Source organism: Emys orbicularis, chromosome 13, assembly GCF_028017835.1.
Source record: "Emys orbicularis isolate rEmyOrb1 chromosome 13, rEmyOrb1.hap1, whole genome shotgun sequence".
NCBI lineage: Eukaryota > Metazoa > Chordata > Testudines > Emydidae > Emys > Emys orbicularis.
Genome location: NC_088695.1, coordinates 42,064,493 through 42,208,671, shown reverse-complemented (window position 1 = coordinate 42,208,671; position 144,179 = coordinate 42,064,493). Strand labels below are relative to the sequence as shown.

The 144,179-nt window shown below is 43.2% G+C and overlaps 4 protein-coding genes across 17 annotated transcripts; 2 read left to right on the top strand and 2 right to left on the bottom strand.

Moving 5' to 3' along the window:
• Nucleotides 1-592: 592 nt before the first annotated feature.
• LOC135887990 (sterile alpha motif domain-containing protein 9-like) lies at nucleotides 593-11,068 on the top strand. Its single transcript, XM_065415796.1, has 4 exons — nucleotides 593-824; nucleotides 2,614-2,786; nucleotides 3,943-3,987; nucleotides 5,834-11,068. Exons 3-4 carry the CDS (start codon nucleotides 3,984-3,986, stop codon nucleotides 10,618-10,620), a joined length of 4,791 nt encoding a protein of 1,596 aa, XP_065271868.1. The 5' UTR covers nucleotides 593-824; nucleotides 2,614-2,786; nucleotides 3,943-3,983; the 3' UTR covers nucleotides 10,621-11,068.
• Nucleotides 11,069-18,432: 7,364 nt separating this feature from the next.
• On the bottom strand, nucleotides 18,433-43,388 carry ZNF207 (zinc finger protein 207). 13 transcript variants are annotated; one of them, XR_010561815.1, is made up of 13 exons: nucleotides 43,026-43,386; nucleotides 41,655-41,793; nucleotides 40,516-40,686; nucleotides 38,782-38,857; nucleotides 38,150-38,197; nucleotides 35,839-35,939; nucleotides 34,030-34,190; nucleotides 33,246-33,338; nucleotides 31,769-32,011; nucleotides 30,726-30,888; nucleotides 30,003-30,488; nucleotides 25,732-25,786; nucleotides 18,433-20,102 (listed from the first exon to the last, which is right to left on the bottom strand). XR_010561815.1 is itself a non-coding variant. In XM_065415056.1 (12 exons), the coding sequence occupies exons 1-11, from the start codon at nucleotides 43,173-43,175 to the stop codon at nucleotides 30,328-30,330; spliced, it is 1,506 nt and encodes a 501-aa protein (XP_065271128.1). In that variant the 5' UTR covers nucleotides 43,176-43,386; the 3' UTR covers nucleotides 29,622-30,082; nucleotides 30,305-30,327. The 13 variants fall into 13 exon arrangements, 11 of the variants coding, with proteins under 11 accessions (XP_065271128.1, XP_065271136.1, XP_065271130.1 ...); XR_010561816.1 differs by having other exon boundaries at nucleotides 18,433-20,099; XM_065415056.1 differs by lacking the exons at nucleotides 18,433-20,102; nucleotides 25,732-25,786 and having other exon boundaries at nucleotides 29,622-30,082; nucleotides 30,305-30,488.
• Nucleotides 43,389-45,831: 2,443 nt separating this feature from the next.
• Nucleotides 45,832-56,092, top strand: C13H17orf75 (chromosome 13 C17orf75 homolog). The gene is made up of 10 exons (XM_065415945.1): nucleotides 45,832-45,974; nucleotides 48,385-48,465; nucleotides 49,843-49,968; nucleotides 50,850-50,990; nucleotides 51,237-51,294; nucleotides 52,501-52,620; nucleotides 53,261-53,325; nucleotides 53,451-53,587; nucleotides 54,305-54,408; nucleotides 54,781-56,092. The coding sequence occupies exons 1-10, from the start codon at nucleotides 45,832-45,834 to the stop codon at nucleotides 54,988-54,990; spliced, it is 1,185 nt and encodes a 394-aa protein (XP_065272017.1). The 3' UTR covers nucleotides 54,991-56,092.
• A 10,349-nt stretch (nucleotides 56,093-66,441) lies between these two features.
• On the bottom strand, nucleotides 66,442-129,811 carry RHBDL3 (rhomboid like 3). Of its 2 annotated transcripts, XM_065416056.1 has the most exons (8): nucleotides 129,652-129,805; nucleotides 126,585-126,589; nucleotides 96,747-96,971; nucleotides 95,679-95,827; nucleotides 88,858-88,970; nucleotides 79,741-79,841; nucleotides 71,650-71,710; nucleotides 66,442-66,713 (listed from the first exon to the last, which is right to left on the bottom strand). In XM_065416056.1, exons 3-8 carry the CDS (start codon nucleotides 96,969-96,971, stop codon nucleotides 66,442-66,444), a joined length of 921 nt encoding a protein of 306 aa, XP_065272128.1. In that variant the 5' UTR covers nucleotides 126,585-126,589; nucleotides 129,652-129,805. The 2 variants fall into 2 exon arrangements, with proteins under 2 accessions (XP_065272128.1, XP_065272129.1); XM_065416057.1 differs by lacking the exon at nucleotides 126,585-126,589 and having other exon boundaries at nucleotides 129,656-129,811.
• Between the last annotated feature and the right edge of the window lie 14,368 nt (nucleotides 129,812-144,179).

Sequence of the window (144,179 nt, the reverse complement as noted above, 5' to 3'; positions counted from 1 at the left end):
ACGTGGGTGGGCAGCAGGGGGATTTAGGCCAGTGGGGAGAGGGGGGCCTTGGGCTGGCCCTGCTTGGGTGGCAGGGAGGGCTGGGAGCAGGGCTCACACTGGGCGGGTGGCACCTTGGACCAGTCCCATTTTCCCTTTGGGAAAATATAGTCACCCTGGGGGGGGAGGGGTTCTTTGTCATTCTTTCTCCCCTTCCCCCTCCCCCCCAAAGGCTTCCTTTGGGAGGGCTCACAGTACAGCCTGCAGCGAAGGGCTGCCTACACACAAATGTTGTACTGCTTTAACTAGAGCAGTACTGCCACCCTAACATGGATGCAGCTGCCTTGGTAAAAGTGCTTATACTGTTACAGCTTATTCCCCTAAGGAAAGGTGTTATAAAGCACCTGAACACCAGTACTGGGTACACATTAGGGTTGTGCAGATTTAGCTAATTCAGTAAGAAAAACCTACATGGTTAAATCAGGCCATAAACTGCGTAGACCAGGCCTCACGCAAGCTAAACAGCTGAGCTCACAGCTCAACACGGAAGTGTCCCACTTTGTGCTTGATGATTTCTAGTCAGGCTGAGTCTGGTGGGTGGAGACCTGGACAAGTTTCAAGCTCACTTCTGGGGGGGAGAATCTCTCTCTCTCTCCCGCGCACTTTTGGGGACGTCAGCCCATGAGAGACTCGCCACCATGGGCTACTGTCCAGCCCTGTGATCAATTCCTCTTTCCACAAACAAATCTCCAACTGTAAAGGGGAAAGTTTCCTCTCTGAGAACTGGAGCTTCAGTGAGCGAGCGAGTGAGCAGACAGCTTCTCCCCCGCTGCAGCCTGTGTCAGGTAAGCCTTCCCTGTAGCACTACTTGAGAGCTGGCTCAAAACTCAGTAAATGTAGTTTGGCTTGTAAGGGGCTGGGCGGATGGGGATGAATATGATGTTCTTTGTGGGTATTTAGTTCTGGGTCACTCAGTGCTAATGACACTCCCTAAGACATAAAGTATCAGGAAGTAGCCGTGTTAGGCTGTATCCACAAAAACAACAAGGAGTCCGGTAGCACCGTAAAGACTAACAGATTTATTTGGGCATATGCTTTCGTGGGTAAAAAACCTCACTTCTTCAGATGCCCTAAGGCATAGCAGGGATCAGAAGAATGAAACCTTGCACTGCAACAGCCATGTTCCCTGAGAGTTATTGTCTTCCTGCCACTCCCAGATTCTGAACCTTTCCTCTCTCTCGGGGAAGCCTGTTGCTGGGACAGGAATCTGTTTCTAGGGGCCAATGGCCCCTTCTGCAAGAAGCCTGTGGCAGTGGGCTAAGAGGAAGACATGCCTGCCAGTTTGTATTCACTATCTGCCTCTACTCTCCTTGCAGATTAAATCCCATGAGTGGATCTCTGTAATGCAGCCCCCGATGGTGTTATCTTTGCCATGCCCATGATGAGGTTGGAGAATGTCCTCAACCCTGGCACTGCCCCCACACAAATACAGGGTCACCCATCCTGTCCTCTTCCTCCCATGAGGATACCAGCCCCCTGGAGGAAAGTGTGGGGCAGCTCTATATTAAACTGCAGGATCAGAATCTACATTGATTCCCCACCCCCTTAACTTCCAACACTGATGTTGAGGATCTGGGTTTCTGTCACTCAGGATGGGGAAATTCCAGATCTAAGAGCCTGATTTGCAAACTTGTTGACCTCCTGAAAACCAGGCCCCCAGGGTTCATGGTTTTTCTATATTCCCTTTTCACATGCAGGAAAACAATTAAACAAGCAAGCAAGCAGGCTAGTCCTATGGGCTACAAAACTACTGCAGTCAGGCACTGACAACCCTCTACCTCCTGCCCCCCTCCCCCCTGTGTGCACAGTGTGGACTGGGGGTGGGTCCCATTGTGGTATAGAACCAGCATAACCACTCTACATCACCCCATGGTGGTAGTGAAATAGGATTGTGAGCCGGAATTGCTGCAGTGCTACACTCTGTGGCTGCCAAAACAACCCCTTGGGCCCATAGGCAGTGGATTGTAACATAGGGCAGCCCACGGGGTTGCTCTAACTTCACTAGGGGCTGGGATAAAGGCCATTTTTATCCTCCCAGTGGGCTTGGTTCTGATCAGGAATGTAACCACTTAGAAATGCATCCAGCTCCTACACTTTGCTGCCTCCTTGAGGAGCTTTTTAGCCAGGACAGTCAAAAATAACTTTCGTTTCCTCAAAAACTCTGACTACATTTTCAGGTCCCATTTTGTGTACTTCAGGGTGTGGGCTGTGACCCCCGCCCAAGGAATTAACATTCCCGAATCAGGCCCCACACCAAGGGACTGTTAAGAGATCAGCTAAAAATAAAAATGTTAAAAAGTATTTGTACAGCCTTAGAGTTGCTTTTGCAAAAGAATTTAGGGGGCTGTTGAATGCATAGGAAGCAGATACCCATCGGTCTCTCATATCTGTTCCATAGTCTTGCTGTTTACTTAAATGTGTGAATTTGTTCCCCATTCCTTTTTAACCCCTTATCACCAATCTCTCCCACTCCCACTAGCCTGCTGCCCCTTCTTTGCCCTACCCTTCACAGGAATTGGACCATCTTTCTCCAATCCTACACTCACCCCTGCTTAACTTGCCTTTTTGCTGCAGGCTGCTCTCTTGATCCACTCTAAGGATTCTTCTGCCTTTAAATCTGAACTCACAGCACATCCCTGAAGCAGGTAGGAGCCTGGAATTGCCACTATGGAACTGGATCTCAGCTGTGTAGAAACCCGCCTCCACTGACCTGCCATGAGAGAGCAGAATTTACCTTTCGTAGTGTGGTACGGAAATGTCTGTGGCTATTATTTGTACTTACAAATTTTCCTTGACATATTCTGAGGCACCTTTTGTTATTCTTTAAATGTCTGTTCTATTGTCTCAGTTTGCTTGAAGGACCTTTTATAAATAAATATTTATTTGCAGGCATTGTTAAATTTCTATTTTCTCACTCTCTTGTATAATTGTATTATTGCGCATTATTTTGCACACTGCACTTGTGGATGAGTTGTTTGTAATATAGGAATAAACTACACCAGTTTAAGTGTGTCTACAGTAAGGAAGGGACAGGAGTGTACCACTTTAAAGTATAATGGTATAAAGCAGTACAACTTATGTAGACAAGGCTCTAGAATGTGGTTTCGCTGATTTACATGATATAACCAGAGTCCCACTGACTTACAAACTTTGCCAACTGACTGCAGGAGCAGGACAAGTAATTATTTTTGCTCACTAAGCAAAGCAGCATTAAGCAGGCTTTTAAGAGCCCTCTTTTAATGTGGCACTAGGTAAGGTACTGTCCAGAGAAGTGCATTACTGGGGAGAAGACAGAGTAAACAGACCTTTGTAAAGGTGAAGAAGTGGAATTCAGACCATACTGTAACAGGTTTAATGCAGTAGTTAACATTTTAATTATAATTCTGCCAGCCTTGTGTTGGCTGCTCTGTGGTCTATCTGAAATCTAATTGTCAGAATAGTTTCAGTCCAGTGTTCAAGAAGAGAAATACTATCACAAATGGCCCCTTGAGGGCCATCTCAGCAAACACACCCAGGACTCAATGGCCAAAAGCCTAAACTATGCGTTCACCCCTGCAGCTGATCCCTCCAGTGCGAAGCTTGGACAGCCACTGCCCCGGGGAGGAACAGAGCCCTCAATCTGGCACCTTTTACCAGCTTCACAAGAAAAAAGTAGAATGGAGCAGGGCAGAGAAGGGAATGGCTACTGGCCCTGGTTTATAAATAAGAGAGTCTCACATTATTAGGTTTATTTTTCCACCTCTTTCATACTGGGGACTGAAAGGCAGAGCTAGATGGCAAACCCAGGTTTAAATTCAGTAAATAGCTTAAACACATAAATGGTTCCCTCACACACCCCAAAAAGTGAGTGAACAATATAGGAACAAATTGTTAAGCTATTTGTTATGGCTTTCCCCCCTTTAGATCAGTTTCTGAGCAAGAGGATAAACTACTTCTACAAGAAAATGGGTATGTCTCTCTTTTAAGATGTTTGCACTTCTTGGGTAATGGAATTTGCCTTAACAATACTTCCCTTTTGAATATATAACATTTTACTTATCTAATGTGTGGGGCAAATTAGTGAATCTTTTCAGCAGCCCTGGGAGAATGGTAAGGAGTTGGTATCCTCATTGAGCAGAAGGGAACAGACACAGTAGTTCAGTGATTTCCCCAAGAACATAGAGGAAATCAGTGGCACAACTGTAACTAGACCTCAACACTTGATCCCTAGCTTTTGCCTTCCTCTGAGTCTGCAGCATGGGGTGTGGTTCGCCTGCTGGGATCATTGGGGCACATCTCATCTGATCAAGCCCCTGCCCTTGCAGACTTGGGCACCGACAGCACCTTGGCCTCTCCTGTTCACTACATTGTGTGCCCCAAGCATTCTCCTGAGGACTGAAATGCTTTAGTCTCGCTAACATCTCTGAATAACAGAGGGGTATCTAGGTCAGCATTTTTCAAAGTTTGGGTTGCAACCCAGTACTGGGTCGTGGCATGTAAAGCACTGGGTCGCTCTAGTCAGCACTGCTGGCCAGGCCGTTAAAGGTCCCGGTCGGCGGTACTGCCCAGCTAAGGCAGGCTAGTGCCTACCTGTTCCGACACCGCGCTGCACCCCGGAAGTGGCCAGCAGCAGGTCCATGGCCACGGGGCTCCACAAGCTGCCCCCACCCCAAGCACCGGCTCCGCAGTCCCACTGGCTGGCTGGGGGGGCGGTACCTGTGGGCAAGAGCTGCACGGAGCTGCTTGCACGCCTCCACCTAAGAGCCAGACCTGCTTCAGGCGCAGCGCAGTCCGCAGGGCTAGGACAGGCGGGAAACCTGCCTCTGCACCCCGGCTGCGCCACTGACCAGGAGCTATTGGAAATAAGTCTGTGTCCCAACCAAGTGCCCCAATCCCCTGCCCCAGCCCTGAGCCCCCCCAAACCTGGAACCACTTCCTGCACCCCAAACCCCTCAGCACTGGCCCCACCCCAGAGCCTGCACACCCAGCCCTGAGCCCCCCAAAGCCAGAGCCCCCTCTGCACCCCAAATCCCTCATTCCCAGCCCCATCCCCCAGCCCTGATCCCATCCCCCAGCCCAACCCCCTGCCCCAGCCCAGAGCCCCCTCCTACACCCCAAACCCCTCATTCCCAGCCCCACCCTGCACCCCAACCCTCTGCCCCAGCCCTGAGCCCCTCCCACACCCCTCATCCCCAGCTCCGTTGGGTCGTGGGCATCAATAATTTTCTAAAACTGGGTCCCCAAAAACAGTCTGAAAACCACTGATCTAGGTGACATTTAATGTCTTGTGATATGCAGGAGGTCAGACCAGAAGATGTAACGGTCGCTTCTGGTCTTAAATATATATATTCCTATATTACAAACATAGGAAACTATGAAGCTTCACACTGTCTACTAGTCCCTGAAGCTACTCCATACAGTCTCTTCTTAGGTTTTGTCTAGACTAGAATAAAAGATGCATTGTTAGAAAGTTTTAGCTAACATGCTTGAGAAGTTTAGTGTAGACAAGCCAGGCTGCCTTTAACACATTCTAAGATGGGGGAGTTAAAACCTGAGCATGGGTGGGTGAAGCCTGGCCTTCAACTCAATGCGTTAGGATGTGTTGAAATCTAAACTGCCTTGTCTTCACTAGAGTTTTCAAACATGTTGTTAGCTAACACCACACATTTAACTCTGGGTCGAGATAAGGCTTTAAAGAGGACTGTAACACTAATTCAAAGTGCATGGTGTGGTGAAATAAAAAAAAAAAAGAAAGAAAGAAAGAAAGACTAACCCTCCCTGAGTATATGCTACTGACACACAATTTTGTTTTCAGACTACAAAACGCTACCTTTGGCTGAATGGAACGAGTCTCATGTTAGATGCTGGCTAGAATCTATTGGAATTAAGAAAAAATATGTAGAAAAGCTCTGTGAAGAAGAAGTGACTGGCCCAGTGCTCAAAGACTTAGATGAACCTTTCCTCAAAAGCATGGGTATGAAAGGAGGCCAAATCCACATAATAACACTGAAAAGAAATGAACTTTTGGAACATTTGCGGAAAAATGCAGGGGTAGACTCAGCCCAAGCAGATAATCCCAGCATTAAGGCTTCAGAAGTGTTGGGTTCTAAAATCACTACCAATGATGATAAAAAGAGAGTAAAATACAGGAATTCAGCTGTGTCTATGAAGGCTAATGCACCAACTGAAGAGACAGACAGTGCTTTAAAGGCCCTCAGCATCAAACATCCCGAAAGTTTTCATGTAACATCTTACCAGAAGGGATCTTCAGAAACAGACAACTCTGGGGCAGAAGAGACTGGTAAGGAGCACACAGAAAAAACAATGTCTACTTTTTGCAGGAGAGGAAGTAGAAAAAGTCAATCCTTACATGAAAATACAGTTGAATCATTAACTCTGAGCAATTTCAGGAAATTTAAAAATGAAGACATTAATTTTAAATATGTGAAAAACAGAATTCTTGCTCCGGAAACTGGAGTCATAGATTTGATTACCCCTTGCCATGAATACAAATCTTTTACAACTGCTGCAAAGCTGGACAGGCCACGACTGCAAGCAAAGTTTGCCTGTGAAGTGATTAGATATGCCTCGGCCTGCATGAATGTTCGAACAAATGGCACAATACACTTTGGTGTAATGGACAGTGTTGAAGACAAGGGCTGGAAACACGGACAGATAGCTGGCATACCGGTAAGAGACAGAGACATCTATGTAGATGCATTAGATTACATTGAAAAATGTTTTGAACCATCTGAACAAGAAGCTGCAAGAAACTGCATTCACCCTCCTATTTTTACTGAAGTGATTCAGAAAGACTCTCAAGAACAATATTTTGTGGTAGAGGTTGACATTGAACCATCATCCAGTACAGTGAAGGGGAAGATCTTTCAAGTACGCTTACCTAGATTTAACGAACACAGTAATAAGGTGAACTTCGACAAAATTCCAGTTCTCTATCGAAGAGTGGGAACAAAGTCTGAGCCTGTAAAGAATGAAGAACTAGTGGCTTTTATTCAGGGTTTACAAGAGAAGGATGTCAGAAGGGAAAAGGCTGAGTCCTCCAGTAATGAGGACCCTATGGAAATTTCCCAAAATTTAGGGCGGAAGTTATCAGTCCTATTCACTGATGGCAAGAACTATCTGAATGATTCTCTATTGTACATTCTTGTCACAAATAGCTGTGGAAAAGAAGATCTGAAATCTGTCAACTTTTTAATGCGCATGAATATTTTCTGTGTCTTTGATTTTGATGAGGATTCCAATGTGTCAGGTTTATATGCGAAGTACAAAGAGCATCATGAAACAAGACCACATTTCTTGCAAAATTATTCCAATGAAAGCAAGATGAGCACCACTGAATTTCAAAAACATTTGGGCCTATTTGATCACACCAGTTGGATATTTTGCAATGGACGCAGTGACTTCCTTGGGGATGCAAAACCTTGTGATGAAGACACTTGGATTAGAACGAAAAAGAAGTATCTTAAGAAAGCCATTTCTTTTATCTGTGATGAAATCCTTCCTAAGGGATCTTTTGTGGTATTGTTCCTCCTCTTATCACCTGTGGAGAAGCCAATTGTAGACACCTTCCAGGAATTCTATACAGAAATGAATGGTATGGATTATATCATATGCATTGCAGAGTCCAAAGAAAATTATGAGAAGTGGGCTAACCTAGCTCAGGCATCTTGTAATATTGAGACACTAAAACAGAGGAGCATCGTGGGCATGAAGCTAAGTCACATAGATGCCACTATTCAAAACATGATGCCATCTGCAATACATCCCAGACATTTACCAGTTTCCACAAGAGGTCTGTGTGTGCTTCCAACTCTGGAAGAAGAAAAAATGTCTTCCCTTGAAATATTGTGTGCAGATCAATGTGATGATATCAAACTGGATCTTCTGAGCACAAAAGAAATACAAGAGATAGAACAAACATTTCACCAAGGTAGAAAAGTCAGCTGGAAAAATTTCTGGCTTGCTGATAAAGGTAGCTGTGGAGAAGTCATTGAACGGGAGGCCTGTGAAGAGGTTCATAAAATCTTAGATGATATTTTGCATGGGAACAGAATCAGGTATTCTGTGGCTAACCTAAAAATATTTCATCAACCTGGAAGTGGAGGAAGCACCATTGCAAGGCAAGTACTATGGAAAAGAAGAAAGGATTTAAGATGTGCTGTGGTCAAATCCTCATATCCAATTGCAACTGTCTCCAAGCATGCAGTTAATTTTAGAGAATATGATGAAAATGACATAAAGAATTCTCTCCCAGTCCTTCTCCTGGTTGAAGACTATGATGAAGATTATCTGGATGAATTAAAAAATGGTTTAATGGATGCAATGGCAGCTCCAAGAAGTCATTTTTCTAAGCCTTGTTTCATCCTCTTGGGCTGTAAGCGATCTAATGTCCCTGAAAAACTTTGCAAAGTTTCTCCTCTCGATACAGTTGCCGTCACGCACAAACTAACAGACCAAGAGAAACACCTGTTTAAAACCAAAATTGAAAAATTTAAAAAGCAGAAAGACTTCAAGCCTGAATTTATTCTTACATTTGTCCTAATGAGTGTGGAGTTTGATGAAACATATGTGAGGGAGTTTGTAGAGCACTGGAAGGAAGGCATAGACTTTTCCTCCCCTGTTACTAGTTTGATGAAGTATGTTGCTTTGCTCAATTCCTATGTACACGGTTCATACATTTCATTATCACACTGTGAAGCTTTTCTAGGGCTGGGGGCATATACAGAAGAGAGAGTGAGAGAATATGATTTCAAAAATAACTTAAGTGAACAAGCAAGAGTTATTTTTATTGAATTAAGAGAAAATACCACCTGTATTAGATCTTTCCATATCATACATTACCTGGTTGCAAAAGAAATTCTGCATCAGCTCTCAGGAAGTCAGCCTCAGAGTCAAATTGCAATGAAACTTCTTCAGGAAAAAGTGCTTTTAAACCATAGATTTGGACGAGAAGAGTTCATGAAGTTCATCAGAGATTTGTTCATACGACGCGACAAGAAGAGCAGGGGAGACAATACTGACAGCCTCTTCTCTCCATTCATTGAGCATGTCTGTAAGGTTGAAGACTGTGAAAAAGCTATAGAGGTTTTAAAAACTGCCTATGAATGCCTGGGAAAAGATGCCTTCTTTGCCCAGCAACTTGCTCGATTGCATTACAATCATGAAAAATTTGAGGATGCAGAATATTGGGCAGGGGTAGCCAAATCTCATTTGCCAAATGATTCTTTTATTTTGGATACAGAAGGTCAAGTGTACAAGAAATGGTTTAGTTTTACTGTGGACAAAAAGATGTATGAGGCCACTCCTGGTGGAATCATTCAGATGATAGAAATTGCCCTTAAAGCTATGAAATGCTTCAGGGCTGCACAACAGGCTGCAAAGTCAGAGATAGACAGTATGAACAATGCTGGATATTTTGGAGAGGTTGAAGTGGGATGTCGTCTACTAAAACTCCTGTCCACACTTGAGGTATTTCCCAGAAACACACAAGGGGAACATTCTGAGCTTGTGCGTTATTTGCTAACAGACTACATTCCTGAGGAAATTAAAAAACCATGGGGAAACCTTCACAGCCGTTTAAAAGGCTTACGTCAGAACATTTATAATGCTCTGGACTGGATTTCAGAAGATTTAAGTTATTTCCAAACAGATAAAAACCAGGAGAAACAAGATGAGGACGCAAAGGAGGAGAAGGAAGAAAATCCCAGAAAGTGGTTGAAAAGACAGTCTGAGGTATATGCTAAGTTCTTTACCTCAGAGTATCCTATGGGAGAAAACAATGCAGAACCCGAAACTCAACTCGTCAGACGTATGAACATTTATAAGTATGGTGGTGGCAGTGTCACTACTATTTTTTCATTTTTGACAGATTCAAAGGAGAAGAGGTCAGTTGAAAAGCTAGAAAAAATCATTAATTTTTACCCAGATGACCCACAGAAAGAGAGGCTAGAGGATATTGATCTCATCAATTACATTTTGTGTCACATCACACTAGCATGTTTATCTCCTGGATCTTCCAAACTTCTTCCTTTTCAAACACTTAGAAAACTCAGCAATAGATTTTTTAAACAGAGAAGAACAGCATTTCCAGCAAGTGCCCATTTTTTGCTCACCTTACTGTACTGGCCTGATGATGCATTAGACAAAGAACCTAATCCAGATAACGATGATATTCTCATATCAGCTCTTCAGACTATGAAACGCATGCATGACATCAAGGTGAAAAATATTGCTCCAAGAAAGAAAAAAATCTACACACATTTTTTCTTGGGAAAGGGCAGTGGTCTAAGAAAGATTATGCACAAGACTAGGATTGATAAATTAATTGATGGCTCCCTAAATGAACGACGGATGAAGTGGCAACATGGTGATGTGTGGAATATAGGTAAAATACGTGATGTTCTAAGAAGGGTTTCAGGTTGGACAGAGAATGGAAAACTGTTTGTACAGGGTCACGTTGGGCAGATTCATATTGTACCTTTACATTATGATTCCGTGCCTCAAGGAAATGAAAATGTGACATTTTATTTAGGATTTTCATTTAATGGGCTTGTTGCCCATGATATTCAAGTCAATAAGTAAAGAAAAAAACTCTTCCATAGAGTAAGGTACTTGGGTGCATTAAATTGAGAGTACCCACTGTACTGTTAGAAAACTGTGCTAGTCTTGTTACATTCAGAAAACATTGTACATCAAGAAATCAAACTGTATGATACACAGGAAAAAAAAACAAGTCCAAAGAATTGTGGGGAGAAGCAATTTTTCAAAGTTTGTCTAAGCTAAGACACTAAACATGAGCAATTCTCACACTGCTAGGTTATGTTTTGTAGAAAGGGCACTGACTGATATATCACCTTCATGTTATATGGTTTAAGACATGACTTATATGTTTACTGATTTCATAGTCTTATTTGAACATGAATCCTTTATTTCTATTATAATTTACTAATATTGAAAAGGCAAAGCCCTCATATAAATATCTTTACTGCACCAGTTCATTTTTAATGACCTATAAAAAAAGCGTACTCTAATAAAGTAACAATACATTCTTTTTGGAGTTTGTGTTTTGCCTCTTTTAATATTATTGTATTATTACTACCTCACTTAAACTTCACTGGAAACTAAAATATTTGCATATTGTCTGACTAAATAACCTTTTACATGCATCTCAGCTTGTTTATTGAGTTCTTCAATGTAGACAGAAGATAAAGGGCAAATAGATGTAAATTTTTCTAAAATACTCAACATCTGATGGCTGTAGGTGCAACCACTTAGTTCTGCAGTTCATTTGAAACTATAATCAGCCACTATTTTCCTATACAGAAGGATTAAGCCCTACTTCTCTATTCAAAGTCTGGAGGAAGAGGAAAGTTACTTTTAAATTAAAATGGAGATTGTTAGAAAGAGGGCTGTTAAAATCAGCTGACTTTTTAAACTTAATAGAACATCCATGTTACATCTGAGAGACGACACAAAGCCTGAATTCATTAGTACAATTCAGAATTTAAGTGCGTCGACATCACAATTAAGTATAAATAATGCTAGACTCTGTTACATTGTTTAAAGAAAATTGATGCTGAATGCCTAACACCTGCAGGAAGTAGTGTTGTGCAGAAAATGCTCAAACTGATGGGCTCTCTCTCGGATTCAAGTAGACTTTATGGTTGTATTTGAAATGTTTCCCAGTTATTTTTCTGCCTGCTACACAAAAAACTATTAGATTTCCAAAATCAAGCATATGTAGTATCAGGGCAACATTGTGAAGGGCTAATTGAGCAGCTTTCTTTCTTGGATTTTCTTCCCCAATAATACTCCAAATGGAGAAGCTGTAGGCTGTTGGAATATCTAACTTGATCACACCTGCTCTGCTTCTTTCAATCAGAAAGGGTTACTTATCTCATAGTAACTGAGTCTTTGAGAGGTAGGCACATGTGGATCCCACTCATGATATATGGACACCTTAGCACAGTAGCAAGGAACATTTTCACTAGTAGTGTCCAGTAGGGAGTTGTGCTCATGCACTTCATGCCCTCAAGCTCCCCCTCCCAGGGGCATAGAGAGTGCAGTGACCCCAACCACTACTCAGTTCCTTCACTGCCCAGAATCCAAAATACACAAGGCTCTGAGCTGTGGGGAGAGAAAGCAGGTTGTGGAATTCATATGTATAGATATTTCAAAGAACCACAGTTACTATAAGGTAAGTAACAGTTCTTTCTTCTCTGAGTACTGCACGTGTGGATCCCATTCATGGTGATTAGCTAGCAGTAATCTTAAATGGGATGGGAGGCAGGAGTTATTTAAAAACAGATCATAAAACCACCCTTCCTAAAACGGTGAAGCGTTTACTAATGAAAATTTTTTAAATGTATGAGCTGATGTTCAGGAAGCTGCTCTGGAAATCTCCAGTATTAGCACTTGACTTAGACATGCAACAGATGTCACTTGCGCTCTAGTAGAATGAGTCCAAATGTTTGAAGTGGTCTTTATCTTACTAATACTATATGCCATCCTAGTACAAATCAGATAGCCATTCCTTTGGATTTTACTACCGTAAGCAATAAACAGTCTTGAAGTCTTATGGAAAAACTTAGTACAACAATTTTCTAACATCCAAGTTATGTAATTTAGCTTCAGCTGAAGATAAATGAATTCTTGGGGAAAAACTGTAAATGAATAAACTGATTAATATGAAAATCTGACAGTATTTGGGAACAAAGGATGGATGAGGTGTCACAGGTACTCTATCCATATGAAAAAACTGTGTAGAGAGGGTTAATCATGATTGCTTGTAATTCACTTATCCTATATGCTGAGGTAACTGCCACCAAGAATGCCACCTTCATTGATGAGAAGTGTATTGGACAGCTTGATAAGATTCAAAAGGGGGGTTCCATTAGAGAAGCAAGCACTAGATTTAAATCCCATGTTGCAGCAATCTCCCCCTCCCCCCCCCTTTTCCAGGAGGAAAACTCAAACCAAGCCCCTCAGAATTCTGCTCACTGATTAATGAGAGAAACCAAAGGTCCTTCTGTAGGCAGATGGAATGCTGATTTTGCTGCAAAATGTACCTTAATTGAAGCAAAAGATAGAACCAAGTGTTTTAAATATAATAAATAATCCAGAAAGAATGTGACCCTTCAATACTGCCCATAATGATAAACACTTCCATTTTGCAGAATACCTAGTTCTTGTAGACAATTTCCTGCTTTAAAGTAAGATATTCTGTACTTCTGAAGAACACTTATCTAATGAAGACATCCAGAAACCATCCAAGCAGCGAGATACAGTGACGCTGATTTGGGTAAAAAACTAAGCTGTGGTTCTGCAATATCATGTCGTTCTGAACGAGCAGCAGGATACATTGGTGACTGGACAAGATCAGGAGATCTGAAAACCAGAACTGTTGAGGCAAACCAGGAACTATCAGTATAACTTGAGCTTTTTCTTGCCGTATGTTCCTTAATAAGCCTTGGAATTAAAGGAAAAGGAGGGTAAGCACATATCAAATGGTGTAACCAGCAATCATGAAAGTGTCCGCATGGATCCTGGACTCTTTCTTGCTCAAGAAAGAAACTTCAGACGCTTTCTCTTCTGATTCAAAGTGAATGGGTCGTTTTGGGGAAAAGCCCATCTCTGGAAGATTTGGTCCAGTAATTAATCTTTTAACTCCCATTTGTGAGATAAAGTCACTTTTTTGCTTAGTGAGTCTGTTAAACCATTTTTCTCCTCCAGAAGGTGGAGAGCCATAGAGACTGATACAATTCTGGATACATCACTCCCACAGATCTATGGCTTCTTGACATAGATCTGATCTTGCACTTCCCTGTTTATGTAGCAGGCCATTGTGGATTGTTCATGAGAATTTGAATGGAAGAATCTTTGATCAGTGGTAGAAACTCTTTGCAAGCTCGATGTATCCATCTCAATTCTAGAATATGTAACTGGCACTCCCAATGAGACCACCAACCATGAGTCTGGATCTGACATATGTACTCCCCAACCCTTCTTGGATGCATCTGATATCAGAGTTATGGATGGTATTGGAATAGCAAATGGTATTCCTGCACAAACTTTTTTTTGTTTTAACTGTCCACTTCAAAGAGTTAAAAACGTGACAGAATCATCACTCTCTGTGAAATGTTGTGAATTTTGCATTTGTATATTGACTTGATAAAAGCTTGAAAAGGGTCTAAATCACAGATGGCGGAGGCTCCTCTAGTAAGATGAGGCCCTGAAATATAAATTCTTGTGTCAGAGGCCTGAAGCCTGAACCAAAGTACTTCCAGGCACGGCTAAGCAAAAGCTGGGCTGTGAGCCAGAGGCAGGCCTCACTCACAGAAATTGGCGAGAAGAGGGTTGTTAGAAGCAGGTGCGTTCACACATGAGGGCTAATAAGAACTTGTGCCAAGATGGCACCTGGACAGCCCAATACAAGGACACTCCATAGACATAACAAGGAACAGGCAGGTGCATCTTAAAGACAGGACAGCATGATGGATAGATCTGTTTGTCTGGACCAACATGATCAAAGGGGAGACAGCACCCTATGAGCCAAGAGGCTATACCTCAATAGTCAGTAGGGATGAGTAATCTGTCCTGTAACTGTATAAAAGTAGGTCCCGGAGTGCGCATCTTTGGCCAGCCTACAGGGCAGTGGAAAGTCCTGCCACTGACTGAGCTGTGTCCATTGCCAGGGGGCACATATTCGGAGTATGTCCTGTAGAGTCTATAGGAAACTATTACTGTGCTTCGTTTGACAATAAACCTGGCTCGGGTTCCTTCATACCTTACTAGAGTCTGTGGTCTTTGAGGGTTCTCTCGAGGTTTGCTGTGTCAGCTATCTGCGCAGAGCTGGGGCAGCAAGCAGAGGGAACATGCACACAGCCGACTGTTATCGAATAAGAGCAGAGCACCACACCGGTAGCTACTGACAACAGCTCCCACCAGAGGAAAGATACAAGCTTAAGATATTGGTTAACCTCACATTTCAGTATTTACAGCAGAAGAGCAATGGGGTGAACCAGGATACTAATTAAGCTTTTATATATGGCTCATTCAGAACCTTCTCAGCTACATGTGGCAAGGTTATTTTAAACTAAGAATGGAAGGGCAAAAACTGATTATTCAAACAGTTTCAAGGGAGAAATCACCTTGTGCTGGCCAGTTGACAACTGGACTGTAAGAATTAGTGCAGAATTTCTAGAAGCTAAGCAGTTAGGCTCAGATCTCAAAATCCACTCAGCATCACAATGCCTAACTTTGGATGCATAGAAAAATGAATGGAGCACCAAGGTGATCTACAAAGCCTGAGTTAGGTACCTAGGGTCCTTGACCAATGGGGAGGTAGGGGGAGACACCCCTAAGAACATGATCCACAAAAGCTAGCATGCTAAACTGGGAGCTGCCTAAGCTGGGAAATGCTGATGAGGGGTTGTGTGCTAAGCCCCACTCCGAGTTCAGCTCCTAGGCTGGGGCTGTAGGGAGGTACCTATTTGTACTAGCAGTTCACAGCAGAGAACCTGTCTCCAGGAGTCACTTTAGATGCCTACGTTGTTTCTAGCAAGAATGAGTTAGGCACCTGCCTTGCTTCATGCAAAATGGGCACAGGAGTCACAAAGGTACATGATGCCATATGGCCTAGAAATTTGAGACACATCATTACTAATGTCTGAGGGCAATCAATGTCCAGAAAGATACTGGAACCACTTATTAATCAAATTATTCAAACATGAAGGATAAAGTGGAAATAGCCAACATGCATTTATCAAGAACAAGTAACACTAAGCCAATCTAATTTCCTTCTACAGGCTAGTCTGCTTCCCATGACATTCTCATATGGAAACTACAGAAATAGGGCTTAGATTAAATTACTATAAGAGGTGTACAATTGGTTGAAAGACGAGACTCAAAGAATTATCAATGGTTCACCATCAAACTGGAAGGAGATATCAAGTGGCATTGGCCACTGTTGGAAGACAGGATTCTGGGCTAGATGGACCTTTGGTCTGACCCGGCATGGCCGGTTTTATGCAAGTAGGATCCATTTTAGGTCCAGTACTACTATTCAATGTTTTCATTAACAATTTGGATGATGTAGTGGAGAGTATGCTTACAAAATTAGTAGATGACATCAAGCTGGATGAGGTTGCAAGCACTCTGAAGGCCAGTACTAGAATTCAGAATTATCTTGATAAATTGAAGATTTGGTCTGAAATCAATAAAGACAGGTGCAAAGTACTAAGGAAGAGAAGTGCACAAATTCAAAATTGGCAATAACTGGCTAGACAGCAGTGCTACAGAAAAGGATCTGGATGTTACAGTGGATCACAAACTGAATGAGTCAACAGTGTGATGCTGTAGCAAAAAAGGCAGATGTCATTCTGGATAACAGGAGTGTAATATGTAACTATCACGCTCTACTTGGCAATGGTGAGGTCTCAGCTGAAGTCTACGTCCAGGTTTGGTACATAAGATGTGGACAAATTGGAGAGTCCAGAGGAGAGCAATAAAAATGACAAAAGGTTTAGAAGACATAACTTATGAGGAAAGGTTAAAAAATTGGACGTTTGGTTTTGAGAAAAGATGACTGAGGGTGAACCTGATAAGTCTTCAAATATGTAAAAGATTGTTACTTTTAGGGATTGCACACCAGTTGTTCATGTTTAATTATTCTGTGCCAATTCAGTACCCATACCACGGCAGCTAAAAGGATCTTCCCACTCCTTATTTGGTCAAATATGGCCTTAACCTAAAAGCACAGCTGCATTGTTTACTCCAGTATTGTGTCTTATTAACACACGTGTAGTTACTCAAGCAGTTTTGGGAGCTTTTATTAATTTTAATTATCATTGTTACATTACTGAGACCTACAGAAAACAAAAGAAGCCAGAATTAAAAAAAAAAAAGCTACAAAAAATACCCCCCAAAATTAGCAAGGCTCAGCACAAAAATCAGATTTGGGTTGTTTGTAGCCTCAAAGACTAATACTTGATTAACACACCCAAACACAACTGAGCAGTACGCATTGTTTGGCATGTTATTGCAGCATACGTGACCTAATATCTTGCAGATAAACTGTGCCTTTATTCACTTGCCTGATTTCATTAAGCTATTTAAGCAGAAAGTTGGTTGAAAACGTACTTTTTTATACTTAAAATTGTTGTGAAGCACTTCAAGACAATGTGTTGCAAATTTTAAATTGTTCCATCAGAGAAAATACACAGGCAGCAATTCATTTATTAAATTACTAAGTTTAATCATTGGAGAAAGTCAGAATTAAATAGATACATATTATGGAAGAATATATATTATCCAATTTCCCATTCCTGAAGAAAAATGAGCCCCATAAGAACACACAAGGAATGCAAGTTTGATTCATTGTTCTTGGTTCCATATGGTCTTCAACACTTCTCTGTCAACTGAATGCTATGAAAATTAAACTGCAGACAGTTACCATTTCTACAGTCAACATGCATTTTACAGAGTTACCCACATACTTACCAACCTTTCAGTTTACCCCTCTCTTACCAATACTTTTACCATCTGTTACAAGTTTTGTACATGTGCTCACAGATTGATGGGCATATTTTAATGTTCTAAAAACAGTTAACTTGGTCCCATTCACTTCACTTCTTCAAAGAACGTGAATTCGGGAAACTTTTAAATATCAATACCTGAATGACTGTTGGTTCATCGAAGAAAAACTCTTAGTGTGGCCTCAAAGTAATTGCCACAGTAAAAGATCAAATTGTATGCTACAGGACAGCTATGACAATGGACCAAAAGCTCAACTTAAGATCACTTGTATGGTAATGACAGGTCTAAAGATTCCCAGTATCCTTTCAGAAAAATCCAAATTTGCTGTTTCAAAGGAAAAATGCACTTAGCTCTTTATTATTGAAACAATAGTCATATTATGCTGTGAGCTATTTAATTGGCATAAAAAAATCTCAGAAAGGTGGCATTTCCACCATAACTCATATTAAAGCAATCTTGAAGCATTGTACTTTCTTGTAATATGAAGCATTAGAGCAGAGGTCGGCAACCTTCGGCACGCGGCCCGTCAGGGTAATCCACTGGCAGGCCACGAGACATTTTGTTTACATTGACCGTCCGTAGGGTCCCCAGGGCTGCGGTTCGCCATTCCCAGCCAATGGGAGCAGAGGGAAGCCACGGCCAGCACATCCCTGCGGCCTGCCGCTTCCCACAGCTCCCATTGGCCGGGAACAGCGAACCGTGGCCCTGGGGAGTTGCGGGGGGTCCGTGCCTGCGGACAGTCAACATAAACAAAATGTCTCACGGCCTGCCAGCGGATTAACCTGACGGGCCGCGTGCCGAAGGTTGCCGACCCCCGCACTAGAGGATGGGTGTGGCAAAGGGGAGCGTTCATTACCAAACTGGGGTACCATGAAGTAGAAGGTTAAATTATTTCTTTTTTAGCAACCCTGGAGGCTGACCTCACAGAATATTGCAGTCCAAAAGAACCAGTTATTAACAAGCTGACAGATTTGGTGCCACAAACGGCAACTGGATTCATAATTATTTTTTAAAAATCAATTAAAAGAAAGGATTTGTGAACTTTACTACATATAGTCACTGATTTCACAGTAAGGAATCTGTTGTTTTTACACGTGCACATGACTCCCAATCATGTTTAGGAGATATAGGGCAACAGATTAATTTTAAATCCTATATAAAAGTGACCCACCAGGTTCCCAAAAGACAAGTCTGAACAGGCACATCACAAGTGAGAAATTTGAACTGCGTGTGCTGCCACTTGCAGGCAAGTGAACATTTACAGTTTGAATTCCTGAGCATATAATAGGAGCCCCTAGATGATGTGTCCTGCTAGAACTACAAAGGTTATCACAGCTCTTAAAACCAGTAAGCGTGTTTTCTTCTATAACATAAAAAATGAACATGCTATTATAATTGAGAATGAATTCTTAAAACCTATGTAAGATGTTCAATTCTGAAACCAACTTGGGGGAGCTGTAAATGTCAGTTTATCATATTGTTATTCAGATTGTTGCTCTAATTAGGTAAATTGAGATGACAATAGTTTCAGTTTCTATTTGACTACCGCCATCTGTTGGCTTTCCTTGATCTTTAATGCGCTGTAGTTTTTGAGTTTATTTTTATAGAGCACCTAAAAATGGTCACCATATATTTGTGTACACATACAAAATTTTATCTTCTGAAGTTAATTTCATTCAAAGTACTCAAGATGCTCAGGACACTGCACAACCAAAAAAATCCAAACAATTAAGTCACCTGCTTCAAATTTAAGCAGATAAAGCACGCTAAGCAATACTGGAGGGGTGGAAGGAGAAAGTAAAGAGGAATATGAGGGAAAGACAATAAATATGGGGGGTAAACTAAAATCTCTGAGGAAAACATTTGTAGGAGCTCTTTGAAGTGTAAAAAGGGGCTAAGATGGATTTCAGAGACTAATCCCATGCACAGGGCCTACTACAGTAAATATATGAGAGTGGGGGTATTAAGTCAGGTGATATTACGTATCTGTAAACAGAAAATTTAAGTCAAGGTTAAATTACTGCTACAGTATTAGGGGCATGAACACCCAATTCCCAATATAAGCGAATATCAAAATCTTGTATCATCAATTCACTCTGGTAAAATGACCTCTCTCAGTAGTAAGTGAATTACTGAAGAAGTGACTGTTGAATCAACGTCCATGTGTCCATTAAGCTTCTCAATACTGCCAAAATGGCCATCAAAACTTTTAATCCCCATTTCCGTTAATCAGGTGCTTGTAAAAGTATAGTACCCCTAGGTGTAGTTAGAATCATTGTATTATTTTTTTTAACTGTTAAATTCTACAAATTTACTCACTACTGAAGACAGCAACATATATCCTACACAACAAAGACGTATTCACATTTAGGTGATCAAAAGACTCTCTCCTCATGTATTTAAATGGTATTTGAACACAGTATTTCAAACAGGAACATCAGGTACTTACAGATTAAACTAACCTGTACTGGCAGTGCTGTGGGATTTTTCTTCTCTACCAGTAAGTAGCAAATGCTGAAATTCTGCTGCTAGTTAACAAAAACACAAGTTGTATTAAATCAAGGAGTTTATCCATAATTTAGTTCTCATTAAAAAAAAAAAAAAGTCAAACCTCAATTGGTACATTGTTCCTTTAAAAAAAAAAAAAAAAAAAAAGGGACTAAAGGCAGCTATAAAATTGTTTAATTTGCCCTTAAATTTGATTCAAACTTTTCTGACTCATGTATCAGACAAGTGTAATATGATAAACACGTCTTGGACAAACCTAAATGTCAAGGGATTACAAGTTGTAGTTGCAAGAGTGACTCTGTTAAAGAGCACTCAGTGAAAATAGATCGGGTACACTTTTATTATTTTCTTAAATTTCACCTGCTTCACTGAGGCAATAGAGTTGAAGTTGTTTATGAAATTAGTTTTACTTTGTCTTGATGTGTGATTCATAAATAAGGGAATAGAGAAATGGATTTCTTTGAGTATATGTGGGCTGTTCTTAGGTATGATGAAAATTCCCACATTCAAAACCAAAAGGTTAAAGTTGGGACTAGTTAACACAGTTTTAGTAGGAACAGCAGAAGTGTAATTCAATTTTAAAAGAATTACTCTTGAAATGTGATTAAAATTTATATTGATTTAGCAAAAACAAAAAGGAAACCCTGAGGCAACACATACCTGAAACTGACGTACCTCATCTGACCTAGCAACTCCCCCGCCACAGTGTGTCTTCTTTCTACACCCCCTGTAAAGGTGGGGAGAGGGAAAAAAGAATCCCATGGCCTCAAAAATCAGATTTCTTAACCCACTATTCTAGGAAGCCCAAAATGATCCGTCTATTACATCAAACATGATCTTATACAAGAGACTGCTACACTGTCACCAGCTGTTGGTCTTACCTTTTAACTCCTAGTCAAGACAAACCTTGAGATGAGTTCATTACCAGTGTTTTAAGATGAGTTCAGCACCATTTAAAAATGGTACTATTAAAACTAGAGTTTTCTGCTAGGGACACAGATGGTTGGTGAAATCAAAAGATCTGGTGCATAGAATTGCAGGGAAGTGTGGAGTATCCCAACATTCAAGATATACCATCCTACTAGTTATAATTTGAGTTAAGTACTTGACTGAATAAAAAGCCTGAATCTTAACACCACTACACTGTGTCTGATGACCTGCATGAAATGTGGATGTTGCAGTGGAAATCCAGCTGGTAGTTCACCTTTTCCTCCTTTACTCTCGGGCTTTACGTGGGCACCATCTGCCCAATCAAGGACTGGTCAGGACTCCTGACTGTGGATCCTTCCATGCCTCATAAGAAAAAGGTTGGGTTGAGAAGTGAGGCACACGAATTGTAACCACCCAGAGGAGTCTGTTGTATTTCAAGTCTATGTTGGCCAAGGGATCAAGAAATTGTGGATTAAAAGTCTGTCTCTCTTGCAAAGAGGTCCTCAGTATACCTATGTCACTTGGCCAGCAATGATGTTGCATTTAAACTGCAGATACACTAGCAGAAACATGATACCAATATTCATTCTAGCTGTGATTATTATCTACTTCCTATTCTGATAGGGTGGAGATTTGCATAGAGCTGTCATCTGAGCAATGTATTTTACTGAATCACAACAGTCAGATGATTAAATGTGTTTTGCACAATCACAAAAACTCAACAAGGTCTATTTCCAAAGCAACTATCCTCAATTCTTTTCCCACTCCCAAACTAATATCTGGACAAGTTTTTAAGGCAAATACGAAAATGGACCATCACTACATTTGTGGCAGAAAGAGGCCACTAAACCCACTAACTGCTTTTCTCCAAATTGGCTATAGCAGTGGTTCTTAACCTGTGGCCCAATCAGCACAGAGCTGCAGCCCATGTGACACCCTCAGGGCCATACAGGTAGTATTGGATGCAGCCCACAATGGTAAATAGGTTGAGAACCACTGGGCTATAGGAAATCCTAGTTATTTTAATGCAGTGGTTCTCAAACTGTGGGTCGGGACCCCAAAGTGGGTCATGACCCTGTTTTTATGGGGGGTCGCCAGAGCTGGGATTAGACTTGCTGGGGCCCAGGACTGAAGCCAAAGTCAGAGCCCCATCACCAGGGCTGAAGCCCTCAACTTTCGGCTTTGCCTCCTCCTCCGCCTGCCCCACCCCTGGACAGCAGGGCTCAAACGTTGGGTTTGGCTCAGGCTTCAGTCCCCCTGCCTGGGGTCGTGTAGTAATTTGTTGTCAGAAGGGGATCATGATGCAATGGAGTTTGAGAAACCCTGCTTTAGTGAAATAATTTTGAAAATAGGCACACTGGTATTAAGTATTTTCCACAGCACTTAAGGGACAGCATTTAATACTAATATACAAAGTGTTCTGTATAAGGCAATCATCACAGCATTCCAAAGCATCCAAGAACTTAATGCATGGCATGTACTTTATTTGCCACTCCTATTATTTACCTTGCATGTAACGAGAGATATGCAAAAGTTCACCTGATTTAGCAGTTTAACATTATAGCATTTCTTGTGCATGGGGGAAAAAAAAAAAAAAAAAAAATATAGGTCCTTGTAGCTTTAAATGGAATTATACTGAGTGCTTCCATTAGAATGTAGGAAAATAAGAATAATATTTTTAAGTGATTCTTAAGAGCCTTTGGGAAAAGACATGGAAGCCAGAAATGGAGCAACTTCGTGACACACAGGATATTAGTAAGCATACATGACTTTGAATTAGGGAATTTCTTGTTTACAATGGAAGTTTTTCTGGCAACATCCTCCTTAGATCCACACTCAAAGGTGTCAGACAAGTTTCACAGTAGGAGCAAGATTTTTTTTTTTTTAAACTAGATTTGTGTTTAAAGATCTTTTTGAAACAGTTGATCCAGGAGTTGAGGAAAAACTCCTATTAAATAATATAAAGCAGTGTGCTATTGTTGTGGTTAGAAGGAAAGCAAAGCCTCTCTACCTTTTATAGGTCACATATCACCACTGAATATTTAAAGCACATGCAAACTGCTCTCTTGTTGCTTTCAAATTAATACATGGACATCAATTGTGGCACTGGATTAGGATAATATTGCCGTGCCTGCTGAAGTCACTGAGACCTAAGAACTTCAATTATTTTATTGCAATCTCAAAATGAGCAACTTTTGAAAATCATAAAACTCCCTTGGAGGGAGGCAGGAACATGGGGAAAGGGAGAAGCGAAGCTTGTGTTTGAAGACCAACTAGAGATTTCCGATACCATTTGAAATGCATTGAATTGAAAATTATAGCAAAGGAAGCTCAAATCCACACAACATCCTACAGAATTATTCTGGAGTGCCACTGATTGCATCTTTCGGAAGTGGATAGCAAAGTGATTAGTCTTCCTCCAGATGAAAGTTTCTACTAGGATTCCAAGAAGTATGTTCTCAAATTTACATGAGAATAACTATTGCAGAAAAGAAAATATCCCTAGAGCGATAGGGGAGGTACGAACTACAGTACTTAGTCTCATTCACTAGATACAAGAAATACAGAGAATCATGGGGTTTTTTTTGACATGTTGAAGCAACATTTAACTTATATTAAGAGCATCAGTACAACAGAAATAGGAAGTGCAAGTAAGTGATTTCTCATGACCATCTTAAACTAGTATCTTCAAACAATGCAAAGGTGAAAACAAATTGATGGTTTGAGTAGGACACTGAACATTTAACTGCCACAAGGAATATACGTTTATTGGATATAACCCAAGTGTGGATCAAAGAAGGATACTCATCTTTGTAGAAATCTACACTATGGACAAGGCAGAGGGTATACATTAATCTACATTTGAACATTTCTACTACAAAATACACCTGAAGACTTACCAGACCAAATACAAATATTTGGATGGAAACTATTTAGTGTCAGTCTATTAAATGGTGAAATAAGGTAGAGTGAATCAATAATGAATATTAAACACTAAATATCTCTGGCTATTTTTCATTCATTGAGTCTTAATAGAATGATTCAGATATCTGTAGCAACACATACATACTACTTATTCAATTCTCTTCTGCAAGAAAACTCTTGCCTGACCAGGTTATGCAAATGAGGAGACAAAACAGTGAAGTGACAAGTGCTCTTACAACTTGAATAAATTTAGTAGAAAAATGCTAGTTACTGTAGTATTGTCTTGTAGTGTTATAAAGGGTAACATCAAACTGACAGAATTAGGAATATAACACACACTGCTCAACAATTACTTGAATACAGTTAACATTCAGTGCGTATGTCTCACAAATTTGGGCATTAGTGAGGATTATAACTGGTTTCTGAAGCTCACCAGGAAGGATCAGAAACCCAGAAGGGGTTCAGAATGTGAGTGTGGGGAAGTTGGGTAGGAGTTCCAAAGGGGGAAGGCAACAGGAATAAGTTCCATTCTTGCAGGTGACAGTCAATTGTATTAAAGACAATGTGAGCCACAACCAGACTTGTGAAAGCCATACAAGTTAACCATTACTTAAGGAAACATTTAAGAAATTAAACCGTTTCTATGGTGCATCAAAAACTGTCTTTAAAAACTCATCTGCTGCAGCAATTTCCAACAACCTAGCAAACATTTTTTTAATTTGGAAATTGTAAGAGTCAAATGCTGCCAAGAGGCAGTCAGATTACACAGGGACAAAACCTATTCTCAGGCTGAAATTGTCCAGGTATCTCATGCTTTTGCAAGGAAAAGGCAAAGGGGCAGTCTGCTCAAACAGTAATTTTAAAATTATTTAAAGATAGTAAAGTTCTCATTTTCTAAATAAGAGTACAGTTTTATCTTCAATATTGTTGATATGGTAATGGTAGTTAATAAACATGTTAAATTACATTGCAAAATCCCTCAAAATTCACAACGAATGCTGTGATTTTAGAATACATGGTGCAATACACCAAACTTTACAATATTATGCCTTTTTAAAAAAGAGGCTGATGAAAAGGAAATCTTTCAAACTGACATTTTTGCAAAATCTACAACTCTCTCATTCCTTTTTTCTATTTACCAACTCAAATCTGTATCTCTTCTTCGCATGGCTCTACATTAATATTTACTCTTCTGGTGTAACTGTCATGGTATAACATGTGAAAACAAAAATGTTAAGTATATCACTATATCCGTCCTTTTATGGAAAAATATTATTCAGGGTTCTATAAATACAGCTAATTTTATGCCTCCAGTTCTAACTAATATTCTTATAATTAATACTGTAGGCCTAATAACTAAATGGATTTAAATTGTTATGATGAAGTTTCTGGATTTCAAGTAAGTTGCATTTCAATACATTTCCCCAGAAAAGGCAACAGCATCACCCAACAGATCTGTTCATATAAGCTACATGTAGTTCCATTATTAAATATTACCTTCAAAAAAATAGTGCACAGAATTTGGAAAAAAAGGGAAATGGCTGAAGGATAAAGGGAAAAAAAGTTGCATCAACATCCATCTTAAATATCCCTTCCCACCAACCTCTTCAAAAACACCACAGCCAATAAGTATGAATATTAATATAGAGCCCATCTACCAAAAGATTATAAAAATCCTAAATTAAATTAAATTTAGGGGCCTTCACCAAACTTGCTGCAAGTTTGGGGACATAAATATCCAACAGCCATAAAGCTGTGAAAGCCCCCAGAATGAATAAAATAAATCCCACTTGCCTCAGACTGAACAGGGCAACACTGAGACTCTGCCTCAGCCTGTCCTATGGCAGGGCTATAGGAAGAAGAAAAATTTAAATTTTAGAAAAACATAACCCAATTAAGTGAAAGACATGCATTCAAAATTAACAAAATTCCAGTGATCAAGCAAACAAAAGAAGCTACTGCCTTAGCATTTGTTTGTTAATTCCAAACTAAACCTTTTATACTTTATGACTATTTTTGAGTTGTATGAAGTTCTGATGTTAGATTACTTCATTTGTAGCTTGATGACTGGAACACAATTCTGTTGTCTATGGGTATTTTTCCCATAACTGATGGCATTTACTGTACTAGTTCACAAAAAGTAATGTTAGGTGAAAATCCCATCAGCCACTGAAAAGTTTACCCTCACCTTAGTGTCTTCTGTAGTAGCTAGACCAGTACAATTATTAAGCTATTTAGTACCAGACAAAATTTTTTTTTAATCATTTTAGAAATTGCAACACCAGCTGATAGGCAAGTTTGTTAGTTTCGACTTCTGATTACAGAAGTCATTATATTGCCCTTCCCACTGTGTAAACTAAAGTCTTGCTTTTTCTTTCTTTTTGTCTTGTGTTCAGAATTCTTTGGTTCCTGCAAAATAATTTCAGATTATATGCTGTACTTTATCCATTAGTTCACAGAAAAAATTAATTACCATTGACTTGAGTGCGATACACAGGTAATTTGCTCTGCAGCTCCATACACTCAAAATGAGTGCATGCACCATGCAAACCACAGAAGCAGTTGAATACTTTCTAGAAGCTTGTGTCCTCCTGTGCATGCACAGAGCAAGGGTTAATTATTCATTTTAATTATCAGATATGCATTCCATCCTCAAACTTATTACCAGTATTTTGAATCTATGATCTGAAATAGAGGAGCAATAATTTGCAAAAAGAGTAAAAGCTAGTCATCCGGAAAGTCTTACTAAATCATTCACCAAAGGAAAGAGTTAGTTGACTCACAAATTAGACACCATTGAAACTAGTTAACTTTGTAAAATCTAATTTAAAAGGTAACCTCTGTGCTTAAGGGTGGTTTAGCAACTCAAGCAAGAGATGTCAAGACTCCTGGTTTATAATTCTGGCTCTTTCAATGATTTGCTGTATGATCTATGGCAAATCACTTATTTTCTGTCTCTAAAATGGATAGAATGTGTCTACCTCACAGGAGTACCATAAGGCTATTTTAAAAATGATTTAGATCCTCTAATGAAAAATGCTTAATCTTTTATACAGGCATTGACTTTCCTCTTCTGTTTCCAAACATTTGCCTGAAAATTATTCACTAAGATGTCTTTAGTGCCTACATCAACATTTGGTTATGTAGTTTGCAAGTCAGTCAATCAATCTTATTTAATCATAAATTCTCATTTTCACTATGAGATATGGCATGCTAATCTTAGGAGAGGGGATTTAAATGGTTAATCCATATAAAGATTACTTTATCTGAAAGCAGCTTGTCTCCTCAGGAAATGCTGCTCCAAGTCCAACTCTCTGGACATAAATGAAACGGGGGGCCAGTAAGAGACAGCAAATTCTGTAAAAACATTCCCACTGAAATAGAAGTGACAGCAACTCAAGGTAGCTGCATTACAGGTCTCCTAGCAGAGGAAACAAGACAGGGAGTGTCTACCTGAGAAATACCAAGAGCACATAACTAAACTTTGCCAAATATATTTGTAAGAGATTTCATCAATATTAATTCAGGTCCTGTTAGAAACAAAATAAAAGAGATCTAAATGTTTTCAACCTCTAAATAGTCAAAATAATATTTGTGAGCTATAAAATGATGCTATCACCTAACCAGCCAAACAGTCACTATTTAAGAAATGGGAATTATTTTGGACTAAAAGACAAATAACGACAATTTGTAGAGCATGATCAAGTGAGCAGGGCATGCACTAAGGTTCTAGGTTGTTGTTTTTTTTGACTACTCATCCTTGAAAAGGGGGGTGGGGTGGTGCAGACCAGAAAATAAGTTTTAAAAAAATGGATTATAGAACTACAGCAGGTAAGAAAATGGGATTTGTTTTGGGGGGAATGAGGAGAGATATCCTTAGAACATCATAAGAGCTTGAGAAAAAGCTGGAAGTTCCAGTTTTTACAGGCAGAATACAAAATCAATCTATCGACATGAATGTTTTTATAAAAAAAAAGTCAAATGTGTTATGATAGCTTTACTGTTTATTTTTTGAATTATCCTTGGGATCAGAAGAAAGAAATACAGAAGACAACCAGCTTCCATCTGGAGTACAAGAATGGACATATTAAATTATGATTGTAGAGAAATGGAAAAGTGTGAAGGACTTGGGGGGAAGAGAACCTGAAAACTCAAGGCCCGTTCATAATGCATTTCCAAGCAAATTACTGAATGAGTCTGCTTATTTATTCTACATGTTATCTGACAGATGGCCAGCAGGTAAATGGTATCTAGTGCCTAGAAAAATGCTTCTTTATGACATCCGGAGAGCTATGGATCTTGCTTAAGATTAATACAAGTTTCTGGAGATTTTCCAGATAAATTTCTAAATTGTTAAACCAAGGCCATATAACTAGAAATTAAGATGCCAAAGAACCTGAGACACTATATAATGAGTTCCATGGGGCCACATACTCTACTGGAAGACAGCATAATGTTCTGAATATCTTTAATTTAAAGATTTGCAGACTGAAAAGATGGAGCATGAAAGTAAAGCAATGTGAAGTTCCTGGTACAAACCATAGCTGTAAAAAACCAAAGATCTCTCTTCCAAAAATAAGACTAAGCCACAATGCTTAGTTCCAGAAAAAAAACAGGAAAACCTACTACACTGATGACCAAACTAGTGGTAAAGCTTGTCAGCCTCTGCGATGGAAAAACAAGGGAAAAGAGTATCACCACAGTATACAAGTGGCACAGATAAAATATAATTTGTGGCTGGACCTTGTATTTAAAGTTGATCTGCAAAGGAAAGCAACATTTGCCATTTTCTGCTTCTTGATGTTTAAAACACCTGGAAGCCCTCCCATCACAAAAGGTGTTCTCCCCATGTTTGTATTTTTCCATTCGAAATTTAGCTCCCCAACACTGGAAGACTAGTCAACTAAAGCAGCAAGATATAGGTCATAACAAGGAAATTAATCTGAGTAAGAGGGTAAGAGACTAATTCAGATTCAAAATTCTGATTTGTTAACTAAGTAATTAAGACACTTGGGAGAAGAGTCTCAGAGGTTCAACACCCCAGGCACTTAAAGGGCTGAGAAAATTCTCAATCCACATGAGTCATCTTGTGTCCAACCACCAGCACCACCCAGAGACAATCAGATTTGAAATTCCTGATATTTATGGTAAAAGCAAAAAACAAAATCCCATACTTGTGAGCCGCCTTTGCACATCATAGAAGCAAAACAAGGGCAAAGGCCTATTTTTCCTTTTTGCAGGTCACTTTCAATACAGTAGCAATAAAGTCACTCACTGTGTGTCATGCACCTAAGCTTCTAGAAGTTTTCTCCTGAATGGCTCCTGAGGTTCATGCATTGATGCAGTCACACATCCAAGAAAGTTATCTGAAGAAAGAACTAACAGGATGCATCTGGCACTAGGATTTACATCAGCCAGGGGTCACAATTACATCTTGCTAACATGTGAAAGTGCCAATGTTACAAGTCATCTAAGATTTATTGCGGACAAGAAGAAAGGCCTATTAAAGAAACCTGCACCATTTTAAACAAATTATAAACGATAGGTGAGATGTAACCCGTAACCTCATTCCTATTAATCATTTTTTTTTTTAAAGTTAGTTAATAAGTGTACAGGTCTATGTCTACTTGCTTAGGAGACTACAACATGCAGCTAAGTGACAAAGTTCAAACAAGAATTAGAGTATATCAAAACAGCAGCAGTAAATATGCGTTTATTACACCAATAACTACTGTGGCATGCATCTGTACAAACCTTGCAGGCAGTTGTCCACAGCTGGTCATGAATAAAAAGGCATATAAATTTTTGTCTTGTTTTATTACAATGAAGTTTATAACAGTACAGAAAAGTCACACGACCTTATTGGGTCAGTTTACTTAAACCCTGCAACAGGAGGAACGCTAAATACATTAAATATTGTTACATGTTCAGACTTTTAAATGTACAGGTAGTTGGGAATAGTTACAGCCCTCACCAAGCTAAGTTGGGGACGTGAAGTCCAACAGCACCTGAAGTGCTGTGAAGGCATCACTTTACAAATAGCAACATAATGTTCCAGAACTTGCCTTTAAGATGGTATGTTCATGTAATTCCAGCGCCTTCACAATTTAACGAACCATATTTACTATACTTCACTTCTAAAAACCTAGATGAAACATGAAAAAGAAGCCATACAGTATAAATTGCAACATCAGGAAAAGTTCCTGTTTTATTATTCCAAATAAATTTTTCCCATGTAAAATAAGAATGTCCAATAGTTCCTTGCATGTGGGAAGATACTTTTTTTTTAAAGTCACAATGAAGCCTTAACTGACGGAAGCTTGGCTATATTAACAGCACAAGATGAGAAAAGGTTTAATCTCCAAACCTATTAGACTGTGTGTAGTAGCATCAGTAGCGGCCACCTTGCGACATTACAGGAGGTCTCATTCCCATTGGAGGTCGAGGAGGTCCACCTTGGTAAGGGGGTACCATTGGAGGTCCCTGACCATATGGAGGCATCCCTCCAGGAAGGTATCCTGGCATGCCTTGGTGATGAGCACCATACTGACCTATGAACAAAACATTTTTAAGATGAAAGTAAACATATCTACTAGTTTTCTTTTTTAAAAATGTTATTTTAAAATAAAGCTATTTTAGAAGATTTAAAAGGTTGGAGACACAAAGTTAAACATTAAAAAGACTGAAGTTATATTTTTGTAAAAACCTGTCCATTTCAAATTAACTGCTGCTTCTAGATTTAAAAAGTTTTCAGTGAACTTAAATGTATTAGGGAAAAGTGTGATTACCATGAGGAGGCATAGGAGGTCTCATTCCCTGCTGCTGAGGAGGAATTCCAGGTTGTGGTGGCATCATACCTCCAAGTGATCCAACTGATGGATTGCCCATTGATACCTGTCCTTGTCGAGGGAGATTACGTTGATATTTGGGCAACTGTGCCCTTCTCTCTTCCTAAAAATAACAGCATACATAGATGTTTTAACACACCAGAGGAAGAGCAAGGGAGCTGAAATATTAATTTAAATATTGGTGCAGAATGTCTAGGTACATAAGCCAGAATTTATAAAACTGAAATTGTTACTAAAGGTAGCTTCAATAATAGAACTAAATTTGCTATTATAAAATTCTCAAGTATATTACCAATAGTATCTCTCTTTCCCAGGAAAGCTACCACATAATGCAAGTTCAACTATTTCAAATTGCTACACTAATACTGTCAACTCTAATATTTTGCACATAAGGAGCCAATCTCCTCTTAATACTAAAATTATATGTAAAAAAAATCTGAAATGAACTGGGAATCTAAAGGACAAAACTAAGTGTAACCTGAATTTTAACCTTGCTTAGGAAAGCAGGATGCACTTTGTCTTGAGATTTTTCAGTTCTGAACTTGGAGAACAGCATCTGTATAATTGTTTTTCATATTTGTCAGGAGCACTTCACAATTGCTCAGTCTCACTTGTGCCAGGCTGGCTAGCTATGTGTTTGTATCTGGCACAGTTCTAACAGTTATACATCAGCCTGGAGAAGTGAGAGCCAATTAAGGCAGAGCCACACTCAGGAGGGGTGATTCTTAGAGTCAATGCAACAGTTTCACCATTTATACAGGTATGGTTATGCAGTGTTAACTCTATATTACACTATTCACTGCCTTGAAACTGAAGATATATCCCCTCACATGAATTTCTGATAAATTAATTAAACATATTTTATACTCCTGCCAGCATCAAAGTCATCCTGGGATAGAGAAAAATATCCTGTTAGCCACATGACAATTGCAATGGAAATGTGAGTTGCATTTATCAACTTAAGAAAAACTGTTTTAACTTACCAGTGATATATCCTCATCTGGATGGATCAACTTACTGGTTGCACTGGTTGTTGTAAGGGTAGCAGGCTTACTTGTTATAGACGTAGCTGGTTTAGCTGCAGTACTGTTTGTTGTGCTAGTGGTTGAAGCTGTAGACTGTGTATAAGCAGGGAATGTAGGTTTGGGGGGCTCTGTGGTTGTTGCAGGTGTATTATTCAAAGGTTTGAAATCAGTACCCACTGGTCCTGGAACAGCTGCCTGAGCCTGTGAAATAAAAATTAATCAGTAGAAATACTTACTTTTTAAAATAAAAGACTCATTTACCTGTTTGACATCTGAAACTTTCCAGTAAGATACACAATTAAAATAAGCTAGTCCAAAGTAACGTTCAGCCTCATCACATAATACTAAAGCAACTGAAAACAAAGAGAAAATAAAACCTAGTGCACATACTGTAAGAGTCTAGATGTTGCAGGTCAAAAGCAATAGCTAAAACAAAAGGTATAAAATAAAAATTGCATATATATTCTGCTGACTTTCTTGCATAATTTCACCCAAAATATTCAATTTAATATATAAATCCTTCATGGACCACTCTGCTTTAGTAAAGACAAGCTACGCTGAAGTGAATTTCTATTTCTGTTATTACAATTAGTGTATTTTAGCAATCATTAGTGAATACAACTTCAAGTGTTAGCATTCATTAATGAAATTAGATTTTTGAAAATCTTGGCTTTAACTAAACCTTTCAGTATAAGAGGTCTAACATGTCAGACTTTAAAAATTAAAATTAATTTTGAAGCAGTCTCTCCATAACAAAAACACTGCAATAGCCTTGCAAAGTTCTCTTAAATATCTGTCTACAGCTCTTCCTGAAATTTTAGTCTCATTAATGATTGAAGAACTAAGTGAAAACAAATTTGAGGTCCACTGTGAAACACAAGAGGCTGGAGTCAATACTGTCTGTGCTTAAATTAAATTAGAGACAAGACATCTTTGCTTTAAAAGTAAAATACTACAAAAATGAGTTTCACTTGAGAGAATGCTTTGGCGGTAGCCAGCATACATTTTCAATTCTCCATTCCACCTTCTAACCAAAGCCAAATGTTTCAATTTTAGAACATAATACAAATTAGAGTTTCCCTATATTAAGATTAAACAGCACGAACTAAAAAGGTTTCACCATGCATCAAGCTAACCACTGCCCACTAAAATGCATTTAGCTGCTTTCATGCTTTTTTAACCCTTCAGAACCAGGATGTAGTATTTCTCATTTCTTCCCATTATCCAAGAGGAATTGAACACTTCGAAATGTGTATTTCTACAAGATGTAGTATACAATTAAGGATTTTGTAGTTTTACCAGCTAAACATAATCAGGAATATAACAGCAATTATCTGAAGATGTTTAGGCAGACCATTTCAGATTTACATAACGGTCCAAAGGGTTAAGTTGCAAAGCAATTTTTTTTTTTTTTAAACTGCAACTTCCTGCGTACTTGTGCTGTGCTAGGAAACAGAGCTTTAGAAGATGCTGACAGATTTTCTGAATTGGATGAAGCTGTACTTGAACTTGTGACAGGTGTCCCCATCTGTAGCATAAAAGAAAGGAAACAGTGAACAGTCTCCAAACAAATGGGTGGAAAATATCCATATGGAAGGATCTCTTATCCAAGGGACTGAATTTTTGTAAATTATTATCTTCCATGCAGAAGTCCAAAATGCAAAAAGGAAATTATGAAAGTTTCTGCAACATACTTGAAAGCAAGTAAAGAATTAAGGATGTATGCATTTACAACAAATGGTAATGGTCACAAGCCTCAAAAAAAAATACTATCAAGAGACCACAAGTCGAAATCCTGCTTAAAACAAACCATGGCAAGACTTGTGCATTGTGAACTTTAGTGAAAGTTTTGAGAAGTCAAATCTCTATCTGCTGACAGACAAAAAAAGTTCAGCCAACCACTCCCCTCCATAAGGGAAGTAATGTCGGAGTGCTTTGTCCATCCCCCACCGCCCCACATCTGCTGACAGAAGTTATACCTAGTTCCTGGGCTGCTACAAGACACTGAAGACAAGGGAAATAAAAAGTGAATAAAAATCAGCAGCCTAGTGTTAAACTGCATTACAATAAAGAGTCAAAACAGGTGAGAAGTTTTACCAATTACTTTTGTAGTATCTTCAATGAAAAGTACTACTAGTCACAATGATTTAATTTTATAGTCCATTGTAAGGGACAAAACTAGATAGTTAAGATTCCAGAGTCTCTGAAGGTCACCTTACCTGTCCTGCACTGGGGAAAAGTGGTTTCGTAACTGGAGGCTGTGGGGAGGGTGCTGCTACAGCAGGAGCTGGAGGTCTATTAAGAATGCCTGGTGCTGTCACAGGCTGTGCTTGTGTCATGGGAGGCATACCAGGGCGAGGACCAACAGGTGGTGGCATACCTATGAAAATAGAAAAGAATCTGTAATAAAAACCTCAAGCACAGGTGAATAGAAATATTCCTTTTGAGTACACTATTCCAGAATGTTATTAAAACAATATGTATAGTCTTGACATAGATAAGCCTGTAACGTCAACGTACATTTAATCAGCTTGTAGACAGAGCTGTTTTAGATAGTCATGAATTAAACATATATGCATGTATAGTAAAAATTACCACACTTACCTATAAGAAAGACTGAAGTTTTGTCACCTCCACCTTACAATTACAGATTCAATTTTGAGAGACAGGGAAAGGACAGACAGGAGCTTAGCTATCCCCCACCCCCACAACACAGTTGTACAAGTTCTTTCCACTTAACTCCACATGCAACTCAGAGAACCTGTGTAAGATACACTAACTAAACCTAAGCTGCCAACTGAGTGATAAGGCTGCTAGGAAGCCTGGACAAACTGTCTGTCATTAGTGGAGACTGAACTTATGGGGCTGGTAGCGAAGTGCAAACTCAGATCAGGTTGCGACTGACTGCTCTACAGAGGCCATGGAAATGGCTCCCTCGGACAGCCAATATCGCAACTATTAAAAGACCAAGGAAGGCAACCAGAAACGCAATTCTGACAGACATATTATACATAAAAGACCTTTAAATTAAGCAACTTAACTGACTTACAACATTTAGTAGTAAAAAAAAGATTCAGCCAAACTACTTTTGGACATGTGATTGCCATGGAAGGTTCTCCCAAAATGTTTAGTACAGTTAACAGATGCCCACAATACTGGTTACAAGCAAAACAAGAGAAAGGCTATGCAGCAGTTTTTATAATCTTATAGTTATGATTTAAAGCAAAGCAACACTTCAACACAAAGTAACACATTAAAATACTCAATCACCTAAACAAAAAGTCTGGAGAAAAATTGTTGTTTAAAATAAAAGCTTCCTGAAATAAGACAAAAGGGCTCCCCCAAGCTTAGTGTAATACAGTCAATTCTGGACAGGAATAAACTTATTTTGTACAATCTACCTAATGGGTGTGAATCTTCCAGCCTACTCAGCTCAGTTTAAGACTGCAGGTGAGTTTAAGACTGCACCAATTTCAGCCAGCTGTCAGTAACAGCAGTCAAAACAGGGATACAGGAATTTCTTTTTTCTAGGATCCTGCAGTCCCAGTCAGCAGCTTTTCACAGCTGTCTCAGTGTTTAAAAGCTTGATGCAGAAAACTTCCTTATGAAGTGCTTTACACATAGCTAGGCTAGAGAGGGAAGACTAAAATGCTAATTAGTAACCGTCTACAATTTTTCCACGGCTGCCACAGAGACCCCTCCCCCCCGCAAAAAAAAAGGAAGTGGGAAGAGATGTGACTAGAAGAGAGAAAAAATGCAGAGAGAAGGAAAGGGCCAAAAAAAGGATATTGTAGGGGGAGAGAATGGATAATGAAAGAGGAAAAACTCTCCACATTTTCCCTTTCCAATAAATAAAAGTGTACTAATTAAAAATGTTAGTTTGCCAGCAAATTCTACCCTTTATCTTTGTGGAAAGCCACCACTGAATTCTACAGAGATCTAGTATGAAGTATGGGTAGTATACAGCCCGATTTTAATCATATGAACCCAAAAACCCCAAGTTAAATAAAAGATATAATTTAGCTCACCACAGTATGAGTTCGACATCACTGACCTACCTGGTGGCATACCAGGCATAAGAGGTGGTATTCCTGGCCCAGGAGGCATCATCCCACCCATTGGCATCATCCTATTAAAATATAAAATAGAGACTAATATGAACACTAATGATCTCCTATTGAGACCATTGGCATACACTAATATTAAGCTAAAGGTGTTGCAAGTAACCTAGTTATTTCCACCGATAGAGGAATTCAAGTCATCTTGACCCTCAGTAGACAAACCAGTCCCACTGTCAACGGGAAGAGAAACAGTTTTCATGTGGGACTCAATCCCTTAAGGTGACATCAATCAGATTTAATATCAGACTGCCAGGCTTAGTCTCTCCATTAAAAAGGTACTCCAGCATGTCCTTTTCAATTAATTGGCTGAGTTTCAGTGTAAGTGGCCTACTAATAAATTGTATACCGAGTGTATTGCTAAGCTAATTAGTACCCCACTAACAAAATAGCCACGGAAATTTGTTTAAAATCATGCTGTTACACTACCCCTCATTTTTTAAAGACTCCAGGATAACATAAATGAGAGTCTAACCTTGAACAATGTGTAAAGAGACAGAGTCAACTTGAAATCAAGTTAGTTATATAAAACATTAGTCAGAAGTTTCAGGTAGTACATATGTCTGAGGTCTCAGGCCAATTTTTGTGAATATACAGCCACATGTTCCTATTTTAAAAAAATGTTTCTGCTTCCAATGTTGTCTGACAGACAACCAAACAGGTAAAGATGACCATATAAAGTTCCGTCAAATGCACTGAAGAGGAAACATCAGAAAATCTATTTCCAGTAACTTTGTCTATGCTTTGAACAGCAGAATTTGATTGTTCAAGTTGATTGCGCTCATGTAAGGTTATGGCTTTTTCTCTGTTCTAAGAATACACCTCTACCTCGATATAACGCTGTCCTCGGGAGCCAAAATATCTTACCGTGTTATAGGTGAAACGGCGTTATATCGAATTTACTTTGATCCACCGGAGTGCGCAGCCCCCCGGAGCACTGCTTTACCATGTTATATCGGGTGACGTTATATCGGGGTACAGGTGTAAATTCCTCTCATCTACTGGTGACATCTTAAGAGGATATGGCTGAAGTTTCCTCTAAGACTGAACACTGGTGTCCCACTGGCCCCTCCTACCATCTGTAACTGCTAAACTCCATTAAAATAAGCTAAAAAGACATTAAATACTGTCCTAATATTACTTTTCAAGGTAAGCAATTTAGTTACCACAGGAATTTTATTAAATGGGAGGCAAGGTGTCCACAAGATACCCTATGAAGAATGAGGATTCTTAAGCTAGAAACACCTGCAACCAAGCTAGGGAAAGTAGTGAAGGCACCCCAGCACATCAAGAGATTCTCTCAGCAACTCTTGGATGAGGGAGGCCCTCCCATTGTCACCATGAAGATGCACTTACAAGAAGCAACAGGGGTATTATGTTATGAAACGGACATTTGTTTCTTAGAATCTGAAAAGAACAGGGCTAAAGTACAATAAGTCAGAACATTATTTCACAGGCCAAGGCTAGTTTTACTTATCCTGATGTTCCCTTATTTAAAAAAAAAAAAAAAAAGAATGAGTGGAAATCTGCTTTAGGTTAAGTTAGGCTTTAAACTGGTAACAATGTAAAGTCATAACTACAATCTATAAGATTGTAATTGGTTTGATAGACTAGTGCAGTTTTTTGGCAAATTATGTTCCTTACTATATGGCATAGCATCCATTCAGATTAAAGTTTGACAAAGAGCTTTAAGTGCCACTCAGACTAAAAACCAGCAAAAATTGGCAGTCCTGATTGCAGAATGAAATCCTTCATGCTATACGTTTCAAAGCCAAACAGAAAAACACCCACGTAGAATGTAACTGCAATAATCAGATTTATCACCAGTTTTTTTGGAATTCAAAAATTGTATATTACATTAAGCAGGTCGCTTAAGCTATATATCAATGAATCCTCACCGAAATAATTTCATTTAAAAAACAAACAAACCTCCCACTACTCACAGGGAGTGACCAAATGAAGCTGCAGACTGCTGCAAAATGAAAGGTGAAGTAGGAAACAAGACAGCTATTGCAATGTTATCTCCCTTTGTTTTGTCTTATGGATCTAGATAGAGATTCCTTATTATTCTTAACAATGAAAACCTTAAACTGTGCACTATACAAAACCTAAAGTTACATAACACAAATATTGAATGAGAGGGGCTCAACATGACAGGTTTCATTTGACATAAAATGGCATAATGAATGTACCTAAATTACATTATTAATTAGATGCTTACATGTTTTCACCGCAAAATGACTGCATGTACTTTCTCTGTTGATGTAATCTGTGAAAATGTATGACAAAAATCAAAAAATCTACCTGTGATTTTCCAAACACATTGTGATAGGGTGTTATGTGTTAACCCCATTAACAATTTAAAAACTCATCTGTACACTCTAGAACCAATCTGTGTAAATCTCATTTAACAAAATCTTAAACTGACTAACAAGCTTGTTCCTGGTTGGATCCACAACTGATGAGAACAAGAGAGAAACTCTGATGCAATAATGTATATACACAGCACACAAACTTTGACAATGGGTTCACGGAAGGGTTTAAACCAGCAAGTCAAAATTTTACATCCAATTGTATTAATTGGGGGGTGGGAGGAAGAGCAACACCATCACCACATTTGCGTATGACCTGCTAAATTTTAGTGACATTTTGCTGTTGTGGTATAGCCTTCCAGGCCCTATGTTAACTTTAAAATTAACACAAGTTTATAAACCCCCCAAAGTTCTACAGAGGTTTTGATTTTTTCTAAAACAGTTCAAAGCCGCTAATGACAGATCTAGATAGCAAATTGCTAGTGTGCAAAAACCACTGCATGAACACAGGCCAACTGATTAAGCCTATGTTTTTACTCACCCAGGTGGCATTCCTGGCATAACTGGAGGCATTCCTGGCATCATTGGTGGAACACCTGCCATCAAGGGTGGTATACCTTTAAATTGAAAATAATTTTTAGATGAGTAATAGATTTATCAGTGTGTGACTTCAGACACAAACAAGACTGGATCAACTATCTGCATACAAGCTTTAGAGAAAAATCCTTTTTAACACTGCTTGAAGATATATTTTGCATGAGTTTTCAAGGATGAGGACAGGTGGTATCACTACATTTGGACACGTGATCAGAAAACTGATCTTCTATCACTAAGGGATAGAGACTCTCTTCCCCTTGATAAGTGTACACATAATCTAGCATTTTGTCAGAAATTTAGCCAGCCTAGAGACAGTAATACCTTACTCTTATATAGCCATTTTTATCAGAAGTTTCCCAAAGCACTCAATAGTCTTAAGTGTAATTCTCCTCACAACACGTCTGTGAAGTAGGGAAGTATTAGTTTCCCATCTGTAGGGCACTGCAAGGCTAAAGGACTTCCCCCAAGGTGACTCAGGAAGTCTGTTGCAGAGCAGGGAATTGAACCCAGGTTTCCCAAGTCTTAGGGTAGTGGTCTAACCACTTACATACTAGGCTCCCTCACTAGGGCATTTTCTCTCCTTGACAGAGCAACTCCTTCCTTAAAAGGCAGTTTCCAACCACAGTGAAATTCTTAAATGGCATCAGGACACAGGTTAATGAAAGCTTCTCTGATATAGCCGATGTAGGCATGTTCATCACTTTTAGTGTCAAAACAAAGTCAATTTATATAGTATATAAAAGCAGAAAAATATCAAGGGTAACACGGATAGGCAATGTGGACAAGAAAGCCCTGTCTAAGGAATGGAAGTGCAAAATGATGAACAAATTATACTCATTAAAAATCTGGAATAGGAATATGTTTAAATATGAAGACTACATCTAGTCATGTAGAATTGAACCTCAATTAGGCTTTTATGTGAATAGAGACAAAATTAATCCCTTTATTGCTACTATTTGGAGGGATTTTTTTGAATAAGTTATTCACAACAGAAAGACTCCCCTGCCATTAAATAAAAAGAACCTATCAGTGACATTTAGCTTTTCATGTTTATGGACTGTAACAGGTCAGGAGCCAGCCAATCCTGTTCAATTTATAAGACCCACCTAAGAAGGGGATAGGTGTTTTCTACAAAGGGCTGAGAGGGTTCAGTGGAAGGGGAACTACAGAAAGAAGTCTGGCTCCTGTGACTCCCCTGGAGAGAGGGGAGCAGAATGAAAGGCTTCTGGGTCCCAGCAGCTTGCACTGATTGTGAGTGTGTTACTTTGTGAGTTGTATTTGCACTAATGAAACAGTGCCCTGGAAGAAGGGCCTGAAGGACTCTGGGAGTGGGCAGTGAGCCCCTCCTGGGAAGGCTGGGAGAACCACAGGCAGGTAATTGGCCCAGGAACTGAAGGGAAACTGAGGCAGCAGTCAGCCTGAAGCTAGACCAGAAAGGTGGCACTATGACAATTTGGTACCTCACTTCAGCAATCCTATCACTATTGTGACATTTCTTAATGTTATATTTTCTTCAAGAAAGAAGCTATCAAGACAGCTATTCTTAAGTATCAGTCATAAGTTATACTGTCATATCTAACAGCATTGGGAAGGTGTCAGACCATCATCCTAGAGTTAAAGTAGCATCTCAATAAAAGTATTTGGTTTTTCCACGTCTAGCTTTAAAAGTCTATGTTACCTGGGGGTATTCCTGGTGCACCTGGCACAGGAGGCAATCCTGGTTGTGCCATTGGGGGCATGTATCCCTGTTGTGGTTGTACTGGTTGTGGCTGAAATGAGGTTGAAGCTGTAGATTCATCATCATCATACTCATCAGAATCATCTTGTTGTTTCTTCTTCTGGCTCTCTGCTAAATAAATTTAATTAACACTGTCAGATTAAGAATAACACAAATCTACAGAGTTTAAGAGCATAGGATTTCATCTACTACCTAGGTGTTCCAATTTGAAACTAACTTTTAAACCACCTTGCTAGTAATTTGCAACTATGTATTTTAGGAAGAAGGAAACATTTTACATAACCCTTCCACCCTTGTGTTATTTGTGTGTATGAGTTGGTAAAGTGGGGCAAGAAACCCTACCAGGATCATTCTTAAGAACTGCCACCTAGGTCTGCATGCCACAGGTTAATCTACACAGTAGGACTCCAGGGAGTAGGATAAAATACCAGGGAAATTCACAAAGGCATTCTTAGCATCAAAGAAGTCTGAACCTCTATACTATTTATGCTGTTTTTCTTCTATCCACCCTCAAGTCACAGGTCCTGCTATGTAACAGGATAATCCTTTTCCAGACAGGTACTTGCCAAAGCAGTTACCTTTGGCTAGGAGAAAATATCACTAGTCACTTAAGTGGCTAGCAAAGCCTATCAAAGTAGTTACAGAATGTACCAACTGCTCTATCTGAACCAAAATCACCGATGATATTCCTTACTTCCATTACCTAAGGAGCAAGGCAGCCACACTAATCAAATCTGAATGGCAGTGTAAAACCCAGGCCACTGAGGATTTGCCTTCAAACAAATCCTGTTGCTAAACTATTTCCTCAGTACCAGCTTTAATTCTGTATTTAAAGTAGTTACTTTCACAGAGCACAAATCCCAACTATTATAGTTTTATGGTTTAAATAGACCACTGTAAGACACTGCATTTCTGGATCAAAACAGGGCCACTGTAACATTTTAGTTTCACCACTACAGAAATGCAATTTATACATTCATAGTAAATAGGGATAAAGCTATGCTCCCCTTTATATGCTCTAATCTAGTTAACATATTATGGTGATAATACAATATAAGTAACTAAACATTCAAGTTTACCCTGAGTTTTTTGTTCAAGTAATCTTCTCCTTTCATCCATGTCTTTTTCTGGAATGCCCTCCATACCATAGATTTCCAGTTCAATATCTGTTCTTCCAGGAATAGCATTTGGAACTGCATCTATTGTTTCTTTATGCACCTAAACCAAAAAAGTTAGATTCCTTTACTGCAATCAGCTAAGATTTTTGTGACTGATAACATTACTTCTACAGGCAGTGTCAAATCTTACAGATTATTCTGTTAAGGCTATTCACTTTGTCACCTCGACTCAAACCCATAACAAATGCACATATGTTTAGTTCAATAATTATTTTCTTTTTAAAATCTGTAACTAACATCTACTGGTAATGTCTGTCCCAAACAGCTGCAATTTGTGTTGGTCCCTACATGAAAGCGTTTTGAGCTATTTGTTCCATTACATTTATAATACACTGAACACTTTTTACTCTGTATCAGATTGCGCAATAACTTAACTGGGGGGGGGGGAGAGAGAGAGAGAGAGAGAGGTGTCTGGTCATACTTTCGCAAGGAAGAGAAGTGTCTTTTAAACTAAGGGATGCTGCTAAAGAGGGGCACATGCTACTGTACCTTATTCACAGTTTAGCTTAGATAAGAAAGACATGGTTTATCCCCCCCCTTTTTTTAATACTACTTTAACTGTCTATGTAATTACATCCTCATGAGGAAAAATTTTAGTCTTAGGCTTGGTCTACACTTAAAAGTTAGGTTGACATAGCTACATCTGTCAGGAATGTGAAAAAAAAACACATCCCAGACTGACACAGTTATGTCGACTTACCCCCAGTGTAGACGCAGCTACGTTGATGACTACCATCATTTGGAGACTTGGTATTCCTAGACGGATGGAAAAACCTTTCAGTCAGCACAGGCTGTGTCTACACTATGGAATCATGCCAGCATTATGCAATGTAGCTATACTGGTATAGTCTGTAGTTTAAACATATCCAAGAATAGGTTCAGACTAAGAAGTGCATTTTCCCTTGTCGATATAAACTACAAAGATGTTAAAACCATTTTAGAAACTTGTTTTCTGGAATTAAAACTAACTAATACATCCTCCCCAACGTCAAGTGTGACTGAAAGGCCAAGATGATATATCTAATCTATATGCTACCATGTACATTTGTGAAAGCATTATTAAAACCAGTGAGTTTATAAAAAGGAGTGTATGTTCTTGTATTAGAAATAGAGAAGAGAGACATCAGTGTTTCCTAAACAGGCAACTGTAGCAAAGTTGAGAGATTCTAGCAGTAATAAACAAGTAATCTTAAAAATGTTTTTAATGCAGTATCACTCTAGGGACAAACTGAACTTGAGGCAAGTTACGCATATATTTTTAAAATGCCTTACCTGCATACAATGTATAGCTAAACCGGGTCCTGTATACAGTTTCTTATGACATATATGGCATTTAAAGTGCTTTGCTTTTTGATGCTGTATAAGGATTTTCTCATCATCAAAATCCCTGTTGCAATACCTATTCAAGATGATTAAGGACATTCTGAAGCTTTAAGATTTTTGTATGAAGCAGCTTAAAGGAATAGCAAAGGGCACAAAACCTGGGGAGATGGATCAAGTGCAATACAATTCTGTCAGAAGATAGATTTAAAACAGTGGCTAGGAGACAATATTTATGGCTGCAGCAAATTGAACTGATCTTTAATGCTGCCTTCAGAGCAGCAGTCAAACCTTTAGGAGACTGAGGGAAGCACCAAGTCTCATTAAATGCCAAGGTTTCTCTGACTGTTGTCTGAAGTGTAGTCGTAGCCCTGTTGGTCCCAGGATATTAGCCACACAAGGCGGGCGAGGTCTCTCTAAAGTTTCTGAGGCAGTTTTACCGCCTCTCCCACCAGGGATGAAGATTTCCCCTCCACAAATCCACCCTGTCCCAGCTAACAGCAGTTTGCTGCTGACACTGTCACCTATTCCTGCGGAGTCTCCTCCGCTCACCCCACTACCCCGGGCTCGCTAGGAGCTCGGTGGCGCTGGCGGGGAGGAAATGGAGGGAATACCAGGAAACAAGCCCCAGCCGGCCGAAATTCCAAACAAGGCGGTCGGGAGGCAGACAGAGCAGGCCGCGTCCCGCCGGCGCGCGGAGAGGGGAGAAAGGGAGCGAAAAGCCCGAGCCCAGGCCGCCTCCTGGGGAGGGAGAGCGCGGGGCGACTCCCGGTGAAGGAGAGGAGGAGGAGGAGGAGGAGGGGGGGGGGCGGAAGGAGAGCCCGAGTCGCGTGCGGAGGCAGTGAAAACGTGGAGGAGGGAGAAAGGGCGCGAGTGCGGCGCATCCCGGCCAGGAGATGGGGGATGGGTGGGAGCAGAGACTAGGCCACGTTCCGGGGTAACAGAGACCAGGCCGCGCTCTCCCCTTTACCGCCCCCCAGTCCCGGCCGGGAAGCCATCCCGTTTTGTGGCAAAGGATATCAGCACCAGGGCTTCAGCTGCTTCTTCTTCTTCCGGCCCATCGCGGTGGCGCTACCGAACTAGAGAAAGGCGAGAAGCAGGCACCAGCCGCAGGCCTTCCAGCGGCCTCTCGGAGGAAGACAAAATGGCCGCTCCGCTCTCTCCTGCCGCCGCCTCCAAGCCCTGGGCTTCCCAGTATGCACCGCGGCAGCCGCGACGGGGCTGTCACGTGACATCCACCAGGCTCCCTCTACCGCTGAGTCTCCTAACATGCCCCGCGATTGCCAACGGCAGCCATTTTGTTCCAACCTCCTTTCCAGTCTCGCCTAGAGGCGTAGAACCCTCTGTCATGACCCCCCTGGCGGCCACAGGGAGCTGATAGGGATGAGGAAGGAAGGGATTCGGGTACCCACCAGGCTGGTTGGACAGGACAGACTGTGCCATTGTGATGTGGCGTCTGTGCCCCACTAGGCAACATCAGCAGGTTGCCTCCACACCCCAATTTGCTGAGGCAGAACAGCACTCCAAAACATCACCACAGCCTCATCGCATGGCATCACCATGTCTGCCTGCCACAGCCAAAGCACAGTCCTTTCCCCTAAAAATCATCACAGTCCTCAGCGGTGTCCCAACCCCAACACGTCACGTCAGGCCGTTAGCTAAAGGAAAACATCATCCCTTCCTCTCAAACGTCGGCACAGCATCACCACGTGGCTTCCCCAGGCCGACGCACCGTGTGGTGGCACTGAGGGAAAATGCCATTGCGTTCCCTCAAAATATCAACACCATGTCTTGTAGCATTACTGCACTGATGCACTGTGTCATGGCTCTAAGGCAAAACGGCAGGAATCTCATCCCCTCAAAACAAGGCCTAAGTGGCAAACTTGACCATTCCAGCATGGAGACCAATGAATGAACTATAGAGACTGAACCATCATAGTCACCAAAAGAGGTGATCACACCAAACTTGTCCTTGAGGCATATTGGCTGGTCTGTTAGGAGAAGCTTGCATCACTGTTGGTCAATACCATAGTCACTCTAAGGATAAGCAGAGGATGTCATGCCTATGGACATAAATTGTATTTTAAAATTCACATGTGAAATGGTAATTGACAAGATATGTTTTTTCTTTGCAAAAAAAATAATTTGCTTATAAAAGTATAGAAGAGATTTGAGGAATACAAACGAGGACTTTTATCCTCTGCTGTAAAATTTAGGGATTTCCCCACAAAGGATAAATTGATAGGGGTGGGGGGGATTTAAACAGCTTCAGAATGAATTTTAATTTTAAAATCGACCATGTAAACACATTCAGTAAAATCATTCCTCCTAAGAAAGAGAAGGAGACTTCAAAAGATCCTAAATGAAAGATTCTCCCTCCAAACTGAATGAGGGCAAGTCTGGAATGGGGGAGAAATAGATTCAGAGCTGCCAAATTGGGACTCTTTAAGTGAGAGAGATTTTCAGATTTGTGCTGAAATAGTAAATATCTCATGGGAATACACACAGCAACATCTTCCATCCCAATAGGGAGAGGCTGTGACACCAGCCCTACAATGCATCTGCCTTCCAGGAACTGAGAGAGCTGGAGCAATAGTTGTACGAAGCGGTGTTAGTGTGAAAGGCAGGAGAGGAAACAAGGGCAGCCGGAACCTGAGTGTTTGTGGCGTGAGCGGAGCAGGAAGACGAGCACAGTACGGCAGGAGACTAGAGGGCGGATTTCGTTGCTACACACGAAGAGCTGCTGAGCTGGGGAAAGATGCTGCCGTCTCTGCAGGAATCTGTGGATGGGGACGAGAGGGAGCTGGAGAGCAGCGAGGAAGGGGGCGGCCCGGCCGAGGAGCGGAGGCCGGAGCGGTTCAGTAATAGCTACTACTGTCTGTACGGCTACCAGGGCTACAGGTGAGGGGCTGGATAGATCCCGCCTCCCCAACCCGCTCCACAGTACCCAGCCTTCTGCTTCCCCCGCCCCCCTTTCCTAGCGACGTCCCGGCAGAGTCCAGTGACCTGCAGGTGCCATCTCCCTCCCCTCACACTGCTTCCTGCTGTCAACAGATGATGCAGCTGGAGGGGGGACAAGGGCAGGAGAGAGCGAGGCCATTGTTAGCTGCCTTTAATTCCGGGAGTGGAGGGAGGAGAAGGGAGGGAATAGGATGCAATGAGGATGGCTGAGACTTGTAAAGGTTTGGAGTGTGGTTTCCAAATAAAGGGGAGTTAATCCATCTGATTAATTACAGCTCCTACCCTGGTCCCAGTGGTCTTCATGGCAACAAAAGGGGAAGTGGTAGACGTGGTATATCTTGACTTTAGTAAAGCTTTTGATATTGTCTTGCATGACCTTCTCATAAACAAATTAGGGAAATGCAACCTAGATGGAGCTACTATAAGATAGGTGCAAAACTGGTTGGAAAACCGTTCCCAGAGAGTAGTTATCAGTGGTTCACAGTCATGCTGGAAGGGCATAACAAATGGGGTCCCGCAGGGATCAGTTCTGGGTCCAGTTCTGTTCAATATCTTCATCAATGATTTAGATAATGGCATAGACAGTACACTTATAAAATGCAGATGATACCAAGCTGGGAGGGGTTAGAAGTGCTTTGGAGGATAGGATTAAAATTCAAAATGATCTGGACAAACTGGAGAAATGGTTTGAAGTAAATAGGATGAAATTCAATAAGAACAAATGCAAAGTACTCCACTTAGGAAGGAACAATCAGTTGCACACATACAAAATGAGAAATGACTGACTAGGAAGAAGTACTGCAGAAAGGGATCTGGGAGTTATAGTGGACCACAAGCTACATATGAGTCAACAATGTAACACTGTTGCAAAAAAAGTGAACATCATTCTGGGATGGAGGAGTATTGTAAGCAAGACACAAGAATTAATTCTCCTGCTGTACTCCGCTCTGATTAGGCCTCAACTGGAGTATTGTGTCCAGTTCTGGGTGCCACATTTCAGGAAAGATCTGGACAACTTGGAGAAAGTCCAGAAAAGAACAAGAAAAATGATTAAAAGGTCTAGAAAAAATGGCCTATGAGGGAAGATTGAAAAAATTGGGTTTGTTTAGTCTGGAAAAGAGAAGACTGAGAAGAGACATGATAACAGCTTTCAAGTACATAAAAGGTTGTTACAAGGAGGAGGGAGAAGAATTGTTCTCCTTAACCTCTAAGGATAGGACAAGAAGCAATGGGCTTAAATTGCAGCAAGGGAGGTTTAAGTTGGACATTAGGAAAAACTTCCTGTCAGGGTGGTTAAGCACTGGAATAAATTGCCTAGGGAGATTGTGGAATCTCCACCATTGGCGATTTCTAAGAGCAGGTTAGACAAACACTTGTCAGGAATGGTCTAGATCAGTGGTTCCCAAACTTGTTCCGCCGCTTGTGCAGGGAAAGCCCCTGTACGTCCCTTGGCCCGCGCCGCTTCCAGCAGCTCCCATTGGCCTGGAGCAGTGAACTGCGGCCACTGGGAGCCGCGATCAGCCGAACCTGCGGATGCGGCAGGTAAACAAACCGGCCCGGCCCGCCAGGGGCTTTCCCTGCACAAGCGGTGGAACAAGTTTGGGAACCACTGGTCTAGATAATACTTAGTCCTGCCATGAGTGCAGGGGACTGGACTAGATGACCTCTCGAGGTCTCTTCCAGTCCTATGATTCTCTGATTTTCTGATAGTGTGTGAGTTTCCACTGCTCTACCATGGCCTAGCTGAGTTTGAGCTCTGGTTGAGTAGGACTTATTTGTGCAGGGTGAGGAGATGAAAAACGGAAAGATGAGTGGGACAATACCAGATTTTGGTGAGGAGTGGGTTATTCTCACCCTTGCTTTGGCACCAGAACATATTGTGTTTTGGGGACAGCTCCAAATGCAGACTACTCATAAAGTGGGCATCTAGATAGGAAACTAAGGGATTCCAGGTAATGTTCTTGAAAGGTATATGATTGACAGCACTGAAGCAGGAGGTTTTCAGAGCACAGGCAACGGCCGTACTAGGCTTTCCTACATTGGTCTTCCTAAACTGAAAGGTGGGGAACCCATCCTTAGGTCTGAAAAGGATTTCACCCTCCCTATCTATTCAGTTCTTAGCTGCTCTACTACATTTTTTGTCTCCCCTGGGATAGAGAATGACAAGTAATTTCTTCCCCTCCTAATCACCCCTTTAGTCCTCCACTCCATAATACTTTCAAAGGCTACTTCCACTCTGCACCATCTGCACAATGCTTCTTTCTCCTCTGCCCTGTTTAGTGATAATAGACCTGTATACATGTTGTGTGTCCATATTTAATGTCAATCATAAAAATGCCTTGATTTTCAGTTCATCAGAGCAGGCTGCTGACAGTGATGATGGAAGTCCGAGCAGTGCAACACCAGAAACTCCCTCTGCTCAAGACTTTAGGTAAAACAAACACGGCAGAACCACTTAAGCACCCTGATTTCTCATTCAATTTCTGATTCAGAGCTTTTGACGTCTTCGTATTTGGGTAGATACAGAAAGGAATACAGAGTTAGATAATACATTCCGCATCAAAAATACAAATCCCTCTGAAAGCCATATTGAATTCACCTGGGCATTTTTTTCTGGTGTTTTTTTCTAATAAACAGCAAGATGATAATGGACACATACACCAAATAGAATTTCTGAGTTGGGTGAGTGGAGGCTTAGAATAATAGACCAATGCAAATTATACTCCTCGGGTTCACACTCATTTATTTTATACTACTACTAATTCTTAGCGTATCTACATAATTTTAGGTCTTTGAGTATAAATAATTAACGACTCATTGGAGCAGGGGAACAGGACCTGGGGTCTCCCCTCACACCCCTACTCCAATGTCTTATTTATATACAGTGGAATAGCTTCAACAGGAGAGACTGAAAGAGCCTCACATCAGAATATCCCATAGCCCAATGGTTAGAGCACTTTCCTGAAAGGTTTAGGAGACCCCTCTTCAAATCCTTTCCCTCCCTCAATCAGAGGGGGAATTGAACCTGGGTCTCCCATGTCCCAGGTGAGCGCTCAAACCCCTGGGATAAAAGTTATCAGGTGGGCACTACAACCACCTCCTCCTCCAGCCATTTTGGGTGGAGTTAGGTATCTACCTATGCCAGTCTCACAAGAAACACCTTAGGTGCCCAAACTAAAGGAGAGGGGTTCCCGGTTATGAGTCACTAGAAGAGATAGGTGTCTGTCTCCCTAAGAAGCCTCCCTGCAGCCTGCATTTAAGGACTTATTTCCCTTAGAGGGGCAGAGCTTAGGATACATCCCTTCCTTGGCTTCCCCCAAGGGCTAGCTTAGGTGGCTCCTCACCTAGCATGCTGGCTTTTGTGAATTACATTCTAAGGTACCTATCTCGCCCCATTCTTTGGTTAGGGAGCTTCGGCTAACTCAGGCTTTTTGAATTGCAGTGTTATTTCTGTAATTTTGCAGGCACCTAAAAGTTATGCGCCGTGATGCTTGTTGTCACAAAGTCCCTTTGTGAATCCGGGCCTAAGCGACCTGCTATTGAGTAAATCTGTGTCAATTGATATTAGAATTAAAGAATCCCAATTTAGTGAACAAGACACTGAATACATTTCTGACTTGCCACAGGTCAGATAATGTGTTAGAGGCAGTGCCAGGAACAGATTCCAGGAGTCCTGACTCAGACACTGCTATAACCATAAGGAAGCACTCCTCCCCACATGACATCTGTGGAGTCGGGCATATGCCCAGCTAGAGAATTAAAATAGTTTACTCTTCTTCTCACTAAGAATTTTATCTTGTTTTCAAAGCCTCTCCTTGGTGGATACTAACTTACCAGCTGAAGCAGAGACAGAATTACGCAGTTTTATTGCTAAGCGTTTTATTAAAGGAGCACTTTTTGAGGGGATGGGTAATGTTGCATCTGTGGAGTTGAGGTAAGAGTAAAATGTACTGTTTTTAATTTGTGATAAACATGGGAAGTGATAAGAAATGCTGGCAGTCTCACTAAGTTTACCATCTGCTGCTGCATATGAGTTTAATCCTGATTGCAGCTAATCAGCCTGTCAGCATATTTAAGGCTCGCAGTTTAGTTATGTGCTAGTAGCATTTGCCTTAGACTTCCTTTAGGTGGCAGTGAAAAACTGCAAACACATTAAATAGTGATAAATTAGTTTTGATCAGGTTGTTCTGATCACACTTTCTGTGCAGTTAACAAGGAGGAAAAGATCTAGGAAGATTGTATATGTGATGCTATGTGCAGGTTGTATTGGGGGTTAGCACAATTTTAAGTAAAACACACACACACCATATTTTAGTTGATGCTCACTCCTTTACACATGGCTTTTATTTCTAAAGTCAGTTTATCTTTTGTAGCCTTGTTAGAAAATATGAACAATTGTTTTTTGTTTTGTTTTTTAAAGAGGTTTTAAATAGGATAGTTAAAACTTGCATTTATTTCTGGGATGTACCTCAAAGGTAATCAGAATGACATTACTGTTCTGAAAGCAAGAGTATTCTTTTGGGATCAGGACAGAATTATTTTGATCAAGGTGAAAAACCATAGAGATTCAAAATCCTAATCTTAATCATTATCTGATTATTCACAAATTTATATAAAATGTAGGATAGGAAATTTTGACCCAATTGAAGTCAATGGCAAAACTTGCATTGACTTTAGGAGAGTCAGGATTTCACCTATTGTCAGTGGCTGGTTAAATTCTAATGTGAGATACAAAATGAGATTCAGTTAGAACAATCATTACCTTATTTGGCACATCTGCATCTGATTAATTCAACTTTTTTTTCCTGTCTCTAGCATACCAGAATTTCGAGTTGGTTGTTATTACTGTCTTCTCCAACAAGAAAAGCTTCTAGAAACAGCAACAGTGGAATCAAACATCAGCCCTCCAGAGTATGTAACTTGTTTCTTAGGAGGCTCAGAGAAAGGGCTCGAGCTATATCCTTTCCTTAACCTCTCTTCATGTGGGTGTAGGGAAAGAGCATATGAAAATAATAGGTAGCGTGTTTACCCCATTAACTTTGAAACCTTTTCCAGATCTGCTGCCAATTCCTTGAATTCATTGACTACTAGCCTACTTGTACACATCTTCCAGAGTATATCTGAAAATGTGATTACCTACTATATACTAAATGGGCAAAGCGCAAATCTCAATTTACATATCTTATTTCCTTAAGAGGATACTTTCAGACTTGAGTTGGACATGTATGTTCAAGTCCTGAAGACTAACCTTGATTCAGAGGTAAGATCTAATTCTGTGACTGAATTTTTTGTAAATGGTAAAGATGACATTTTATGAATTGTTAACCTGATTTTATAGGGCTGATTTGTTATAGGCTCGCCAATGATCTGAGCAGAAGATACTTAGGTTCTTGTCAAATCAGGCTACAGAATTAGAGAATGTAGAGAGTTCAATACTTTGTCCAGACTCTCAGGGTGTGCAGCAAGGGCACTCACACTGAGAACACAACCCATGTTCTTGTGGTGTACCTTGTGGTTACCGGTACGTCCCAGTATTTTGGTAAACACATTCAGTTCTCCGTTCACTTCCCCAAAGTCGAAAGGGTAACCGGTAGGCCATTTATCTATCCCAAAGGTTATAAACACTTATGCTAACTTGCTCTAGCTAATCATACAGGATACAGGCCTGTAGGTTCCTTGCATTATAGCCAAATATAACAAAATAATATCTACTGAACTATAAACCAAAATAATATAATCAAACTAATAAAGAAAAACAGATTATATAATATAGCAAGCTGGCAGGCTAGCCCCATGGGCTACAGAATAAGGATTGATTACTCTGACAAAAAGTTAGTACAGTACATGAAAGACCAACATAAACAGGAGGAAATGAGCAACTGTCTATACAGTGAAACAAGTGCATACACTAAGTGCTGCCCACCATACAAGTTAAACAAATGGAAACATCAGACTTTCTTTCCCAAGCACAGTAATCTTAAGGGTTACCTGTGACACTAATAGGTAAATTCAGACAGAAGTGTGAATAAATTGACTAAATCCCTTTAAGAAATTATAATAGCATATGGAAAGGTTAGCAATGAGCATTCAGTCCCCTAACTTTTCTAAGCAGTGGTGACAGGTTGATTTGTATTTTATGTGAATAAACTTGGAGGGGGGGGAAGTTCAAGGAATGGAACCCAGGTTCTGACTCCCAGTCCTGTACCCTATCTACTGGACTACACTGCTTGTCTGATACATGTCAGAATAGATTACAAATATAACATGTCATATTCTGGCAGAATATAAAGGCTTTCAGAGCCGGTGTTTCATGTCAGTAACACTTAAGATGCCAAGCTAATGATTTTAGCTGATTATAGTTCAAAATTAGGAAGGAATTGACATCCAAATTGCATAGTTGGAATGGGTTAGCAATATGCTTATTTTTATACCAGAATCAAAGCTTTAATGTTTCAATTTGCTACAGAAAAGTAACCTGGAGGCTTATATTAAACCCTACCTAAGAAGTTGGTTTGAGGACTCTGTATGCCCTATCCAGAGGGTAGTGCAGCTCTTCCAGGAGAAACTCGCCTTTTTATTACATGCTGTAAGTATACATCAAACTAAAACATCTTCTGAACATTTTCTAGTCAACTCAGTGATCCTGTTATATTGTAAATGTAGCTTGCATTTGGCTTTTCCATTCTCCCTGAACTGAATGAAGAAAACCTCCCCCTTTAGTCAATACAAGTGATTTTTCTCAGCTATATTACTAAGCCAGTACCAGCTATTTCATTCACTAAAATTAATAATTTTATAGTTGACTTATTTTAAAATTGAATGCTTAGTATTCAACTTATAATTAGAATGAGATAGGCAATAAAAATTCCATTTTGCTCAGACTAGGACAAGAACAGCTAAGTGTCTATGAAATTCATTGTAGAAAGATGCTGAGAACAAAAAAATAAGATGAGTCATATACTGCTAGACAATGAAAATGAGACGGATGTGGGCAGAATGGTTAATAGAAGTACAAACTAGTGTACTTTTCAAAATGTATAAATAGTTGTAATGAATATACTGTAGTCTGGAGCACTTATCTAGCTTCTGGTTCTTACTAGACTATTTGGAAAAGAACTTAACTAAGATCACTTGTTACTCTTTGCTAGTAATAATAATAATGAAAATAGTAACAGAAGTAAAATATATACAGCCAACAGCAATCAAATTGTGTGGTTTTTTTAAAGGCTTTGAGTTACACTCCTGTTGAAGTTAAAAATTCAGATGAAAGAACAAAGAAAGATATTCACAGGTAAAGAATATTACTCCTAAACAGAGACAATATAGCCTATAAGTTGCTTGGCTTATTGTATGATCCCTTTCCTGGTTTTGCTGTTTGGGTGGAAACTAGCAGTTCACAATAGTTTTGTATGTCAGGTTTCTGAGTGCTGCCAGTCTCCAAGGTCTCATTCAGGAAGGTACAATGACCTCCTTGTGTATAGCCATGACTGAGGAACAGCACAGATCGGTGGTAATAGACTGTAGTGGACCACAGCCTCAGTTCCATAATGCAGGTGAGATCATGGATGGGGATGCTTCCATCAATTTATCCAGCTCATCTTTAGAGAAGGCTCAGCCCTTACAGGATCATACCCAGAAAGTTTTGGGACCTGGCTATCTTGAGAACACCTTTCTTCCCATTTGATATCACGCCATATATGATCCACAGAGGCACTTGATCTCTGGTTTAAAAGTGAGAGGTCCTAGAGTCTGGAATTTGATCAGCTCTATGATCTACCAAAACTCAGATTAGTTAAGCTTCAGATCAATCCGCAGAGCTCACTTTTTCTGTCAGGCTTTTGATGAGTGGTATATAGAGGGATGTGGATGGTTAGATAATTATCGTTATTTTGGGCAAGTATAATTCTGTTTGATTGGACAGTTTGCTGTAGATTTTAACCTTGTTTGTAGTTTTAAAAGCACCTGGAGCTTTGGGAAAGATGTTTCAAAGAAACTGAAAACAAAATCTATTTTCCTGGCATACTAGTTAAAATAGCAAGAAAGGGGGATTAGTTACGTTTTCTTTTGTTTTCTCATACACATTCTATCCATCTTTTTATGCTTTTGAATATTTATATCATAGGGCAAACATTACTGGTGTTAATTACAATTATTGTGTGAGTGAGATTAAGTACACAGTCACATACATGTGGGTTATGCAGTGTTCTAATGCGCACGCACACATACACTTTTTCTTTACCTCCTTTTCTTTGTTCCTAAACGTGTGACAGGAAGCAACAAATTCTGTGACGACTGGATGCAGGCTTTTCTAAATGGTGCTGAAGGTGGAAATCCATTTCTCTTCCGGCAAATAGTGGAGAACTTTAAATTGAAGGTAACTTTGTATACTCGTATGCTTGCAGGAGACAGAAGGGTTACTGAGTATGCAAATAGTCACTTTTGCATTGATATAGCGATAACTGTGAGAGCTTGCCTAGTTCTTGCTGTACTCTGAGTGGACAAGAACAGAATATCCTCTAAAGGAGACACAGACAGATTTAGAAACCAACTTATTTTTTTCTTAAAACAACCTAACTTTAAAATTACAATGGAAACTCCCATCAAGAGTTGTAGCTAACTGATTTGTCTACTAATGTATGTAATAAAATTCTTACTGCAGACTCTTCCACTTCTCCAAATTCATGTATTGGCATACCTTCCCTACAGATAAAAGGATGAGGAATATTTTCTGTTACTGTGTTTATAGGCCATACAAGACACTAACAACCTGAAGAGGTTTATTCGTCAGGCAGAAATGAACCATTATGCCTTGTTCAAGTGTTTCGTGTTTCTAAAGAACTGTGGCAGTGGAGATGTCCTTCTGAAGATTGTTAAAGTGGAGCAAGCAGAAATGCCAGAAGCCAAAAATGTAATAACTGTCCTTGAGGAATTCATGAGAGAAACAGCAGTAGCCTAAAAATCTTAATTTTTGTACTTGCTTTGTGCTATTGTATAAATAATTAATTCCTTCTTTGCAGATCAGAATTCACTATTGCAGAAACTTAAATTATATTTGAAAGCATTCAGTCATTTCAAACTTATTTCACATCTGAGTCTTTTTAGAAAAAGCAGCACGAGATTTGCTTCAATTTTTGAATATAGTGTTTTATACAAATCCAGACATTCTTTTTTCAACACTTACCAGATTCTGCAACTGATCCTCCTTTTTTGGGGACCACACCATTTTGTTTTTTACTGTCATGTCATAAGAAAAACTTTCACCTGAATGGCAGTGATAGTTTTTAAGCATTTAGAAAATGTTTAATGCATAAGAACTAGTAGAGAGGATCATGACTAAACATTGAGATCAGATTTATTTAAACAAAAAAGTCATATAAAGAACTACAAACATTTGGATAAATTGCATATAGTAAATGAATTAAACATATTAAATTCAGAGAATTTTCTCAGGCAACAAGGCCTATGTTCTTGTCATTTGTTTTCACAAACTTAATTCTAAAGTAGAAAATCTGTACTTCTGTGACCAGATTCTCTCTTTGATTATGCTTACCGAACTGATTTATTTGAAACTGAAAATCTGTAAAACAACCTAACTTTGTTGTCAGGTCTCAGATATATATATTTCATTTTGAAAATGCATCATTGTACTCCAGCAATGAACTCTCTCTCACATGGGAAATACATTTTCTAAACCATAAGTAATTTAGACAGCAGAATATATACACCACTTTGGATGCAGTAGGAACCAAAACTAAAGGGACCTTTATCAAGATTACACAGAGGAGGACTGCAGGAATAGTCCTTATGTAGGCAAAACTCACATTTGTTTCAATTGATTAGCTAGGGAATGCAACCTTTGTACGTAGTGTGTTTTATCATAACTTGACACTTAATGAACTATCCTATTATGAAGAGGTCTCCATCACTAACTTTATTTGTAATAATATTACTGAACCAGTAGTGTGACTGCTGTTTGTTTTGTGAGTGCTGTACATCAAAGTTAAAAGGTACAGGCTTTCTTGTGATATAATCATATCTAATAAAATAAATTAACAATCTTGATCGTATAGTTTACTTTTTAATTCCAAGTAAGTATTTCCAATGAATGAATGAATCTGTTTAGGCTCTATAGCTTATATTGTTCTCCTAGCAATATCTGGAGGAGTTACAGGTATAGTACCCTCATATGGATGGGAGAATGGATGTGCATTGGTAGAGAGGAAAATAAAAGTAGCCTAAAAAAATAAAACCTGTTACCACATCACATCATAGGCTGCATGCAGGATCACTGAGGACTAAACAGTTTCCTTCAGCAAGTTTGATTCATCAGTCAGTAAGCCAATACTAGCAGCACTCAATAACCTATGTTGCTTTCTATCACTTCCATACATTTTTTACTACTTTGGAAAACCGTTCCTTTAATGTTCTAACTGGTTCAGGTGCAAGGGATCTCTCCATGCTAAGAAATATATGAGCATCATGAAGAATGGGTTGCTGATTAATGTCTTCATATCAAGCATTACTAAGGATAAGATTTTGTCATGGATGTCAGATTCTCTGACTTTCAGAGACCTCCGTGACATTTTCTGCTTCAGCCCCAGGGTTGCCGGGCCGGAGTTGTCAGCTGGCAGGAGCCCTGAAGCTCCGAGCCACCACAGGCGGTGTGGACACAGGAGCTCCAATCTGCCATAGGCAGCGAGGACCCCGGAACTCCAAGCGGCTGGTCCCAGAGCTGTCAGGCTCTGTGGGTGGTGGGGTCCCCGGAGTTCCAAGCCACTGCGGGCAGTAGGGACCCCGCATCTCTCAGCTGCTGCGGGCGGTGGGTGCTGGAGAAAAAACTCCCATCCTCTGGGCTCGGGCTCTCACCCCCGCCTCAGGCTTCAGTCATTCCCCTGTCAGTCCTGCCCACCATTATTTTTAGTAAAAGTCACAGACAGGTCATGGGCTTCCATGAATTTTTGTTTATTGCCAGCGACCTGTCGGTTATTTTTAGTAAAAATAACGGTGACAAAATCTTAACCTTAAGCATTACAATCTGCAAGGCAAGAATCTCTAATTGCCAGGGGATGACTGTGGTGATGTGAGAAATGAGGCTGCTCCTCACCCACTTTGGATGGAGCGGTTGGCTGAGGGCCCCCAGTGGTAATGTGTATTGCTTGCGGTCAAGGCTGGCCTCAAAATACCCAGTCTAGTAATGGGCAGGTCATTTTGAAGCTCTAGAATAGAGGTGTTACTGGAATATTAGCAGACTACATCTGTTGGGGGTAATATACTTTCTCCTTTGTGATACAATGACAATCTGCATTCTGGCTTCTGAGTTACCTTCGGGCATCTTTAATGGATAGTGTCATCTGCATATTTGCTGCCATACTCATAGTTTTGTACCAGCCTTGTAAAGTTAAGAGAATTTTCTAGCTCTAGTATCTGAGCCAGGCCAACCTATCCAGGCCAGTCATTGGGGTGATCACTGTTAGACAATCCTGTACTGGCGAGAATCACCTGGCACATTCTTCTTTTTGGAGAAAAATTATTCATGTGGTCCTAACAAGTTCATACTTACCCATATTTAATATATATAGTACGTCACACACCGTAGTTATAAAGCCCAGCTTTTTTAGCCTTTGCTTGTGAGACTTCGATCTCTTCCACTTGCATAGGCCTTTCTTCCCTGAGCAGCTGCTTACCTCAATTTCAGTCTTATTAAGTTTGTGTCCCATCACATGTGGGTTCCAGCCTGGAACTGTCAAACTTTGCATGCCTGGTAGATTTTCTCTTCATTATCTGTTCCTGCTTTCAGCTCTTTCTAGGCTCAATTTTCCCAAGATCTGCACTTTGAAGGAACAAGGTGATTGGTATTTAAAAAAATAAATAAAATCCTCCATGTTGCTATATACTTGATACACTTATTTTAGGCCAGTTGCGTTCCTATCAGCTCTGCAGTGACTTAATTATTCAGGTGTATGACTAACAGAAAGAGTTCAAACTTCTTGAAAGTGCTCTTGCACAAAACTGGGCCTTTAGGGTAGTGGGGCTGGCGAGCCATAGCATTTTACTGGACTTTTTCCTTTTGTAAATTCTCCTGTTAAAAAGTAAAGAATTTAAATTCAATAAATAATGCAGGAGAACCTGGCTAAGCTCATTGCAAAATACTGAATACTTTTTCAACAATAAAATACTATTCAAAGCAGATGGTGAAATGAAACAAAGGACAAGCCATGCTGTACCGTACTATAATAGTTAATGGAATTGGAGATAAACCTGAACTGGGTTTGCAAGAGTATTACAGTGGACTGGGAGTCAGGACTCCTGAGTTCTCTCTCTGCCTCTACTACAAGCATGTTGGGAGATCTTGAAACCTCTGTGGATTGGTTTGCCTATCTACAATTATTTGGAGCCCCATAGGCATGAATGGTGTTCTACAAAAACAGACAACATGGTCACTGCATAAAGGCACTGACCATCTAAAACAAACACTACTTACCTACTTCTCAGAAGCGTTGCTAGGCTTCATAAATTGTTTAAAGAGCTACAAGAGTCTCTGATGAAAGATGCTCTAAGTGCAAATCACTAAAAATAACAGGCGAGTTTAACACTCATGCAGTAGCTGTCAACTGTCACTTGTTATGTTTTAGTTACAAGAGATGTCAAAACTGCTCAAAGGAGTGGCCATGAGTTATGTTTAATTTCTTAGTGATATTTTAACCCAACTATTCTTAATGTCAACTTGCAGAGGAATTTTTTTTAAATCGGGATTGTGCCCCTTTTTTGCTCCCTTACGATGTACAAAGCAGGCTGATTTTTTAAATTTTGTTTTTGTTTTGTATCTGAGCAATTTCAGGAATATCAGTTGTGGTCTTTCCTTGTTTTGCTGGAGGACTGTTAGCTCCATTTCTTAATTCAAGCGGGTGTCAAAGGGTGTCAAATCTATAACAAAGACATATTTTCTCCTAAGTGTTCATTAGACATTGGTGGTAAATATATTTTAACAAAAAAATAACCAAAATAAAGCCTGGTTAGAACAGACTGGTTAAAAATCCCCTTCTTCTCAACCTTTAGGCTGCTGTCTCTTGTGATGACATAATTTCACTAGTGTTCCAGTTATCAGGAAGTGGACAAGACCTGAATTTTTAAAGTTAAAAAACAAACAAAAATCAGACGATACCACTTTCTTCATATCTTATACAGAAACAGAAAGGGGCAGAAACCTAATTTTTTTCCTTTACCACACACTTTAAACAAAATACAAAAATAAGTAATTGATCTCAATAGTCAATGATGAAATAGAAAAGTTGAAATCAAATCACTCATGTCAAAACATTCTTGTTAATTTTTTAATTGTAGATGTACTTATAAAACACAATCCCTCTTTGCAAGTTGGTGTTTTTTGTTGTTTTTGGTATGCTACATTAACAAGCTCAATCTTAAAAAAAAAAAAAAAAAAAGCCCCCCAAATCTTTAATGGAAGCTGTGCTCAAATAATATTTGTTACAACAAAAATATACAGAATGTACACAATACAAAAATATTTGGAAACAGATATCACAACGTGTTACCTTGCAAATATTGTTTTGTTCTCCTAGCCCTTGATGGTGAAGCATCAATCGTTCAGCATTTTTAAGGCAGAATTATATTGTTTGGTGCTCTGTGATTAACACTTGGAGGAGGCATTAGTATTGATAATGAAAGCAAAAGAAAATCAAGCTGCATAAATCTAGCTTTATTTGCAAACTAAACAGACTCTGTGGGGGAGTCAGGATACATTTGGTGACTAATGTGTCTACTAAACTCATTGGAAATTAATGTGTTTTTGCTGCATAAATCAGGCCTGTGGAATTTTTCACGTCTTGTAAAGTGCTCAGCAATGTAAATTTGCTGTACTATGTTCTGGCATTTTAAAGAACCTCATTAGGGAGCTTCTTCCTATTAAAAGCCAAAGATTAATGATGACATTAATAATACATTTACCTTGAAAACAGTTTGTTTTTGTTTCACACGTGATTTATTCTTTTAGTGAACAGCTGAATATATTGCCTTCATCTTCAACCAGTTCTCAGTGTCTGTGCTGTGAAGTGTTGAGCTGTAGGAGTTGTTAAGCAGCAGCACATAATACCCTAAGGCTGTCACTTTTTAAAAGAAAAAGAATTACAATAATAAGAGAGAGACTAAAACCAGAACCCCAAATCTACTGGCCTTTGGCTTGCTAGATCTGAACCTGCCTACGTGGGGTCAGATCTGGTTACAATTCAGGTAAAACCAAAGAGTGGGATATTCAAAAACTCTTAAGTAAGTTAGGAGCTCAAGTCCCATGAAAATCAATATGATTTGTGCTCCTAACTTAAGTGCTTTTGAAAATCCAGCTCGAAATCTTGCGAGAATAAAATGTTGGCACAAAATCATGGACATCTTAGGAGGTCTATTGACTTTGTGAGATGGCCACACTATTTTGGGACCAAGCATAGGATTCCATCTGTTGTATACAAATTAAAACCCATTCTCCAATCTGAAAACCAGAGGCAGTATGATCCATTGGACAGAGCATGGTCCGGGAGATAGGATCCCTGAGTTCTTGTCCCAGTTCTGACAAAGGCTTACTTTGTCACCTTGTACAAGTTGTAACTCCCCTAGCCTCAGTTTCCTCATTTATAAAATTAAATAAAATACTTACTTATTTCTACCTAAGCAAGTAGTGAAGATTCATAAATATTTGTGATATGCTATGTAAGTGCTAAGTATTATTACTGGCTGACTGGAAAAAGGACATGAAATGCTTAGTTAAAGATTTAGCAAAAGTTAAAAGTTTTTTTTTCCTTAACCCACATTTAGAGGTTATTTCTCACGAGCTCATATCCCATCCCTCCTTATCTGGCTTCTTCCTTTATTTAATATTAGTGATGTGTGCAAAAAACTGTTTCTAGATCCAAAGATCTAAAAATAAGAGGTGCAACTTGCAGCTCCCACTGACTGTGCACTCGTCTTTTCATTCTGGGTGGTGCTTTTTTTTGGCCACTATTAATTTCTTTCTTTTTGGTTCCCATGAGAAGGAGCTATCAACATGGAGTTCTAAGTAAAAGCAGCTGCCAGCATCAACCTCTGAATTGACCAGCAGGTGTCCCTCAAGGAGTTGTATTACCAGTGTCCCCAGATTCTGAGTCAGTCTTCATTACCCCTCCCGTCCGGTTGCTCCCTAAACCCAATACTGGATAATCCTGTACAGTCGCTGTGCTGCAATTCAACATCAACTATGGGAATAGCTCTTACAGGTTTACCACATCTCTCTTCACCATGAAAAACTTGTCCAAGGACATTAGCAAAAGGAAAAACTTGTTATAAAATATACACCACTCACTAGTGTCTTCATGTTGATCATAACAATTCCTCTCTCTCTGACATTAAGTATCTGTAAGGTCCAATAGATTCACATTTTGTTGAACTACATAATGTGAAATTCTGCTAGCAGCTGAATTAAAAAAAATCAATTCACTATGTAAATTGCTCCTTCATGACCAGATGAGAAGAGCCACTGTAAGTCCCAATTCATCCACAAATGACTGGAGAAGAGTAATGTTAAGGCTCTGGCACAAACTGGCAACAGCAAGGACATCTGGAGGTGAAAGAGAAAATCTATCCTCTGTTCACTCATTGGTGCTGCAACATGCTGGCACAATGGGGTGAATTTAAAAGACAGCATCATTGAGATTGATAGATTTTGACATTATTTTAAAGAGCTTGTGCAGTTTATTTGATATTTTCAAATGGTTAATATCAAACAGTTTTTAAAAAAGGGAGTAAAGATCTCAGCCCAAGTGCCTTGTATTGCCCTTGATCTCTGAGCTGCTGACCTCGAGCATAGATTTAGTGCATTGCCTTGCCTTTGTGTGAATGAATTCACCCTTAATATATTGAAATATAAAACGTTTGATTTATTCATCCGTACGTGTGAATTTAGTGCTGGTTTCAGGTGCCAGCCTAACTGAGAACTAGGATTGGTTGGCAGAGCCCACCCAAGCAATGAAAGGCCTGCTCCTTCAGATGAGGGAGGGAGCAACAGAACAGAAAAATCAACAGATCACTGAGACAACAAAAATGCACAAACAGGGATAGGGAGGCAGGTCACATGATCAAAAGGAGGGATCCAAGAAACTGGTGGCGATCCTCCAAGGAACCCTGCCCAGTTGAATTAATCAACGAGGGACTGGAATATGGTCCCACGGTCAAAGAGAATTCCCCCATCCATCTTCATCCTCCTGGGCTGATGAACAGCCATCTTGGCCAGTGCCAGGAAAAGGATGACAGATGACAAGGAGACTGATGGCCTTGGAGTCTAAAGTCCATTATTAAGCCACTGAACAGGTACAGCAGGGACAGAGGCATTTGTAGAAACAGACCCTTAAGGGCTAATCCTATACCTCTTTCAGTGAGGTCAACAGGAGTTTTGCTAACATGCAAGCTGTAGGGTACAGCCTTCAATTATCTAGTATGGATAATATGTTGATTTCTTTCCCTCTCTCTCATTCAAATACTGACACATGGTGAGGCAGAAATAGGATGTAAAATAGTCTCTCCATCACCAAAGACCCATCTAGCAGCGCTTTACTACAACGAACCTGCATTCTTCATAACAGTGACTCAGAGGGGCAGCTGACACACCTTTACACTGAGGCTGGACAGAGATTTTTAAGAGGGAGAGAGTGCCCTTGAAGGGAGGTTCTTTGGGAATTTGCATGTAAATTCCTTCCCATATGGTGCATTTCAAAAACAAAAAATGTTCAGAAGAAATCTTCATGAGGTTTAAAGTAGGGCAGATTGGAAATGTTCCGTAGAATTTTTTTGATGGAAAACTGAGTTTTTGACAAAACTTCTTTTTAAGTAAGTGTTTACTTTCCTCAAAATTAAAAAGTTAAAAGAATGTTTTTTTGTTTTTTTGTTTGAAAACCAAAAATATTTTCCAGTTTTTGGACAAAAAAATTCTGGTTTTTGGAAGTTTTGACTAAAAATTGTTTCTTGTTTTGTTGATGAAAAGTCATTTTTTCTGCTGAAAACGTCAATGAATTTTTTTTTTCATTTTTATCACAATTTTCCATGTGGAAAACTCCATTTTCTGACCAGCTCTAATTTAAAGGCATCTGTAAAAGGTATGATTTAGCAATATCCAGAGAAGGGGATTGAAACAGAGATGTCCTCCTCCTTCAATCTGAACAATTTTTTTAGCAACTAATTATCTAATCTCTAGTTATTCCTCTCTCCCTGCTCTCCCACCCACTCAAGGATGCTGTCTCTATCATTATGACACAAGATGAGTGAGGCAATATCTTTTATTTACCTCCCTCACCTTGTCTCCCTAATATCCTGCGACTGACACAGCTACAACTACACTGCATCTATCACTATGAAACACCCAGAATGATCCCTGACCTGGAACCAGGGATCCAAACTCTTGCACATGTGATTGTTTAGAGCTGGCTCCGAACTGCAGGGATAAAATGGAACTTGGAATTGGACCCATACCAAAGAAACCCACAAGTGCTCTCAAACAATAGGCCTTATGCTTTCCTATTACAAGGCTTCCTTGAAGTGGCGTCCTATGAACCATGCTTCAGACTAAGGGAAACAATTTTGTTGCTGTTGCAATTGCGCATGAAGAAGGGGAAATAAAAGTTTCCTTTGCAGATAAGGCTCATTTAATACCCTAAAAACAGATTGGGTGAGACCCTGACCCCAGTGAAGTCGATGGGAGCTTTGCCATTGAGTTTAGTGGAGTCAGGCTTTCACCATGGCGAGTGTTTTATCCAAACAGCAGGGATTAAAATGACATGAAGAACATCACTGAGTTAACACTAGGGAGGAGGTCACAGCCTTCAGCATCAGCACTGGCATCATCTAGGTGGGCAAGAGAATAAAGCTCAGGAATGAAGAGAGGTGTTACTGAAAGACAAACAAAACTCGCTGCTGTAGTGACAGCGAGACTGATTCCAAACTGTGCCCAAATCATCTAATAATGTGAGCTTGTCTTTGGCAGAGATTAGGAAGCCACCTGGTAGGGTTCCAGACCTGGTGCCTTTGAAATAGGAGACCCAGATCCCAGGAGACAATGTCAGGGTTCTCTTTTCCCCAGCTAGGGGGAATTACAAGCCTTGCAAATAGAGCTGGTCAAAAACTGTCCATCAAAACTTTTTTTTTTTAAATGGGGGAAAAAATGAAAAAAATTCCCACAAAAAACTTGAGCATTTCTGACCCTCTCAGCTTGTGATTTAGAAGCCATGTCTCCTACCCCCATCTTCTGGGATGGGTGAAATTCACTCCATACACTGGACCAACCAGATCTATTCCCTGATCACGTCTCACCTAAGCCCCCAGTATGTGTCTGAGGTGAGATTTAACTGATGCATAGGCCTCCTGCTGGCCCTCTGCACAGGGGTGAATTTCACACTCTGCACACACACCTTTTCTGTGTTATCAAGGGCATCCATTTAAGACCGAAGATATGCTTTAGTCATGATGAAATTCTATGGCCTGTGTTATAAAGGAGGTCACACTGGATAATCTGATGGTCTTTTCTGGCCTTAAAATCTATGACAATATAGAAGGGACAGAGGATTAAGGGAAACCTATAAGAGGGTAAATCCTCCACCTTCCTGGACTGTTTTTTTTTCTGCTGTGCAGGTAGTTATCAACAGTGAAATGTGAAATAACATAAGCACTTTACTAGAGATTTGTGCTTAAAGCATGGCCCATACTACAAAGGGTTTTACATGGTTTCCCTGGTCTATATAGGCATGGTGAGTCATGCTTTACAAACTGTACTATAAACCAGTTAGGCATCTATAAAACCTATGGCCTAACTACACTAGGCAAAAAGGCATCGCAATTAATTGTTGCTTGGAACCCATAAAGGTCCATTGCCTAGGCAAGACTTTGTGTTCACACACAACAGTTATTCCCAGTATTTTACAAGCATTAGTTGTACCAGCCAAGCCAGGGATGACAGACTTGGGTAGGGAACTAGTGGTAAATAAATCCCTGGTGTAACTCCGCTGACTTTGGTGGATAAACTTGGCCTCTAGCATATTGAATGGTTTGTAGCATGGTTTTATATGAGGGAAATCATGTCCACACTCTTCTAGCAAGAACTGAGTTTAAGCAAACCCTGCTGGAGACTTTCTGATACTCTTTCCAAACTCTTTGCAGACAGGGCATTAGACCATACAGAGCCAGAAAGAAAGAGCAGAATAAAACAACCTGATTGTCAACCAATATAAAACACAACTGACCATTAGCAAAATCCTAAACTGCCTCCACCCAGAAAAGAAAACTCAGCCACATTATTTACCACAATGGGTTGTAAAAATCAAGTGAAATGTACTGATGGTAAGAGCTACCTCTGATACGGTGTCCTGTCTGAAACAACCACTTTATGGTACCCCCAAGGTTTCTAATGCAATCTTGTTTGACATTTAGTTGAAGATCAACGTCTACCATGATGGGTTTTGCTTGCCCCTTTGGAAGTTGCTTAAGACAGTCTAAACTATAGACTAAATATTTAAGTAACCATTCAATTAATAAGACAATGGCAGTGGCATGGCTAGGGTGACCAGATAGCAACTGTGAAAAAACAGGACGGGGGGGTGGGGGGTAATAGGCGCCTATATAAGAAAAAGTCCCAAAAGCCGGGACTGTCCCCTTAAAAAAGGAACATCTGGTCACCCTAGGCATGGCTGACCAGTCAAACTCAACCGTTAAAACCAAATTCAAGTTGCCTTGTCAGCGTCCTCTGAGTCTCTAGTTCAGTGGTGCTGGAACAGTTTTTACAGTGGGGATGCTGAAGGCAGAAACCATGTATTTGGGTTGTCATGACGACGTCAAGCCAGGGGGTGTGGCAGCACCCCTAGTTCCAGCACCTAGGCGCTAGTTAGTAAAAGTGAAGCTTGTTTTTCTTTTACTGTTCAGTTAAACACAGGCGTTTCATAAACCAACTAGTCACGGATCCAGCATAACCTGGAAAAATTTAAGTGACCCAAACTAAACATCAATGTGTGCGCTAATAAACCGAGTGGTAAATGCCCAGTTACAAACATAAGGTTGATCCTGCAGCCCTTCCTCAGGGGAGTAGCCACAATGGAGAGGCTGCAGGACTGGGTCCCGACTGAGTGTTAACAGTACCTGTCTGACTCATGCCCAAACTTCTTGCAGGCCAGTTCTACTGTTAGTTTTTAGCTTAAATCATCTTCATCAGCATACAGTACAGTCAGCCAGAAACTATGTCACACGTTTCCTTAACTTGTGCATTTTCAGAAGACCATTTACTTATCCCCTAATCGTCATATAAAAATAAATCCTTGGTTTCGATTCATTTAACATAGCTGGCAGATGGAAAAGTCTTTTGCCCTCCAGAATTCTCTGTCCCAGGCTCTCAAGGAGGTGGAGGTAGCTTCAGATCCAACAGATTGTAGGCAAAAACATTCCAAAAGATGGCGAACAATACAAAGACGACATAAATAAAAATAAAGATCCACCATAAGGACTGGTCTTGGAGTCTCTGCTCATAGTTCCTTAGGATGACCACGCCCAATGTGATTCCAACCAATACCCCACCCAGGTGGGCGACGAAGCTTGGGTGTGGACATGGGGGGTAAGCAGATGGATGGAACCGCAGCCACACAGCCCTTCCAAATTCAAAGCTCACTGGAATAGAGAGAGAGAAAAAAAAAGATAAGCCCTTTGTCCATCTCAATCCTTCTCTGCCTCTACTTGGGGCTCCTTCAAGTCAACGACTGGAGAACTGCATGTGCTGTTTCATAACCATCTCTTGCTATCTCATGGATAGTGCAGAGATCATTGCTTTACTGAACAGAGAGAAAGTGCACTCTGCTACAAGCAAAGGGGAAGTTGTAAGCCAGTTTTGGCCAATCAGCTCACTGTACATCAGACATGTAACATCAGTGCAGGCAGATAGTGTAAAGGGCTCTTTTATTTTCTATATTTGTCCTGGTGTTTTCTAGAGCTCCTGTTGATTTCTTGCTGACTGGAACTCTACTATTCATTGCGCACTGACCATGTGCTCAGTACTCTATACAGCACAGACACACCATAGAACACAAAGATAATCTTAGCAAGCAACAGAAACTGCAACCCAAATGAGCTTGTGTGTATGCCAGACAGAGAATCAACCTTCATGCAGTTATTGTAATGACAGGGGTTTTTGTTTTGTTTACTTAAGATTGTGTGTGAGCTGGGCCAGGTGGCTGTTGGGCAGTCATTGATAAAAGCCTGGCAGCAGAAACATGTTTGGAAGAGAAACCTGAATGTGGGTTTTGGTTTTCCTTAAAGATGGGGCCGAACCAAATCCACAGCTTTGTACAGCCCCAAACTTTGTGGGAGTTCAGAAACAGATCTAGATCAGAAATTCTCAGCTCTAGATTCTTCTGGTTGCTTTCTGTAAAAACAGAAAGAGACTCTTTCGGTAGAATTTTTTCCTTCCTTTAAATCTCGCTCTTGGTGGCTGTTTCCTCCTCTTCACTTGGTCCAGTCAGCACATGACGTATCTTTTCTCTCCCAAGCTCTCTCCCTAGTTAGGCACATCAGATCACCTCTGTATTCCTATGACATTATCTGATTAAAATGTGACCATATAGATCATTGTTGCAACCACTGTTATATATCTGCAGCAAATCTGGTACAAAGGTTCTCAAGTGAGGTATCTATGAAAAGGTTATGATTTGCTGGTCATGATTATGCTATCTGTATACATGTATCATTTTTGTATTTGAAGTTATAAGTATTGGCTCTATACCCGGATTTCAAATGTTTGCTCCTGGGGTAACACCCACAAGATAGCCAGCCAGCACATCTTGGAGGGACTATTCAAATTGAGTGGCCCATCAAAAGAACGTTTAACTGACAATGGACCATGGGAAACGCCCATCTACACTTAATGGAATTTCCTGCTTTGACTAGGCTAAGTGCATGGACATGTGACTTGCCATGTGACTCCAAACTCCATCTTGCTGCTGTAATTTTCCACAGTAAGAACAATGGGATTCCCTCCACATGGCAGAAGCTATAAAAGGCCTTGGAAACACCTCCTTTTTGCTTCTATCCTGCTCCAGCCTCTTTCTTGCCCAAGCCTCTGGACTATGAATTTATACTAATGGGAGCATTCTAACCAAGGAATTGAGGACCTTCCAATGATTTGGAAGCAACCAGAGACTTATCAAGCCAGCAGTTTATTCCATCACTGCTACAAGCCTGAAGCAAGAACTTTGCATTTATTGTATGTATTTGAGTCCTTTAACCAATTTTAACTCTCACCTTTCTTTCTATAAATAAACCTTTAGATTTTAGATACTAAAGGATTGACATCAGCGTGATTTTTGGGTAAGATCTAAGTTACTGACCTGGGTGTGTGGCTGGTCCTTTGGGATCAGACAAATCTTTTATTTGATGAGACTGGTTGTAAAGAACCACTCACCTTTAAATCCAGTGGTTTTGGTGGTGACATAAGAACTGGAATGCCCAAGGAAACTGCTTTTATGTCTTCTTGTTAGCCAGTGTGGTAAAACAGAAGTTTACTTTTGTTGCTGGTTTGGTATATCTTATGGAAGAATAACCACCAGTTTTGGGTTGTGTTTGCCCTGTTTCTCAGCAGTCTGTCCTGAAGTTAGCATCCTCAGTTGTGACCCACGGAGGCACGGTCACAACTCCTATTTCACTTGATGTAGACACAGTGGTGAATGAGAACAAGCACAGGAATGGATTTAAGTGGCCGGCTGAAATTTTATTAAACTTAACACAGAATAGACCTGTATCACTAGAGCTATTGTGCCCTCTATAAATAACCAGTAGAACTGCAGGTAAAGTAACCTACAACGTAAGGGCTTGATCCTGTATAGATCCAAGGACCTTCAATTCACACTCAGTGCCTAAGGCAGTGCAGATGGCTGGAATCACAAATAAATTATACATGTTAAGTCAGAATTTCTTCTTGAATTAGGACTAAGTGGCAGAGAAAAATCTTAACTGGAGGTTGTGCAAAAGGCATTCTTAGGCTTCCAAATTTATTTCTAGAACTCTGGTTGAGATTTTTCCATTTCCATTTTTGTAATTTAAAAAAGTGAATGTAGCACTACAGAGATAATTGGCTCTGAAAACTGAATGCCCAGAACAAGCACAGCATAGTCAGCAGCAGCAACACAAGCTTCTCTGCATCTCCCGGCCCATGTGCCTGAACACAGCACTGGAAGGGTCACTTCTAGGGGTGAGAGATTTGTTCTACCTTGACTCAGTTCCTGGCTTCTCTGATGAAATTACCAGCAAGGAAACTGACTGTAGTAGTGTTGTCCTCTGGCAACTGGACTAGGTCCATCAGTTCACCTCACATAGATTATTGATAGCTGGTTTTAGTCACTACAGACCTGTGCCTGATTCAGACAAGTGACCTAGAGCAGTGGTTCTCAACCTTTCCAGACTGCTGTACCCTCTACAGGAGTCTGATTTGTCTTGTATACCCCAAGTTTCAGGTCTCTTAAAAACGACTTGCTTACAAAATCAGACATAAAAATACAAATGTGTCACAGCACGCTAGTACTGAAAAATTGCTACCTTTCTCATTATTACCATATAATTATAAAATAAATTGATTGGAATATAAATATTGTAGATATATTTCAGTGTATAGTATATAGAGCAGTATAAACAAGTCGTTGTCTGTATGAAATTTTAGTTTGTACTGACTTCCCTAGCCTGTTACAAAACTAGGCAAATCTCTAGATGAGTTGCTGTACCCCGTGGAAGACCTCTGTGAACCGCAAGGGGTACACATAACCTTGGTTGAGAACCACTGACCTAGAGAAACAGGGTCTGACTTGGACATTAGAAAAGCCCCACATCAATGGAAAAATATTTTGCCATGGACAGCATGTTGGAAATCCATTTTATCCTCTTTTCTTCTCCAGATGAGCCCATCCCTTGCGCACCAGCATTGGGAATTCGTTTTTGCGTAGCATGACAAAAGAGGAGAGATGCAGCCTTTCACTCTCAGTTGACATTACCTCTTGCCATGCCCTTTGTGGCAGCTGTGACCAGCTGGGGCACTCCTGAGTTGGTCCCATGGCTGATCCTGAGTGGGCTGGTGCAGGTGGTTCGTGGTGGAGCTGAAGAACTTGTTTCCTTTGTTGGTCTAGCAGAGCCTGGCCTTGGCTACCCGTAGAGCTCGGTGTCTGATGCTGCCAGCAGTTTTAGCTTTTCTTGGCCCCCCCTCCCAGCTCCTTTTACTTTTTTTATGAAGCTGGGTAGCTTTTGTCTTTTGACCGGTAGGAGTGACTGAGGGCAGAATTAGTCTATAGCCTTTTATATGGGCACTCAGGTGATAGGCGTTGAATAAACCTTTATAATAATACATACATTATAATAATCACTAGTTTGACAGATTGTCTGTAGTAGGCTATTCAGAATCTCTAGTCCCCACTAATTAGCTAACCAAGCAGCTGGATAACTTACCCATTCAAGCACTCAAATTAGCATGAGAAAGACGGTCTAGTGCTTAAAGCCGCAGCCTCAGAGTCAGTAGGTCAGTGTTCTATTTCCACCTCTGGCACGGACTTGCAGTGTGACCTTGGCAAGTAACTGGGGGCCCAACAATGCAGACAGACACCTAGTGGGATTTTCAAAAGCATCTAATCAGGTGAGGCACCTAATTCCTGCCTGCTCGGGTGTTTTTAAAAATCCCACTAGGCGCCTGTCTGCATCTTTAGGGACCTAAATACCTTTGAAAATCTGGCCCTTTGAAGCCTAAGGTCTTGGCTACACTCGCGGATTCACAGCGCTGCCACGGCAGCGCTGTGAAGCGCGAGTGTAGTCGCGCCGCCAGCTCTGCGAGAGCTCTCTCGCAGCGCTGCAAGTACTCCACCTCTCCAAGGGGAATAGCTTGCAGCGCTGCAAGGGAGCGTGCAGCGCTGCAGGCGCTGATTACACTGGCGCTTTACAGCGCTGCACTCGCTGCGCTCAGGGGGGGTGTTTTTTCACACCCCTGAGCGCAGCAAGTGCAGTGCTGTGAATTGCCAGTGTAGCCAAGGCCTAAGTGAGTCTCATCGATAGTCAATGGGACTTGGGCTCCTAAGTACATACATTACTTTTGAAAATGCAACATCAGGGTTTTGGACAATTTTGTCCTTGGTCTCTATCTCTGTGTGCATCACCTTCCCCTTTGGGAAAGCAGGGATGATACTTCTTTGCCATAGGGGTCTGGAGCAGCTTACTTCACTGGTGCCTGCCAAATACTTCGGAGATCCTTAGACTGAGAGTGCCATAAAAGTGCAATGCATTATTATTATTAAAGCATTGCCTATTGCAGTGTTCAAAGAGAAGCAGCAAGCCCCCAGATCTTCATGAATGTCCATACTCCAGACACTGCTAAACAATGACCCGTACACTTTCAAATGCTCCCGTTTAACATTTGGATCCAGATTCTGCATTCCAGAGTGATCAAGTTTCTGCTGCCGTGAATTCCGGCTACTGGTTCCCAGCGATAGAGCCAAATTACCGCCTGGGGTTAGCATAACCACGAATGGCAAAGGTAAACAAAACTGGATTATGTGCGCACCAAACGTATTACAATACTTACTACAGAGCAACGCAAGAGCCATGCGCAGCAGCTTGAATTGGCACTTCATTCCAGACCAGTTCTGGAAAAGGACACAACAAAAACAAAATTATGCTGGGTACAATTTATGCTTCTTTTTATGCCGTGGGAATCTGAAGACGGATCTAGATACTTGCTGAACATCAAGGAACTTGATCTGGCCACACACACGTGTACTCCAATTGGTGCTGCCCTTGCCACATTCCCCAGGTTTCTCAACTCACCATGCCAAAAGCAGAGACACATCAAATTAAGGATTAGGCAGCTCTCACAAGTCAATTGAATCCTTCTGTTTCTTTACTCTGCAGCTTTACTGGCCAGAAGATGAAGATGTGAAAGCACAGTAAATCCACAGAACTGGGAATCCCTGTTTAATCCCTCCGCAACACATGGGCTTTAAACTTCTATTCCTTTTGTCACGCTCTTTTGCTCCTTGATGGATGTTTATAGTTCATACTGGGTGTGAGGGAAAGGCCTGGGGAGGTAAGTTCGGGTTATCCCAGAAGCTTTAGATTATGTTACATGGAAATGATAAGAAGGAGCAATTTGAATTAGAAATGTACAGTAGTGCAATCCACTGTGTGTCTGGGGGCAGGGACATGGTTCCACACAAAGTGAGGACTCAATAAAGCTGTAAATTTGGAAGAAACATGTTGCAGGTCTATTTTTGTGGGTGTGACCTCAAAGCTTGGGAGTCTAGCAAACAGAGAAGGGTTTGTAGTGGGAGGTTAAGGGGGCAAAGATAATATAATTAACACTTTTATCATCTCACCAACGCTTTAAGTGGTTAGGTTCTGAATGAAAGAACAGGATACATACTTGCTTCCTCCAGCTGAACTAAGGGAGAAGAATGTTCTTGGGTAATGAGAGAGGCATTAACAAGTATAGAAAACAATGAGATACCAAGATATTTCTCCCTCTTTACAGTGACATATTTTCTTCCCCTATCATCTCCTTTTGATCCAAAGGAAGGAGCATGGAGACATCAGCATCCCTTTACTTCTTGCAGGCAGGAAATCTGAATGACCTCGCACCCTTGAGCTAAATCACATCAGAGGATCAATAAAGCAGCACTGATATTATCTGCCTCGAGGAAGCTTGCGGCAGTGTTTGCAGTGCTCAAGATTTAAAGGATGAACTCAGGTCTTGAGGGAAAAGGTTAGACAAAATATTCAGGTCTTACATACTAGGGCTGGTTGAAAATGTTCCAACTAAACTGTTTTTCACAGAAAATTGGGGGTTTGATTAATTTTTTGCAGAAAGTCTCTGCTTGCAATGGAAAACTTTGACTTTTCATCCATTTCCTGACCAGCTGTATTAAATACATAGATCATTTAGGTTATGGCCCACAAACAAATGCATGGGAGTTTAATCCTCTCGCTTGTCCTCTTTCAATGCAAACACTTAGATACCAAGTAATAAGTGCCTTAGAAATACCATAAAAGGATATGTAGATTAGATAGGCCATTGAAGCAAATGCATCTTGGAGGCAATGTGTTGGCGTAATGAAACTAACAGAGCTAATTATTTTTCTTAATTAAAGCAAAATGCTTCTCAAATTATTGAATATTTAGTAAACTTTTACTAAATTTTGCCAGCCACAGGAGGCGCTTAGTTCGGTTAAGATCAATTCTGAAACCAGGGAGAAGAAGCAACTAACTTCAGAACACAAGCAGTGTCTTTAAAGCTTGCATTAGAGGAGGGGAGTTTCTCTCGCACGATATAGTCTCCCTATTCCTCCCTCCTTTTACTACTTCTCTCGTGTCAAAAAAGCCCTGTGCTGAAGCAAACCCCTCATTCCAGCCAAGGAGGGTTGGAAACGCTCCTTCTGGACCCAGATGTCTATGGTTAGGATTTATTATTCATTATTATTATGTATTTGTATTACTAGCATGCCTAAGAGCCCTAGTCATGGACTCGTACCCCATTGTGCTAGGCGCTGCACAACCACAGAACAAAAGACAGCACCTGACCTGCCCCAAGGAGCTTAGAATCTAAGTATCGTATTATAATAGTGCCGAGAGGCCTCAGCCCAGATAGGGGCTCCATTTTGCTAGGCAATGTACATGCACACAATAAAAGATGGTCCCTACCCCAAAGAGCTCACTACTCTTGGCTAGCTGTATGGAAGAGCATACACTGTAGATCACATTCGATATCTTAACTGGAATCTAATCGTTGGTAGTTGTGATGGGGTCTGCAACCCCTCCCACAAAAACACAGGCAGGAAAGGGTTAAGAACCCTGCCTGCCTGCCGACAGCCAAACTAGCCACCCCCCAGTTCTGCTGTGAGAAATGCCAATTATGGAGCAACACCCCCCACCGCTGTGGTGACTAATGAGGGAGGAAGAAGAAGAAGAAGAAGAAGGGACAGAAAAGCTTGGGATTGCTGAGAAGCAATGGCTCTCAGCCAACACGCACCAGCCTGCCTCTGAGAAACTACCGACTCCCTTGAGGTTAACTGAGATGAAAGCCCTGAGGATCAAGGGCCTTTTGACTCTGCTTTATGTTATGCTTATAGACTCTGCATTTTTCCTGATGTGATTTGAACCATTGGTGTCTGGGCCAAGGAGTGATCCAGACTGCTGGTGTGGAACTCTGGCACATGCCTGTGCTCATCACAGCTGACAGTCGCAATTCAAGTGTTTCACCCCATTTCAAACTGGGATGAGAAAGCTAAAGCCACTGACTCGCCTTCTCACCACGATTTCCACTTTTCTATCACCTGTTCATTGGTTTCCATCCCTAAGAATTTCAGGCATCCCACTATTTCCTTGAGTCACCCCTTCCATGTAACCAGCCTTTCACAGCAATCTTGGGAAACAGTTTACAACCACATTCAGTAATTTTTGCAGTAAGGAGCCTTTCGGCTGGTCCACACTAACCCCCCACTTCGAACTAAGATACGCAACTTCAGCTACGTTATTCACGTAGCTGAAGTCGAACTATCTTAGTTCGAACTTACCGCGGGTCCACACGCGGCAGGCAGGCTCCCCCGTCGACTCCGCGTACTCCTCTCGCGGAGCAGGAGTACCGGCGTCGACGGCGAGCACTTCCGGGATCGATCCGGGATCGATTTATCGCGTCTAGACAAGACACGATAAATCGATCCCAGAAGATCGATTACTTACCGCCGGGTCCGGCGGTAAGCATAGACGTACCCTTTGATATAATACCACATCTGTTGTGAGCCAGCTGACTGTTCGCTCTGATCTGCATTGCACTCAATTTATACCTGTACTAACCATGGAAATCTGTACACACACACACACACACACCTGGAGAAGACATGTGTTCTAAATAAAGGAGGAAGCCAAAGCATCAAGCATAGAAGTATCTAATGCCTTGATCCTACAAAGACTGAAGTGCATGCTTAACTGTATATAACATAGGCCTGATCCAAAGCCCTTTGAGACCAATGGAAAGCTCCTATTGACCTCAGGAGACTTTTGCTTTCAAAGGGACTACTCAGAGGGCACAAAATTCAGCACTCGAGTAATTCTTTGCAGGATCTCGGCCTGCATCTGCTCCCTTTCTTTACGGACTTGGATTTAGCCTACAGAATAAACTGTACAAAAGAGCTATGGAAAGCAGAAGAGTTGGCGATATAATTAGGCATGCACTGAATTCAGTGAAAAGATTGTCTAGTTAATAATCTATATGGAATAGGCTAATAAAAACAAACAAACACACAAAGAGCATTTTCCTTTGTGTACACGTCTCCCACTGGTCTGTACTGATCTACATCCATATGCATGGAAGGCAAAATGTAAAAAGACAGGTTAGGGAGGGGAGGCATGAAACTGACACTGGCCCAAGCTGCACAGTTTGGAAGTGGACTTCCAAATTCCAGTCCTGAACATTGGGGATCAGTCCACTACAGAGATGGGGCCAATCACAAAGGGCTTGTTCCAAACCCTATTAAAATCAATGGAAAGACTCCAATTGACTTCAATGGTTCAGACTTCTGCAAATTTCTCCAGAGTTTGAGGCTGTTTGGATCTGACAGTTTGGTTTTGGCTCATCTCTACATGAAATACATCCGTCCAAAACAGGGGTTGTGTCTTTGGTTGTTGACGTGTTAAATTGTAAGCAACAGATGTCACTGCCGTTGGATTGAGTGGCAAGTCTCCCAATTTACTTCAGTTGGAGCCGGATTGCTATGTAAATTTCTAGGAGCCCACAAGTAGGTCAGCATTCATAAAGGGGTCATATCTCATCCCAGTTTACATCTTTATAGGTCAGCAGTCTGGTTTGATACTTATATATAGGCTTGGAAGGATTAGATTTTAAATCAGCCAGTGTCTATAACTGACATTTTCTCCCTCCATCCAAAAAGATGGAAATAACTTCTCACATTAATAATAAAAAGTTACAGAATGGAGAAGTTAAATACATATATGTTGCACTCACAGACAGCTAATGCTGTCAGTTCTATCTAGCAAATACACGAATGGGAGCTATTCTAAAATAGGATTGTCTGATAATATTATTGTTCTATTTCTGAATCTTATGAACCTCAACATCTAAAGTAATTAGGTTTAAAATAAATTAGTATAAAGTTTTGTTTTAATTTCCAGCTAGTGCCAAAATTTAAGGTTGGGAACAAAAATGTAAAATAAAAAAAGCCTTGGAAATAAACATTAAACTAGTTGAAACCCATAAGAATAAAAATATCCCAAACCTAATTATAAAAATGGCATTCTATTTAGCAGGAAACACTCAGGGTTTCAGGGATGAAAGATACACCAACTACGGGCTCGTTTACACTGGGAAACTATGTTGCATTAGAACACGTTAACGAAGACGATTTACTCAGCATAGACAGGGACTGTCATGTTTAACATCGTGTCAGCTAATTGGGGTAACTTGTAGGGTTAATACACTGTAATTTCCTAGTATAGTTAAGCCCTATGAGCACGTGATTTCCAAAAGAAAGAAAATGTACAGAAATGTTTGTAGACTTTGCTCTAACAAGAAAATTCCAGCACTGTAATAAGACTGACAAAGCCTGCCTGCCTGCTGTTCGATATGGGTTCACATTGTGCAGACCACTTAGACACTTGCAGAATGTTAAGTCACATGGACCACCACAGGTTCCTTGGGCAAGTCTCTGTCATCCGCTCCAAATCTGTAAACTGAGGATGATAATACTTAGCCAATTCACTGGAGTGCTGTAAGGCAGGCTTAATTTAGTTGTGTTTCTAAAGCGCTTGGAAATCCTCACAAGGAAGATGCTTTAGAGCCCTATTCTATTGAGGTTCTTATATACCTCTCGTCATCTGACGTATCTAGAAATGCAAAGCAGTATTATTATTATTATTAAGCACCTGATCTCAGTTAGATGCTTTCCAAAGGAATTGTGCCTGTGTAAGGTAGTGTGAGATATCAAAGCATTAAGAGGTTCCAGAATAGCCCCCTACAGCCAAACTAATAAACTAAATAATCTGTGCACCAAAGAAACAAATATTAATGGAGTCCAGGGTCCAGCTCCCGATGTAGCCAGTGGCTTTGCAATGTATTGAAAGAATATTTTATAATATATAAAGTTCGATGGGGGATCTTAGTATAAATCACTTCGGCAGCTGCAAGAATGCAATCTGTGCAAAATAAAGTAACTCATTTTCTCTCTCCACAGAGACAGCTAACGTAGTCAGATGGCTCTGAGCTCATGCTGATTAATACTGTTTCCTCCGTTACTCTTCATTTCCATGCAGCTTTGTTGGCTTTCCCCCCCTTATTATTTTCCTTAGGGTGAGATGTTTTATTGCTTGCTCCTGTTCGTTATTTTATTTATTTCAGGAATATTTTTTATTTTTTTAACAAGCAGGGACATTTTATTTTCCTTCAGTTACCAGGAGGCACAAGGGAAATGGAAGATTGAGATGAGATACTCTCCCTTCCCCGTCCAAACTATCCGTGCAAAAAGATGAGTATTGTCAACGGACGCGATGGAGTGGCAAATGCAAAACGTCTTTTTCATTATGTAAGAGATTCTCACAAGAATATTAAGCGAGCCAGGGAGAAAGAAAGAAAAAGCACCAGAAATGGGTAGGCAGGAAAGGTTCATAAAAGTCAGTTCAGTCATTTCTTGGTATACTACTGATCATTTTGCAAAGTGACTTGTGCTACTGTGGCAATCACTAAATAGGAGAGAACTGAAAGGTAAAATGATGCAACACTTTAAGAAACCTGAACAATGCGCTAAAAATGAATGAACTCACTTGTGGGTGGATGGATGGATGTGCGCATGCGTCTGCATGCTGCCCTCTACTGGATAGAAGCAGAAGTGCTCAATAGGGTGTCATAAATCTTCAGCTAACAGAGATTCCCCTTCAGCTACAGGAGAATGGGATGCTGTGTTTGTGGCACATAAGAATCTGAGTTCTCTACTCACTGTAGTCATGAAACTGCAAAGTCGTAGAGGGCTATAGAATTATTATGATACTTTAGGGCCAAATTCTTAAAGGTATAAATCTCAGTATTTACACATGGAAACTGCCAACCGTCTCAGCCGCAAGTGCAACTGCAGGTTAAGTGCCAGTGTGTCTGAGCAAACGGCCACATGCATCAGGGAATGTCCTAAGATTTTCAGGGCCCTACATGAAGTATCTCTTCTGGGGTGCTGAGCAGCCTCAGTGCTCCCATAGAAATCATTGGGAGCGCAATGTGCTCAGCACCTTGCAGGACTGGGCCCTTAATTATTAGATGGATGCCCAGTGATTGGGGGTGAGGACAGGAGCAGAGAGAAAAAAAGAGAAAATGTCACGCTCATGAAAGTGTAATTTCTGCACAAATGTTTGTAAGTACCAAGCCATCAATCAAGCTATGCCTATGAGAAAATACAACCCCCACCCTCAGTTGCAAATGGTCTGTGTCAGGCATTTAGTTAACATGAATTTCACATCTTGGAAATTCATGTGTGTGTGTTTGAGCTCGTGGGAGGACATTGTTTAACTGGCTGCTACACAATAAAAGAGCTCAAGGAGAAGAGAAGAGACGAAAGCACAGAGCTGAACTGTCGTGCCACATGGGCCCAGTTTTTACACAGGTAGAGCTGGGAAAGTAACTTTACAGTGTATCCTGTATATGAAACTAGGAGTCACATACCTGGGCCCTATATCTGTCCAAGGCACTTATATGTCCCCATATAACCATAGCATCTGAGCACCTTACAATCTTTAATGTACTTATGCTCCCAACACCCCCATGAGGTAGGGCAGTGCTACTATCCCCATTTTACAGATCAGGAACTCAGGCACACAGAGACTGAGGTCACACAGGAAACCCACGGCAGACCAGAGAATTGAGCTCAGGACTCCTAAGCTAGCGTCCTAACCACCGGGCCATCCTTCCACCCTATATGCACTACAGAAGTTCAAAGGGCATGAGGGTCTGTGCATGCTGAAATGAACCTTCTCTCTATAAAGCAAGCCACATAACTCTGTTATGCAACCCAAATTAGCGAAAGACCATTTCTTCCAGCTGCTCGATTTTTCCTGATTCTCTTTGTTGATCATTTAAGATAAGTTTTGCTGCATAGCCAATGAGGTTTATTTACATTCAACATTTGCACCTGGATTTGGGATCCTAACTTTGTGTAGGTGCCCTGTGATAAGGGGAATGGAAATCCAAAGAGAAGGGGAGAGTTTGGAAACTAGAAAAAAGGGAGGATCCAGATCTGGACAAACAAAACAGGGTGAATAAACAAACAAAAAAATTCAACAAGGTTGAAGGTGCCAGATTGAAACTGAAGTCCTCTATGCACCGAAGAAGTGCATGGACGGGGCGCTGAAAGCTTCCCACATACACTGTGCCCCTCCAACCAATGTACCTCAACTCTGGGGCAGAGGGATCACCTCTAGGGGCAAGAGGGCAATTCATTCTTTATGGCCCATTCACATCCTTGGCAGGCTGCCAAGCAATCATCCAATTGTGACCATATTTGTCACTATTGACCCAGGCTGGATTCAGACTGCTGATTTAGGCCCCACTGCCAATCTGCCCAGAGCCATCTAGTCTCCCAGAATTTATTCCCTTTCGAATAGGCTTGACAATCGTTCTGGTACTTACCATTATTATGTTGGCCAGATGAGCAGAAATGAGCGCATAAACCCCTCCAGAGGAACCCACCACTGGCGCAGTCATGTCAGCTACTGATACCGCCAGGGAACCTTGGAAGAAGAAAATGGCTAATTACACTTTCCCACTGATGGGAGAACTCTCCACCTGCACCCTCTTCTATGCATTAGGGGCTGCAGTCAGCAATACTGGGGGAGGGGAATAAATTGACTAGAGAACCTGACTAAGCCCAGCAGCACTGCCAGGAGAGTGACACACATTCTTTTACATCGACTTTAAAACTACAATCAAATATATTTGATCAGGGTCAGCCACCGTGCTTGCAGCTGCTCTGTTTTGCTTTCTCTCTCTCTCTCTCTCGGCCTTTTTGGTTCTCAGTTGCTTTGTGTTCTGCCTTCTCTCTCTCTCACAACACACCCCTTGGCAAAAGTTCCTGGGTGGGTTCTGAGTTATGTCAACTGAAGGATGACACACCTGTCAACCTCAAACCCATAACCAGGTTTCACCCAACTCTTAACAGTATCTTAAAATCTGTGCAGCAAAAGGAATCACAGCTTGGGTTAAAACAGTGAAGAACCATCAAAGAGATAAATGTGTCCCCCAGAGGATAAAATGAAAGTGATTTTAGTCCTGGCAAGATAAACATTTGCACAACGAGGAGGAACTGGAGACTTGTGACTTATCACTGGGTTCTGATTTAAGGGTGAACAAGTGCAGTTTATTACTTAGGAAAATGCAAGAGCAGTGAAGGCTAACAGTAACTCAAATGGTGACGAATGGAGGCTCAGAATGGTGCACCAAAGAGTTTAAATCCAGGAGATGACAAAAGGATGAATCGGTTGCAGAGGAAACTGTGTCAAGAAGGCAGCAAGATGCAGTGGCTGGGGCACTGGATTGGAGGTCAAGAGGGTTTTTATTCCTGGCTCTGCCACTGACACCCCCTGTGTGAGTTTCCGCTGTATAAAATGGGGTTCATGATGCTTGTCCACCTTGTAAAATGCCTTCAGACCTACAGAAGAGAAATGCTAACTATTATTAATGCAAGCATGACTTGGTGGAAATCCCAGAACGATTAAGTGATCAGCACCTCCTGCTCCAAACACGTGTGTAACCTCTTGATGGGCCACCCAGGCAGGGCCAGGAGGAGAAAGGCCTAGCTAAAGCAGGGCACAGCCAAGTCACTTTCTCATTTTTATTTACTCTTCATTTTCCAACATGGAAAGAGTTTTCTTCAGCTGGTTTGGGGCCTTTCCCTCTTGACCACTGGGTATCCTGCAGGGCTCAAAATATCTGTGCATCTTCTCCAGTTATCATTCATTGTTAGGATCACACAGTGGCACCAAAAGACCCCAGCTGAGGTTGGGGCCTCATTGCTCTAGGCACTGCACGCACACACGCACAGAGATAGTAAGAGATGGTCGCTGCCTTGGAAAACTCACAATCTAAACAGAAGAGACCCACAAAGTGGGGGGAGGGGAAACAGAGGCACAGAGAGCTGAAGTGACTTACACAATGTCAGTGGCAGAGCCAGGAATTGAACCGCCTGAGTCTCAGTCCAGTGCCCTGGCCACTAGACCTCTCTGCCCTCCCAGCGCTGGGAAAAGAACCATAGCTCCAGCATTAGTTCTCAGTCAGCTGAAGGGCTGCTAGGAAGGAAGGATCTTCCTGTGGTTAAGACAGAGATATGGGTTCTGTTCTCAACTCTGCAACTCACTTCTCGTGTGAGCCTGGGCAAGTCACTTTAGAGCAGGCTGTGGTTCTTCCAGCCACTGGGGCCCTGGGCTGTCTAGTGTTGCTGGCAGCACTGACTGCCCCACAACTTGCACTCCAGGCACCAAGCACTGGGTGCTGAAAGGAGGAGAAGGGCTCTCTGTCCTCTCTTACACATTTATGCAACAGAAGCCCCAGTCTGACCATTGATAACCCCGTGTCTCAGTTTATCCAGCCTGTGAAATGGGTTTATACACTGCCCTACAACACAGGGTATTGGGAAGCTTATGTCATTAATGCGTGGGTGGGGGGTTGGGACTTTGGAGACCCTCCCATGGAAAGTGTTCACATTATTCTATAGACTGTAAACGCTTCAGAGCCAGGATTGTTTTGTACAGTGACTAGCACAGCAGGGCCCCATCCCAACTGGGGCCTTTGAGCGCTACCAAAAGAGAGAGATTTAATAATACAAACCATGCAAAACTTGTGGTGGTTTGGTGTCTTCCCCCAAAGCCAGCCCCAGGTTCTCACACCTCTCGAGCAGATCTGGGCTCAATGCTGGGAGAAACCAGCTGACAAGTCTGCCAGGAAACCAGCTGGTTCATACCAAGCTTCACTCTGAGTTTTTGGATTCGTCTGACATCTTCAGAGGCGCAGTGATGCTGAGCTTTCCAATAATACTCTTGGGTATTAGGTTCTAGCTGCCTATGCTGGGGCTGTGGGGACGTCCTGGAGAACAGCAATGGCTGGCTGCCTGGTAGTTAAACTCTCTTCTATTAACGACTTTGTTCTCTCTTTAATGAAAGCGGGGCCCAGTGCTTCCCTGGTGACTCTGGCTGCCTGGGTTGTTCAGCTGTGTAGCGGTTCTGGCAACGCGCAGCCTGTACTGCACATTAACCTTGTTTACTCTCGCTGTTATCATCAATGTCATTTTGAAAGGAAAATTAGAGCCAGCACGGTCTGATTTTCCCATTAAGACGAAATAGCTGAAAAGCTACAGAGTTCCTTGCTTCCTAAGTAAAACGAGATACTGAGCCAAGCGTGACTGCAGCCCTTCTAAAGCGGACAGAGAGCCAAGGCCTGAGGGGGTGGTCGTGCCAGGGCTGGGACAGCGCACTTCACCAGCACCCCCTCGCTAATCCTCCACGCCGCTGTGAGGGAGATAAGCATCCCTCCCCTTGTGCCGAGACGGAAACGAAGGCAAAGAGAACTCAGGCCAAACCCTAGCAGGTGCTGAGGGCCCTCAACACACCTTAGGTGAAACGCAGGAGGCGCTCAGCGCCGCACAGAATCAGGACCAACGCGACTTGGGTTTGGCATAACACACTCCTGTGCTCTGACAGACCACGACGCAAGAGCTTCAGTGCTGCAGCTCACTCTGCCATGCTGCTCTCTCAAGCTCTCCTAGGCGGAGCTCATCTTCTATGCACTTGTTTTCTGAAACAGCGGCTTGGACACAAACACTTACATCCTCTCTCGGAACTCGCTCAAGCACTGACGGATCAAGGAATAACACCAGTGGGATATCTGCATTTGGGGTCCAATTCCCCTGTGCCAAGGGCCAGCACAAAGCCTGCAAAGTGCGCCCTTAAGCGCCAGGTGCTGCACCCGGGGTGAGTTGAAATGACTAAAGTTGTTGCTTCAGATCACTATTAGATGCCAACAGGGCTGGCCTTATAGTTTACAGGACTCCAAACTGTTCTGAAGAGGGGAAATTGAGCCAGGCATTACCAGAAGGGACCTACAGGCAAGTCTTCTCGTTCCCTTTCTGGTGCCATTATAGAAGAAGGTAATAGAGCCAGCATGTCTAATGGAGTTTCGAAAGCCAGATGCAATGTCTTTCTGAAGGTGCCCTAGCTCAAACAGAAGTTACGGGCTTGATGCAGGAACACTGAGTGAAATCCTCCAGCCTAAGATCATGTCATGCTAGTCATGCAAGAAGTCAAATTAAATGATAATGTTCCCTTCTGGCCTTAGCATCTATGAATCTATGACTCCACGTGAGCTGTACAGCTTATGTGGGATGCAAAACACTATGCCACAGCTTACTTTGCTTGGGTTCATGGCCGGCCCTGGATGCAAACAACGCAAGTGGATTTTACAACTCTGAAAGAAAAATAAAGCATCTAGAGCCAGATGGGTTGGGATACTAGTAGGCAACAGAATAGCCCATCTGCTTCCCATCTTAGCACACTCCCTGGTTAGATTTCCACTGCACTAGCAGAGACAGGGCTCAGCCAGAAAACAAGGACTCCAGGTCATCTTCTCCCTGTCAGGATGGCCAATAAAAGTTGTATGTAAGCTAGAAATTTCAGAGAGCGAATTATGCTGGTACAATAATAATGATGTATCCAAAAGAAGACATGGTTTCTTCTATTCATCTCAATTAGAGGCAGGCTGGGTCAGGTTACAAAGCTCCTTTCACTGTGAATTTTAGAAAGTAATTGAAGAGATGAAGAGAGACAAGGCAGACAAAGCCTAAGCCAGCATCATGAGGCAGGGATAATAGAGATTATTTCTGATTAGCAAGGAAGAGGGGAAAACCACACAACGGCAGAAAGCAGCCGAGTCCTAAGAAGGACAAAAAATTTCTAATGGACTTTTATGACTTTGCTAATTACTCTGCTAATACAGAGCTTGATTGTGGCTTAATCAAGCGTCAAGGCTCCTTTGCACTATTCAAACAACACAGACAGGGTAATATTTTAAAAAGTACCTAAGTGACATAGGAACCTAAATCTCATTTTCAAAAGACTTGGGCCCCTAAGTGTCTGGCAAAGCAGGTTCTGCCCAATTGGGGGAAAGAACTGATGTTGTGTTACTATACACATCTTATCCCTGCAATGGTGGCACAGTGTGTGCATGGGAAGTTTGCTGGGACATGGCTGGTCATGAGCCAAACACAAAGCTGTGTCTGTCAGGACCAAATCTCTCACAGGGCTTGTCTACACGGTGCAGTAGTGTGCAGCAGTGGGGTGTGAATTCTAATGCGCACCAACATGTCTCGCACTAACTGCCCTGTTTAGACTCTGCTGGTGCACGCTAGAAATTCTCTAGTGCAGGTTAACGTAGTCCTTTTTCAAACACCACTATGTTAACGAACAGTAGGGAACTCTTAGTGTGCGCCAGCTGTGACCCAGGGACCTCTTCGTACTAAATGCCAGAGGGCACAGTGGGTGCATGAAGTTTTACAGGGATGTATATATATATATATGCATACTGATTTGCCAAAGGGTGGCATGTGAGGTCTCTACCAAGAGCCAGTAGTCTGCAGGTCATCATAATCATCACAAAATGTATGTATGGATAATATTTAAGAAGTTATTTATCTGTACTAAAAATTATGTTCTTAAGGTCTTGGAGGCTAAGGCAGGTCACCACGAGGTGACACGCCTCGGACAGGCTCCTTTCAGGCAGGAAGTAATGGACACTTATCTCCCTCTCTGGTCATATGTGTATTGTAGGCTTCACATTGTAGGCCTTTTTGCATACTGGGCCAGATGCTGATTAAGAGATTCCACCAGAAATCTACCAGAAAGGAGTACCCAGGAAACAACCACGAGTAGGGGGAGGTCCTGCTTGTGAATAAGGACAATGGATTGTTCTGATATATCTGGGGGTGCAAACAGACATCCGGGATCTTTCACCATGGGGGCAAGCTGACAAGCACGACTTGTCTCATGAATGGAAGATCACAGCCAAGCCTGGCTGTAAACACTGGAAGGACTTTGGGTGAGCATCCCTCTATAAGACAGGAAAGTATCTAGTTAAGTAAGTCTAGGTTCTAGAATGTGTGTTATGATTTTATTTTATAGGTACCCATTTGTTTCAATACTTTTACTAGCTATCACTTGACTCTCTATATTCTGCTAAATAAACGTTCCCTTGTTTTCACTATAAACATATCTCAGTGTTGCGTGTTAAGCCGAGCGGTGACCGCAGATGGAAGTAGTCAGCTGGGATGTACTGCTTCTTTGGGAGCAGCGAATCTGTGAATACTATGAGTGTCCAGTGGAACAGGGTCTGGATCCTCCAGGGAGATGCACGGGGGTTGGAGCGTGCCTATTGTTAACCTGCAGAGAGACTGGGGCCTGGGTAGGCCTAGAGGAGAGTGTGTGTGTGTTACCTGTGGCCAGGGGAGTTGTGGAGCTGACTCCCAACAGGCACAGACAAGGGTTCCTCATGCTAAGGACAGGTGGTAGCGAGGTGCCTCACAGCTCTGAGTACCCCCCGGAGGCGTCACAGCAGCAGGGTCTACGCAGGCCAGTTAGTGCGCAACACGTTGCTGTGCATTAGAATTCACACCCCGCTAATGCATATCACTGTTCTATGTTGACAAGCCCGAGGAGACTGTTAACAGGAGTTTCCTCTGCAACAAGTTAGTAAATATTTAACTATATTAAATGTAGCTGTCACCTGTCAAGTTAGGGTGTTAAATCTGGAGACTCGTTTCAGTCAAAGTGAGAAAGAAAGGGGTTTAGTCCTGCATTACCCGCAAATCTCAGCACATCCACAACACTGGAGCAGATGCCCCCTTAATTCTGGTAGCTGAAAGACACCCCTCCCCAGGGAAACGGAGCCAGGTTCCTGGGCTCTTACGGAGCCTGGCTGAGTGAGTTGTTCTCTGGCTGAGAAGCTAACGAGGAACCATTAATGAGAATAGTATTTACAAAATTAAATCCCTGGGCACTGTGCTGGAAACATCCCTTTCAGTCTCACCAGCTCTGCACAGCAAAAGATTCTAATAGCAGAGCCAAGCAAACTGGAGAGAATTAGATTAGAAATAATGAGCTATCCCTCCTGATGAAAGTCAGTTACGGGCAGGGGATGGGCATGTTTGGGCTGCCCCATTTGTTTACAAGCTCTATTGTATCTCTATTTCTTCCATCTACAGCATTAACATGTGCTCTCTCTCACTCGCCAAGCACAGTTCAAAGCACCAGGAACATGTTTTAAATCAAATGTGTCAAATAACTGGCTAAACCAATGTAACCGCAAAGGGATATCGTGTGCTGGTTTTCTGCCTGTGATTCTTCACATTAACAATGTCCAAGTTGTATTCACCTGGTGATAAGAAGGGATTACTTTCAGCACTGCCTTCCACAGCGTACATAGCACCGTTAATGAAAGGAAAAGCATGTACATGAAGGGAAATCCGAGAATTCATTTAGCATAAATAAGGAGCATGGTAGCCGGGACAAACTAAAAGACATGCCCAGGCCATAAGAAGCGTGTGTGGGCCTGCAAATCCTGGCTGCGGTTAAAATTTGTCGGTCCTCAAGCAAGAGCAGGCCAGAGCTACCAAGGATAAAGGCCAAGGCCACAGATTTTCTCCCTTCCGGTCCCGCTGCTAGAGGTGGCTCTGTGGCAAGTCAATTCCACCTATGACCTCACGAACAAAGGAAGAGATGGAGTCAGCCTGCAGAGCTCGCATGTGATTTGAAACAACAAACCCTAAATGGTGGCTTGCTTTGCTTGTGCTGCCTGGCATGGGCCTTTCTCAAAACAGTCCTAGTTTTGCACTTTGCATTTATAAGCAATTGGTTTTTTTAAGTCTGTATTTTTTGGGAAGCAGTTAGTCAAACGTAGACCCATCTGCCAAGCCCTGGGCTAAGATGTCAAGTTGTAAGCATATTTCCAAACAGTGTCCAACACAGTTTTGCGCCTTGGATCTCAGTTACGCTATGAGAAGCCAGCAGGGTGTGGGAGCTGGTTACCACACAATAGTACCCAGCCTGGCCAGACCATGTTTCAGTTTTGCAGAGTAAGTGGGGTAGACCCAGATTTCAGCTGGATTCCCACAAGCCACATTTCAGCCTCGGACTCTGCAAATCACAGTGGCTCAATAGGCATGGAGTGAAGTTTTCAAAAGCACCTAAGTAACTTGGAGTTCGTCCACACAGCCATGGGCAGCACATGAACCCCCCATTCGGGGAGGCTAGCGTCCAGCCCTGCCCCTTCTACCCGAGGCTCCATCCCTACCCTACCCCTTCCTTTTCCCCTCCCCCACTGGAGCCCTGAGCACCCCCTGCGGTCGGAGGAGCCCCACCCCAGCCAACTCCTTGCCCGGCCAGAGTCCCAGCCCGCCCAAGCCACAGAGGACACAAAGTCGTGATCAGTCTCTGCATTTTACTGCAATGCTGTCACGGCCACATGAGATACACACGTGAGCTTTTTGGGTGCCCAAACTGAGAAGCCTTAAAGGGGTCTGACAATTCAGAGGGCAGGGGCTGGTACATAAACGACTTAGTCACTCCTGAAAATCGTGTGTGTGTGTGTGTGTGTGTGTGTGTGTGTGTGTGTGTGTGTGTGTGAAATATGAATATATCTTGGCTTTTGACTTTGCTTCTCCTTCTGAACTCGTAAATTCCAGCCAGAGTTTAAGGCAGAACAAGAGAGCAATTCTGCCTCCTCCTATTAGAATGGCAAATGTATTGGGACACTTGCTTAAACCCCAAGGGACTAACACTACAGTGATGCAAATGCAATGTCATAATGCCAAGATCATGCCAGTGTTCAGTGATGCCACAAAGGCCCTAAGTTGGACAAGCCCTGGACATGGACCTTGCCAGTACTTCAGCAGTGGTACATCCCTGGAGCAGATCTCACCAGGCTGTGCAAGCACTGCATGAGAGCTCTACAGGAAGTGCTGGTGGCTTTTGGGCACAGCTGCTGTCTTTCAGCAGATAAAGCACATTTGAACCAAGACTGCCATGTGTCTATGCTCCAATCAGCACCTTCACAAGCCTCTGAGGTTTTGCTTAACAGAGGTTTGTGCAAACCACATATTTGGTTTCCAGGCGTGGTTCACGCCCGCTGAGTCTCAGATGGAGCTCTGAGGTTCACTGAAGGCACCTGGGCTGTATAGTTTGCAGAATTTGGCTCAATGTTTAAAAAAATTTTTTTTTTAAACAAATGGAAAATTTTGCAATTCGGAATGGGGGCTACGTTCTTTGAAGTACCTGCCTGGCTTTCCCTGCCAAGTAGAAATGCATGCACCTCAAAGGAAAATGAAGAGCTAAAAATCAAGGCTTCCTTGCTGCTGAAAGAACTGACATGGCAGAGACATGGGGGTACTTTAGTAATTGCTGCCCACATCAGCACCATTGTGCAAGGTCATTCCCAAAATATTGCATCCTGCAGATGCTATTTGCAAGACGGACTGTATGACGCCAATGGAGCCATGTTTCGAGTGTTATAACCTTAGTGCTAGAATTACAATGGCAAGGCTAAATGGCCAGCATCATCCCAAGCATGGTCTTTGGCACAGAAAGCAAAGAACTCCTGCCCAAGAATGCGGGCACCTTTCCTCCCATACCATAAACACCCAAACCCTTGAGAAAATTAAACTGTGATACTTCCAGCGCATGTTCATCTGGAGTCAGACAAACCACTTACCTGCTACAACTCCAGCAATGTAGACAAAGCCAATCCTTGCTGCTCCATGCACCATTTCGAGGGGAACCCCAACCAGAAGCTGAAGAGCAACATTGAGTCCAAGGTGTTCTATCCTGGGGCAAAGAAAAATACCATTAGTTGTGTTCTTTCTGACTGTGTTTTCCCCTTGTTTCCCACAATGTAATTATGTCTTGGAAGAGGAGGCCAAGTGAGCCACAATCTAGATTCTAATCACAGATTTCTTTGGCTCAGTCTATGTAACTTTCATGCATTTTTTTTTTAAGTCACTGACCTACAGCTGTTTTACCATCAATATTCATATCACATGCTCTGATACCTGCATTTGGAGAGACAGGCTGCTATCCCTGGGCATGGGTTTTGTCATGAATCCATGACTACAAACTCCACCGCAGTAAAATCTAAGACATGTGTACGTGGCAAGGGGATAAAAACCAGGTCCTTTGTTTAAAAGCTAAACAAAGCCAAAGCCAAAGCCTAAGGAAGATTCACCACTAGCTGTAGTAACATTGGGGGTTTTAGCCTTGCAGGCTGCAGCCACTAGAAGACAATGTTGGCGCATAAAATTGAACAGATCTGACATCATCCAATAGAGAGCAATTGTGATGGATACAGTTCACACTCCCCAGTCATTTATTATAGGATACCATGGTGGATTCCGTCAGTGAATTTTGTGGGTGGATATTATGTTAGATTTTTATTGTTCCAAAAGAACATTACAAATAATCCCCAGATTAAGTGGGCTAATTCTAGATAGAGAGTGCACTCCCTGATTTTTCTGTCAAACCATTTCATAAGAATTCTGTCTTCTCCCAAGATTACACCAAATTCTCTTCATCTTCCATGTTATAAGGGTCACTCTCTTTACAAGAAGACACTTCACCCTCTCAATAGCATTGGTAATGGATCGCTATAAGAAGTTGTCTGCTGATTCAGACCAGCGGTCTTAGGAATGCTCCACACATTACTCAGATTCAAGCCTGTTACTACGTGAACCTGAACAACAAGGCATGGCCTGGCTTCAAGGAATATATAGCATGGGGAAAATGTGTGAACCAATGCATATAGCAGGAATGTAGAGCCATGGACTATTCACTATGCATTGATCCACCAAATACACTGGGTGATGAAGACGGTTAAGTGAAGATTATGTTTGATTCAGGGGCTAGGAATGCAACTGAGAGAAGATTCCTGGTTTCCTTCTATTGTCCAGTTCTGCAAAATCAAATCCATTTGTGAGTATTCTCCCTTTTGATACCAAATTGTACTCTGAAAAGATCAAAACTTTGGTGGCACAGGTATTACTGATAAAAAGACAGTGAGTAAAATATCCTGCCTGAAAACATTTTTATCGTACCAAGCAGATGCTATGAAATGATTTCACCTTTAAGTGAAACCCTGTTCAGCGTAGTGCTCATAATTGCCAAAGCATAATTGAAGCTACTGATGCATGTATAAAATTAGAAATAGCTTCTGCATGGAAATAAATAGCAATACTAGAGAAAAGCATGGTTACTGGAATCAGGGGACCCACAACCAAGCTGTTTAGAGCACGTTACATCACTTATTGCTTTTACTGCTAATCCTCCTTTGCAGCCCTTCGGTCCTTTCAAAGACCGCAAAGTTCTTTACAAATAGCAATTGGGCCTCACAATACTCTTATTAACCCTTTTCCCACACATGGGTACAATGGAGTACAGAGGAGTTAAGCCAAACAGCAAGACAGTGGCAGAGACAGACAAGAGCCCAAGAACCTTGACTCTCAATCTTCTGCTCTAACCACTTGACTGTATGCCCTCCGGCTCTGCACATCAATTTGACATGTGAGTTTCAAGGCAATTCTAAGTTACGTGCAGCTGTCCCACGACAATTCCTTTTTCGCCTTGCTGATACACAATGCTGCTTCAGGATTCCTGCTAGCAAGCCCCACCCCCCATGTCCTAACATTTGCTGGGCCTGTCCCTATCTGCTCGTAGCAGCCAGGAGCAGAAAGAAGGTAGAGATTTCACGTTTGGCTGACACAGGTTGGCTTCACGTGGGGGATCTATCAAGTGCTAGGAGGGATTGTGAAAAGCACTCAGGGTTGACCTAGCTCTGCTCCTACTAAAGTCAATGGTAAAACGCTGATTGGCTGCAGCAGAAACAGAGCTAGACCCATGCTGAGTGCTTGTGCAACTCCCACCTGCGGTGCAGAACGCAGTGTCAAGGCTGCCTGCGGAACTCCAGCCTGTCGTTCACAATCCCTACTGTGCACGTTAACAAGTGCCATCCTGCGTGGGAGCCAAGCGGAAAGCGTGAATCCCAAGCAGATGCATCTGTGAAAAAAAAAAAAAAAAGACACCAATGCTGTAGATTTCCGCTGTGTTTGGTCATGAGTTTAGAACAGCAAAGATCTTACATCTAATCAACAGCACTTGGCTCACAGATGTCCTTTTCTATTTTTGAAAGCATCGTACAAATATTTACACATCCCCTTTGCTACTAAAGGATTCCCAAGTGCTTTAACAATGGTACTACGCATCCCTTATGCCATCCTAGATAGCTCCTGGTCACCCGTGGTGTTCTCACCACCCAAATGTCCAATCAGTTATCTGTCCCCAGTGCCTTAGTCATCACTTATCTTGGGGTAGGTATATTTAGTTCCTTTGGGCTTTCCTCATGTTAGCATTGTGATTTGCCTAATGTAAATATCAGGGAAATCTTCCTGTTGTGGAGGCTGTAGAATATTCTCCCTGGGTAGGTGGTGGAAGCTTCATCCTTTGGGACATTTTAAAATTAGGCTGGAAAAAATACTAAACATTGTTCTGGAAGGCACAATCCTGTCCTTAAAGGAAGATAGAAACAAACCTATTAAGACATCAGCCTCTCTAATTATCCACCCTTCCCCACATTTGTTCTGCAGTTTATCATTATTGGACATTAGAATCATAGAATATCAGGGTTGGAGGAACCTCAGGAGATCATCTAGTCCAACCCCCTGCTCAAAGCAGGACCAATCCCCAGGCAGATTTTTGCCTCAGATCCCTAAATTGCCCCCTCAAGGATTGAACTCACAACCCCCTGGGTTTAGCAGGCCAGTGCGCAAACCACTGAGCTATCCCTCCCCCCTGTAACCTATTGCTGTAACCTAACTGAATGTGCTTATTCTGCTTGCTCTGAACATTGGAGCCACTAGGCATAGTCACTTTCTTGTGTTCATTCTGCTCATGCAGGTACAGGGGACTCAAGCACTTAATTGGGAATGCCTAGTGAAAGTCAAATAGAGATCACAGGAATGATTCAGAGCATCTCACTGCCCTTGTATAGAAGGAAAACAATAGGCTGACACTTAGTAACCATCCTGGGGAGTGTCCAACATTTTCAAACCAAGCAACTGTCCTTATTTTAGCAAGGCAGCTTTTGCAGGCAAAGCTTATTCTTGTTAGGGACTCTAAAAGCTATTTCAGTGGATCTGACACATGTGCCTGTTCTTAAAAACGTTACCAGGCGTGAGCCTATTCAGCCCACTTTCCCATCAAGCTAAGAGCATCAGAGGTTCCATAGTCAATAAGCACCCATAAAACATAATTAGCTTTCTCCAGCTCTGAATGTGTCATTCTTGAAATGACAATGTAACTGATTTATTAGGACGTTAGCCTTCTCTGGGACCAAACAAATGGGACTGAGAATCAATGCAAGTCATTAGTTACGGCCGTGTTATAAATGGGTAGGCCCCCCAATAATCAACAGCTGCTTTGCATGAAAGCAGAAGGGCAAAATTTACAGCTTCGGCTTGGCTTCCAGGCCTCTTTAAAAAGCTCTTTCCATCAGGACGGAGACACAAACAGTGCATTTTTGGAATCTTTCTAGAAGCGCTGCCAGCTGGCCTTAGCAACTGCCTTCTTCTCCAACACCTTCTGACTGTCACTTTCACTTTAAAAAAAAAAAGCAGATGAGTGCAGTAAATTAAGGAATGCAAATTACCATGTTAAAGTCTCAGCAGGAGGTATAACAGCAATAGACTCCACACCACTGGATTAGCCTGCCCTTTGAAAATGAGATGGGAATAATGGGCTCACAGTAAAAAGATTATTACCTTTTCGGGATTTATCTATTCTCCTGATACGAAAGGGACTTAATACAGATAAGTCAGCAATAAATGATCATTTAACCATCTAACTATTGATGCTGCTTCCTCATAAAAACTGCTACAGGGTTTATTATTCAAGGACTGTGTGTGGTTTTGATGGTTATGTATCTACATGATTTAGAATTCATTGCAAAAGTAATGAGGCTCTCTGGGATAAATCTCAAATATTTACAAAGGTTAGACGTTAGATACTGTCTTCATTATCGCCTCCCTCCGAAACCAGCCAGGGCTGTGAAGTAAACTTGGTAAATAAAGAGCTTGGCAAACTTTTCAAGCAAAGTGTGTGACTAACACCAGAGCGCTGCTTGCTAAGGCAAAGTGGTGACATTTCATGGATTAGAAAGCCATGTTACAAACAATAAAGAAAGAAGTTTAAACGCTAATAATCTTACTTTTCATTCAAATGGATCCCAAAGCAGTTTGCTATTTTATCTGATTGTACAAGCTATATAATACACATACACCCGTGTGTATGTACATACAAGGTATACAAGTACGTATTATGGAGAGTTAGACCTACACATTTTTTACCTCAAGGTAATTCATGCACATGAGCGATTCTCAGGTAAAAACACAGTGAAAACAAGGCTCTTGAGGTTTACTGTGAGGAAAACTTGCCAAGGTCAGCACTATACATACCCCTGCCTGCCTGAGACTGACCAAAGTGAGTTTACCTCACACTAAAGCGACAGTGCCTAGTCTTCACTGTGGCCAAGTCTATGCTTAAAATGTAGGTTGACCTAGTTACATTGCTCAGGAGTGTAAAAAATCCACAGCCTGGAGCTACATAAATAAACCGACTAACCCGCACTGTAGATGCCACTAGGTTGATAGAAGAATTCTTCAACCTAGCTACTGCCTCTCAGAGGGGCAGATTAACTACAGCAATAGAAAAACCCCTTCTGTCACTCTAGGAAATGTCTACACAATTGCGCTACAGGAGCACGACTGAAGCACCGTAGCTGTGCTGCTGTAGCACCAGTAGTGTAGACATTGCTTCAGTTTTTACCTCAGGATAGCTCATGGGCATTAATTATACTGAGGTAAAAAACACAGCTTTTTGACAGTGAAGACAAGCCCTTGGTTGCTGCTCAATAGTTAAGGTTGAGAGTAACTTTCTGTTATAAGGCCAATTTTCCCCTCATCCTCACTTGAGTTCCTCAAAGATGGACCTTTCCACTTCACATTTTGCATGTGTGGTCTGTGTCCTGTCCAGCAGAAGTGTCTCTTCCTCTGCCCCCCACCATCTGCCCTCACCACCCTCAAGCTGGAGATGTGTTTGGACAAGGCCGTTTTTGGAGGGCCATGGCATGCAGGAGACACAGGTGTTTTGGAAATTTCTTCTAACTTTTTCTTTTTTGCCCTGTCTTTCAAACAAAACTGGTTCCTCCTAGGAAATTTACCTGATGTTTACTTGAAAGATCTGGGTGAGATCTTATGCACAAGACCAATTGCGAGCTGAGTAGAGGCATGTTTAGGGAGCTATTCACTAGCAAATTAGGAACATCAGATGGGTCTTTTCAACATTTTAATGGGCACCACTGATGAATGGAAATCTAATCTTTCACTTAAGGGGGGGAGGAGGAGAAAGGAAGAGTCTCTAGCCATTTCCTTGTAAGGTTCAAATTATAAACTATTGCAGAGAAGTTTGTCACAATGATTTTTCCAGTGAAAAATTTAGGGGAAAACCACAACTTATCTATCCAGACATTTGCAAAGATAGAGATCACTGGCGCGCGCACATACACACAAAAGCAGCATGGACATTTCAGCCGTTTACAGGCTCTTCTGTGGTGCTCATTCATCACTATGGCATCTGAGCACTTCACAAATACCAATTAAGCAAGCCTCATAAAACCCCTGTGGGGTAGAGAGGTCCAGGGAATGGGACACTGGCAGGGAATAGGGATTCTGTTCCCAGCTGGGCTTGCAGACTTCTTGTGTAACTTTGGGCAAGTCCCTTAATTCTGTGCCTCAGTTTCCCCTTTGATTGTCTGTCTTGTTGCCTCTTCAGGGCAAGAATTGTCTCATACTGTGTGTTTGTACAGCGCCTAGCAAAATGAGAGTCCTATCTTGATTTGGGGCCTCTAGGTGCCACCAAATACAATAAGATAGCAAAATATTAAGTAATTATATATTATAGGCACAGAGGGATTAAGCAACTCACACAGGCTGTCTGTGGCAGAGTCAGGACTAGAACGCAGACCTCTTCAATCCAAGTCCAGTACTTTAGCCATAAGACCAGATTTCATCTCACAGCCAAATGTGGCAAATTTGGTATAAAATTCAGCTACATTTTTGCAGTTTTCTTCTCCATTATCCACCCAGTTGTACTTGGGGGAAATTGGGCAAATGGACAGTTGGGGAAGCGCAGAGCTACATAGCCCCAGATATGTATGTTGGGGTCACTGGCTCAGTAGTGAGAGACAAGCACCACCTATCGAATCACTAGTACCATTTCCTCCAGTACAAGGACTTTGAAGGTATCCCATCTGAACAACAGCCCAATATTTTACCATGTCCCTCAACAGCATGCGATTTGTTCTACTTCACAGCATGGCCGTTTGCAACAGAAAAATCTTTTATAAAATCCAATTCTGAACTGTTTCAAGTCAATCTCTCTCTCTCTGGAAACTCAGCTGTGGGGAACCTCTGAAATTTGTGAAGTACTCACCCGGCATGCATGAATATGTAGGTTAGGTACCTCCAAGCCTGAGCACGGAGCTGAGGATGATACACTAATGAGTTCTTCAGGTATAAAGGATGGGTGACTTGCAGCACAAATCTGTCTAATACCACTCCGTTGTAAAGAAAAAAGGCAACCTAGAAAACCAGGGAGATTCTTCGGTTAATGAACACCATCCCCCCGCTGAAATAAACTACAATCCAACATCCAACTTGAGCAATAGGTTCCCCCAGCTATTACAACATGCTTAGACAGCACTATAGCGTACTAGCCATTTACAAACATACATGATTACAAGGTTCCTGCTCTGAGGAACTAACAAACTACAATTAAGATACATTTAAAAAACCCCTCAAAAACAAAATTATTTTAAATCTACATACAACCTTTCACTGCAAAGGACCCAAAAGCACCTGACAAACTGCAGCTGGACAGCACCACTGAAATGCAGTCACCACGAGCAGGGAAGTGAGGAAACCTGAGGGGTAGGGACATGTTTTATTGAAGAATGATAAGGCAAGCACCTACCCCTTATGAAAGGTACCAGAGTCTTTAGCATCCATGCAGAACCTTGCTTTGTATGGTCTTCTAAAGATCCCCGGATGGAGTAAACTCCATAGAAACCAAATTTATCTAGCTCAAAGGCTAAAGGGGATTTGGACCAAAGGGACAAGAGGTTTTAGGTTTTCCAGCCAGATGACTGGACCACTGGCTCCACCCTTTGCCTACTGGCCCATTGACAACTAACTTAAGCAGAACTTTGAAGCCGTACTGAGGTACCACACCAGAAGCTCATGCAGTGGGAAGCAGCAGATGAATGACCTAGACTTCTGCAAATCTCCAATTTAAATGTGAAAGTGAATGTGTTGATTTCACCCTACGGCCTATTCATGCAGATCACCAAATGAGCATCGAGTGTGGCCACAGGGGCAATGCGGGTTCAAGAGAAGCAGGCGTGTTGGCAGAGCCATGGTCTGTACGTGTGGGGTAAAAGTCTCCCCACACTTGCTGGTGCTCTGGGAGGGGTTTCCAGGAGCGGCGCAGTAAGATACCTGCCTCTACAATGGTGATGGCAATCATGAACCAGGGCGGAGGACAGCAGGTGTAACTGTCGTAGTACCACTTCCGGTCTATCTCGCGTGGCAGGGTCTCATACGCAACGTGTCGAATTAGCCTCTGGGACAGGCTTAGTCCCGACTCCTCCAGCAGTGCCTTGCTGCACAGCCTCCTGTTCCCCTGCAGAATGGCTTGGCGGAAGCTATTGGACCTTTTGTTGCTCATCTGAAAAGAGAAAAGGGAAAAAACATGAGCCCAAACCATGGGTCAGTGCGACTTCTCAGGTGGGAGTACTACCAAGCTGGGACCATGCAAGCCTAGGCCCAGTGTGACTGTCCGTGGGGAGTGTTACCAGGCTGGAGCAGCGGGATCCTGAAGATCAGTCTGTGACTATCATGAGGCAGTGAGTTCCACCTGACCGGGGCAATATGAACTCCCTTTGACTGTCAGAAAGTCCGGTATCCCTTCCCACTCCCGATGGCCTGCTCCCTTATCTATCTCTTGACTCACTTCCCTTTGCAATTAGCTGTCAATTAACATACATTGAGCATCCTCCATTTCTACCTTCAGAAATCTCATGAAAACCCACCTGATCATGAAGCATTCCCACTGTGGTTCAACCTGTGATCCACACACACTCACACCTTTCCAGCTCTTCAGGACATGCATTTTCTCTGTTGTAAATGACATGTACATTTACGGCACCACATCACTAACAACTGTGTTCCTAATTTGCAGCAGTTGGTGCTAGTGCAGGTTTTACACAGAGTTTCGAAGGGAAAATGCTAAACTTGTATTGTGTACCAAAATGATCACACTAGCTACAGTAGACAACAGATTTAACTAATATTTAGAGAATCCTAGCTATTATAAGCTTGCAATGTTTGTTTATTTTTTAATTGTTACTATAACAAACAGAGGGGCAGATTTTCAGACAGTTTGGGCTTACAACTGCATGACTAAGTTGCATATGCAATTACCATGATTGAATATGTACAGCATTAACTTATTATCTTTTTGCGCACACAATTTCCCAATTTGCATGCACAATAAAAGCACTTGCACTCACAGATTAGGCATATGGAATTCTGTGTCTAACTTGTCTTAAAAATCAGGCCCTAAATACCTGGCAAAGGGATAATTGGCCTGTATGTCAAACAAACCTGTTGCACAGAAGCATCACATAGCTCAGGCCTGCACAACTCGTAAAGCGGCGAGGGCCATATTACTCCAAAGAAAACAGCTGAGGGCCGAAACCTCCCGGCCCCGCGGAAACACCCCCCCCCCCAGCACCGCCCAGCACCGCGGAAACAAACCCTCCTTCCCCAGCACCGCCCCGCCGAAACAGCTAAGGTTTGGGGGGGAGGGTGTGTGATACTTTATTAAGAATTTTTCAATTAAATCAAACAATTTTTTAAATTATTTTAAATTTTTTTATTAATCATGGAAAAATTAAAAACATCTGTTCCGTTGAAAGAAAACATTTGTACTTTTCATAATTACCTTGCAAATTTAATGAGAAATATTACATCTCTTTTCGGCAACAAGCTTGTCGCATTTGGGGGTCATATTTGAAGTGGATATTTTCATAATGTCTTCCAAATGGTCGTCAGTCAGAGAAGAACGTTGCTTGTTTTTATTCATGTTCATGATGGAAAATGTTTGTTCACATATGTAAGTGCGTCCAAAAATGCTGAACGTTTTCAGTGCAACTTCATTGTCCAGACTTTTGTAGAAGTCCCGCAAGCTGCTTTCTCTGTGCTTATTTCGGTAAACTGCTGAACACTGAAGTTCAATAACCTCCAACTGCAAATCTAGTGGCACTTCCTCTGGATCCACAGAAAAGGGATCTTCAATCAGCTTCAACTGGACGTCTTCTTCTTTAGACAAAGTAAGTCTTCTGTCAAATTCTTCAATCAAAAGAATGATGTGCTTTGCGTATTTTTCTCCTAACTCGGCGTGTTTGTGCTGAGGGATACGCTGTGCACAAGTGGGAAAGTGACACATTTCACCTTTTGACAGCTGACTTCTGAAAAGTTTCAATTTCATTTTGAAAGCTTTCACTGCTGCACACATTTGAAATATAAGTTGATTTTTTCCCTGAAGTTGAATGTTGAGATCATTCAGGTGTGCTGTAATATCACAAAAGAAAAAGAGATCTTGATTCCAGGACTCATTTTCAAGCTCTGGGAATTTTATTGGCCCATTTTCTAGGAATTTTGCTACCTCCTCTTTCAAAGCAACAAAACGCTGGAGCACTCTTCCTCGACTCAACCACCTCACTTCTGTATGGTAGATTAAGTCATTGCACTCGGTGTCTACCCCTTCAAGAAAGGCTCGAAATGTCCTATGTTTTAGTCCTCTAGAACGGATGTAGTTTACAATGGAAACTACCACTGACATTACATGCTCAAATTTTAAGACTTTGCTACACAAAACCTGCTGATGCATAATGAAGTGATGTTTGGTTATTTCTCTCCCGATAAATTCTTCAAGAAGAGTAACTGCTCCAACATTTTTTGGCACATAGCTGGAGCACCATCAGTACAAATGGCCACCAAGTTTGTGAAATCTAATCCCGACTTATCATTCGTGCACTTTATCATTTCACTGGAGATTTCTTTTCCGGTTGTGCGACCCGTCATGGAGCACATGCCAGCAAGTTCTTCAGTAATTTCAAAGTTTTTATCAATACCTCTAATAAAAATAAGAAGTTGGGCGGTGTCTTTTAAATCGGTGCTTTCATCCATAGCTAGGGAGTAAAAGCAGAATTCACTGATTCTCTGCTTTAACTGATCACTTAAATTGGTAGAAATGTCAGCTATTCTTCTCCGTACAGTCATGCGTGATAGACTGACATTCTCAAATATTCCCCTCTTTTCTGGACATAACTCAGATACAGCAATCAACATACACTTTTTTAATAACTCGCCTTCTGTGAAGCATTTCCCAGCAGCAGCAATTTCCTTAGAAATTTTAAAGCTTACTTTAGTAACTGTATCGTTCTCAGTGCTCACTTTCTTGAAAATTTGCTGTTCTCTACTAAGGTTTTTCACTAAACTGGCTGCTTTAATTATTTTTTCATTTGGGCTCAATTTGGCGAGATTGGGATGCTTAGTTTCAAAGTGCCACCGAAGGTTGTATTCTTTCGGAACGGCTAACGTTTCGCGACACACGAGGCACAGTATTTTGTCTTTGGAAATAGTATATAAGTATTTATTCGTCCATTCAGTGTTGAAAACTCTGTGCTCTGATTCTATTTTTCTCTTTTTCTTTTCACTCATGGTATCCATTATGAAGCTCAAGATTTTGTTGAATAAATTCACACACAAGGGAAACACTCACAGTCACACACAAAGAGAAGAGATATCTCACGGCGCATGGCACACTAGCAAGGCACTGACGGTGTGTGGAAGCCTGTAGGTCCAGGGGTCACTATATTACTGCACACAGCAGTCAATCAATGCAGTTGTAGATAAATCTCTGCATTATGCATTTTTGTATAACTTTTATATGACTTTGTATTGAACCTTGGTACTATGTTATAGCGGGCTCCTAAGATAGTATAATTAAGGTAAAAGAAAAATTTCTTCTGTGCAAATTTTTGAAGCAGAGTTCAAATTTGTGTGCCATGAGGCAAATGCGCCCAAGTGAGTAAAATGCTTATACATTTAAAAAGTTTTAATTTGCAATTTGTGTCAATTTATATGGGTTTTCAGATAGACATCATAAGTAAAAAAAGAAAAACAAAAGTTTGTGTTTTAAATTGAAAATTTTCCTAAAAAATATCAATAAATGATTATCAGCCAAGAATAAGATATGTAATTACAAATGCATTTTAATTTCCTTATTGGTCGAAATGTCAAAGACGGCTAAACTAACCTTACTGTTTTTCCCTGCGATCTTTTTCATTTGCCCATTCAATATAAACTCTGTCCAGATCTATCAGTCCTCAATCCAGCTGGTAACTCTTAATACACATCAGCACCCCACACAGAACCCCCCCACTCGCTAGTTTCCCAATACACACAGATTTCTCCTCCCTCCCTCCCAGTGCCCTTCCCCACAGCCCCACCACCACAACTAAACAATGCCCCACACAGACCCCCAGTGCCCTGACACACACAGATCTCCCTCACTGCCCAGCACCCCCCAACAGGCCCCCACTGCCTAGCACCCCAAAACACACAAACCTCCCCCACTGCCCAGCGCCCTCCACACCCTCACAGCCCAGCACCCCCCGCACATCTCCCAGACACTCACTCCACCACACCCTTCCCCCTTCCCTGGCCGCACTCACCAGCCCTGCTGGGAGGTCTCTGGCTCCTAGGGTGAGAGCGGCAAGGGGAGTCTCCAGTGGTGAGCGGGAGCCGGTTCGCACCGGTTCGCGGGAACCAGTTGTTAAATTTAGAAGCCCTTTTAGAACCAGTTGTCCTGCGCGGGACAACCGGTTCTAAAAGGGCTTCTAAATTTAATAACCGGTAAATTGAAGTGACCAGGACCGTAGCTGGGGGGGAGCAGAGGGAGCGGCTGCTCCCCCTGAGCACATTATCCAAAAGTGGCGCCTTAGGAGCCGACCCCATGGGTGCTCCAGCTCTCCGCCCCGCTCCCCGGCCCCAGCTCACCTCCGCTCCGCCTCCGCCTCTGAACACTCTGCCCCGCTTCTCCCCATCCCCCCCCCCAGCTTCCCGCGAATCAGCTGTTCGCGCGGGAAGCCTGGGAAGGCAGAGAAGCAAGCGGTGGCTTCGCGCTCAAGCCCAGGGAGGCGGAGACGGAGCGGAGGTGAGCTGGGGTGGGGGGAGCCGCCCGCGCCACAGCAGGTAACCCGGGGGGAGGGGCGCGGAGGGGAATCGCTCCCCGCCCCAGCTCACCTCTGCTCCGCCTCCCTGGGCCTGAGCGCGAAGCCGCCGCTTGCTTCTCAGCCCTCCCAGGCTTCCTGCGCGAAGAGCTGATTCGCGGGAAGCAGGGGGGCTGCAAGCTCAGCCTGACCCAGTGCTCCAGGCACTGCACGGTGACAGCGTGGCCCGGCTCCAGCCGAGCGGCGTGGCGAGAAGGGGTGGTTGGATAGGGAATCAGGAGAGGAGTTGGATGGGGCGGCGGAGGGCAGTCAGGGGACAGGGAAGGGGGTGGATGGGGCAGGGGTCCCGGGGGGGGGTGGGCCAAAAAGCGCTCAGGACGGGGGTGGTGGCTGAGCCCCGTGTCCCTGCTGGGGGGGGGGGGGGCGAGGGCTCCGTGCCCGTGTCCCGCTTGGGGCAGTGGGGAGGGGCAGCGGCGCGCGAGGGCTCCGTGTCCTGCTTGAGGCCTGGGGGGTGCGGCGCCGCGCGCGGGCTCCGTATCCCACTTGGGGCGGGGGGGAGGCGCGGCGGCGCGCGAGGGCTCCCTGCCCGTGTCCCGCTTGGGGCAGGGGGGCCGGTTTTGCGCGCCGCGGCCGCTCCGGATCTCCCCCTCCCTCCCAGGTTTGAGAGCCTGGGAGGGAGGGGGAGACTCCGAGTGGCCGCGGTGCGGGCGCCGCTTCTCCCCCTCCCTCCCAGGCTCTGAGGGAGGGGGAGCAGCGGCGCGCGAAACAGCTGTTTCACGCGCCGCAGCCGCTCGGGATCTCCCCCTCCCTCCCAGGTTTGAGAGCCTGGGAGGGAGGGGGAGACCCCGAGCGGCCGCGGCGCGCGAAACAGCTGATTCGCGCGCCGCTGCTCCCCCTCCCTCCCAGGCTTGAGAGTGAGCCCCCACGGGCCACACAGTGAGCCCCCACGGGCCGTATGTTGTGCAGGCCTGACATAGCTGCTATATAATATGCCTAGTTTTCTCTCTGGATGAACCCTTGGTTCTGTGGGATTAGAAAGTGAAAGCATTTGTGGATGAGCAAGCTCGTGGCGGAGTGGATTTTGCATTACTCAGGCTTTTACACTGACAAATATACAAACTTTTATTAAAGCTAATGTTTAAAATCAAGTTTACACAGGTTAAGAAGGAAGGTACTGTACATCTGGGGTCAGGCTTGAGTTATGAGAGACTACAAGTATCAGTTACAAGGTTCACAAGAGACATACATAGTACATAACCAGCATAGACCCAGATTGGAGTGCGGGAGTTTTTAAAGCGTCAGTGAATAAGTGATCTCGGGTATGCCACCCACAGAATGTATTTAGAGTCCAAGTCAGTATTGGTGAAGCAAATAGGTACATGGGCGGGGTGCGTCCCTTGGTTTGCCAGGGAAGGAAGTGGGTTATTTCCCTGACCGGTGTTCTCGTTTACTCGTCCTAGTTCTGACGGTGTCCCGTGATGTGCTCCGTGTAGATGTCTCTGGACCAGGGCCAGCTCCAGCTTTTTTGCCGCCCCAAGTGGCGAAGCGGAAGAAAAAAAAAAAAAAAAAAAGATAAAGCCGCAATCGGCGCGATCGGCGGCACTTCGGTGGCAGCTGTACCGCGCCGCTTCATTCTTCGGCGGCAATTCGGCAGCGGGTCCTTCGCTCCGAGAGGCACTGAGGGACCCGCCGCCGAAGACCCGGATGTGCCGCCCCTTTCCATTGGCCTCCCCAAGCACCTGCTTCCTTCGCTGGTGCCTGGAGCCGGCCCAGCTCTGGACCACCTGATGGTGTCGGACACCATGAGCTGTCTCATGAGTCGGCTACATATGCAGTGAGGTGAATTTGATGGACTCCTTCCAGTTCTGAGTGAACAGGTGTCACATCTCAAAAACTACCAGCAGACAGGCTGAGGACAAAACGGGCCGGTGAGACTGAATTACCTTCACAGCCCTAACTGGGTCCCCTCCCAGGCAGGTTCGTGGCATGTCAGTAGGGCATTGTGTTGGGGAAGCATGCACTTCCACTGCCCACTCTGAGGCCTGTTCTGTGGCCACAGTGGAGGACTGTCAAGCTAGCACCACTCACCAGCAATCAAAATGCATTTACAAAAACTGGAACGAAAAAGAAAAATCACACAAATGCTAGTATAACACTCAGCACCGACAACGCACGTATGGCTGTCAGCATCCAGGCTACGCTACTACAGCTGGAAAAAAGGCTCTTTTAAGGGAGACACCTGGATCTTATTCTGCATTGTAACTTTAATTCTTGTGTGATAAGCTGCTGACAATAAACAGGGTGTGCTCCCTGCCTTCAAAGCAATTACAACCGCTTGAGTATTACATTCCCGCATAATCGAAGTGCAGCAGAACTCACCCCCTCTCCTTACCTTACAAGCGGGAAGAAAGCACTATGCGCTAGCCAAAGGCCAAGCTGTGGACCTTTCCCCTAACTTACTACATTTTCGCAGCCTCATAATCCAAAAACATCTGCTCCAGCACAGTGCCAGGGCTGAACAAAAGAAATACAGTACAACAGCACTGGCCTCTCTGGGTTCTTGGATCACTTTGTTTTTGACGAATATCCTCAAGATGGCAAAGTCTGAACCTTGTGCTTTCAGACACATGTAGGCTGTTGGGTAATCGTTCCAAGCTGCTTCAAACACGCCAATCATTGCAGTGAGCAACATGGATTTAATTGCTGTGAGGCAGAGCACTGGGCCATTTTGGGTGGCCATCTAGTAGCCTGGCATGGTTTTTTGAGCCTTGCGCACGCTCCCTGAGATCCAGCATCACAGTCGCTGCACTTTCATTACCATGCTTGTACAACTGGGGTGGGGATGGGGAGAGCTCCTTTCTCTCCTCAACCTCTCTCTCCTTTTCTTACTAACCCTCCATTTCCGCCTCACTCTCACTGGGGAGTCAAAGTAGGAAATGGAGAAAAATTCCACTCCTTCCCCTCCAAAAACTTTTATTTTCGTTTTCAAAAATCCAGATAAAATTTTTCAATTCAAAATGAAAGTTTTCATGACAAAATTTGTCAGTGACAAATTTTGAAGTGAATTATTTTTGGTGACGTTTCGGTTTAGCTCAGACAGCTGCTCTTCACTGAATAAAAGATTTCCGGGGGGAAATGTCAACCGGTTCTCATGCCTCGTGCCACAGAACACCAATGGCTACAAGCAGCGGTGTGGGCTGGCCAAAGTCTTTGCTGCTTCTTCTCTCCACCCTTTTTATTAGTGTTTCCAACTAAGGCAGGTGCAAGTTTTACAATCTCAGGCAGGTCAATGGGTTCATCAAAGGGCCATGGCCACCACACTGAGCAAATACACACACTGCCAACAACCTTATTCAACATCTCTGGCGTTCAGTAGAAGATGCACAGTGCAGCAAAAGGATATGGGTCATGTAATAGGACAGCCAACAGCTTGGGCAAGATTCTGTGCTGCATCTGTAAGGGGAGGGCAAAGATAGCCCAAAGAGAGGGAGGGCTAAGCTGGCTTCAAACCTCATGTATGGCCTCCCGTGTAATGACCGCTCTAGGGTCCTATTTGCCCAGAATCTCTGTAGGGTTGTGTGCGTGGTTCTGCCTACGATACACCCCGCCTGTCCCACACCTGGAACTGGAATACAACCTAAACCAGAGCTTGCCAAGGGTTCTCAGAAGACATCCTTACAGCTGTGCTCCTGTGGTGCAGAAATCCTCCTCCCAGCTGGATCCCAGGCTTTTCAAACCCCTTTAGGCCACTCCAGCCCTTTTCCTTGGCATAAAGGGGCTGAAGCAGTGGTCAGGAATCTCACCCAGTATTTCTGACCCAGCAAATAAGTCTTTACTTAATGTTCATGAAGTGTATTTAGCTATGGATTACTGTGGCAGAGATGTGCTGACATCCCCGTTTCCTGGGTAAAGCACATTTAAAATTCTAAGGACTCTACTGTCTGGAGAAGCAGGCATCTATTTTGTGTCCAGAGCGACACAGACTGTCAGTGTGCACCCTCTCACGGAGACTTTACTTCTGTTCTCTCTTGCTTCACTCTTTTTGCAATCAAAACCAAATAGTAATTCAGGCTGAAAGTGTGTGTTTGCCCATTGAATACGGAGAAACTTAGCAATCCCCAAATGCTGCTGCTAACACATCACAACTGAGCAGAGAGAGGTAACAACTTATTTTCTTGGCTACTGCAATATGCGCCACTACCACTGCGTTACCTTCAACCTACAACAACAGAAAACCATCGTTTCCATATTCAGCAAAAGAAAGTGATCATTAGAGTTTAGAACTGAGCGGTGTCGCCAGCCCTTGGCAAATGATCACATTCTCTCTTGACAATACATATCACCATTGTAGAGATTAGCGGCGGGGGGAGTCAGTTTGGAAACATGAGAGGCCCCAGCATTGGTTTTGCCATGGATGGTTTGTTTGCAATTGTTATTCAGCTCTGGAATATGGACTCATTTCATCGTTACTTTACTGGCATCTCGTTCCCAAGTGTGACAAGGATACAGTTGCATTCAACACAGAAATGTGAATTCAGAAGTCCTGCTGTGCACTAGTATTAATCCAATTAATCATATAGCACTGTCCAGCCAAAGATTTCAAAGCACAACGGGAAGGGTGGTATAAAGCTCTCAGCATTGGCCTAACTCTGTTCCTACTGAAATCTCTGGTAAAACTCCTTGATTCCCATGGTCAGAGTTGGACAATGCAGAGAGCTTCTGCAAATCCCACCCTGCATGAACCGAGTCCCACAATCTCCCTGGGACCTGGATATTTTTATCCCCAGTTTTCACACAGGAGATTGGAGGCAATACAGCAAAGTCAGTGGTAGAACCAGAATTAGAATCCAGGAGTCCTGAATCCCAGTGTCCTCCTCTGATTACTAGACTGCACTGCCTTTGAATGCTACCATCGAGTAGAGAGTTCAGCATTTTTTTCAGGAGACGAAGGTAAACACAAGCTCCACACACAAGCAGAAATGGAAGGTCTTAGCAAAACTACTTGCTCAGAGGAACTAAAGATGAGACCCCTTTGTTCCCACCGCTACCTGTGTTCACGTAGCTCTACGAGGTGTTCCCATATTCAATCCTTCTGATCACATCTGGATGGTAAAATGCCAAAAAACATTTAATTGGTAATTGCTGGAAAGCATCAAATGTTGGCATCATGAGACAGAGTGAAAACCCTCAGGGAGTGTCCTGACATCTCTCCAGAGAGTACCTGAGTCCATTGGCACCGACTCTGTGGGTGCTCCGGGGCTCAAGTACCCACAGAAAAAAAAAATAGGGGGTGCTCAGCACCCACCAGCCACAGTGGTTCTGCGGCCCCTGGGGCTGGCCACGGATCAGCTGTTTGGCGGGTCCCAGGACTGGCTGTGGATCAGCCAGAGACTGGTGGGAGGTGCTCAAGGGAAGGGGGCTGAGAGGAGCAGGCAGCAAGGGAGGCAGGCGGGGGGTGGGGGCTCGGGGGGATGGGGCAGAGCAGGGCGGGAAGAGGTAGAGTGAGGGCGGGGCCTCGTAGCGGAGTGGGGGTGGAGCACCCACCAGGAAAAAGTCAGCACCCGTGCCTTAGTCTTTCAATGTTCTCCCTCACACCCCCGCAATAAAAAGCCCAAATGCAGGAACAGCAAAAAGGAGGATTAGTTGCACTGAACTCTGTTACCATCATGCACAGTAACGAGCAAACCCCCCCACCCCCGCTGTTCTTCCCTCCCAGCCATAGACAGGGATGTACTAACCAATTCAACTACAGGTGCAAATAGCAAATACAGCCCTCCTCTACCCAGCTAGGAAAGGTTAGAGACAGTGGGCTCTCAGACATTTACGGTGTCATTCTAGCTCTCTGGCAGTTATATTTACATTCCACACCGTATTCTAACTAGCTTTCGAAGTATCCATTTGGACCTGGCCTTAGGAATGGGGTGTTCTTTAATCTGGGTTCAATTAGCTTTAAATGGGTTATGTATAAGAAAAACATTTTTAATCTAATCTTCCTGGGGACTTTTTTTTAAAAGATACATTAAAGAAATGTGGCATTTTAGAAAACACACTGCACCGGCAAAATTGTATTAAACGAGTAACGATCGTTTCCCCATTACATAGGTTTCTTTAGAACACCTGTAAAGGAACTGGTCCCTCTAGTATATTCACTCTGCTGCAGGAGGCTATACTGGGCCCTTTCAAACGGACACAGCAATGGGACTGTATCCATTTAGCATCTTTTACATCAGTTGGTGAGCTAATTCTCCATTATCTTGATAAAAACCCTAGAATATCTTTAAATTGCTGAGGATTTTCTGAGTCTATTTTCCTGTCAACTAGACTTAGATGCAAATACTGCAAGGTGTAGGGCTAACTCCTGCTCCCCTCAGTCACACAAGCAAGCTCCTTCACTACTACTTGTGTGAGTAAAGTGAGCAGCGTTTGTTCTTGAATCATTTGCTCTATGAAAAGTCTGTGCTGACTTGTTCTCTTATCATTCTACATTCTGTCTTAATACCAAGGGCTGTGCTTAGAACAGGAGTCCTGGGTCTATGGACTCCAGTTGCCAATAAATTATGCTGAGAAGCCTCAGAATTTTATTTATTTGGATTTATAGAATGATAAGGTGATATCTGTCCAAGTGCTCTGGGCATTCTGCCATTACCCACTTATAGTTAAATCAGACAGAGGGCTATGGGATCAAAGTAGATAGGGCAAGGAATCAGTCTCCTTGCAAGGGCCAAACGCAGTCCTTTGAAAGAGAATGTATCTGATATTCAGCATACAGGGTCTTAATCAATAAAAACAATTGCAAATGAAGTGGCGTAAGAGTCTTGCATTGCTCCAGTGCAGTCTACTGGGTTTCCAAGAACTGGAGGCTTTGCTGGCTCCTCACACAGATGTTGGAAGGGATTTGGTAAGGTAAGAAGATGGTTTGTGGTGTGCCACCTCTCCAATGGCTGATTACAGCTCAGGATACAGACAGAGGGTCCAAATTCACCCCAGCTGTCACACCACTGAAATCAGCGGCTTTACACCAGGAATGAGTCTGGCCCAGAATCTCAGTTAATGAATATGGAGAAAATGTTTACAGCACCACCCCCGCCATAAGATGCACTTCACAGAGCCCAGGGAGAGGACGTTCAGATCTCTTCTTTCTCTAAGGATATTTCTTTGACACACTCTCCAATGGATCTTCTCCCAGCTCTCCATGTATAAAACTACTACTCCAGAGAGATGAATGGAGACAATGGGGTAGCTGCCCATTTCTGGCAGGTGGATGTCTGTTTGCAGCACTTGAGTTGCTGGTGGAGCATTCCCCAGAGCTGTCACACACAAGCAGATGGTGGCAGCTCACTACTTCTCCTGGCTGGGTGTCCCAGTACACAGGTGCTCCCCTTGCTGTACGGCTCTCTAGGGCTGGGTGAGCTGACCACTTTGACTGGAACTAGGGAATGGCAGCATATCCCTTCCCAGGTGCCTGATGCAGTGTCACCGTTCTAAGAACCTGCCTTTGTGCAACTTGTTTGCCTGCTCTTGGTGTGGACTTGTTCCAGCCCAACGCACATTCCCCACAGCCTTGCATTTTGTGTCACCATTTACCCCTGGTGGAGTGGGTGTACAATGCTACCAAATCACAACAGTAGCACTTTACATCCATTCAGCACAGGCAGCAAATGACCACACAAGATGCACGGCAGAGTCAGGCCCCTTGCCTCTTCTTAGTCCCCACATCCATTGCTCATCATCTAGCAGTCTTTTCCTACAATCTCACTGCTACTAGCAGGAAAGCCTTCTCTCCTCTGCTGCTACTGCCACAGATATCTCCCTGTCTCTCTATCGAATCTCAGTTGTAAACAGTTCTGTTCTCCGTTACCTATCGTCGCTTTCCTCTGCTGTTGCTGGTTGCGCTAGAAAAGATTATTTAACAGCATTTCAAGGATGCAGATTGTGATGAAAGACACTGGGCTGCAATTTTCAATGGAGGAGGGAGACAGAGAAGGAAAAGCTTGGGGAGGATGCAAAATGGCAAGATTCCTACTGCCGGGAATTTGATTTCTGCTGGAGGGGGCTGGTTGTGTGTACTGAGCCCCTGTTCGGATCAGGCCCCGAGATAAAGAGCCTTCATGCTGGACCCTGATTATAGTCATGGCCCAGTCAAGTGCAAATGCTCCAGTGCACAATAGAGCTCCCAAGATCCAGGGCCATGGAGTGGGGATACAGCAGAAGTCTCAGGACATGATCCAAACTCCATTGAAGTAAATGGGAAGACTTTGGATCAGACATTAATTTCATGAACTTGTTCAGTCCCCTGAGAAGGCTGGGACCCAGGGCAGTAAAGACAGACAGACAAACAGCAGATTAAGAAACTATTTTTGCTTGGACTGAGGCTGGATGAAAAGCCTGTTTTTTCTTTGGAAGAATCCAATCTTCCCAAACAGAGCTTCCCATATGGTCACAATTTACTTACTTGATTTTGGAGGTTATATAATATTGGTATTTATGAGCCAAGCATTTAATCACCAGCTGAAAGAACACTGAGTCCATTGTTGGCTCACACGTTATTGCGGATCCAAAAACACAGGGCAGGCCACCCCATCCTCTCTTTGTGCAACTGATCTGCAGCTTCTTTAATGAGCATGATATTAAAGCTGCAGGCAAATGGGTATATAAAGCATTATATGAAAAAGGAACAAAAGCCACACACTCATTTAGGGCTCAGTCTCCTCTAAATGGCTCTCTATTATTCAGGATGCAAGGGAGAAAGAAACCTCCTTTGTCAAACGGCCAAGTGGGCACAGGCCTGTAATGATGGCAGAGCTCTGAACCTGTAGGCACACAGCTCACCTCTGATGGCAAGTGGGTTCCTTCTGGTATAAACATCCCAGACAAAACAGAGTCCAGAGTTTAGCTCTGAATGTCTCCCCACTTTCAGAGTGCTCAACATCGGGGTGTTGGGTTGAGTCCGTTCTAGAGAAGGGACTAACTATGCCCATTTGGATCTGGATCTGAACTGTTTCTAAGATCAAGGGTGTCCAAACCCTCAAGCCATTGTAAGAAGGGGCCAATGCGCCATTCCAATCTAGAACCAACTTTCCCCATGACTTCAGATCGAGAGCTTTGGGTCAACCTGATCTTGAAAATCTGGAAGCATCAAAATATTAGATTTACAGGCAGCTTTTCACAAGATCCGCAATGGCAATGGGAGCTTCTGGGTACAGAGCATTTTGAAAAAAATCAGACCCACTTCATTAGGTGCCTAAATGGGAGCTGCTGGAGTCTTTTGGCCGATAATGTTCTCGTCCCTACAGACACCTGCCCACTGGCTCCCATCTCTGCTGAAATCTATTAGAAAAATCCCTTTAACTAGGGATCAATGAACTACTTCACCTCAAATAGGACGTTCCCTCCCACCCTGAACCTTTATCTGAAACTCAAACTGAATCTTAGAGGTTCAGGAGACCCACATCTCACCAGCAGTGGCTCTGCTATTAGGGGACCATCCCAGAGAAAAGGGAGAAAGAACTCTCTGACATACACATTTAATATCACAACTATGGTGCATTCCCTTTCACAGCTAGTAATTTACTAATACAGCTCTTCCAAAGAAAGGATCTCTGCAGGGGCAGCTGCCCCAGTCCCCTGACTTATGAGGGGCACACTCCCTTAGAGTATTCCCAAAATACCACAAAGAGGCTGCTTTCAGCCCAATTTTCTGCCCCTAAGAGGCTTGGAAAAGCGTCAACTTTTGCCCACTGAGGAGCCAAAACTTTAAGGTTTGCCCCTGGCTACTTTTAACACATCCAATACACTGTGACAGGCAATTTGCTCAGCCTCCCCGCCCCATATGATTCTCCCAGAGACAAAGCACTAATATGAGAGGTTAACGGAGGCCTTTTAAAAGCCTCCATCAGATTCAGTTTTACAATCCACTTTACTTATAAATGCTGTATTTCTAATGAATTTTGCTTTCAAGATTCACACTTATTTCCTTCCCTTATCCCACACTTCCACAAAGCTCTACAGTGGATATGCGTAGGCTCTGTCCAAAGCACACAGCTCAACATCAATTTCATTTCCCGCATATGCTTCACATCCTCCTCCTTTTCATATTAACATAGGAGCACCTTCCTGGAGAGCCTCCACTGTCACAGAGGAAAAACCAGTCGTCTTTAAGGTCTTTTCTTTAACCTGGCAGTGGATTTTTAATTTGAGGAATCATAGAAATTACAGATGGAGAAGATCTAATCAATGATCCAGTCCCGCTCCCAGCCAGCGCAGGATTGTTCCCTGTTCAGTACTTTGTCTGCACTAATTTTAAATGTCCCAAGCTCTAGAACGTCCACCTTTCCCTTGAGAGAGACCTACCCAGCTGGTAGGTCTCACTCTCAATGCTTCTCCTAATGTTTCCCTTTTCAGCACATAATTCCACCCCTTCTAGTGAATTCCCTTTGAACTGCACCCAAATAATTCCTCTCCTACCTTGGAATTTATACACTTCAAATATTATTTCTAATGTAAAGGATTTTTTCAGGAAACGATGACTAGTTATTATTATTATTTTGCGGGAGTTCTATGGCTCGTGTTCCTTGGGAGAACAGCCTATATGATCACAGTGGTCCCTTCTGGCCTTGGATCAATGAATATTTCAGACCATCATGTCCCCCCAATTTAGGAGAGTCAGTTTCAGATGGTAAGTCGTGTTGCTCATGGGGCAACGACAAGAGGTGAAGCATCTCAACACTGCTGAATGGAGGGATACAAGTAACTGCATTCCCAGTAAATTCTAGCAGTCACAGCTTAGCCCCTTCTGGCTTTCACAGCCTTCGGCGCCAATTACATTACAGCAATGCTGTAGCTTGGCTACAGGCATATAGCAAGAGAAAACACGTTCTATACAACTCTTCGGCCCGCTCCCACAAACACTTACACATGTTTGTAACTTTACTACCATAAGTACTCCCACTGGTTTCAAAGTTAATCAAGTGTACAATGCTTGCAGCATGGGAGCCTAATGTCTCTATTCAACTCTCTCTCTCCCTCCAAAACACCAAGACCAACTGACACACCAGAAACTTGCGACCTTTCATTTTTGGTTTAGCTGCTGGGAAGGAGGCGTGGAGACATCTGAGCTGAAAAGAGCCCAGATTTAATTTTCTGAAGTGACTGAATGTTTTTAAAATGTATTTATACCATTTCATAATATTATATATATATATAAATTAAAATGGCCATTTAACTTGACATCTCGTGTATCAAGTTTCAGCCATAAGTGATTTGAAACAGCTGAGAAATCATGGCTTAGGATGGAAATTCCTATGCCAAGTTCCACTCTAATAAGCGTAATGATTAGTTGCTAGACTATTTCACTGGAGAGAACATTCTCTCGTCTGCTGCTGCATATACCATGTATCAGATGGGCTCAAAATGACACACAAGCTGAGCGTGCTCAGACAGCACCTCTTGTATCCCAGTTATTAGATTTCAAAATCCTGGCATGGCCCCATGACAGCTCATATAATGGGATGCATGCAGCACTTTGTGTGTCAGCAATGACATGCGACAAGATCCTACTGAGATGGGACCAATGGGAAAGCAATCCACACAAAATTGTTACAATTTACTTGTTTAAGGATGGCCATGTGGATGGGGCCCTGTGATGGGTCAGCATGTGGTGCATCTTCATTGAACTCCTCTTCTTGAGAGGAAGAACTTGGCATACAAGTACTGTAAGGGATTCACATGAATGAACCAGGGTTTTCAAGTGCCACAGAGAGAAGCTATGTTTTCTCAGCTTCTCCCCCTCAAGATATCATATTATTCCTGACCAAGGCATCTTGTCCTGTTTGTGCATACAAGAGCTTGTCACGAATTACCACTATTGACTACAAACATGTTCCTCACTTTATACCTCCCTCCTCCCCTGCCCCAACCATCAACCTTAAGCTCCGTCTATGCTAGGGAAATGTGCACCAGATTAACTGCACCAACACAGATTAACTGTTACACAAACACAACCCCCCTAATGAAAACACACCATATTAATGCAATGTGAGGTTTGCATCAGTGAGGCCGGCTCTAGTAAGTTCAAGCCCCTTTTACAGTGGTGCAGTGTGTCTACATTGGTTTGTGTTGCCGTAGCTATATTGGCGTAACCACGTTGGTGAAAATTTCCTTAATGTAAACAGGCCCTAACATACTAATCATGCACTAAGCATTATGTTGTATGTATTGGACATACATAATATACACACCAATGGGGCTCACTGCCACTGAAAATCTTCCCCATATACAGAATTTTATTAACTCCCATTATGTGAGTTTCGATAGGGGTTGGGTACCTACTTGTCACTGGTGTCCTTAAAAATTCCCCCCGATAGGTCCTTCAGTAAACAGTATAATAACACTCTCTCCCCGCAAGTATCTCCCAGTGCTGTAGGTTCACTATCACGTGACTGATGACTTCCCACTGCATCCAAATAGGAGGACAGTATTTGAGACCCACTGATCAATGTTTGTTGCACTGTCCCCTGTGCTGTGACAGATTCACTTCCTCTAGCTTAGGCAGAACGAGGAACCCACTGATCAGTGGGTTATATACACCCTCCGGACAGAGGAAGATTATCCCAAGCTTTTAAGGCCAACAGTTTGGATCCTGGACAGGCCCCCACTTACGTGGCAGACACCATCGCGACCAATACCAGGGACCTCCAGAGCTAACTGCATGAGTCTTTACAGCTTGACCTCAAGAGTCAGGCTGTCAAGCTGAAAGTTGCAACAGGCCCATGTTCTCTGTGGCTTAGGCACAGAGTGGGGCATGTGACACACACGCTGACCAGCAGGGTATCTGCCCTGCTTTACAGATTGGTAAACCGAGCACAGAACAATTGAATGACCTGCCCAAGGCTGCACAGGAAGTGAGAGGCTGATCAAAGTTTGCCACACTGCATCAGATGTGTGGCCCATCTAGATCAGAATCTTCCTCTCCAACAGTGGCCAGCACCAGATGCTGCAGAGCAAAGTGCAGGAAATCCTGCAGCCGGAAATTGCGGGATCACCTGTCCCTTGAGGAAGTCTTCTCCTACCCTCTAAGAGCTAGAGATTGGCTTAAAATGAAACATGAGGTTTTATACCCCTTCCAAAACTATTTCTCCTCTTTCCCCTCCACCCCCGTATTTACTATTATAGCTCTGGATGTTAGTCAGGAATAGAACCCAGGAGTCCTGTATTCCCAGCCAGCAAGACAGCCAAAGAGAAATGGAGTGATTTAAGTGCTTTTGCATGGTGGAGCTGAAGGTCATGTGACAAAGTTCCTCCTCTGCGTTGGTGGGTCTTGCGCTTATTGGCGGATTTGCTCGCCTCAGAGATTCACAGCAGCCCTCAGTTTGGCCACGTTTGCTAGTGGCTCAAACCTGCCATTCACTCAGCTAACCTCATCACTGCTCAGCATGGGGAAACAGAAGGAGACCAATCTCCGCAGTCTCTGCTGATCCACCTAGTGGGTCATGGGACAGGCCAGGGACCTTCCCCTCTGGTGGGACCCACAATCCATGACAACTCCTCCTGTATCCAATAGGGAGTTGGGAGGGATGGGGGGAACCCAGGCCCACCATCTACTCCGGGTTCCAGCCCAGGGCCCTGTGGATCACAGCTGTCTACAGTGTTTCTTGTAACAGCTGTGTGACAGCTATAACTCCCTGGGCTACTTCCCCATGGCCTCCTCCCAACACCTTCTTTATTCTCACCACAGGATCTTCTTCCTGATGCCAGATAGCGTTTGTACACCTCAGTCCTCCAGCAGCACACCCTCTCACCCTCAGTCCTTGCACGCCCCTCACTGACTGAAGTGAGGGCCTTTTTAAACCAGGTGCCCTGATTAGCCTGCCTGTCTTAACTGATTCTAGCAGCTTCTTAATTGGCTTCAGGTGTCCTAATTAGCCTGCCTGCCTTAATTGGTTCCAGCAAGTTCCTGATTGTTCTGGAACCGCCCGTTACCTTACCCAGGGAAAAGGGACCTGCTTAATCTAATCTATCTGCCTTCGATTACTCTCCTGTAGCCATCTGGCCCGACCCTGTCGCAGTCATCCATGAAGTTAATAACTAAGCTGGGTTGAGGGATGGTGCAGGAGGCTGCCCTTCTCCAGAAGGTATCACTCACAGGGCACAAAGGAGAGAAGAGACGGAGCTAAAAAACCTGTGTGGTTTCTACACTGAATATTTGCAGGTTAGAAAGAATGAGAAGATCCGCCCAATGGAAATTACACCTGGCTGGGGGGAACTGTGAAGATACAGATTCCAGTTTTTACAGCAAAGGTCTTTTATACGTAAAATGGTTACTGGAAAGGGAATGGTGTTTTAGTGTCTAGGGTAAGACTTCATCGGAGACGTGACTCATTTGGGCAACCTTGGGGTTTACTTGGCAGTGCCCCTATAATCACAGATTTGGGGTTTATTGTGCTGTCGAATTACACCCAGTGAGTGCAGCGCAATGTTTATATAATCCTTCTATACAGACTATCAGACTATTTAAATAGAAGCACAGACCCTAGGAAGCCAGATAGTAGGAAACTGGAGATATGATTTATAGCCTTTTTATGACTGCGCTACAAAATATTCCCAAGTACCATTTAAAAAAAAAAGAAGAGGGCTTAAATCATTCCCCACTCCCCATTAACTTGCAGACGGGATACGGTATGCAACTCCTTAAAAGCTCATCCCATCAAAGATAATAAAATCATCATGGTGATAGTTGATCCACCAAAAAAGTCAATAGATTAAATCTAATGTTTTCTCCCTTTTTTTATTTGCAGCTTTTCACTGCTACAGAGCCCCTCCCCCGCTGGTGATTCTCAAGCCAAGTCTGACTAAGTATAATAACCAAGTGTCACACACACCGTGGACACTGCACCACTGAACAATGATCTTGTGTGAAGCAGATCAAGATACTGTACGGAAGGCCCGCCGACAGCAATTCTGGGTCCCAGGGCAGAACAGTCAATGAGCCCCCACGCACGCACAAGCTGCACCCGCGCGGACGTGGTCCGCCTGACATTTGGGCAGTGCCGCGCCTGTGCTGACTGGTGTCCTGCGAGCTGCCAGCTGCACTGCTGGGCGCGCTCTTCCAGCACGGCCAGGGCTTCCATATGCCCGCCCAGAAGGGGTGCCAACTGTCTAATCGCGCAAACCCAAAGACCCTTGCCCCGCCCCTTCCCTGAGGCCACACCCCTGTCCTGCCTCTTCCTGAGGCCACGCCCCTGCTCACTCCATCCCCCCTCCCTCTGTCGCTCGCTCTCCTCCACCCTCACTCACTTTCACCAGGCTGGGGCACGGGGTTGGGGTGTAGGAGGGGGTGTGGGCTGCAGGCTCTGGGAGGGAGTTTGGGTGCGGGAGGGGGTGCGGGCTCTGGGAGGGAGTTTGGGTGTGTGAGGGGGTGAGGGGTGCAGGCTCTGGGAGGGAATTTGGGTGCAGGAGGGGGTAAGGGGTGCAGACTCTGGGAGGGAATTTGGGTGTGGGAGGGGGTGTGGGCTCAGGGAGGGAGTTTGGGTGCGAGGTGCAGGCTCTAGACTGGGGCAGGGGGTTGGGGGGCAGGAGGGGGCCAGGGGGTCGGTGCTTACCTTGGGCAGCTCCCGAAAGCGACCGGCACACCCCTCTGGCAGCGGCTCCTAGGTGGGGGACTCAGGGGGTCTCCGCGCACTGCTGCCTGCAGGCACCGCCCCGGCAGCTCCCATTGGCCGCAGTTCCCGGCCAATGGGAACTGCAGAGTTGGCGCTGGGGCAGCGGCGCCTGGAGACCCCCTGCCCCCCCGGGCCATTCCAGTTGCTTCCGGCCGCTTCCAGGAGTGGTGCGGAGTGAGGGTGGGCAGGAAGCCTGCCTTAGCTCTGCTGGTGGTGGCAATCAGGGGCCCCTGGGCCCTTTTAAATCACCTGGGCCCCTGGGCAATTGCTCTCTTTGCCCCCCCCCCCATGGGCAGGCCTTCTGTAAGGTAAAAAAAAGCTGGAAGCACAGAAAAAAAAACAAAAAACACAGAGAGCTGTATTCTACAGCCAAAAGCAGAACTCCTATAAAATGCCTCACCTCATCCCTTACAGACACCTCACTTTAATGTTGTTCACGACTGAACCCTGCCTGCCCCAAACAATTGCTGCAATGCCCAAGAAAATCCCTCATATGAAGCTACTGTGCACAGGCATATGCCGGAGATTCTGGGTGACATTCTGGCTCCATTGAGGTCAATGGCAAAATGCCAATTAACACCAACAGAACCAGGATTTCACTCCATGAGAAAAGATGCACTGAAGGTGGAATCAGGAGTCAGAAGCACAATAACACCCATGGGAACCAAAGCAAATCAAGTTACACCTCTGAACTGGTCCGGAGGTGGGTGGGTTCAGATCCTAGGTTTGGTCCATTTCCAATCTGAACATTCCCAGGAAGTTGGCCTGGTGTGGATCAAAAAGATCAAGAGGTGGCTTGATTACAGAGTACAAATACCACAACAGGGAGAAAATATTGGATTATCAAAGGCCTCTTTAATCTAGTGGAGAAAGGCATAACAAGAAAACAAAGGCTGCAAGTTAAAGCCAGATAAACTCATATTAGAAATAAGGCACAAATTTTTAAGGGGGGGGGGTTATTAGCAATGGGAACAAATTACCAAGAGAAGTGGTGGATTCTCCATCGCCTGTCTGGAAGACATGCTTTAGTCAAACACAAGGTATTGGGCTCCATATGGGAGTAACTGGACTAAATTCTGTGGCTTGTTTTAGGCAGGACTTCAGACTAGATGATGTAATAGTCCCTTCTGGACTTAACATCTATGAAAGCACCCACACTGTTCACCAGAGCTAGGCAGGACAGAGCCCTGTTCTTAGCAATGTGCTACCACCAGGATAATGGGGTGGTGGGAGTTTGCCATGTGATTTGGAAAGCATCTTAGGAAAAATGTAAGTACATACATACAAAGCTTCTAAAGCAGGTCAGACGGAAGTCACTGGGGAGACTGTGCAGTTAGTAGTTAGAGCGTGGCTTGAGGTGGGAGCTGGGGAGCATGCCACATCTCACAGGAGGTTCTCAGCACAGCTTGGATCCTGGGTCATGTGTGCCTACTGGCTCTGCAACGCTCCCCCGCGTGAGCCATGTCCCACCCCTTTAAAACTAACAACATGTGGAAAGTTCAACTTGGAAAAATCCTTTCAGAAACCAAAACAATGTGAACTTTTCATTTGCAACACAGCTGATAGCGGGGGTGTGCGGCTATCGCCAAGATCTCTGGAAGGGGAAAACAGAAGAGCTCAGAGAGGCTGCTTTTATGGTTCCTTTCAGTGGCGTAAGTTGCCAACAAAAGGTTTTGTACACAGAACAATTGTCAACAACGCGTGACCCTGAAAAAATGCAGAGGGAAAAGGTTACGAAGTTCCAAGACGACAATGTATTTGAAGGGCTATAAAACGACGTGCTGCACAGAGCCTTTTACAACCCAAAAGGAAAACACAACAGAATTTCATAAAGGCAGCCATCTATCTATAGAACTCTGGAACCAATCGATAGAATTCTGTAACCAGGATATAACTCTCCATTAAATTCTAGAGACTGCTTTAAAAATCCAGTAAAGGACACAATTCTCTATTCAATTTGATCGGTTTTTAGAGTAATTTCAATAGAACTCTATTTTTTATTTTCAGTTTAACTCTATTGGTTTCATCCTTACTAAGTTTTACAGGAGTTTTCCAAAAGGGAAAGATCCCAACAAAACCTCATTAAATTCCCCAGTTCACCAAAAAGTCCTATAGAATTTAATAGTGATTATGGCCCCAGTCGAGGAAACACTTAAGCATATGCTTATTTTTAAATACATGCTTATATATCATTGAGTTCCAGTCAAATAGCTGCTTAAGTGCTTTGTTAAATCAAGGCCTGAACCAACAAGGCCTATGAAACTTTAAAAAAAAAAATAGTATTAAGTATTTCATGAGATCTTTTCTATGGGTTTTATGAGCAAACCTATAAAATTCTATAGCCAGGCTACTGATGTCTATTACTTTCTATACGGTGATTCATAAAACCTACAGAATAGTGATTTTCTATTAAATTCCGTAGGATCTTTTCCATAAGATTGCCCAGAGCAGCACATTTTAAAAAGCATACTAACCGTTAAATTTCAGGAACCAAATTTTGGCCCTCCATTTTTGCCTGCAGAACGGGTGCAGTGAAATGCTACCAAGGCAGAAATATTTTGCTCTGCTATCCAGCCAGCCATGGGCCTTGGTTCAGATGCCCACACAGCTCACTTAGGCCAGGACCCTTAAGTCTTGTGGCTCAGTGCTGGAAGATGCTACAGGGAGCTGGCAGAATGTCACCTCCGTTGATTTTGGAGGAACTAGGGGGGTTCTCCTTCTGGCTGGGGCTTTTCACACGTACAGACATAGCTGGATATCAGAATTGGGCCCCAGGTCTTACACTAATGTTATTTTTACAGCACCCAAAGCCTGCTAGAGCAACTAGACTGTGTGACCTCAGGGGAGTCACTTCACCTGTCTTTCCCCTTCCACATTTTGTCTGTCTTGTCTAAACTGGAAGCTCTTCAGGAAAAGGACGGTTTCTCTTATTATGCATGGAGAGCACCTTGCCCATTAGGGCCCTGATCTCTGTATATATTACTCATAGCAAATTCTGATACAGCGCCCCCCCCCCACACTCCATTGAAGAGGGAACTATCCCAAACTAGCCTTTCCTTCTCCCTCTCCGATGACCACCAGGCATGCGTCACTGTCATGCATGAGCAGGAAGAGCAGAGGCCACAGATGCTACCCAGCCTTTTCAGCTTGGTTTATTTATTTGCTTTCACAGAGAACAAGTTGGTGTTGGAGGCTACCAGTGCATGGCCTGGGCAGTTCAGAGGAGAAAGGGTGGGGAGCAGGAAGGCTGCTGGGCTGTTTCCCTGGAGGAGGAACCATGCTGGTGCCAGGAGTGCTGGAACAATTTATATAGTAGGCGGGCTGAGAGCCATTGAACCAAACTGTAAACCCTGTAAATGATGGAAACCATGTCAAGCCAGGGGGTGTAGCAGCACTCCCAGTTCCAGCACCCATGGCTGGCACCTATGAATCTCGGATTAGGGTGATTTGATTATTGTTGTACAGCTGACACAAGGTTAAAAAAAATGCCTTTTGCTAGGATTTGCCTCCTATGAGAAGCCATTGAAATCTAGACACTGACTGGGGGCACTGATCCCAGACCTGGGTAACAAAGGATCTGGTTTAAATTAGCGGATACATTTTGCTCGAAGCAAAGATGCTGCATCAGCTTAAAGTTACTACAAAGCTACAGCTAACTATTTATTTTGGAACCCACTGTATTGCGTTTCGTAAATCACACTGAGGGCTGTTTCTAGGAGCTTGCCTGACATTCCCAGGGTGTTGAAATAGCCAGTCCCTTCCAGAGACAGCTGTTGCCCCCAACCCTCCTTGCTCCAACACAGCTTCTCTCCACAATCTTCATCAAAGAGCTGGGACAACACAATGAAACAATATCTGGTATTTCTGCCACATCTTCCACTGGAGGATCTCAGCCAGTAGTTACTAATATTAAGCAAGCCACAGAAGAGGTAGGTAGCTATCATCGCCCTTTTACATACAGGAAATCAGGCCCAGAGAGGTGAAGGAACATGCCCATTTCTCACAGTAATATCTGTGGCACAGCAGGGACTAGAACCTAAGTCCACTGGACTTTTAAACCTGCACTTTATCTACTGCAATACACAGAGACACAGATGGAAAAGGCCAGGTCTACCGCAGACACTTGCTGGTATAGCCATGTTGATTAGGGGTGTGATTTTGTGCTTTTGCCAGTACAGCTTATTTTGTTCAGGGAACTGGTGTAAGCTATACCCGCAAAAGCACTCCTCTGCAGGTATAAGCTATACCCACAAAGCTTTTCTAGCGCACACTAGGCCTTAGGCTGAAATTACCTTCCTTAGATAGTCATGGCCCCACGATATGCAAGTGATTTTCATAAGAGAAAACTGTAAGCACAAGGCATGATGCCAGGTTATAACTCTATTGTATTACAAGGTACCAAAGCAGCTTGGAAGTTGCTTTGTATCACTCTTCTGCTATGATATAAAGTAGAGGCCAGGCTGCTGGCTGTACTGTACCAGCTGCTCCCTCCCTGGCTCTGCTGCCATATCTGAGGAGGAACCTGGTGCGGCTCGCAGGTCGCCTGGTTTGTCTGATGTAACAAATCTGTCCCATGTTTCCAGAGAGAAAAGAAAGAATGCTTGGCCGGGAAGCAGAGACTCCATCTCTACGGGGATCCGTAGCTCTGCTGCTCAGCATTGTTGGAATCGCAGGACACGGTGTGAAAAAGTTGACCTGCGAGGTCCCCGGCTGCCAAAGGCAAGTTGTGTTCAACTCAGTAAATAATGTCTCGGCTGTAATTACTTTCTGGATCATCTCATCTCTGAAGGTAGCAAAGTTAGTTAAACAGCTTTGGGCTTTATCTCCTCCTGCAGCTGTTGCTGTTTGTTTACAGCCAGCACTTTCCTTGTGTACTTTCAGTGTCTCCTCTATGCCAGAGAAAACCAACCGGATAACAGAAATATACAAAATACATATTCGTTTTCCCAGCAAGCGGCTTTTCTTCCCAGTGTCTCAGACAGGAAAAAGCCACTTGTGATTGCTTTTTGCTGTTCTTTGTGGCTTCTTGAAAACATGTTATTTTATAAATAAAATATGTATATGATGCAGTATTATGTTTTATACATACTCAATGTGATTCTCATACATATAGATGAGAAATCATTCAAAATGATTCATTTACCTGATGAATTTCACTCTGTTTGTGAACTGCATCAGCAGACTTCAATGTTCTAGAATTTATTCATTATTCTGAATTGTTTGCTGAATAATTTCTAGGGATAATTTTGGGGTCTGTAGATTATTCCGAAGCAGACTGTTGCAAGTTTTCACTATTCAAAATTCAAGCAGGGCATGTGGGTAATATTTATGGTCCCTTATTGGATGAATAACTCTAAGTTTTCAGTGTGATACTGAATTCTAAATGTGGCTTTTTGTGAATATCCTCTAAGATTTGCTTAGAGATCACTATTTCCACAAACATTCCAGAACCAAAAAGCTTGTTTGTTAGAATATTTCCAGAAAATGAATACAGAAAGGACAAAAAGAGTTTAAACAATATGTTTAAAGAATATGAATGAATGTTAGTAGAATTTGCCCACCCGTCATATTACACAGACACCCATGCTTTTCAATTATGTATTTGATTTTTTTAAAAGATGTATATAATGCCACCATCCTAGTTTCTCTGGGCACATATAGCATATGTAATGGCGCCCTGTCTGGATTGCACCGACACATTGCTCCAAAGTACAGGCCTCTACCTCTTAAACTAACATGGAAGCTGGAAGCAATTGCAGGTGGATATCTTTTATGTGGTTGAGCCACTAGAGGGGGACAAAGACAGTTGACCATCATCAAACGCACACACTGACAAACATCAACTCAATTCATTGAAACCTGCTCCCAGGTTACCCCACAGCACACAGCTGCCACTCTCAAGGAAGAGTCTAGTTTAAAAGATGAGCTTTAAAGCAGGCTCTGAAGGTCATGCCAGTTTTGGCTTCGCTGGACCAACCCGTGAAGCAAATTCCAGAACAGAAGGTCCTCCACCAAAGAAGTGCTTCCATTAGTCCCTACAGACCAAACCTTGGGGACATTAGTAGAAGCTTCCTGGCTGATCTGAGAGGTGGTATGTAAGGGGAGAGGTAGGCTGTAATGCATCCAGGACTGGAACGGGTCAGGAATTTTCTGACAAAACCTGTTTTCGTCAGAAAACACAGATTTGGACCTAAACGTATCAGGTTTGACAAACCACAGACAGGTTTCCTGCCAGACTGCATGGTGGGCTTCCATGGAGCCAGGGCTTCTGCGGTATGTGGCCCCAAGGCAGCCCCACCATGCAGAGTGCCCCAGAGTGAGAGACACCAGAGCTTCCAGGCTTCCTGCCACAGAGCCAGGAAGCCCAGTCTCTAACCAGGACTCTGTTCCTGGCTCTGCAGCAGGGAGTCTGGCAGCCCTGGGAGCCCCATGTACTGAGCTGCTGCCATGGTCTGTGAAAGCAGCAGGTGTCTAGCACCTCTCAGCGTCAGACCATAAGTGCATACCCAGGCTCTGTTACAGCCCATCAAGATAAACAGATCCCTGATTTCTGATTATTTATGTTTTGTGTCACTGCAGCGCCAACATAGATTGAGGCGCCACTTTGCTGGGCACTTAGAACTGACGATCCACAGAGACCAGACACGCAAAGGATGGCAGGAGAAACACAGTGGGGTGAAACAGATGGGCCAAAGTTGCAGTGGCAGAGCTGGGACTAGAACCCAGGTCTCCTGATCCCAGCCCAGTGCTCGACTTCCTGTCTGAGGGGCTTTTTATTTGACTTTCAGACTCCAAGTGACAGTAAGTGTCACACCCAGCCCAACTTCCCTGTGAGCGAAGTTTGTGAAGAAACCCGTGAGCTGCTTTTGTGACATGCAGGAACCCAGGGATCTCCCTCCTTCTTCATTCCCTACATTACCAACCACATCAGACATGGCCTCTGAAACCTGCCCCAGCTGGCTGGCCCCCCTCCCCACCCGTGACTAGAGTTCTGTTAGTGCCATTTTGGCTCCGGTTCTTGCTGCTAATAAAGTCACAGTAACGTGGACTTGTTTGGGAGGCCCCACAAGAAACGAATCAATAATGTTTTAACAGTTCAGAATGTTCACTCATAAATATTGATAGAAAAACACCCAGCCACACTCAAAGTCCCGGCGGTGATGTGTATAACAGATGATCTATGTTTCCCTCCCCCAGATTCATCACCACAATCTCTGAAAGCAGATCAATTCATCACACTAACTAAGCCAATGAAATAGGAAAATCAATCCTCAGACGAAGAGCAAAAAGCAGAGGTATTTAATTATTACCCAACACAAGGTATTTACTTATTACTGAGCCAGGGTCTTCAGTGCTGTGAGTAATTCCCTACACAAGACTGCAACAACTGTATCCAGTCTAGACTTCAAAGTACTTTAATGGACTGCAAGGACACTTACATGCAAGTACTTCAACGCAGGTATTATCTATCATACACGTTCCATTTTAGCTATTTGTAAAGTGCTCATCGGCATAATTCTTGGTGCCATGCCAGGTTTTCCTTGATAATAAGAAAAACGTCTCTCCAGTGGTTGAGCTTTTATAAATGTATGAAACATCCCAGGTTTCCCCATCTAGTCCAATGTCACCCCATTCCGCTGAAGGAGATTTATCACTGCTTGTGCCAGATGGAAGTTCATCGCACTCACAGGTCCACGCACCTTGGGCATTAGATTACAGGTATTTCCAGTGGATTTTTGCATTGAAGTAGTGGAACCATCTCTGGCTCAAGCCTTCCCTCTCCGCTATTTGCTGTGAGGCCTTTGTGGGTGGGTAAAGTAGGTGAGTGAGAGGGAATAAAAGGGGCAATCTTTGAGGACCACCAGCCCCCATCCAAAGTGAAAAATACATCTTAGGCTAAGGGATGGTCAGTCACTTCCAGGAGTATAAAGAGTTCTGCTTTGAACACCTTTCCACAGCTCAGCGACCCTAGAGAGGAGGCTATCTGCTGGGCACAGAGTGTTCAGATCTGCCCTTTGAGCTTTCCTTCCTGTCTTTTGATAAGGTATCTGAGGTTATGTATAAAATGTTTTCGTATTCTTCTGATGTGCCTGACAGACCACAACCAAGCTCAGGACCCCACTGTGCCTAAGAGACCCTCCCTGCCCCCAGGAGCTTACAAACCAAGTAGACGGGGAAGCAGAAGCACAGAGCCGGGAAGTGATTTGCTCAAGGTCACACAGGGGCAGGAACAGAACCCAGCCCCACGGCCAGAGCCTTAGTCACTAGACTAGTGGTTCTTAACCTGGGGTGCACGCACCCCCTGAGAGTGAGAGATGCCCTTTCTGGGGGTGCGAGACAGGCCAGATTGAAGGTAAATCACCAAAAACACAAATTAAGCACGAGCATGCAAGTACAACTACTTTGTTTCATCAAACCTATGTATTTAACAACATTACAGTGGAGTCGCATCATAGGCGCATTTAACTTACGCGATTTTAACTATGCGCGCTCGGCAAAACAAAACAAAAAAGAGAAAAATAACAATTTTAATACTGTACCTGTAGTGCGGGCGATTCCGCCCGCCATTCCACTCAACGAGCATTTGACTATACGCGATTTTCGCCTTACGCGCTGACTTCAGAACCTAACCCCCGCGTAAGATGCGACTCCCCTGTATACATTTTTTAACGATTACTGTAATATACAAACAACAAATATATCTAGGTTTAAAGAACTGACCTACTTCAATGATTTTTGATAAGGGGTGCGAGAACATATTTTGAGAACTAAAGAGGCGCACGCTGCAGTAAAGGTTAAGAGCCACTGCACTAAACCATGCTTGCTTGTAAACAAACAGGTTAGAGCCCAGCTATCAAATGAATCAGATGGGCTGGTTTTACAGCAATCTCATCCATGCTTTTTCTGATCAATTTTATTATTCCTATGTTGCTCTTTGCCTATTTCCCCAGCAGGAGCATGGTATGAATCTTCTAAGGAGAGTGAAAGACTACGGCAAGGAAAAGCAGCCTTGGAAAGTTTGATTAATAGCACCCACTAAACAGCCTGGGGGAGGTGAAGAAGAGGCATTTATAAGTAATTTAGCTTTTCAGCACCTGTGGGTCTATTGATTAGCTAGAGCCAACATGTAAATGAGGGAGATAAAGGGAGAGGTGATAGGAAACCAATCACTTCTTCTTATCAGGCTAACTCCATAAAGTATAATGACGTTTTCCTTTCTGTACAAGCATTTCAGGCAGAAACGGTTCAGGATTGTCTCTCTTCAAAACCTGCAGCTAACTCCCCTTCCTACAAGCGGGGATGATGTGCCTGGGTCAAAGAGGATCTTTGGGTGATGGGTCCCAGACAGTTCTCCAGACTCCTAGTGTTAGCTCCATCAATCACATTTGCTTTGTGTCTGGGTGGACTAGGCATGCTGTTGGTAGTCAGAAAGGCCTATGGTTCTAATCCCACTGTTAACAACAATTCACTGTGTGGCCTTGGGCAAGTTATTTCACCTCTCTGCCTCAGTTTCTCTCCATCTATAAAAGGAGTTGAACGATGCTTGCTCCCAAAAGGTGTGCGGCTTAAGTAGAAAAATGCTCACACGGGACTTTGAACACATGAAACTGTATATGGGTGTGAAATATTATCATTTACCATTGAACATGGGGTATTACTGACCACTCTGTCCATGAGCCTTCAGCTGGTGGGGCTAGGTGATCACTCATCAAACTCACAACATTCAGTTTTATTGCTGCTGCATTTCACGTGTACATAAAACCACACAAGGAGCTGCTAAGACGGCATGATTAAACCCAACAGATCTATTTCAGTGCCTCTTCCTAGGGTAATTTCACCTCGCTGCTCACCCACAGCTGAGGATGCCTGATAGCTCGACCCTGGTATGCTTTTCCCGTATTTATTGAACTCAGGCACTACAGGATACACAGAGGGAGCCTGCAGCCTAAACTGAGAAAACAACAGGTAAGTAATAAAATGGGGGGATTGCTGGTGGGCCAAGAGAAATTTCCTCTAACAAGAGTCCCACTCTGCAGCAGGACCATGCAGCACCTTTCAGCAGGGCCTCCAAGGCATTTTAACAGGCATCACTAAGGTGAGGCAGGAGCGCACTATTACTCCTATGTTATTGATGGGGAAACCAGAGCACAAAGAGATAATTGGAGCAGGATTGCACCTTTTGGAGTCAGTGGCAACACTTCAATGGTGCAGGATCCAAGCTCTTTACCCCTGCACCAATGGAGTAAATGAGAGCTTGCCACTGGCTTCATTGTGTGCCAGCCCACGCCCTAACCTGCCTCTTCCCCCTCACCGTTCGGCTGCAATGCCCATAGTCAGTGCATCCCATCTTTGCCACCCCCCATGTTCTCCACACTGTGCTGCTGCTGTCGGGAGAGGAGGCGGAGGGGAAAAGAGAGTCAAGGCAGGTGGTGATGGTGGAAGCAGGGCAGAATGTGTAACGTAGCCAGAGCTAGTGAAACTAGCGAGTGTGTTTGTGGCGGGAGTTGGAGGAATTGTGGATGGAAGGTTCCTGCTGAGCAGGCGACACAGGAAACGTGTCCCAGCCCTAGCTGCGATAAAAGGAGAAGATGTCCTGTTTCCCCAGGATTCAGCTGGCATAAAGGGGCTCGTACCCGACACCACGAGGCACAGGGGCTCAGGCAGCAAACCTCACTGTAGCTTTTAACCTAGCCCTGGGTGGGCCAGGGCAGCTGCCGGTTTCAGCTTCAGAGTCTGGGCTGGCCCGTCTCCCCTTGGTTGGGTTGCTTGCTGGTTTTATTTTAATGTCAGGCAGCCAGACTGGTCATTTTCACAGTTTACGCCAGCTCCTGCGCTGGAGAATTATTACGGCTCAGTGCCTCATTAGCAACATTCTTTGGTCAGATGGGATCAACACAGGCTTAGTTAGAACTTTTTATAGAGTGTGAGATTCCTATACCTACAGCTACCCAGAGAGAAATCTACCTTTGAACAAAACACATCATGCAGTATATTGACTGACATATCGAGAGAGACTGAGAGTGCACGACGGAAAGAAAAAGGAGAATCTTTACTGTCAGCCGAGAACCCCCGGGAGGGGCAGTATGCCCAAGCAGGCGGGTCTCTCCATGCACATGGGCAGATGGGAGCAGAGTGGAGGGAACCAGCTTGTCAAAAAGCACAGTTTCTCCCCCTTGTTGTCACAGCAGTAGCTGTTTATGGAGCACGAGACTATTTCTAGTGCTGCCTGTGTGATCCTGGGCACAAACAGATCCCACAGCCAGAGGCCAGCAAGTGAGACAGAAATAAAGGGTAACATTTTCAAAACATTTTCAGATGATGTAGGAACCTAAATCCTATTTTCAAAAATGACGTAGATGCCTAGGCATCTAGGTCTCATTGAAAGTCAATGGAGCTCAGGGTCCCAAGTGCCTACGGGTATGTCTATATACACAGCAAGCGAAGGTGTATCGTAGTGTGGGTAGGCATACGCAGGCTAGCTTTAATTAGGTAAGAAGTAATGAAGACATTGCAGTTCAGGCTTCAGCACAGACTAGCAACCTGAGTACATCCCCAGGCTCCCCAGAGGTTCTAGTCAGGTTGTCAGCCCGCGCTGAAGCTCAGGCTGCCACGTCTATGATGCTATTGTTACCTGCGCAGGTAAACTTACCCACGCACCTCAGCTGCAGACACAGCCTAGGTCACTTTTGAAAACATCACCCATGTCCCAGGCCCCTCTGCAGTGGGAATGGAACCACATGATCAGTTTTCAGGGCCCATGGGGTATGGCTGACAACAGCCCTCGCCTCAGCATCCAATTTGGACAATCACGATTTCCGCTCACAGACGCCTAGGCGGAGGAAGGAAATCCTAGGGCTGGGAAATCTGAAGTCAAACAGAACCTTTTTTTCTTTAATTATTCGCCATCCTGCACAAGAGGTCACCATGAGCAGTCCCGACTGGCAGTTTCGAGTCTGGAAATCAGTCCCACATGAGTTTATTGTAAACATGCAGCCCTGCAGCCTGTCTCATCAGAACCCAAGCAGCCTGGTCAACTGTCTCCCCTAAGTAAACGCTGAGAGTTGTTGGCTTCTCAGTGCTTCCCCTGAAAGTGTGAAACTCCTGACAGGCTGCCATTCTCCCGAATGCCTAAAAGCTAAAAGTGCAGATGGAGGGTAAGGAATGTTCCAAGGGGAGCACCTTCTAACTCCTTTAAAACACACACAGTGGGGGATTTTCAGAAGCGCCCAGCACTGGCCTAACTTTGTTTCCATTAAAGTTGATGGGAGCTTTACCATCAACTTCAGAGCTCGGCTACCACTGAGCGCTTTTGAAAACCCCACCCAGAGTTTGCGGAGGGACCCAGCAAATCTTTGCTAGAAATGGAACAGCTGTTCCTCTTTGCTTAACATTTTACGTCGGAAGCAAACCCAGCGTCTAGGACTGAGATCTTCTCCTCCTGATGGCTCACTTACCAGGTTGACGAAGTCCTGGTAACAGATCTTCCCGTCTGAATTATTGTCTGCCAAGGCCAAGAGAACCTCCAGTTTGTGTGGGTCCAGCTCAGAGCCGTGTCTTTGGAGGAGGTTTCGGAATTTCTCAGTGCTGATGTAGCCAGTGCTCTCGGGGTCAAACTGAGAGGGAGAAAACAAAGCAAGAATTATTTCCTCAGCATTACACAACACCTACAATGCTGACCTCCTAAGGGTTCAGCCTCAGCCACAGGCCCAGCAGTGCCATGTTGCCATGCAAGCCATCACAGTTTTATCACTTTTGCTGGTAGCATTGTGGGATGCACAGGTCTCTGCTCCAAGGGATGGAGAGAATTCTTCTACCATCATCCAATCAGTACCAGACAACCAGTTATACTAGCTGTGGGGACACTGTCTTGGATGTAGCCTCTGTGCTGGAGAATGCCAAGGTTATGTCTGCCTGAGATAGGGAAGGATGCTCCAGGTAAACATGAAGGGGAGAGCATGAGGAGACCAGATCAGTGGGCAGGAAAGAAAACCTCTGCATTTCCCTAGGGAGCAGCCTTAGGTCTTTGGTTGCTGGTAGCTTGGCATGATCACCTCATCTGTGGTCAGGACACGTGAAAACTTGATTAGCTAGAAATGAGGAGGGGCACTGCCCTTGTGAGTGGACACCAAGCCAAGCTGCCAGCAATCAGAGACATAACCCAAAAACTCTAATACCTGCAGGGTTGCTAACGTCTGCTTTCTAAAGTTAATTCCAAATCCCAACTGCAAGGCAAGTAGGGTTATGAGGACAAAGGAACCTCCCTGAATGAGCTCTGTATTCAGGTACAACAACCCCCTTCTCATCCTGATCTAGTTCAGTGAGCAGACGTGCCCAATTAATGTTCCCATCAGCCTCTTCATTCAAACTTCTTTTACCTACAGACCTTGCCTTGTCCTACACATTCACAGATCTCTCTTGGAGTCTGCATTTCAAAGTAAACACCACACACGGAGTCTCAGCAGGTACTGCTCTATTTGGCCAGTAGATGCATTTAATTGAGTGGTTGTTTCTGTTCATGCTTTTATTTGTAAAGTTAAAACTGTCAACACTTGCTCTTGTCAGGCAGGCAGCCAGATGGCGTATATAGATTTTCAGATTCCTTATCCTGTCAAATTCTGGGCAAAGAAACAACACAACTTGCATTTCTTGTCGAGCACTTTCACCCTAAACGATCTTGCACCACTTGAAAAATATTACCCACATCACCACCCCTGAAACGCGGGCGCGTCCCTGGGAGTGGAACAGAGTAGCCATTGAAAACCACGCACAACAATACCAAGCAGATCTGGATGAGCAGAGAACAAAAATGATTCAAGGGCTGGAAAATCTGCCTTACACTGAGAGACGTAAGAAATTCAATCTAATCTCTCCAAGTAAAAGTTAAGAGGTGACTTGATCACAGCCTATCGGCAACTACATCAGAAGATTTCTGATAGCACAGGTCTCTTTAATCTAGCAGACGAAGGCATAACATGATCCAATGGCTGGAAGCTGAAGCTACACAAATTGAGACGAGAAAGAAGAGGCACTTTTTAACAATGAGGGCAATCAACCATTGGAACAATGTACCTCAGACTGTGGTGTGTTCTCCATCACCTGAAGTCTTTAAATCAAGACTGGATGTCTTTCTAAAAGTTATGATCTAGCTCAGCGATACTCAAACTGAGGGGTGGGGACCCCAAAGTGGGTCACAACCCCCATTTTAATGGGGTCACCCGGGCTGGCGTTAGACTTGCTGGGGCCCGGGGCTGAAGCCAACACCCCAGGCCCGAAGCCGATGCCCGAGCCCCACTGCCCTGGGCTGAAGCTGACGCCCGAGTCCTTCAGCCCTGGGTGGCAGGATTTGAGCAGGCTCAGGCTTCTGTCCCCACTTCTGGGGTCATGTAATAATTTTTGTTGTCAGAAGTGGGTCACGGTGCAATGAAGTTTGAGAACTATCAAAAGTTAGGGGCTTGCTACAAGCAATAATGGGTGAGGTTTTATGGCCTGTGTTATACAGGAGGTCAGACAAGGTGATCAAAAGGTCCCTTCTGGCCTAGAAAAATCTGTGAAAAAAATAGTGTTCCCAAGTGACTCTACAGAGAGTAAGAGAGAGATTATCTGTCTCAGTTCATTCATTAGTACAGCTCTGAGCTCACATGGTCTTCCTCAAGCCAATCACTTATCCTGAGGAGATGGGACTGGAAGCATTGCAAATCTTAAGATTTACAATGTCATTAAAAAAATTAAGGGTGAATCGCAAGATAATAGTATAAGAAATCTTTGGCTGCCTAAGATTTCTCAGTTATTACCAGGATGCACCCCATGGTCATCTGTAGCTTTACAGCAACAGCAGGGATAGAACTCAGACACTCCTATTCTAAAAAGTACAGGACTCTTCTATAACAGCCAAAGGAGAATCTCTGAACGAGACGGAATGATCCCCTCTGGACTTGTTAATTGAAAAGTTGCTTCTTTTTGGACATTGTAGACCCTATTTATTCCCTTACCTGTTCCCTTCATTCCATTCGGCCCAGACTGGTTCTGCGGCTCACCCTGGAGCTGCTAGAGCATTCCCCCTCTCCTGTCATCTGGACCCTCTTTCCTGCATCTTTCCATCTTACCAGCTCTCCATCTCATTTCAAACCTCAGCTGAAATCAGCCCTCTTCTCCCTTCCTAATGCATCTTAATTTCTCTCTTCTTCTGCCGTTTATTTAAATTTAAAACTTTGTGACTGAACATTTAAGTACATGGGGGATGCAGCCTGAACAAGAGAAGCTAACCAAAGAATAGTTTTACATCTGTATTTATTAACATCTTTTCAAAGCAGGAATAATATAGACTCTTCCTCAGGCACAGTGCTGAAAACTGACAAGCAAAGCAGCTTTTTTACGACTGCTTCCAAATCAGATGTATGTTTTTGGTGCTGCAGAGATTTTTATTTCGAAATGGATTACAAGCAGGTTCTTGGGAGTGTGAACTATGGAGATAAATAACATATTAAACCAGAAATGACAAGGCAGCCACATGCCATTTCAATTTATCTTCTGAAATGCTCAGTAGAAAGAGATTCCCACATTAAATTCTGTATTAACTCCCCCCACTTTTACCAAGAACGCTATTGCTTCCTAGCAGAGTACAGAGAAATCTTGTCTTCCACTGGTGACAATCTGTTAACTTTAACTGAGTATCTGCAGGATGTACTGGATTTCCATCAAAGCTTAGAATTCACTGAATTACTTGGTGTCACTTGAGTTCATTGATCTACAGCGGTATCTCCAGGCATTGAGGAGAGAGAGACACAGAGGCTTTGGGTTTTTTTTTTTTTTAATTGTTATAAAGAATCCTGTATTTTTTATAAATACACTTTATGGAACAGGCCTGCACTGATGACCTACGAGATCTTTTCCAGTTCTAATTGCTACATCTCTCTTAATCCAGTCTTGAAATGTCATATAGGCTTTGTAGCTCTGAATCCATAAAGATGTTATATTTCCTCTCTTTCTTTGGTGCTGGTGAAAGCTGCTGGATTGAGAACCCTGAAAACTAAAGCCCCTTATTGATTCACAGAACAGATGGAGGATGCAATACCACAAAGCTTCCCTTGCATGTCTTCCCCCTTCCAAAATGCCTTATCCGTGACCTAGCCACACCAGTTGCTGACAACATAGTCCGTTCTCCAAGGCCCTTCCATCCTTGCCCGCTCTGGCAGCCAACGAAGATGACAATGAGCACCAGTTAGGGACAATGGTTTTTGAGATACTCAGCTGGACTGGAACCTGACAACGTCACCTTTGCAAGGAAGTTTGAACACCAGCATGGGCATGGCACTACAGTTGGGTTCCGTCCTAACGCAAAACCATAGGCCAAAGTGCTGCCAGCTTGTGTTCTCATCTGGACGCAGCATCAGCCAAAATGCGACACGTAGCAAATTAGAAACCCAAAACTGACATCAGATCGAACTCATTTCTTTTTAAACTTGGAAACTAAACAGACATAAGCGGCTGGACCAATTTGCTGTAACTTCAATTCGGTCTAGTCTCAGCCGGCTCTCATTTGCTGGGAGTTTTGCCTTTGATTTTCGAACTTGACTCAGAAGAGTCTGTATCCCATTGGCCTCTCTTTGTAGATAATGATATCAAGCTTGTTGGCTGGATTAAAAGATGGAAGGAAAAGGGGGGCGGGACAGGAGCATTTCAGTGCAGGAGGTATATTTCCATGGAAACATTTTGGACATGAAAGGGAGTTCAGTGAAAGCAACATGATTTCAACAACCTTCACTCTTTCCTAGCAGTGAACAAAAGCTTGAATGCCTGCACCTTTTGGCTGGCTTGGTTTGGACACAGCAAAAGAAAAGCTGGCTTGGCAAGTGGCCCAGGTGGTGGGGAACAGCATGCCAGCAGCTAAATCTGGCAGAGTGCTCCCCATCAAGCGGAGCAGCTGAAGAATCCACAGTACAAAACTGACCTCAGCGCAAGGCCAATTGTTTTGAAGAGGTAGTCTGTGCGTATGGCTCCAGCTCGCTCACTGACCCAGCTGAGCCCCTAATCAGAGGGCTTCTGCTGCAAGACTTCAGCGTTCAGCTGCCAACCTGCTCACTCGAGTGCTCCTGAATAGAGTCGTGCCGCTGCTTCCCTTGCGATACTCTCTCTGGATCGACGCTCACAGCCTCCACAGTTGCTACCAGTCTTAAGCGTCTGCTGAAAAACCTCCTTTTTTTGTTTTGTTTTGATAGAATTGTCCAAAAAGGGGGATGGGTCAGGGGGTTAACAGCAGAGGGGAGGGGGCTGCTGCATGCATTCGAACTGAGATGGAGGAGTTGCCTCAATACAGGAGCTGTCAGTGGGGGTGGATGATTGGAAACAAACAAAACAAACGATCTGCAGAAAGTCAATGCTGTATGTTTTCCTCCATGCGCCAAGTTATGTCTTTGCAATGCGCCCTGTGACGTGACGTGCCTTCCTGACAACCGGCATCCAATCCCAAAGGTCGCTTTCTTCACCAGTTCCAACTAAAGAAGGGGTAAAATTAATCCCCTTGATCCCAACATCTCAAGATTTGGAGAAGTTCAGATATTAATGCTGCATCTAGCCCCTCTGCAATCGGATGAGAGCTGGAAGATTGGATCCTAATACCATAGCCAGACTCAGGGCTTGCCTACACAACCATCTAGTTCACGGCAAGCTGGGGAACGAATCTACCCTGCACTAGCCTGCTGCGAACTAACTGTCCACGTGCACCCAGGTGATGCACTCTGGCAGTTCATTAATGTGCTTTGATCTAGTCCTCTTCAAAAAAGGACTCAATCAAACCACACATTAACAAATTGTTAATGTGCGTTAGCAAAGTGCACATGGACAGTTACTCCACGGCAGGCTGCTGCAGGATAGATTCATGCCCCAGCTTGTCGTGAACTAAATGGTCACAAAGACAAGTCTTTCGACGTCTCAGTTCAGGTCCATTTTTACTGCCTGTTGGCCCTGTCTGTAACTCAAAGGCCAGTCTAATTTTGCCCTGCCCAACACCAGAATAAAATGGAGTTGTCAAAACCATACATCCAAGGAAGAGTGCATCATTAGCATAATAGCAGATATAACCTTTATCGAGGAGAATTTATGCTGCCTTATCAGAGGCAGATAGACTCAGTCATCTAATAAAGCCATCTCCAATACTTGTGATCCAAGGTACACTGCTGTATTTATGCTCATTAACTGACAACATTCGATCCAACACGGTCATTTTACTTCACTGCATTGTTTAACTATAGTCTCAAATTTCAGTGAAAGGATTTATCCTGCTCAGGGATGATACATTCGCACCTCGTAGGTTTAAACGTTTCACTACTTGAGGTCCATGTGTCCAATGGTTAAAGCAGGGGGAGGAGTCAGACCCCCTGGACTCCACCCCCAGCTATGTTATTAGCTCACTGTTTGACTTTGGGAAAGTAGCTTGTGGGTAGGAAAGCCTATGAGCAGCAATTTGAAGTGTGTACATTTCTTTAACGGGCATGAATTACACCTTCCTGTAAGCAATAAGAGCTATAAAGATCACAAATAGCTTTAACTGACATTTGTTATATGCTGAAACATGGCAAAAACATTTGTAAGAATAACCAGTAGTTATAAAGCTTCAAAACACGGCACAAACTAATTTTAGCTACCACTGTGATATCAGCATTAGAGTCAAAACAGATCTGATCTCGTCACTCAAGCTGATAGCAATTGGCATCGAAGGGACTAACTGACTTCCCAGACATCTGAAGGCCATGCTGGTAATGTTAGAAGACTCTCCAGTCAGAGAAGGCCTAACTATTACACACACACAACTTTCGCTTTTCATGCCGCTCTGCTGCTGTGCTTTTCCCAGAGATGATCCAAATGAAAGGATCAGCAGCAGGTAGCGGGTACTTCCCAAGCATATTATAACTGGAACAAACTCTATTCCAACAGTACAGCCGGCCTGTTCTTGCATTTCATGTCGTTTGCATTCATTCATTCATCGATACTGATTAGAAATGGGTTTGAATCAAAACCTGGGATCTGAACAATTCTGAAAACTGAGATTTGAATTGTAAACTCCCCTAATCTGAATATTTACAAATGGCCTCTCTCTTTACAACGGGACTGACCCAATTTGGAGTATCCATGTCTGAAATTTTTTGCCTGGAGCCCCAGCTCTAACATAGATGCTGTAGGTTTTTATATTTATTTTTTCTGGATTTGCTTGTCTATTACAAGATCTAGACAATTTGATCTTAACAGCACCCCCCAATCTCCTCCACACACAAATAAATCAAACTCCTCAACCCTTATTCCAAAACAGCAGCTAGCTACAAAATCAGATAATTTAGTGGCTTCTTCACATTTCCCGTCACATGATAAAACAACAAATAACTGCACAGTTTAAATGCTCCCTTCCTCTCCCCACCCTACCCCAAATCAACTAGCTGTAAAAAGAAACTGACCTTAACTAGAAGATGCTTCAAATATTGATCCATGGTTAATTTATTCCTGGAAACTCATCCCCCAAGACAGGACTGGCATATCCAATTCCATCAAGATTGCAAGTCAGGGCTGACATCAGATCCACACAGCCCCTGAGCTCCTAACCTCAACTGGGAGCCACTCACCAGACAAACACTCCTGTGATCCAACTCAAGGCAGTGGCTTCCTGTTTTAAGCTCGGCCGTATTACTTCTCCCTTTGCCTTTATGTAAGCGAACAAACATAACCCAACTGCTGGGGCTGAGGAGTGTGGAAGGCTGGACGCCCATTTGGCACAATAGGGCACTAACGACAATTTCATGCAAGGTTTCCTCTGCATCTCAAAGACAATTACCCTTAATTCCCTTGATCCCACACCAGGCTCTTAAGCAAAAATGTAAATATGTTAATGACCATAACAACCACCGGACTTGAGGCACATGTTTTTCCCACCCACTGCAAGCTCTCTTATTAATTATGATTATTATTATGAACTCGTCATAAAGTTAAGATGCCCCAGCAAGACTGCTTAGAAAAGGAAGCAGCTAGAAACTTTGTTTTAAAGGTGGTGGTGGTGGTGGTGAGGGGTGAGTGTGTTAAATTAAACCCCAGACTGTTCTGCCTCTTTAATTAAAGGCACATCAGCCACGACTGAGTGCACAAATAGGGTGGGGGTCAGAGACGTGCAGCTGTTAAACAATGCACTGATATCTTGGGAAATTGCAGACACTAACACAGCCCAGGCTGCTGCTCCTTTCCCCGATTCCAAGGATCTCATTTGAATGAGGTCGACGGATGGCTTAGCAGCCAATGGCAAACACTCACCAGGGACCAGAGCAGCCGTGGGAGTCACAGACTGAAAGGAGCATGAGCGGGAAATCCCTTTCTGGCTTTGGGGCGACAGATCTATCCTAGGCCCAGAGAATTTACTGCAGCCTGTGGTTTCCCCAGTCACGGTGACATTATCTCAGCGTGAAGGGAGGAGATCAGCCCTGAGGGACACCCTCATTTCTGGTGAGAATATGGGCCTCGCAACCAGGACTCCTGGCTCTAGTCCCAAATCCGCTGTTAACTTGGAAGAAGTCACTTTAAAAAATCTGTGCCTCAGTTTCCCCCAACAGTAAAATGGAAATGACAATCGGTTCTTATCTTTCAAGGGCGTGGTGGGGCTAATTCATAGGGGGGCTGATTCTCATTTATACCACGGCCCCTGTATACCACCCTGGCACTGGAAAGAGGCCTTAAAGTGGGAGTATGTCGCATTTGAATCACCTTCTGGTGAAGGTGATTTACACCCATTCTTTGAACCTTAAGCTGATGGAGCAGGGTAAAGGGGCCTTAGCATACATGAGAATCGGGGCCTGTGTGTTTGTAGAGTATTTTGGGATCACTGGATGAAAGGTACATATGCAAATCCTTATATAAAAGGATGATGCCTGCTTCATATCCCAGCCCTGCCCCATTCTTGTCTCACGGAAATCCCCATGCAGGGCAGGTCCTGTCTGCACAGTTCCCCCTCGCTGCTAAGGGAAGCAAACCTCAGCAAGAACAAGAAACCTCCACACATGTCAGGTGTCTCTTTCTCTCCTGGTGCTCCAATTGCATTTCCCTCCATCTGACTCTCGGCACTGGCTTCCCCTCTTCCTCCATGTGCTTTTGAAGCTTTTCCTGGTCTCTCTTTCTCCTCATCCTCTTCAGCCCACTCCTGACTGCTCTCCTTTGTCTCTTTAATCCACGCGCCACATTATTCTTCCTCCTGTCACACCCCTCCCTGTTTGTGGAACAGCCTCCCACGCTCCTCCCCCTCCTCTGACAGTGAACACCTTAAAACCCACCCGTTCCAGCGGTTATTCCAGAGAACGTGCCGTTCTATGGCTCCTGTATGACACATGCCCATAGTGTCTGCGCTGTAACCTGCCCCCTTGTGCTCTTCCATTATGGAGTAGAACCGGAACCAAAATCCTGCATCCAACCACCACTGAAACTCGGATCCTCACCCAAGCCTCGTGGCTCAGGCCAATGCTATTAAACAGCTAGCTCTTCAGTTCATGAATTCCAATGTGCATTTGCAACATCAACCTCATGTGCAGGAGGGCAAGGATGGCCGTGAGGCTAAGGCACTGGGGCTGGGACTCAACAGCTTGGGTTATTTCCAAGATCTTCCACATACTCCATAAGGAAACCTTGGGTGAATCAGTTAGTCTCTCTGCCTTACTTTCTCCATATGTAAAATGGGGATATTGACATTTGTTGGCAGGGGATAGGTTTCTGTTGAAAGTGTAATTTCCAGCTCTGGCAGACATACCTGCGCTAGCTCTGATCAAGCTAACTCGCTAAAACCAGCAGCATAGCAGCCACAGTGCCAGCAGTGGAACGGGCTAGGCTCTCAAACAGGATTGTACTGGGGGCAGTTAGCCCACTGCACCACCACAGCTACGCTGCTATTTTTAGCACAGTAACTCAATCAGAGCTAGTGCAGGTATGTCCACCCGAGCTGGAAGTAACACCTCCAGCCCTGGTGCAGACATACTCAACAGCTTTTGTGAAGTGAACAGATCCTGTAGCAATGAGAAGTAGCTAGACAGACAGGTACACTTCCACCATTAGAGCACTGATTTCACATGAGCAATCCCTTTTAAGGAAATTTATGAGGCAGGCAGAGAAACGCTTCCCAAAATAGCTGTAGGTCCCACTACGTTGGCATCTCTAGCTTTCACCAGTCTCCGAAATTCATGCTGCTAGTCAGCTTGAGCTCACACAATATTTTATCATCTCTGCACACAGCGGTAGAATGTGCAGCATTAGCTGCTTTGATAAAGATTAAAGGACTGACCAGGAAGCAGATCAAATCCCATCTAATAAACCAAAGGCGAGAGCAAAAGCAGAAGCTGTTGTACCAAAACTTTGTCCGCAACGATTTTCCCAGGGGCCTAGAGAAACTGCTCTCACTTCTGGTAGTGGGAGGACAATGGTGTATGGAGATTAAACTGGTCCAGGATGGAGGAAGGTGGTATGTTGCAAAATTTGCTGTGAGATAACTCCCCACACACACACACACTCCACTCCCCACACAATTAATAAAGTCACCTAAACTGAGTCCTTGAAAACCATACACACAGTGACGCATTAGTGCGGTATCCGCTAAGAGGTTCTCTCGTTCTCTCTCACTGTAAATAATGAATTTAACCATCACCACACAGCCAGCATCAAGTGATTAAGTGCTGTCCTGGTGTACTTTCAGTCCGCTTTAGATTGCTTTGCCCTGAGGTGAACCTTAAGGCTGGAAACCGGCTCTCAAAAGCCAGAGAACATCCAAGTGCCGTGATAATACCCTCACTAAATCATTGGGCAGGCCCTCTGGACAGCGCCGACTCCTGACAGAAGGCTGCCGAGAAGCTGCCATGCTGAACATTTGGTGCTACCCAGTACAGAGGGTCTTTTGGGCGGAGAGCTGTTTGAGTAGCAGCGCTGCTTTCCTGGCAGAGGGCAGATTTTGGGAAGTGCATGGCAATCGCCCAGTATAGGGCTAAATGGTGCTCTGCACGCACCATAAAGCAAAAGACGTGGAGGTTGCAGCAGGGGCTTGCTGGTTGCACCTTTCCCATTCCTTTTCCTCCAATGCCATGATAACTTGGCTCGGAGCGATTACTGTCTAGACGGCCAGCAGGGGGAGGCAAAACAAGATCAAGATAAACATCTGTTCATTTGTTTTCTTTGCTCTCTTGATGTTCCCATCTGCTGAAACCTCACTTGAAACTGTCCATAGGAGCATCAATCTGGTGCACACACAGGCACATGTTTTTCACCACCCAGCTTGACTGCTAACCGGAGAGGAAAAATGGCCTTGAGGTTCAGGCCTGGGACCCAAAGATCTGGGTTACGTTTCTGGTACTGCCACAGATTTCTGGAGTGACCTTGGGCAAGTCACTCAGCCTCTCTGTGCCTCAGTTTTCCCCTCTGTAAAATGGAGGTTATGTCCCTGCCAGGGCACCTGTGAAGCTTAGTTCATTTAGATTTGTAAAGTGCTTGAAAGGAAGGTGATCTACAACTTCAAAGTAGGAGAAATGGGCAAAAATCCCTCAGGTTCAGAATGGTGGGAGAACATAAACAGAGCTGGGCCTTCTCTCCCAGGGTAGGGAGAGAGGGGGTGATTTGGGTTTTTACAGACAAAACCCAGTCAGTCAGGTGTCCAAAATCAAAACCAGGGTGGCTTGGTCCCACTGATTAGAGACGGGCCCAAACTGGATCCCTGTCCCCCACCACACTTAGTGGAAGTTCAGATCCAGGTCCACATTGTAGCTGGCCCAAATCTATAATAGGCTGAAGTGAAACCTGGGATTCAACCCCCCTTGATTTTTAGGGATGTACCGATCCAGATCAGACCTTGGCAGTGTAGGGCATCACTACAACATGCCGAAATGGAACCCTGAAACTGAACGCCTCAGAACTTTGGAACCAGAAGGGATACGAATCCAAACATTGCGCCTCCAGCTCATTTCCAATCTGAACCCCTTTCCCATCCCTTCCTCAGCTGGTTGGGATCTTGCTGCAAGGGAGGGTAGGATGCGATGTCAAGAGACACCCTGTAGATTTGCTGAATTTGAGCCCACCCTTTCTGACCATTTGGAATCACTATGATCCACTTACAAGAACCATCCTTGTTTTCTCCTGCTCAGTTTTTTGGTAGCACTGCAAGCAGCATTTCAGAAGGGATCAGCCTGCAATCCCACATTTCCCCATCACATTCAGCGTTACAGCCATGTGGATCAAAATTATACCCAACACGCTGCCCTGATGACGCTGGAGCTGAAGAGGCTCTCCAAAAAGGATCCAGAGTAAGTAAAGGCTGCCCCATTACCAGCAAAGTGAGATGCAGCTTTTAAAGTGAGACAGACAGTCATATTAGCAATGAGTCCCCAAAGATGGCATGAGATGCTGCTAGATGTCCTGTTAAAGGATGTGTTTATAGACTGAGCCCTCCCCAGATCTGCTTTTTCCTCTTCCATTATTAATGTAAGTGCATTAAGACTAATGGAAAAAGGGCCGGGGGCCAAAGCAGAGAAATGATTTTATTTTTGAGATAGAAACATAATTTCGAATCTTGCAGTATCAGGTGAGTGGCACGTTTTGCCAGATAACAATCTTCAGAGGTAACAAGGGTCCTAGTGATAAGGGGAGGTGATGTGGTCCAGTGGCTAGGGTAACCAGACACAGTCAGTAGAGCTGAATTCTAATCCAAGCTCTGCCACTGATTTGCTGTGTGACCTTAGGATCAGTCACTTCACTTCTCCTCCCACACTTTGCCTGTCTTGTCTACTGAGAATGCAAGTTCTTTGGGGCAGGAACCATCTCCTACTATGTGTTGCTTGAACAATGGGACCATGATCTGGGTGGTGATTTCTAGGTGCTACAGTAACATACAAATATAGAGATTATTTTCAATCAGGAATTGGATCTAATAGAGGGATGTTGAGAATCAGGGAAAAGAGAACAACATTCTTCTACTTTAATGGACTTCTTGCATATTTCATAAATCTTAGGAAGATTGGGTTTGAGCCAGCCTGTTAATTCCTAAATCCATTTAATCCCATATCTGCATCTGGGCACAAAATGGTTTTCCCATCCTGCGAAAATTTTCAAGATTTCTAAAATTTTCCCATTTAATGTGGGACAACCAGAGAACTTTTGAAGTTTTTCATGAACAAAGAGAGACCACCTCCCCCACTCCCCTTGCTCCCAAAATAGCCAATAGCCCAGTGGCTAGAGTGCTCAGCTGGGATGTGAGACATCCAGGTTCAAGTCCATGCTCTGCTATTCTCTCACTGTGTAGGTGAGTCGCCTGGCTAGGACACTCATCTGGAACATGAGAGAATAACTTGGGATATTAATGTTTGTTCAAGGTTTTTTAAAAATCTTTTTAGGTTTCTGGTCTTAGCAACATGATGTGGCAATGAGTTCCACAGTCTAATTAAAATCTAACCTACTTCTCCCATATACAGACTACGGGTCAACTATCAAAAAACTGAGCATTAGAGAGATACTTAAAACTACCAGATTCATAGATTCTAGGGCTGGAAGGGACCTCGAGAGGTCATTGAGTCCAGTCCCCTGCCCTCATGGCAGGACCAAATACTGTCGAGACCATCCCTGATAGACATTTATCTAACCTACTCTTAAATATCTCCAGAGATGGAGATTCCTCAACCTCCCTAGGCAGTTTATTCCAGTGTTTAACCACCCTGAAAAAAACACTGGATATTTGATATTCACACTAAATACTGTGACCTACTAATGTTAAGGTACTTTGCACCTCTGTAGCAGCTTTTCATCAGAGGAGCTCAACATACTTTATATTAACATTAGCTAGGTCTCTCAATACCCCGGTAAGGCAGGTGAGGGATATACAGGAAACCACTTCACCTACAACTGAAGGGCAGTCACCTTTGGGGTGGAATGCATTTACAACCGGTACACAACTCTAGTATGCACAGAGTAAGCACTGGGGTTTAGATAGAGTCACAGCTGTGAGTGCTAGCATGGCGTACTAGGGAATTTTACAAAAATATTCACAGTGGTGCTAAAACCAGTTGTTGGAGAACTACTGTAGACAAGGCTCCTACAGCCAGGTCCCTTCCTATGACCAGGTTAGTTAAACCTGCACTACTGGGGAGGGTTTTTCATTTTGTTTACTATTCCCTCTTGAACACGAGGCTTCCTGTTGCCGTCACTGGTTGGCTGAATCATTGCTGGAATATAGATACTAGGTTTTCTAGCATAGACAGACAAAGCCAAAGATAGCAGCTGAATTCTTTTCACCTAGATAAGGTGAATTTAATGCTTTAAATTTCTGTACTGTGCTGAAAATTATTTTCCTCTGGGTTTATAAAACATTAATTTGTATTTTTTATTTTACTATTTTTTTTTTGTTTTAAATCAATAGGTAAATCTAGGACCAGCATTAGTTTTGCTAGCCCTGGCATTTGCTCTGTACATAAGCTTCAAAGTTTCCTCGCATTACTAGCTAGAAATGGGAGAACTGTCAATAATAAGGCAAAAAAGGCAGAAGTGTTCAGTAAATATTTCTGTTCTGCATTTGGGAAAACGCCAGATGATATATTCATGTCATATGAAGATGAAACACTTTCCATTTCAACAGTAACACTGGAGGATGTTAAACAGCAACTACCAAAGTTAGGGTATGTCTATACTACCCGCTGGATTGGCAGGCAGAGATCAATCCAGCAGGGGTCAATTTATTGCGTCTAGACTAGACGCAATAAATCGACCGCCGAGTGCTCTCCCGTCAACTCCTGTACTCCACCATCACGAGAGGCGCAGGTGGAGTCGATGGGGGAGCGGCAGCAGTCGACTCACCGCAGTGAAGACACCGTGGTGAGTAGGTTTAAGTACGTCGACTTCAGCTACGTTATTCACTTAGCTGAAGTTGCGTAACTTAGATCGATCCCCCCCACCAGTGTCCTCCGGGACTTCCCCAGTGTTCCAAGACTTATTGAA

Bases quoted from the DNA above. Each gene is read 5' to 3' on its own strand.
- ZNF207 (XM_065415055.1), bottom strand. From the start codon at position 43,175: ATGTCCTTAATCATCTTGAATAGGTATTGCAACAGGGATTTTGATGAT. The intron at 34,191-35,838 runs GTGAGCTAAATT...CTATTTTCATAG, and splicing joins GATGTCGAACTCATACTGTG to GTATGCCACCACCTGTTGGT. The intron at 32,012-33,245 runs GTACGCAGGAAG...TTTATTTCACAG, and splicing joins TGTTTCCTAGCACAGCACAA to GCTCAGGCAGCTGTTCCAGG.
- C13H17orf75 (XM_065415945.1), top strand. From the start codon at position 45,832: ATGCTGCCGTCTCTGCAGGAATCTGTGGATGGGGACGAGAGGGAGCTG. The intron at 53,588-54,304 runs GTGAGATCATGG...AACGTGTGACAG, and splicing joins GCCTCAGTTCCATAATGCAG to GAAGCAACAAATTCTGTGAC. The intron at 54,409-54,780 runs GTAACTTTGTAT...CTGTGTTTATAG, and splicing joins TGGAGAACTTTAAATTGAAG to GCCATACAAGACACTAACAA.
- RHBDL3 (XM_065416057.1), bottom strand. From the start codon at position 96,971: ATGAGCAACAAAAGGTCCAATAGCTTCCGCCAAGCCATTCTGCAGGGG. The intron at 88,971-95,678 runs GTGAGTACTTCA...TCTTTGCCCCAG, and splicing joins TACATATTCATGCATGCCGG to GATAGAACACCTTGGACTCA. The intron at 71,711-79,740 runs GTAAGTACCAGA...GTCCTTTTCCAG, and splicing joins ATCTGGCCAACATAATAATG to AACTGGTCTGGAATGAAGTG.